Source organism: Stylophora pistillata, chromosome 6, assembly GCF_964205215.1.
Source record: "Stylophora pistillata chromosome 6, jaStyPist1.2, whole genome shotgun sequence".
Lineage (NCBI taxonomy): Eukaryota > Metazoa > Cnidaria > Anthozoa > Scleractinia > Pocilloporidae > Stylophora > Stylophora pistillata.
Window position 1 is genome coordinate 22,053,303 of NC_142524.1, and position 141,125 is coordinate 22,194,427.

Sequence of the window (141,125 nt, forward strand, 5' to 3'; positions counted from 1 at the left end):
TTGCAACACTACTGACGCTTGAACAGGCAAAGCGTGGTACTACGAATACATCAGAGAGTACTCCTTGGTAAAATAAGCTCAATTTCCGTGTCACATCCAATAATCTTCAACTGTTTTTTTAATGGCATGTAATATTCCTGTTTCAAGATACGAGGGGAAGTCCCTGACAAGATTGATTTTCCCATCTTGGATCAGGTCCACATTCTCCCGACCATCAATGAAAACGTACAAGCCATGCTTGAGAAAGTTTTATTGTTTTAATGACGCAATGTCTGTGAAACAATTTTCTGAAAAGTTCTCAGAGAAAATTGAAATTGACACCTACAGAATTTACACTTCACAGTGTCACGCAAGCAGACGAAAAGAACTGTTACTGGAGTAGGATACGCACGATTACTAGTACGTTCAGATAAACCTTGCAGACATAACTAATTGAATAAAACTTGGACATATCCTGCTTTTTTGAATATCAATAATCAGCGAACTTCCTCATGCAAGTGATACTGGTCTTTGGACAAGCGTAAGTAAGTAAGTAAGTTTATTTATTCACGTTGAACACATAAGAGCTTACGACAAAGCTCGTAAGAACGCGCGTGTGCTTAATACTAAAAAATATGTTATAGCATGTAATAAAAAGAATGGAAATCGTAATCTTTACAATTTATGATTTATGATCCATCTCTTCCAACCCGAAAATGAGCAGTAAGAAATCTGCAACTACTATAACTACTATGATGCACAATTCATCATTAATTAACCGTCCCCTCTAACCCCATTTCATCAAACATGCGTGCCGACAGTCTGCCGACGGATACGTTATGGACACAGGTTGTTTAACACGCTACACAGTTTAAATTATTTATTATTTGATCAGTGTTTGTCGTGGAAAAGCAGGAGTTTTCGTAGATTATACATTCTGAAAAGTAAAACTAATAACTGAAATTCCCAGAAAGTAGATTTGCAACCGAAACCGAAGGTATCAACAAAACGCAACTTTTTGGTACAGTAGTCACCAAATATCTTGTGCAAACAAACTGACAACAAGCAAAAATCTGCCAGAGTCTACCACTAATTTAATTAATTTTAGATAAGAAACAGAAACCAAGTCTTATCTTAAGTTAACTTACTATGTTTTAATTCAAATGTACTTTTCGACATGCGATCAATTGTTTCTTGATGGTCAAGTTAGTTGAAATTTTAATATGGCGGCTGCAGCAAATCTCGAAAATAAGCAAACTTCAAACAAGGGTTACTGCAACACCAAAAGTTATCCCAAAAAATTGAAAGTATATCTGAGAACGTCTATCCTTAAACTGTATCTTTAATAAGTTGTTAGGTTCTTCTTCGCGTACCAACAAGCGTTTTTGGCAGTTGTTTTAGGGTACCATAGAGTTATTGAAAAACAGCCGTAGGGTGTTATCGAGAAGAAAATTCATAAAATATTTATAACGAGAACATATCTGCTTTTCATGTCGTCAGTGAATTGTTCAAGGCCCTAACTATAATGTTAGTGCAAAGGAAAATTCACAGATAATTTTCCACTTACGCTGCCAAGCCATGAATACGACAGAATTTCGCCATTTCGAACATCGAAATTTGGCTCGATCCGCACTCGACCGTTTTTATTTAATTACTCTCAAAAAAAAAAAAAAGATTACAAAAAACTAACCCTGTTTTGGTTACTTTGGTGCAAGGGTCTATCAATATAGAAAGTATGAGTGAAATCGATTTTTGTCTGTGTCCCCGATTTTGATGATCATATCTGATTTTTACTGACAGTGCCTCTTAAACGTTTTCTTGTGTAGTGTCCTTAAGTATTTTTATGGGTTGTGCCTATTTTGACGAGCTCGTGGGGCAATTCAAAATACAAACGGGTAAAAATACTCAGCGATAATACACAAAAAAACCATTAATAAGAGATTATTCAACGCGCCAAATTCTTATCTCAGCGCGGGAGAATTTCGCGGATATTTAATTACGATGAGTGCGTGATAGAAGTATACGCAGCGGAACGGAATTGGAATTTGTCGTGTTGCTGTTTCTATTTTCTTAAGTAAATGATAAAATTTCATTGTCGTGCAACTGCTTTTCTTTGTTCGATTTATCTAATAAACTTGGATCATTTTTCGCCAGCCATTCCGACTCTTCGTCGTCAAAAAAATTATTTAAATTGTCAGCCATTTTTTTCGTGACTTTAATCCAATTCCTCACTTGCGCCATACGAGAAAACCCGTCTAACCGGTTCCCCAGAATACAAATACCATAAGATATTTGTGCTCGTCTTGGGCGTTATTTATACTCTACGAAGCACAGTTGGATACAAATGCCCTTCTTTTGCGCAGAGAACAGGGAAAATAATGTTTCGTTCAATAGTTGGGAAGCCACATTCACGTATGTTAATTAAAAACAATACGTCAATTTACGTCATGTAGCCTAAAACGTACAGTTATCTGACTTTCCGCATAGGACTGACAAAGTAGAGGTTCGCTCTCTAGAGGCAATCATTTCCCTGTTTCCAATATCCACCTGTCTTAGTTGCCTCACATTTTCTGCTTTATTTAGCCAAGCAGTGCGCTATGATCTGCCATTTGTTGATGGGATTTAACTTTTTCGGCAGAATTTTTGCAGAAAAAAATCTTCAACCTCGTTTGCAAAGAAGGGTTTCATGAAACAATGCCATTTGAAAGAAAATTGCTTGAATTTACCTTGTGGTGTCGCAATCACGATTACTACGGAGCATGATAGAAATACGCAGATACGAAGAGAACGCATGGCACAAACGTTTTTCATGACTCGTTTAAATTATGTTCAACTTTACAAGTAATTGAAGTCTAGTAGTGTCTTGTTTGTCATCGATACCCAATTTCTTATCAGCCAATAAAATCTATTAAACCTGATTGTCAACAACTTTCATTGTTTTTTATTTCTCTTCTTATTTCTTTATTATTTATCTGTTTTCCGTTTTCTTTAACTTTTATCTCTCTCTCTCTCTTTTCTCCATCCATATTTTGGATAAAACATTTCGATTATTAAACTATTTATAGGATGTATTCATAGATATATTATATTTCTTCAGTTTTCCCTTACGTCGTGTTCGTGCTTAATTAAGTGCAATCATCAGATGCCGTATCAAGTAAGCAAATATGATGGTTTCATTCTCCCTGCTAATTCTACCGATGGATTATTTCTTTTTGGCAGTTTTCCTCAAGATTTTTCTACGATTCTCCGACTTCTTCGTTAGCTGTATTTGCGGAATGAATTTTATAAACGTTTTCAAATAAGTTTCTTGCTTTAATAAAAATGATAATTTTATCCACGCGAAGTGCTCGTAAATTGTCTGCTACAAAGGAAATTCTAACTAGAACATCACCTATAAAGCAATTTTGAATAAACCTTTTTTCGAATAAGATGCAGCTGCAATGAAATAACTAACTAACACCAGGTTTTGTATAATGATGGCAGTAGCTTCTCTTGCCCTCATAACCCTCAATTTCTTCTTAAAGAGCGTAGGGCCCAAGATACATAGTATTGCAAAATGATTTTCAGGTACTACCCCCACTAACTCAGCATCTTATTTCATTGAAAGCATCAATATACATTATTGCTTAATTATTACCCTAGAGAGCAAGTATCTTTGTCTTCGTTGTGGATGTTTTTTCATATTGTTGTTACATTTTTTCAAGATGCGGCAAAGAATTAATTAGTTTTTATCCTTTCCATAATATCAACTAATTGCAGTTGTCTCATAAGATGTCGATGACAGTGTCATAGTTGTCAGGCGCCTTCAGAACTAGTTGACTAAGGGTATTACATTATACCTACGAGGTACCTGTAAGAAATTTGCAAAAAGTAATAACAGCGATGATTCAACAATTTTTTGCCAGCTGTCTCAAAGACTCTTTGAGAGGCAAATTAATTCAGGTTTTCATCCTCCATTGATAAACGTTCGGCAGATAACTTCTTGGCCTCTGAGTTAACAAGTTAGCATGTCTCTCGGAAATTGTTATGAAACCTCAGAAATTGATGGGTTGTCAATAATTAATCTCAAGCATCGTTATTTGCCAGCCGGGGTGGGGGCAGGGGCAAGGAAGTTCCTGGGGTAGAAATGACTTTGGGACCCACAAATCCTGACATGGCGAAAACCAAAATCTCTTCATTGAGCAAACATGCTTACGCAAACAAATGATATGAATTAAAGAAAAACTTCGTAATGAATACATGTATTTCAAGATAATTACGAGGCAAAAATCTTTGAAAACAGTTGTCTGACCTTAACATAAAACCGCGCGCTTCTAAGTTCGCTTCCTACCAGTCGTGTAAGACATCCTGCTCAAAATACCGAGACCACAAGACCCATTTCCCGTTTAGCAATTCTTATTTGTTAATGAATAAAATTGTTATAAAGCGTCCTCCCTCCTTCTGAAAATCAAATTTCTATTTAACTTAGCTCAATTGCTTCTGGGTTCAATGGTTATCAAGGTTGAGGTCAATGTCCAAAGAAGCACTCATTAAACGGATATGAATGCACACATTTCAAAGCCAGGAGTCGAATAGTTGAAATACAATCCTTTGCATGACTTTGGGGCTGAGGGTGGTAGCTTGCTCAGAAGGCCTCCACTTTTAATGATAAAAACTACAATTTCCTTGATTGAGATTGATTAAAAACACTCCTATTTTTCACTAACTCACCTTCCAATTTGTTATCGTACAGTTTGTTATCGGACATTTCAATAAGCCGAACAAATTCAAAGCTGCATTTTAAGACAATCAATCACAGCCTAATTTTTTAAATATCAGTTGTCTCTTTCTTTCAAAACTTTTTCTCGCAAATTGTAATTTTTATGATTAACTGGTAATAAGATTTCGGAATTGGACTTCACTCAGTCCTATTATTATTGAAAAACAAAATAAGTTGTTTTTGTAGTTGTTGTTGTCGAAAGTGACCGACTGTTTATCAGAGAGAGAGCTGCCGTGGAAGATTGTTCATTTCAAGGAACTCTTTGAAGAAAACTGTGAGATTGTATCCGATTCCTACCATTTTTATGTTTATTCGCATATTTATACGTAACTAGCATTGCTTTGTGTATGTATGTGTGTGCGCTTTTTCGCATTAATATTCTAAGTGTTATTTTGTAGGCTGTTTCCGATTCCAAGCTAACTTACTTGTCATATAAACCAAAAGCTGTTTGGAAAATTTCTAAGTATTCTTTACATTTTAGAGACCTAACGTAAATTTAAATTATCACGGAGTAAGCTTAGCTTAGCACTTATCATACAGTAGGAAATATTAGCTGTACTCGTTTAATGTCTAATTCTAGCATACAACGGTAAGCCTCGCCAATCTAAAAAAGATCATTTAATTACCTCATGCCCTATATTTTGGCAACTAGGACTCGAAATAAAGTAAACTGTACCCTTAGACATATTAAGCTTAAAGTTTAATATTAAACTTTATCAAATACCTTTCATTAAAAGAGCTACCTTTAATTGCTGATTATAGGGAAAAGGACCAAATTTCAAATCATCTGATAACTTAATTCTCTATTCTATGACACTTAAGGTGTTTGTTTAATGACTGATTCATTTGTTCGTCGTCTTTGATTTACTCACTCATCTAGTCACCCATTAATTCATCCGTGTTCTTATTGCTATGATAATGAATAACGGGAGATTAAGGTTCCAGCAACGCCATTTTATCGTTTCGTGGTATCTTTCCCAGGTGGTGCCTTTCTATTGCACCAAGATGTACCCCATTGCTCTGATATTACTTCTTCCATTATCCGATCCATGCCACCTTGAGGCTGTATTTCCACACGTGATCGATTTATAAGGCTTCCCCGAAGTACCAAACCCAATTCTGGAATCACATTCTTTGCAATCATTTTCATTGTTACCAAGTATTCCGATTCTTGCTCTAGAGTGAGATCCTTTGTCAGACACAGCATTAAAGCCTTCCCTGTTACAGTGGGGTTGTAGGGAGCCCTTCGAACCAATAAGTGTCTTCCATGTGTCTCGACCCAGTGACGTGTTGCGATATTTTCCATCAGCGATCAGTGAGTGCAGAGAGTCGGCCTGCTTGTTGATGACAATGAACTTCGTGCGTTTGGCAGTTTTCATACCAAGGCATATCTTAGAGAAAGGCGTGTTCCAGTAAGTCGGTAGCTTGGTTTCTCGCTTGTCAAACGCAGTCTGTCCACCAGGACAGTTATATTCCTTCTTATCAGTCCAAAGATGTGAGTCATAATGAAAGGTTTTCTAAAAAGGAATAATTGGGCAAATAAATAGATAAATATATCTTAGAGAAAGGCGTGTTCCAGTAAGTCGGTAGCTTGGTTTCTCGCTTGTCAAACGCAGTCAGTCCACCAGGACAGTTATATTCCTTCTTATCAGTCCAACGATGTGAGTCATAATGAAAGGTTTTCTAAAAAGGAATAATTGGGCAAATAAATAGATAAATGAATGTTCAAATCAAACAAAACAGACATACTTGATCCATAGTTGTATGCTGTTTACTTCTCACTTTGGATGGTACCGGGTATTAATTTAAATTATAAAAAGGTTGATGTCCACAATTACAAAGAAGACGTTACGTAAGACAGCAGGCATTAAAAAACGAAAACAAATGATAGCTGAAAAAATTAAAAAATTAAAAAATTAAACCTTGTAGCCATTGATTTTCATAACCGGCGTCCATCCCCCATCACCGCATCCATCGATTTCTTTGTGACAACGAACGGTGACTGGTTTTGAATCAATTTTTAATGTCACCGGGTCATCCACGATCGACCTGCAAAGAGTGATTGATTGCCCTGAAAATACTCGCCGCTCATTACCGTTCAAAAGTAACAGATTAAAACAATAACCTAAACCCTAGAAAGGCTGTTTCTCGAAAACCCGTTTAGTAATTACGGGGATTTATGAGGAAAAAATAGTTTTATTTGATTAACATACCCTTGGCAAAATTGACGGAAAAGGATAAGAAAAAAAAAAACAGTTATTCAAAATTAGAAATTGGTATTAAAAGTAACAAGTTGTTTCCATCTGTAAGCTAATTATCTGACTTCAAATTGAAATGTAAACTGCATTAAATATCAACTTACGTTTGCCCGCCATAAAATTCCTTGCAGGTAGAAACTAATTTCCCAAACATGTTTCAAGACAAAAGTAAAAGAAATAAAATTAAAGTGTGAAAAATCTCTTACAAACAAAAAATGTGACAAATACTAAGTACTGCTTTTTAACAGTTGTCTGATAGCTCAATGGTTTTACCAACTACTGGTACTTTGTTATAAATGGCATCAGAAAACATGCTTCTGTACCATCTATCTAAATTTTTCGCACCTATATCACTCATTCACTTTGCTCGCCTAGGTCTGTGAATTTTCTAAGAGTTATGAGAATGTCCGTCTTTGGAAACTATATGTTAACTACACTGAATGATTTCTGGCACTTAGAAACATTACAAATGACTAAACGTTGGGCTAAAGTACATCTTACATAGCGGTTCACCCTTTCTAATGCACGTCTTTCCATCTCCCCAATAATCAGTCATGCATGTGCAATTGTACGATCCTTTGGTGTTGTTGCATACGGCATTGGTACCACAGTCGTGATTCCCAACGGCACATTCATCAACATCTGAAGAGATAACACACAAGTTAGTCACAGCAAATAGAGACCGTTGAATCGAGGAATGAAACTGCTTTAATTTACCCTTCTTTCTAATTTAAAAGTAAGAAACACTTCCAAATATATGGAATGCACCTTTGCAAGTGCGTCCATCACCAGAATATCCAGGTTTGCATGTACAGTTGTACGATCCCTTGGTATTCATGCACACAGCACTGGCACTGCAGTCGTGCTTAGAACTTGCGCATTCATCAATATCTCAACAACAAAGTAAAAAATGCAATAATGGAGAAGGGGCATCGATAACATTTTCGACTGTACTCGTACACATAGAGCTATTAACTACCAGTTAGGATAGATGGAAAGAACATTTACCTTCATCACATGTCTGACCCTTAAATCCAGCAGTACACAAACAGCGATATCCTTCGTCAGTAAAACCACTTTGACAAGTGGCGTTGTTCTTGCAAGAGTTTTTGACACAAGCGCTCTGACCAAAGGGTAAAGAGGTAAACCTATTAGTAATACAATCATTACTATTGAGGTGGCGGCGTACCACTGAGTAACTTGTAATGATAGCCATTAGGGATAGAAAATTTCCAAATAAACTTTACGAAGCTTAGATATGGAGGATCACGATTCATGTAGGCCTGCTCTTTCTATCCGTCAACCACGCTGTTGATCAGAGGTTACATGGATAATTTACTTACCTCAGCTGCATGGTAAGAAAAATGTCCATCTTCTATCAGTTCGTCTTTGTGTCCTTCGTGAGTAACATTATTCAGTTCACATTTGTACTTTCCACTTCCATCCGCTCGTTTGTCAATATTAATGCTGACACAGTTGGGTTCCATATAACACATGGTTTCACAAAACTCCATGACCATGACTTCAATGATGCGAATCACGTGGTTAATGAAGCGTTTGCCGTCAAATGCTTTTTCAGACGGGAATTTCAACTGACGGCATTGGTCTGCTTCAGAGAAGTCTTCAACTTTGAGAATACGTAAAGTGAATTAAAAACATACTGATAATAGTACTCTTATCGTAAAGCTGGCAGCGTCAATGAGGAATAATATATAGATTTAGCCAAGCCTAAAAGCGGAGCTCCCAAGTTCGTAATATTAATGATAACATAAAAGATGTGCATTTGCCAAGACTCGCCTAAGTCAACCCTCCCTTCGTCTTGATAGTCTCCCCTACCCTACCCGTGCAATCTGAGGGCACGTACGTACGCTCGGTCAGTCACGTGACATCCAAACAAAAAGAGGTTGACCATATTTCATGGGTATGGGGCTCTGCTCCACGCGTGCCTCGCGCGCGTGGGAGCCCCGCTAGGAAGTGAATATCCTGCGTTCTAATAGGCTACCTAAGCTAAAACGATGGCCCCAGTATCATTTCTCAGTAAGTACTGCTTTGGCTTTTGTGAACATTTTTTTACAAACATAAACAATACCTATCAAATCACCAAATTTTACAATTTGTTAAATAAACATTTCGAGAAAGCGCCATCACTGTTGGCTTTCTTTCCCAGCGTTCGAAAATAAACAAATTATTCTTGATTATTATTAAAGCGAAATATTTTTCTTCTATATTTAATCCTCTAATACCAAATTTGTTCAGTCAAAATGGCGGGATATTAGCCTTAACTTGTTAAAATTTGCGCTTTCATGGACATTGACTTCTTCTCACCCAATATCCAGCTATCTTGACCTCACGTTTGGTCGATAACGCATTTCTATTGTGCTGAAAGGATTACTTATAACATTCTGGAACTTTAAAAGTAAAGTAGAGGCGTTCTAAGCTTTCTTGATTGACACAATTCAAAGAAACTTTATAGGATGCTAAGGAAAGAAGCTAAGCCAAACATCGTTGTCATTTCTGAGAATAAGACACACTTACATCAATTATAGCCGAATTAGTTATCCCTATCATTTTGAAGTGAGAGGAAAAATACATATGTCAACTTCGTGTTGGATAGTTTGAAGGGAAGCAATATATAGACCATCTTTTCTTAATTATTTTTTTTATTCAAGCGTCTAGTGTCAAAGGTCTCCTTCTAAATCTCGGGGTATAAACGAGTCTGTTTTCGCCAATAACATTTTATACAAGGATGTTTAGAATAAGCTGGCAATTAAAACTGAGCGGACTGAATAGTATGTAAAAAAGACTGTCTAACTCCCAGAAAGGAACCGATGAATCATATTTACGTAAGTGAAAAGAAGATTGCTTGAATTTACCTTGTGATGTCGCACTCACGATTATCATGGAGTATGACAGAAACACACAGATACAAACGGAACGCATGGCACAAAAGTTTTTCATGACTCATTTAAACTATGCTCATCTTTACAAGTAATTGAATTCTAGTGATGTTTTGTTTGTCATCAATAGTCAATTTCTTATCAGGCAATAAAAGACATTACACCTGTCAAAAACTTTCATTATTGTCTTATAATATATTTATATATATTTCTCTCTTTTTTTATTCGCCTTGCTCGTTTCTCGTTTTTTATTCCTTTTTTCCTCACTTTTCTCTACTTGTCTCTTCTCAGACCATATTCTGGATATAACATTTCGATTCTTAGACAATTCCAGGGATACTTGCGAAACCAATAGAACCGTCCTTTTGTCTTGTTAATTGCTTCCCATTATTTTAACTATAATTTCTATTTATAAACTGACTTTGTAGCACGGTATGTTTTCCATCGATAATAAACCGTCTGACGATCGCAGCGCAAGCTGCGTGAAACTTAGAGTAATGGTGAAACAATCTTCGTGTCATTAATTTAAAACCGCTATTGAAACGCTCTATAACCCGCATCGAGCCCTTCTTCACAGCCACGACTTCCCCTAGTCTGTTTAGATATATATATATATATATAGCTCTTTAGATATAGCTCTTTGGCATACAAAGCTTTGCTTTCATGTCCAAATTGAGCACTCTAACTAGGATGAGTCATTGCTCTGCAATTGCGCATGCTCGCTAGTGTACTCTAGTTTGAGCACTCTGGCATGGCTTAGACGATACCACAAAGGTTGGATCGTTTGGGGTGACCATATTGGTTCTCCTCCATCCTAGCATTAGCACTGCACTGATGAGGCCCAGAAGGCCGAAACAGTACTGTCTGCAGTTAGTTATATATATATATATATATATATATATATATATATATATATATATATATCTTCAACAAATGATGTTGTGTACGTGCTTTATAAGTCCAACCATAACACGCCGTTTCAAGTTAGCATATATAATATTTGAGTCTTCGTGCTAATTCTACCAATAACTGTTTACTTTTTTTTTTTCGTTTTTTACGAGTGCTTTCTACGATTCTCCGTCTTCAGTCCTTAGCTGTACTTGCGGAATGATGCAATAGATAATAATAAACTTTTTCAAATAAAGTTCTCGCTATAATCAAAGCGATTGTGTTATCCACGCGAAATGCTCGTTAGCTGTCTGTAACAACATTCGCAGAAAATCATTGAAATTTTTGCTGATGGGAATTTATGATAAAACATCACTCATAAAAACATTTAGAATAGATTCGAATAAGGTACAGCTGCAATGAAATAACAAGCAAACAGCAGGATTTGCATAATGAGATAATACAAAGTGAGAATTCAAAGTGATTAGTTTTCTTCCTTTGCATAATATCAACTAAATGCAGTTCTCCGGCAGAAGATATTGATGTCAGTGTCATCGTTATCGGGTACCTTGAGAGCTCTTTTAGGTTGTCATATGATACCTACCAGGTACCTGTAAGAAATTTGCACAAAGCATTAACAGCAAGTATAAAAAATTTATTTGTGAGGTGTCATAAAGACTCATTGAGAATCAATATCAATTCAGGTTACCCATCTTCTTTTACAAAAGTTTAGAAGATATCTTCTTGGCTTCTGAGCCAACAAGTCAGTTTGTCTCTTACTTGGAAAACGCCATAAAGCCTCAAAAATTTGTACTCCAACGCTATTCGGCTGCTTTTCGTACAAACTATGACGTCACTAACTTCAACACCTGGAAGTCGATCTGCTGCAAATGCAGTAGGTCACGTGATCTTCTATTAGTTGGTAACTGTTGCTATTAGGACTTTCCACCGACCGCATGAGGGATTTATTCCTATCGTTTTCGTTTTTTCTTTTATTATTTTATGTACTTTTTATATACTGTTTACACCATCTATTGTTTACATAGTTAGTATTTTTGTATTTCTCGTAAGGGCACACTTAATTTGGAGCCTCGCTTTGTTGTGTGTCCCGCACTCTTGTCCTCCGTTCTCTTCCGTGTCTTGTTCATATGTATATTTTAGTCCTTTTAGTATTGTAAGTATGGTGAAAGCGATTAAATAAGTTCATTAAACATTTATCTCAAGCACCATTATTTGCCAGCTGGGGTGGGGGGCAGGGATGGGAAAAATTGGACGGAAACAATAAAGGAAGTGCCTGTGGGAGACATGCCTTTGGGGTCCACAAGTCCTCGCATTCTATTTGAAAAACAGAACTTGTTCATTGAAAAGACATACTGGAGCATGCAGAGATATGATATGAAGTAAAGCATAACGTCCTAGTGTACTTCATGTATTTTGAGATAGTTATGGGAAAAAATATTTGAAAACAGTTGTCTGAACTTAACATGAAATCTCGCACTGCCAAGTTCACTCATGATGATGGCGGCTTACAACGTAACGCCTGCCTGTGTACGCCTGTAAGAAAAAAGGGAAGCCTACTAGTGGGTATATAAAAGGAACTGCTGTTGCAACGATTACATCACCCCTGATGAAGGCACTAGACAGGAGTGTCGAAACGTTGGGTCTATGAATTGTCACTTCTTGGTTACATTCGTATAACCAGAGTAGCATCAAACTATGTCTGATTGTTCAACTGGTTGCTTTGTAAATTTCAATATATCTTTTTTACATTTCTTGACAGATGTTGCGCCCGAATTTTTGAAGTTAGTAAATTACTCATAAATTGGTTTAACAAAGAATGTAGGTATGTATGTATACTCATTTAACTACCAAAGGGGTTTACAAACCCAGTTCGAACAAATTGGAGACAAACATTATAAATAAACAAATTATTCTAAAAATCCGAACTGGCAAGAGGCAGGCCATTTGGCTAGATACTACTGAAGTGCGGCCATGAAGTTGAACTTGGCGCAGCCGAGAACAAATCCAGTGAGTAGCATGGTGAAGAGCTTGAACCTGGGACCAAGAGTTTACAAGCACAGCGCCCAAACCACTCAGCCTCCTTGTAATAGGTACCAAGAGCACCTCACTACCAACGTCCTTGCAGAATCCTTAATTAATACGTTGGTGGATAAACTGCCTTATTTTTCATGAATGATTATAAAAAGTTGTAAACGGATGGAAACTTCCTCTTGGACAGTTATACATCATCAACCAATCACAATGAGTATACTCAAATAATTCTCTTCGTCACAAAATGCATTACTATAATGGCTACCAATGGCTATGCAATGGCTACCATTCCGAGCGGGGGATTTTCAAAGTTATAAAGGTAGTTCTTTCCAGGGAATTTTCAGAGTGTATTTGGCAAAGGTTGAAATGGTTAAGTGTTTCTAGATCACAATTATGAGCGTTTCATTCAATGCATACATTTTGTTTTTTTCTGAAATTGCAATGGTTATAATAAATTTGTAACAGGATTTTGTCTCATCCAGTGTAGTCAGTAAATATGCTTTTCATTAACATACGGACTTCCACTTCTCTGTCGTTCGATTCGGTAAATCGATCGTGTGATAACAGACCGATTTGGACATCACATAGTACTATAAGCATTTAGTAATCATGAAGCGAGAGGCACTATTTTACAGTCAGTAAATATTATTGATACTCCTTTCAAACCTAAGCTTAAACATGTTTTAAAGCTGTTTTGTCAAACACCGTTTTAAATTTTTATTTTCAAAGAAGCCACTTAAGCCAATGCCTGTTGACTTCAAATTTAGAACACTGAAAATACAAAGCTAGTGACTTCTTAATTCCACAAAAAATTCATTTTTCACGATTTTTTTGTTTTCACGATTTGTTGTTTTCACGATTTGTTTGTTTTCACGATGTTGTTTTGCTGGTGTGAATGGGGTTCCAGTGAAAGAAGATTTAAGACGTCCTTTAAAACCACAACATCGTTGTAAGGTAAATCTGATAACTCATGCAAACTCCATTCACTGAACCAATACATAACCCATGGCTTTGATGTATTTGTCTCCATTACCAGGCTCGTATGTAGCGGCGTTTCCACAGGTGTTGTTTGTATCAACAGCTCCTTCTGTACCAAACCCGAGCCTGGAATCACACGAAATGCAGTCATCTTCGTTATTGGTCACAATTCCAATCCTTGCGGATGCGATGTTACCACCACATCCTGAGTTAAACCCTTCCTTGTCACATTTGAGCTGTAAAGAAGCATTATTACCAAGTAACTTCTTCCACGTGTCACGACCCAGTGATGTGTTGCGATATCTCCCATCAGCGATCAGTGAGTACAGAGAGTCAGCCTGCTTGATGATGACAATGAACTTGAGCTGTTGATCGATCTTCATACCGAGACAGATCTTGGAGAAGGGTGTGTTCCAGTAAGTGGACAGCTTTGTTTCCCGTTGGTCAAACCCAGTTTCCCCTGCAGAAGGATTGTGTTCGTTTTTATCAGTCCAGTATGATTTGCGAAAGTGAAAGGTGTCCTGTCAAAAATAATAGGAATTCGTTTGTTCGTGTTTTCCACACTGATCTGTGACAGAGTTGTAGAGATGGGTCTCATTCCCGATGCACTGATTGGTTTTATGCCAAGAGATACAATCTGACATTTTGGCAGCCGCGAGATTCCGCTCAAGCTGTCGAAATGCTGGTCACTGTCACTGTCAATGATCGCTCATACACGTACAAAAGCATGTACACGTAAAAAGCATATACATGTTTCGACAAAAGGCAGCTTGATTGGAAGACATTCATGAGAAAGCAAGGTTACTAGTCTCAATACGAAAGGTTTTGTTAAACTATTAGCATTACTTTACTTTCTGTTCAACTCATTCAGTGCAGGTATCTCATTATTAATGTTCTGATGGATGTACTCCGACATACTGGAAATATTGATCTGGCAATTACATTAGAAGGAAAAAAAAACTCAAACCTTGCTGCCGTCAATCTTCATCACAGGCGTCCATCCTCCATCTCCACATCCAAAATCTCCCATGTGACAAAGAATGGAGACTGGTTTCTCGCTGATGATCAGAGGGACCAACTTACTCACGTTAAGCCTGTAACGGACAGGGTTTTAAATTTAATAATAATTGTAATGCTATTACAAATATTAATATCAAAAATTGACGATGAAAGTTATAGTAATCAGGATGAAAATTATAATAATAATGACGATAACGGGTATACTAATAGCAATAATGATGATAATGATGATGACACCAATAATTGTAAAGATGATTATTAAAGGAACAATAGTGATTCGGGCGTTGTTTTATATTCTCACTCTTTTTCGGTTCTGTAATGACCACAAAAACTCACGCGACTTACTTGTGAACATCATAAATATCTTTACATGCCTTCAAAGCTGTCAGGAAAAAAAATGTATGAGTTAGCAGATTAATACTGGCTAAAAAAAGAACAGATCATCACCATCACATTTAGACGAAGATAAATTTCTCATTTGCTCATGTGGCAAGTGCTTTTTTGCTTAAAGTGTTAGAGTGAGTTAGTTCGCTGTTATCATCACCCATTTCTTACTACTTTGCTTAACAGTGTTACCTTTTTCGCAATACTCTCCAGTGAAACCGCTCTCGCAGATGCATTCAAATGTATTGTCTCTGTGGTTTGCCTCACACGCGCCTCCATTGTGGCAAGGATATGATGAACAAGGTGACTGAAACGATATAAAGATGAAATTATTAATATACAAAGTAGCGACTGAGGCAAGATTTCTAGAGCTTTAAGAAAAGATGAATTAGTGAAGCTGTGCCGGTGTTGGGTAGTAGAATTCTTCTTTGACGAAAATTCTTCCATCACCGAACTCATTCTACTAAATCAAATTAATAATATCTATGATGATAAAAATGAGAGAAATATGCAAGTAGAAAAAGTATGTCCACGAAGTAATATGTATAATATCATAGGTGACAAATTACTCCTGAATTTTGGCGCGAAATTTCAGCGTTAATTTTAATTTCACATGTAAAATTACAAAATTGCTATGGTAACATCTCCTGTATCTCGATCAGAGCCAAGATGGCGTCGAGATTAAGACGGTGACCCTTGAAGAAGTTTCGAAATTAAAAGAAGCGGCCGAAAATTATTAACAGGCACGAAGAATTCGAAAGGTATTTTTTGTGAAGAAACTCAGAAAATTACAAACTTTAACAATAATCTATGCTTTAAACGAAAACTATATTCTTCTTCATGTTCCCGGTTTTCGATAAAATAAATCAATAATTAAAACAATTGCGGTTGTGAATGATATTAAAAGATAATCAAATGGTTTTCTCGTGAAATTAGGAAATAATTTCACTTGCGTTTTGTCAAAATTCTGATAATTTCGCTTCTCTAAAGGCTCGGGAAATTATCAGAATTTTGAAAAAACGCAAGTGAAATTATTTCCTAATTTCACTCGTCGCCATTTGATTACACATACTAATCATACTCACGTCTAGATTAAAGTGGTGCGAACTCTGGTTCCTCCTGTATCCCTTTGGATTTCTGTATCCATCGGAAGACAAGAACTCACACCAAAATGTACCGTCTGCTCTTTCGGAGGTGGCCAGATTCACAGAAGAACAGAGAGAGGATTGTGGAGGCATCCAAAAGTGCAGTCGAACACATCGTGTACTGCGAGTGTTCCAATAGAAGGCGCATGTAGATAATGGAACTTTTCTATGTGGAACGCTTTCTGTAGAACCACTGGAGGAAGAGTTCGGAAGGTTTGTCCTTCAGGTAGTTTACATAATCCTGTAGTCAGGTAATGATTGAAAAGAAAAGAAAGCTCTGTTAACATCACTGGTTACAGTGTAAGGCCACAGGCTTATAATCATTTTCTTTCAAAGATTAAACTTGTCAATCATGATAATTTTGTTTTTCTTCTACTTAACCAAAAATATCTGTTTTCTTGTGTATTTTCCTAGTACAAAACAAATTTTAATATTATGAATTCTCTTTGTTTGTATCTTCTTCCTTTCTTATTTCCTTTTGATAAAGTTTACAATGTGGTTAATTTGTAGAAATTGACGATATGGCACTTTATCCGTAACGTTTAGTAATGTAGTCCTGGGGTCTTGCAATATGTTTTCTTTTTAAAACAATAAAATAGTTAATCATTAATTCATCAATTTCTACTTTCTTTTTTAATTTTTTTTTTGCTTTGTTTTGTATTGTTTCTTACTTTTGATTTATTACTTTTCATTTTCATTTCATTATTTATTTATTCATTCTTTTAATGTATGTAGTGTCTATCGAAGCACTTTCGAGGTAAGTTACTTTTGTGTCGTGGTATCAATCAAATCAAGAAAGATAAAAAAGGGGAAATAACAGAGAGTGAGAAACAACACATTTATGACTGACATTCCTCTTTTCTATGCAATTTACGCCAGGACCCTTTCTTCTCTGGGTTTCTGAGAATTTAACTTTAACTAGTAATGTAATTGTTTGATGCTTTTGTGTTTTCCCAAACATTCTTAACAGCTGTTTGCATTCCTCAAGTTTTTATAAATAATAAAAAATTGCCAACTGAGACACTGAATTAACCATACGCTCTGAAACTGACAGTGTAAATAGCCATAGTGAAAAATACATAGAGGAAGAAGTTTTATTCGACTTTTAAGCCCCCTCAAAAACTCTCTTTATCAAGAAATAATTTAATTTTTTCTCTCGTAATTCTTTGGCAAAACAAAAAATTTTTATTTAATTGGCAAGCTAAGGATTTAACGCTTTAGTTCTTCCGCTGTAATATATACATTTACTTAACGCGTTATGCATTCTTCAATTGTTATGATTGGTTTTACTGAAGTCAGTTGTAACGAAAAGGAAATTTCATTTCCTAAAAATTGAGGTGAATTTTCTAAATTTAGTAATTGCCAAAGCTTTGCTCGACAAATTTCTTTTTGGTTTGTCGAAAAACATAGTCGAGCAAAGTTAAGTCGAGATATTTAATAGTTACAATGCTTAATGTTTTGACAAGCAGCCGCAGTAAAGCGAAGCAAGCATCTCTTCTGTGGCATCCATATTCTGTTTTACTGCTGAGGCAAAGATAACACTTTTGTCGATACGAAATGATTTCAAATACGTGTCCTGATTTCTTTTTTCTGCTTTTATACACTTCGGAAAGAGTCTCGCTAGTTCTGCATTCGAGGGTGGAGATGAAATATAGAAACTAAAACAACTCAAGTTATAGCTCACCTTTCGCACAAATTATCAAAGGCAACCATAGATAGAGCAAAAGTGTTGAAATCCAACCCTGAGTAATATAGACCATGGCAGAAAGAAGACGTCTCAAGGAACAGCTTTTCAGAAGGTCCAGAAGGTACGTTAGGTTTAGAAAAGTGATATCTCCTGCGTATCGACGCTTTGCTCACCTGTCCAGCAAATGTTCGCGTTTATAAGAGGCTGGACGCATGCGTATACAAGCATACTGACAAACCAATCAAACCTAACTGATCAACGTTCTGAGACGCGAAAATCAACATTCATTAGTTCAACAGGATATTTCAGTTACCGCCACAAAAAGGTGGATGGAAAGTTATTGTGGTGGCACGAAGAGGTATTTGAAGTAGATATTTCCGGTAATTAACGGTGAGAAATACTGAGCTTACTGAAGTTTTCCTTTTGCAGCTTCTATTTTTCCAAGTTTTATGATGAGTTTCAAAAGTTAACTAAAAAAGAAATGGCCAAACATATCGTCACCTATAAAAAACAAAAACAAAGGAAGGAAAAAAACACCTTTAAGAGAAATGGAGTCATTGAGGTTCAGACCAAATACATGTGGACGACAGAAAGCGCGGAATTACCAGTGGAACAACCTACGTCATGTATTGATAAATGAGCGAAGGGTGCAGAGTTTCATAAAAACCTGTTGCGCTACGTCGGCGGAGTAGCATCACGAGATAATTAGCATTATCAACGGAGTTGATAATGTAGAGTGGCCACCGCAAAGAATTTCTTAAGCTGACATTTCGTCAGAGCGAACGGAGGAGTTGTGGGTCGCGTTTGTTTATGACAAAAAATGGAACTACGCTATTGGTGGGAACATGATAAATAGGGAAACAATAATGAATTAGTTGAATGACAAGCGTTTACTGTTATCGTGGGGATTAAGTGTGCCGATTTGAAAGATATATATTTTTTCTAGAGTTTTGCGGCTTTCCGAACTGCCTGGTTCTAGAAAATTGGCCACCCACTGTGTCGATCAGGTTGAGCATGAGATTTGAAATTTCAAAGATTCCCACAGCGAGACTTTGAAAAACTAAAGAAGTATAGAAATTGTTTCATTCGATAAACATTCAAGAACGTTCTTAAAAAAGACGCGATATAGCCATGGTCACATAGACAAGGATATGTTTCAGAAATTTGACATATTTTATTAGAAGGAAACTAACCTCATCTGCTATAGTCATTTGACTAAGAGAGAGGCAGGGAAAGTTACGACACGATAACAAATTAGTCGGTGCTCGGAAAGGAGGCGGACTGGAGTCAAACTAAGTCAAAGTCAAATCAAGAGGCTTAAGTGGAAAACGGGAGTCAAAGTAAGGCCTCTTGAAAAGACACTGACACCCCGGAACTTGTTTCAGGTCTCTCCCACACCCCTAAACCAACACCCTCAGTACCGTTTCTATGTCACAAAAAGTTGTCGAGAAGAATTTCTCTCTCTCATTGTCACAATCAAAGTGAACACGACATTCTTTTCTTTTGAAATTCTCGTCAATTAAATTTTAAAAACGAAGGATTCCCCGTACAACAAGAAAAGACACTATTGCTTCTGAACAATTCCAAATGCAGTAGACTAAAACAAGTCTTCCACTTTCTTAGGTCGATGGAGTCCTCTGTAAGGATCGAAGACCTCATTGAAGTTATACTCGGCTTTTTCTGATTTCTTTTTGAGAACCTTGTTTCTGGCTTCGTCACTTGGTGAGGCCACAATCATGGGTCTATTTCCACACTCAGGTCTGAACTCCACCACATTAAGGCCCGTGCGGTCTGCAAGTTGCTGATGCGTTTCCTGCAATGATACCGTAAAGATTCCGTCTTGTCTTTAGTATGTTCACGTAAAGATTAGAGATGACGTCAAAATAAAGTTATAAGAAAAAAACAACAACAATGATAATAATAATAAAAAATAATCTTTAATGAAAGTTAAACGAACCGCAGGCAAGCGCCTTGTCGATGTTTTGGTTGATTTATAGATGTGCTTTATTTCAATAGTTATTTTTCTTGTTGCCCGACCCTCGACGTTTCTTTCGCACTCTCTCAGAACCTAGCACAGGCTATAGATCTTTACCAACAGCCAATCGCATCCTGTGTTGTATTTAAAGAGGGTAAGTTTCTAAAGAAACTACGGTGCTGCGTCGGTGGGGGAGTGTAAGGGGATAATTCGGTTTTATCAACTGAGTTAATAATGTAAATTGGCCAACGTAATGAGTTCCAAAGATGACGTTTCGCGCGTTAGCCCTTCGTCAGTGTTGTGTTTAGTCAATGAGATGACTAATTTACGATCATCTTGTTTTTGCGTTCAACATGAGGTTCCAACACCACGATTGTACAAGGGAAATTGCAACTGAGTAAGCGATTGCTATCCAAAAGCTGAAATTTCCGACTAGATGGTGCATCTAAGTTACTTTTCATTCTTGACGGCTTTCACGCCGAAAAACGTTTACCTGACTAAGCAGTCCCTGGAACACCGCGCGAACGAGGCTGAGAGCGTTCGTAGTACCGTACACTTTACAGCGCATGTCTTCAATTCCAACGAGCATTGCGATCTCTTTTATGGCTCGATGGCAGCGAAGTCCGAAGCCTGGGGAAGACAGACATGTTGAACATAAAAGTAAGAGGAAGCAAAATTATCTAACATTCACGGGTGAATGAAAAGTTTAACGTCCACATGTTTTCTTCAATACAATATGTAACTAAATACTTCCATTCCTTACGTGCGAATGCTTATCGACGACAGAAATGAGCCACAGTTGTCATTAGTAATAGATGTATATTTCATTAATTTCATAAACAAAATAAATAAACGAACAAATAAAAAAAAATTGGACTTATTAATAATGAGGCGGTATATAACCATTTGGCGCACTTTGGAAGACTTTCCAGGCAGTAGTGTTTTATCCCTTTGAATTAGTTAACCCCCCCCCCCTTCCCCATCACTCATATAACGCCATCTTCGCCCCTTCAAATCCTTATTCCTTGGTCTCTTTCATATCACTACGTACGTCAAAACAGAAATTCAACTAAAAAGAGAATCAACAAGGCATACATATACAGTGTATTTCTCACAGTTCTATGTTCTTCTAGCTCATATCTTTCAAAACTACACAGCAGAGGGATGGATAGATGGATGGATGGATGGACGGACGGACGGACGGACGGACGGACGGACGGACGGATGAATGGATGGATGGATGGGTTAGATGACCACTCCCCTTGGGGCTTCTCAAGGCCATTCTTACAACACTGTGCGGGGGACATTGCCAGACTGCATGTTGCATTTTACAACGAATCAAAGGAAGTTGAAGATGCCCTCTACCCCCAATTCCCAGTAAACAGGCCAGACCACATCACAGTAATCTCGTGAGTGGGTTCTTTAGCGTCCCCTGCCTAACCTAATTAACTAACCAATAGGTGCTGGAGACGGGACCTACGGTTTATTCGTCCTTATCCGAGAAGACTAGAATGTCTATCCATTTCATGATAGTATAGAAAGGTAGCACATTCTCCTCAGTTATTTAAGACCTTGAGTATTGGTCCGGCTGGGGCTCGACAACCCACACAACAGTCCGGCGCTCTAACCAATCGAGCTAACCGGGAGGCGGTTAGGGAGAGAAAAGAGCAGCAAGATCTTTACGAGAAAAAAGATTCAGGTGTTCAAGTTATAGTAAATTACCTCGCGGCTTCCTGAAAAAATTGATCTTCGTGCAGTGATACTTCGTTTCCATGTCATGGAAAACTATAAAGAAGAAAGAGACCAGAAAACGTTTAATTACATTTAACTACAATCAATATGTATTATTATTTATCGATTTTTTGTTTCTGTTATAGTTGTTGCTGTTTTTTTTTTATGTGCCTGGGAGTATAACATGGTATCCGCTTTAGCCAGCAAGCAGGCCCTCCTTATAAGCGCTTCGGCACGAGCGCCAATTTGCACACTGAGGGCCCCATTTGCAAAATTTTGACTGCAACGTAATTAGTATCTTTTATTTCTTGAAGTTCCTACAGCCCTCAATTTGCTGTGCAAAATCTGTTCAAAAAGCTGGCCAATTAAAGATACATGTACGTCAGAACTGTCTGGGAGTTCCTTGGAGGTGAAAACTTACTTGTGTGGTTGTCGCAGCGTTCAATATAGTATAGATAGTTTACGGCTCTGTTTCTTGCCTGATAAAACAACACGCAAGGTACAAGTCAATACCATGTCGGTCTCTGCAGAACTCAACAATGAATCTAAGATTGGCACCGCAGATTAAATCTCTCTTTAAATCAGTTCCCGTTCCTTGCTGTTGTTGTTATTTTTAACATCCGTCGTAAATCAGGATAAAAGGTGCTCGGTCACTCAGCTCCATGAAAAACTGGTCAATCCTTTTTTTTAATTTTACTTAATTTTTTTTTTCTATTAACTCGATTACGAAGTTAAAAGTGTAAAAAAAAAAAAAAAAAAAACAGAAAACAGGCCAAAGGTGGCGAGATTACAGACGGGGGGGGAGAAAGGGATGCTTATTGAAGTGAGAGAGAGGGGGAGGTGCGAAGGGCACTTTACTCGGAACTCATTGGAAGATAGTGGTTCGATAAATCATTTCTTCTCTGAACCGTAACCTTTCCAAGCCCTAACCCGTGCGCATTGCATAACCCCTTGGTTGTAAAAATCTACACTGTTTGAAACGGGAACTAAATCAGGCTTTCAACTACCGGCATATTTTGTAGTGAAAGGTTTTCTAGCCACAACAAAAAAATTATTGATATGCCTACACCTGTACTGTATAACACTCAAAATATCATATCAAAACATTTATTACTCAGCGCTGTGCTTTTACCTCATAATAATTGGAATTTTTGAATTGGAGAAAGGTGCGGAGGGGGGGGGGGAGGAGGAGGGGAGTACAACAAAATTTTTCTTGAGAGGGTGGGTTTACCAGTGAGCATTTAAAGTATGGCACCGGTAGTAATAGTAGTAGTGAACTTTATTTATGTGTCGCGAGAAAATCTAGCGCATAGCACTAATTGGGAACACACAGGGTAATAATGCGTAACAAAAGTAAGAAATCTAAAACCTATCTACAAATAGAATTATTTACCTAACCTATTTATAAATTAAAATTATTTATCACTATCATAGTCTCAAAATGAACTGTTGCAAAGTCTACATTTTTTGCAGCCATCATCAGTTATGACAGTCAGGTCCGTTCTCCTGCTTTTAGTCTTAAATCCATGCAGACTATCTTCACTGCGTAACTCTTTCGTAAGTTTCGACCGGAGGAGAGGGCCATAGTATCTAACAGAGTGCTTTCCATATTTAATGGTATTAAATCGAGGTAATTTGAAATCTGAATGAAGTGCAGATAATCAAACGAAAAAATACTTTCCTTACATACCTCAAATATTGCACTCAGGGCAGTTTGCCCTCTCCCAACGCCAAAACCTACAAATAAAATAACACATATTTCACACTTTACTTATACATAGAAATGACTGTGAATCTATGAAAATCATATATGTAAACTGTTGATTAAGAAATGTATATCAAGGCAATCTTTGCAGTAATGTACACCACTTGAGCTGTAGTGAAAATAAAGCCTGAAAAAGATTCAGGCCTGTAAGGAACTTAAACCCATGATCTCTTCGATACAGGTACAGTGCTCTACAAACTATGATAACGAGCCAACTGGGAGCTGGTCACCATGATGGCTCATAATAAACCTGTGAAGTGATAAATAAATAACAGTGAATATATGAAAATCAGGATTTTTCTTCAGGCCTTATTTTCACTTCTGTTCAAGTAGTGTTCATTACTGTGAAGATCACTTTGATATTCATTTTTTATTCCACAATATACATAAAATACATGATGTACCTACTAGCCCATTTCGATTCCCAGCTACCACCAAGGCACGCAGTGTTTTCCTTCTTCCACCAGCCTTTGTGTTAGACACTCGTCGCAACTAAAAATCAATTTAAAGTACGTTTCTGATAAGTATTTCTTTTCTGTCTTTTCAATTCTTTGTAACATTTGACCTTGCCAGCACAGTTTGTACCTCCATCACTTTGTATATCACTACTTTTTTTGTGTGATACAAATTACAACTGAAGAAAAAAAAAAAAAAATTCCTCGGAACAAGGGAAATTTATGTTCACATTAACATTTAGTTGGTATACTGGTGAGAAGACATTTCCAGCATTGCCAGCCCTGCCTCAATTATTGAAGCATGGAAACAAATCAGTTTAAAGTCATCCTGTGATTTTTCCAGACCAGCTAAAGCAACAACCTCTCCAGTCCAACACACTTCAGTTTTTGCCATGATTTTCTATAAGATTGCGAGCATGGGGGCAGGATTTATTTTATTTGTAATTGCCCCTAGGTCCATTTCTTTTCAAGATCCACAACATAAAATTAAGCTTGATAATGATTTCTTTTCCCTTATTTGCATGCTCTTATTCTTGAAATAATTCCAGGAAATGAACTCAAAGTTTTTTTTTTTTTTCTACAGAGGTTTATTATCATAATGGTGATATATCATTTGCTGTTTACAAGTCATGTATCTGAAAACAAACATACAGCACCTCAATGCACACAGAAAAGAAATCTTTCAATTCCCCTGAAAACAAATTGAAAATGAAGAAAGCAGTGATTCATTTCTGGCTTCTCTGTTAAACTACAGAAAAAAAAATAGTAAGCTGTTGTTGCAAAGTGCCATGAAAATTATAGCTCCAAAACCACAAGGAATGATAACACGATGGGAATGCACAGGGTGGGTACACCGAGCCTTGTTGTAAATACTGCTGGGCAGTGTCTATCAAAAAGTTCAGTGTCTGCTGTTTTATTTTCCTCAGATGTCCTCTGTACATTTATTTTCACATTTGAATGGCTTTCTCCAAATCTTTGGGAGACATGGATGATTCTGGCTTGCAGATGTTTGCTAACTAGTGGATATTTTTCTGACAAGTTTGCACATCATCAAATCACTCGCATTTTGCGAGTTTGCAAGCATTAACTTTGAGCCCTGACATTGTAAGGAGAAATTGCAGCTGTAGATTGCTACTCATCCTTAGGAATCAAAGGGCTCATGCTAAAAGCTCTAAAACTGTGGCCAGCAATATTTGAAATACTTTTATTTCAAGGAATCTTATTCACAAACTCACTTCCATCAGCAGTAAAAGGGCATCCACAACTTCTCCCTGGCCAGCTCTTTCCAGCCCAACCTCTTGCAAATGTTTTCTTTGTTTGTACAGCCTCTGCTGTACTTTTATCATCTCTGTCTATTTCTGCCCCCTCATTCATAGGAACATTGTATCCTTTCCACTTGAGGCCAGCCTTGTCTAACAATTGAACATTCAATATGTTTAATACACTACACATTGTACATTCCTGTGATACTTTTTTAGGAGATGAAAAGTACTGACCAGTGTAACAGGTTTTGTACACTTTTGACCTGTTAAAATTCCATGACTTTCCATGACTTTTTCCATAACCTTTTGAAAGATTCCATGACCTGTTTACAAACGTTCTCACAATGCATGCTTCTGTTTATTTGTAATGAAATGAAATCTGATTTTTGGACTCGTCAGTTCACTTCTCAAACTTTGGGTCTTATTGCCTTTCACTCATAGAGAGCATATTGATTTTTCATGACTTTCCATAACCCACACCTAAATTTCATGACTTTCCAGGCCTGGAAAATGAAAATTTTGAAATTCCATGACTTTCCAGGTTTTCCATGACCTGTGCAAACCCTGTGTAAATGTCATAGAGATCTGCATGTAGTGATTATAACTTTGCTCTGGTATAAGACAGTCCAAACATAAGCTTTCCAAAATCCATTTACTTCAGTTCATCAACTTTGAAAGATGTCTTCTCGTACCCCCAACATATGCACAAAAGAAGGATTCTAACTGGTTAATTGATCCTCTAACATTAGAGGAAATTTAAGGAAAAAATTCTGCTATGTAGGGGAGGTACACATGGGGGAAAAAGGTTTCTTACACAAGACAGTAGTGTGTGAGGAAACCTATGTGAGATTAAAGAACTTTGCCTGGTATAAACATTGAAAACTGACAGATCTTAACCTTTTGATCTGAAATATACCTATATATATATTTTTCAGCAATTTTTAAAACTAAAGAACTTGAATTTGATTTTAATATAATCTACTCCGTATGATGCACAATCCTCGCAGTAGAGAGCGCTATTTATGAAATAGTGAAAATCAGACCTGATAATGTTTTCCAGCAAACTTTTAAGGAGGTGTAATTGGCATTGTCACGAAGAAATTAGGCTGCTAGCTGCAATTTCAAGTCAGGCACTTCAAATATAGGGCTTCTATGAGGGTACTTTACATGCATCAACTGAAGAGACCTGGCCTGACTAATGAGTTTCCTTTTTACTAAATGACGGATGCAAGAAGGAGAAGGAAGTCACAAGAAACAAGAATTTAAAACAACATTTTATTTCTACATATCATTTCAGCACCCAGCCTGGAGCAGAAGCAAAACTCCACTCCCTCCCCTTCCCTATGCATGCTTCAACATTGTCCCTGTCTAAATCAAGGTACAATTACCATCAGAAGAGGTATCTTAGACATATTTGGGCTTACCATATTTAAGTAGTTTTGGATCAATTCCTTTGACGACAGTTTTCTTATTCCCTCTCCCTGTTCCTCTGCCACCAGTTACAGCATTCCACAATATGTCATACTCTGAAATTATTTTGACATGGATATCAGTGTTAGATTACTAATGTGCATGTATAGTGCATTCAGTATATTATCATTAATCAGTTGACTCAAGACCTCATAGAAGTACATGACATGAAACACTAAAAGGAGATGTTGTTTTAAATTACATCATTTTCAAACCATTATCAAGGGTACAAATGAAAATAAAATTAACAAATGCGAGTTCAAGAGTTACAACTAATTTGCATAGGGGAGGTAGCTACACAAATACTTTAGCATGGATAGAATCCGTTTGCATGTTCAAATTCGGTGTTAATTCAGTACATGGTTTGAACCCGGGGGTAACATGTGAAGGTGTAGTCTGATCGTCCGGGTGAGTGTAGTCCTGAGAAGGACTGTTGTCGGTGGTAGTGACTACCACCGACAACAGTCCTTCTCAGGACTACACTCACCCGGACGATCAGACTACACCTTCACATCGGTGTTAATTGTTTGATGTAAAGCATCTCCTTGACAAGACAATCGAATTTGTTCATGAACTTCTTGAGAACTTTGAAACAGCTAAGAAGGTCCTCAGGGACAGCACCTGCGTGGTCGTTGTCATAGTGCTTGTGTACTGAAGATGACGTGCTCTTATGGCTATCCCACGCAGGCATATAAATGCCCACGTGTGTAACCAACATAGGTCCCTGTATCGCACAGGTTACATTTAAATTGGTACACTATGCACTGTTGATTAACCAGCTGTGGTTTGGTTTCACATTCTTTAAGGTCTTGGCCAATTTTCCGACTGACAAATACGGGCTGGATTGTGGTTTGGAGCTTAATGCTAAGGTCTTTCAACTGTGTCTTAACAATGTTAGCGGAGTCTTGGTCCTTGAAGGGTATGACTACTCGGGTTACATCATTTTTCGCCAATCTTCCCAATGCCTGCAATGGCTGCTGGTCAGCAATTCTCGAGTTAATAAAGGTGTTAATGGCGGAGTTGATAAGGTGGCGAGGGTAGTCCAAACGTGAGAATAAATTCTCCAACCGCTCATACTCCTCAGAAAAATAAGGCCATTAAGAGGACAAACGGTATGTGTGATTGAGCATAGTTGTTAATAAGTTCCGTTTGTACCTGTTGTCAACGTAACTGTGGTAGTGGACAAGTAAACAAGTATTAGTAGGCTTGACATAAACTTTCGTCTCAATTTGGGGTGCACGGTTTAGGAGCTGGGTGCCAAGAAAGGGGAGCATGCCATCTTTTTTTATTTCCATTGTAAAGCTGACAGAGGGATGGGCATGGTTCAGGGTGTGTAGGAAATCCGTAGCTGTAGTAATGTTGGGCATTATAGTGAGAGTGTCATCAACATATCTGCGATAATAATCAGGCAGTTTACCTTTGAGCACTAGCCTTTCTTCCAATGATGACATAAACACGTTAGCTAGTAAAGACCCAAGTGGGGACTCCATGGCCACTCTGTCGGTTTGTTCGTAAAATGGATTCTATCCGTGCTAAAGTATTTGTGTAGCCACCTCCCCTATGCAAATTAGTTGTAACTCTTGAACTCGCATTTGTTAATTTTATTTTCATTTGTACCCTTGATAATGGCGTCACGAAGTCGCCGAAACGTCGGGATTTTATATCGTTCATTTTTACCTGTCTATGCATTACTAAATCTTTGTTAATACATTTTCAAACCAAAGAAATAATCCTGTGATCTAAAATATTCCCTAGCAAGTGGATATGGAATTTTTTTGTAATTGTCCGTGCATGCAGCAACACATGTAGACAAGACTTCTTTAGCCTGAGAAGGGAAGTTAGTTGGAGACTTCATCAAAACCTACACATTTTCAGATTTCTGGAGATAGGGATCCCTGGTTAGATCAGACGTACCTTCTTTGAAATAAGAACATCGTACCTCTATTTTTGCTTGAATAAGGACGCTTTTGGTCTTGTATCGTCAGAGCTGAAATGAATCCCCTCATCAGCAGTGACTCTGTAAAAATGCAACAATTTTGGTATCTCCATTCGAAAGTGTACTTTTTTTTCTAAGGGGTAATTTTCCACTCAGTTACTGAGATGAGCAATCTTTCAGGTTCAATTGAGATCTTGAATCATTACCAATGTGGATGCTAAGATTAGAATCATTACAACCAAAACCTCCCTACAATGTACAAGGGAATCTTCGATGATAATATATTGAAGGATAATAAGCACAGGTTTACATTTACATTTACAGGTTATTAGGTCGGTAAAATCATCAAGATATCACACCAACTGTAAAAATAAAGCAAATAAATAAATAAAGTAAATAAGTAAATGAATAAAATACAACTATGTTGATGTTGAAAATAAAAGTTAAATTACGAAAACTATATAAGCTACATGTATGTACAACTATCATTTAAGAAGGCTGATAATCTATGTTTAAAAATTTCTAAGGAAGTTGACGAAACAATGGTCTCAGGGGGGCAGTTCCCGTCTGTTATAATAGTTCTTGGAAAGAAGGAAAATTTAAAAACGTCTTTACTTGCATATGGCACGCGAAATTTAAATTGATGGCTTCCCTCGTGCGACTCTCGGAGTGCGGTACTAAATATTCTCGATTATCTATATCAATAAGACCGCGAGTTAGCTTATAAGTATTAACCGAGACTGCCTTCTTCTTGTTTCGAACGTGGTCCATCCTAAATCTTCGATCATGTCAGTCATCATCATCATCATCATCATCATCATAACTCTATTTGGTAACGCAGGTTAATATTTGCGCAAGTAACACAGTCTAGCATATCTATGATAATTCTGCGGTTGTGTGATGAGAAGTCTTTTCGATACACGGATCTTGAGATAAGTCCTTCATTTGCTCTGAAAAATTCATAGTAAAATGCATACATAGAGCTGAACAAATTCACAAGTGTCAATAACGTCTTGAAAAGTGACGGAGATTCGAAGAAGTTGTGAGAACTTTGGAAATGTGTACGATCGTTTGGTTCCTGTTGACAAAAGTTAATGTTCATGACGTTGAGAACTTAACTATTTTACCTTTGTTTAAACTTGAAAAACTCGTTAAATAGCCACTCTTCCTTAAAAGTAAGGGTTGAGCAAAGTTTAGGCAGAACACACATCTCCTGAGAACAGCCGCCATCTTGATTTCAAGAGCGGCTACTAAGCCTGGGAGCATTCACCAATGCCTGGCTACTTAGCCGCTCAATATGGCGGCCCAGTTTATTAAATTTGGTGTCCCTATGATCGTAAGTGGATCACGTTCTGTCTATGAGTATTGCCTTCATAAAAATAGGTCATCGACAAATTTAGCTCTTTTAAAATTAATATTACAATTTTCATTTTTCATCGAGTTATTTATTTTACTTTAACTTTTGGGTTATTAAGAGAAAACCATATGTAGGACATCGCTACGTACGTTACAGCTTTTTTCTTGTATGATTTTCTTTAAGGGTCTGATCGTTGGTGGATCATTTGCATTGAAGGAATTCACTGAGATAAAAATTAAGCGCCGGGATGAAAAGATATACAGGGTAAGCTGATAAATTTTCATGACTTATGTCCTCCTCGAACTTTAAATCAAATATCTGCAAACCTGCGCGCGCGCCGGTAATTATATCGAGTCCATTCTCTTTCCTCACTCTTATCTCACTGGAGATAATGCTTTTGCTCAACATTACTTTCCCGTCGATGATTGGAAAAGATATTTATAATCATACCTTTCTTCCAATTTACAGTCAGGGAACCATTTATGGCTAAAGATTACTAAAATCCCTCGATCAACGTTTTGATATTGTCATGATGTATCATGCATGCAATGCCAAAGTAAAAAAAAAAAAAAAAAAAAAAAAAAAAAAAAATAATAATAATAATAATAATAATAATAATAATAATACTAATACGATGACATTAACAAAAATGAGCGAAGTGAAACCTACTCGAATGTTAGTATTATTACATTTATTCTTTATTCTTTCATTCTTTATTATTATTGTTTGTGTCATACAAGTGAATTCCTAAGATTGGCCAAAACCAGAGGCTTAAATGGCTTATGGTCAGAACAAAGACTAAATTCTCAAAGAACAATAGAGCAATCTAAGGTATTCTAATCTAATTTACTGTAATCTAATCAAATCTAGGTAATAAACAATAATCAGGGTATATTAGAAGTTCAGTATAATGTTCACAAATTTACAAAGAGCAGTAGATTAATCTAAGTAGTAAACAATAGTCCGGGTTTATCAGAGTTTCAGTATAATATTCAATTTTGGTAGCTAAAAATTTAATTCAGGTTCAAGAAATACAATTTAAGCTTCTTTTTGAAGATACTAATGGTAAGGCTGTTATGGAAAGTCAGAGGGATATTATTCCAAATAGTCGGGGCTTGGGAACAAATAGCAAACTGATGCCTACGCGAGAATTTGTGTAAGTTAAAACAAGAGTGAGTTTAATAATCATGAAACTCACGATCAAAATGTAAAAGCGAAGAAAGAGTGGCAGGCACAAGGCCATTGAAATATGAGAAAACAAAACAGGATACATGGAATTTGTAGAGTAAGTGGAGCAAAAGAATATTGAGCTTAGAAAAAAGAGGTTTAGTATGTGTTAGTGGAGGAGAGAATGCAATAAAACGAATGGCTTTTTTTTGTAGTATATAAAGAGGTTCGAGGTAGGAGGCAAATGTAGACCCCTAAATCAAATTACAATAATTAATGTATGGTAGGAAAAGAGAATTATATAAAGTTTTTAGGGTATGCGAGGGTAGATATCATCTCATTACATTACATTTACATTTATATAGCTCAGACTTCTATGTGGATATATTCAGTCACGCTTAACAGTATCGTAAGGTTAAGATCGGACGTCAGCATTTTTATCAGGCGCCTCTGGCAGCTGCTTCAGTCCATGTAGCGATTTCATCATCCCACCCATTCCACCCCGGGGAGGACATCCACTACACAGTAATCTTGTGCATGGGAAATTTATGTCTCCTACCCCAAACCCTGCAGGAGACGGGACCTACGGCTTTACGTCTTATCCGAGAAGACGAAGCAATGTGAGTAAAGCGTCTTGCTTATTATACCAAGGAAAGTAAAGGAAAAGGCCGCAATCAAGCCATGGCTTTAAGCTATGGACAACCAGAGGCACTGTATCATATGTATAATTTCATGAACGTGAATGAAATTTTTTTTTCGCAGTTGAACAGGGAAGAAGCCCTAAAAGCGTTACCCAACAAGGGAAGAGAAGTGTTAATAGAGGAGGCATATAAGGTAGATCAGTACTATTACCTTGCTGTTAACGTTCATAGAATTTGCACTTGTCATCGAGATTGAATAAAAGCCAGGGCTCTTTTGCTAGCTTCGTAGCTAAGCTTTGGAACTCCATTTGCGATGGCTAACCTCACGATTCTCCCTTTTCAGGATGTATTTTTTATATTTGCATTGTAGCTTCCTGAATAAACGTTATTTATTTTATAATTTGAAATGGTAAATTGGTCACTGTTTCGGTTATAAAAGCTGACGTTTCGAGCGTTAGCCCTTCGTTGGAGCGTTAGCCCTTCGTCGGAGCGTTAGCCCTTCGTCATTTGCTCCAACGAAGGGCTAACACTCGAAATGTCAGTTTTAATAACCATATCGGTGGCCAAGTTACCATTTTAACTTTGTTGATATATTCAAATTATTTCGTTACCCCCACCAATGCATCGCCAAACAGTTTCTTTAGAGACTATCAGCCTTTATTTATTTATTTATGTTATGTTATGTTATGTTATGTATGCTCTTTGTCAACTCCCAAAGAGAGCTTTCAAAAAACTTTGTAAGGACATGTTATTTTCGTTCTTAGAGGCTGAGGATTACTATGTTGAATCGCCCCTTCTACTTCAAAAAATAACGAATTATAAACCGGTTTTATGATTTATATTCTACATTCTATAGTGTTTCTATTTTCTTTTGTTTAGTGATGTAGTTGTATATATGAGTTTTAAGTGGCTGTCTTTTTCTGAAATTGTTATTGTGTTTAAGCTTTATTTGTAATATATCACTACTGCTGTACCTCTAATTCCTGACCACCTCGACTAGCTCCTGCTATTTGCGGGCGTGAATGCTCTTCATGAACATGAAAGTTTGCTTCACAACCAACTAATGATGATATCTTGTAAAACGTGTAGATCAGATTAATAATAATTATATTAATAATTATAATAATTAAGTAGATGTCAGTGCAACTTTTGAAGTTTAAAGGTCTAATAACTAAATAAAAATGTATAAATAAAGATGATATTAATCTGAGAAATGGTAGTGGACCGAAACTGTGTTGGCTTGATGTCACTGACTTACAGTTTGTTAGTCAACATTGGAAGTTTGTTGGGATTGCTATTGTGCCAAGAAGACATCAGTGACTAGTATTAATTAATTACTTTTTTTCTGTGATTTATTTATTTAGTATGTATTCTCTTCACTACAGGATATTGCCAAAAATTTAGATATTGACCACTGGGAAAACAAACGAGGACCACGTCCATGGGAAGAATAGCCAATATCATGAAAGTCAAAACAAAGAAATCTTCAGCTTGCAGAAAAGTCACCTAGCCTTTTTGGTCAACATCCAACCTGCACTGATCTCAGCAGAGAGATTTGACCAAATATTACTTACTACCAAGTCCTGTCTTTCCTCTGGACAGGGACTTAGACAATAACCCTTTGACTCCTGTTAGTGATCAGTAGGTAACTTCTCCTTGCAGTACCAATATACTGTCAAGCAAAGGGGTGAGGAGAAGAAGGGAATGTATAAACTAGGGGATATTGTTAGATTGTACACTAAATTTACAGAGCAAAAAAGAAAAAGAATTAATCAGCAGACAATGAGGAGAAGGAAAATTAAGTCATTTGAGTGGAAAAGGGTGAAGTACTTATAATAATGAAATTTCTAGGATGACCACTTATCTTAATTGTAAAGAGCTGAGCATATTACAAAATAAACTGTGTGAAAAGCCAGGCTTAGGCAGGCTGGTGGCAAAAGGAGATACAGTACAAACATTTCACTAATTGAGATGGTACAGATGCTGGAAAGAGGCATGTTTCCACCCTGTTCTCCCATGCATTTTACCCTCATGTTTTTCTTCACGTGTTTGGTCGGGATAACAGTTACTATTCTTTCTGCCTCAGTTGCATGAATACTACAAGAGAGTGTAAACAGTGAATTACATGTATTTTTGAAGACCAATTTCTTCAAGGTGCTTTGTGTTTTGTGCACTGACATTGCAACTGGTTTTCAAATAAGACAGTTTTTGAGGTTCTACATTCATCAAATATCTTGTATGCATTAAAATTCCAAGGGAACAAGCCACAGCAGAAACAATGCAGGGTGTAATTACACCAAACAAGTTTCCACAATTCTTTGCAGCGCTAATGTACTGATCAATCCAGTTTACCAATACTTGTCATACTAAATGGCACTTTGCAAAATTTAACAGATCTCTTTGACAGTCCTCTTCTAGTATCCTTTTAGACAGCTATTTTTATTTTAATTTCTGTTTAATACTAATTTTTAAATCACACAACATTAAAATAGGGGCTAAGAAAGTTCACCCCTAGGTCTTAAAAGAATGATTTCGTTGTGCAGCATTTTGTCTCTTGAACAAAGAAGGAATCAGTAAATGTATCAGGGTCAAATATTTGCTAGTTTTTGGATGGAAACTGACATTTTCTGACAGAGCTAAAAGTTACCTCTGCAGTAAGTCCTATGTATTTATTTCTTTGTGACGTTTTGGTGAATAACCCTACCTCATCAGTAGAAAATGGCACAGACCTGACATTTATACTGTTATACAAGCTTTTTTATTGGACATGTTCTGGAGTGTGAATTAGAATAACCAGCATCTAATCTCGGGCAGTAGCCATTAATGCTACTCGCCAAGGTAAATAATTTCTCCAATTTTCCCATCATTCCCTTCACACTGAGTGTTTCAAAATGGCCGCTGAGTGATCAGTTGCCGCGTTTCTCTATTCACTGTAAGTTTGTCAAATCATTTCAGTATGACAAAGCCTCATCATTACCAGAATATCCCAAAGACTCTGGAAAACGCTGGAGAGTTTCGGATGTTTATCTATGAGCTGACAGAATCTAAAATATTCAGTGTTGTCATCCTTTTTGTAATTCTTCTCAACACAGTCATCCTGGTAATTCAAACTGACGAAGCATTTTCTGTGAAAGCAGGTAAAAATTTTTCCAAAATTCCAGTGGCATTGCTTTGGATGTTGGTTATTCTTTATTGCCATACTTGTCTGGGAAAATGGTTTTGATATTTTTCCTGTAAATATTAGAATGAGAGAAAACCCTTTTTTTTTTGTTTAATTTGCTATATAGCTCCTCGGACGATTGAAGATCCATTAAGATTGCCATCACACACCACAGAATGTGACTTTGAAAGCTTTTCTAAACTCACAGCGGTATTTATCCGACCAAGTCCTCGTTGTATGCTGAACCTACTTCATAGATGTCATTTTTTGTATCACCGCTGTGACCAAATCGCTATTTATCTCCGTTCGAGCACAGTGACAGCCAAATTTAATAATCACACCGACTGAATTGTCCCCTTAATATAATCAGCCTTTTTATCTCTAAATATGGTTTACACGTCCTAAACGATCTTAAAGAACACCGAGTTTTTAAAGTATTTCAGCGACTGAGCGCTTATGAAGTCGCCCACAAGCAATTTCCATTCACGATCTGTTTCAATGACAGCTTGTATACCTCGTAGGTTGGTATCTATCGGCTCTTGACAACGTCTTCCTTGCTATCTATTTCATGGAGACAGTTGTGAAGCTGTATGCACTTCGTTCGTTTTTCTTCACGACAGGATGGAACATCATGGGTAAGTAAATGTGGCACTGCTTACAGGAGCCAATTCAAGTTTATTTTATACAATCAAGCAAAAATTACCCAACCCTTGAAACTCTGCGTGACCAGCAGCTAATTTCTCCTAACGTTAATCCTGCTGAATCATTCATTAGGATCATGAGAATAAAGGAAGTGATCGCCAACCGAGCTAAGAAGCTTTGATTGGTAAACAATTTCTCCTTACTAGTACCAAAGGAAATGTATGAAGAAGAGTATGAAGAATATGAATATTCCTTTTAGGATGTAGAGAGTTAATTGATCAGTTGATAAGGAAGACAACCATACAGCATAGCACTACAACCCAGTAAACAGCCGAGCAAGACTAATGTCGTGTCATGAAACATTTCCTAAACGGACACTGCGAGTGAAGCAAACATGAGCCAAAGATCCCTGGTTGCATTCTTGGGTGCGAAATATTACAAAAGTAGCAATCCATGGACGGGTACTTTGCCTCATTAAAACTAACGTGAATTTCCATGGCTACAATTAATTTGATGATGAAGCAGTAGATAAATCTTTGAACTTCGTAACCTTCAGACCCCCCGCAAACCTCGGCCCGAGTCCACTCAAGTCTTCCCACGGGCGAAGAAACTTTAGTCCTGCAGGGGTAATGATGAGAGCCTGGTATCAGAATAGTATTTAAACTTTTCAAGAAAATAAAACTTCCGAAACAATGGCCTTGATTAATAATAGCCATGATTTTATACTGAACTTTTAATCGTCTTTAGGTTAAAAGTTTTGTTTTCTTCCCTAGACTTTCTCATCGTCCTTTTTACCATGGTGGACTTTCTACTGCCGTTAATCGTGCAGAATGTCGGCTCCTTTGATGTAGCAGCCATCTTTAGGCTGCTGCGGATGTTTAGAGCTATCAGGGCGCTGAGAGCATTGCGGGTGTTACGGACCATCAGGTAAAGGTGGGCGGGGTTTACCTTTGTGTGTTGCTTCCCCTTGGTGTTTATACGAATGTCATTATATGATACCATCTTTAAGCAGAAGCAGCTACTCCATAAATCTACTTCACGCCCATCGTTAGGGCTCGTCCTGCAATACAGGAGGGGGGGCAAGTATGTTTGGTGAAAAGCCCAGGTTATGACTATGACGGAGACTTCTTAAGCCGCTCTTGGCGAAGATGCTCGGCCTTGATCATAGAGAAAGCGGTTTGAGTATGGCCTAAAACGGAGACACATTAAAAAGCTCTGCTTAACTAATTCCTACGGTAACTTTGGCAAGACCACCGCTAGAATGTCTTGAATACACTGGTTTAATGTAAATTAATGCAAACTCTATGTAAGAGGAGGGCGAAACGAGGATATTAAACAAAACAATCAAATAAAAAAAACCAACAAAACATCAGTTTATAGAATTGTCGCTTCTAAGTTTAAATCTGAACAATTTCCTCTAACACTTGAGAAAACAGGTTTACAATATAACTGATTTAAAGATAATCATGTCATACTGAGTAGCAATGATCTGTCAGGAAATCTATTTGATTTAGAAACCAAGGTGATCTCTTTCCAGATTTTTGAAGAATCTACAAGTTATCATGACGACAATCCTGAAATCGTTCAGAGCGCTGAGTACAATCGTTATGTTACAGGGGCTCTTCCTTTGTATCCTTTGATTCTTGTTATGATTATTTTTACAAAAATATTTTCTCGAGGCTTTACTTGCCTCATCGATTATTTCCACTCTGTTGGTCTGTTCCACTCTAGAGGATGCACGATCCTCTACTGCGAGAATCGTGCATCATACGTATTTCCACTCTCTTGTCCGATTATTACTTCGTAGCCTACTAGCGGTAATTAAGTCAAGCTCGGCTTCGCTGTTTTAGCGCCCTTGCCTCTTTTATTTTTCTATTTGTTTCCTCTTTAGTAACCGCCCGCCACAAAGGCCATTTTCTTTTAACACTGAGCCGTTCTTCACAACTGTATACAGAATTCACAGTTCTTCTTCGTTTAAGTTCTTGTTCTTCTCCACACATAACTCACGAAGAGACTTAGAACTCACAGTAAACTCTAGTAAAGTTGCAATTTTTGTCGCCTCCGATTATCTGATTTTTGCTCGCACGGGTTCATAACCTTATTTGCTAGTACTCGCAAGTGTCACAAACCGGTAAGAGTGGTGGAGGTTGGTCAAAACTCTTGTCCAACACGGCATGGTTTCAAGCAGAGTAATTTTCTTCAGTATGACATAACACCACTTTATTTCAGCCGTAGAGTAGGCACAGACTATTTTCTTGGCTACACCAGCTTAATCTCATTTGCAGAGTGTATTACTCCAGTAGATTTCCTGACGAAACGTTTTATAGATATGTTTGCGGTGATAGGTCGCGGGTTATTTTATGAAGTAGCTCCCAGCAGGTTTGGTACACTGGGGAAGGCGTTCTTCACTCTGTTTCAGCTCATTACTTTGGACGATTGGTTTTTTATGTACAGTGATGTGGTGGAGAAAAATCCAGGTGGACTAAATTTTTTTTTTCTCAGCTTTTTTACTGCGTTCTGAAAAAGAAAAAATTACGTGCGGTTACCAAAACCCCGCTTCTCCTGCAAAAATTTGATTCTTTTCACGATCATCGTTTTCTCTTCTTTTATTATTCTCTTTTATTCATTTATTCATTGACTCGTTTGTTCGTTTGTGTGTCCACCGTTCCGTCCTTACGCTTGTATTTACCTGCCGTCTACTCGTTCATTCGTTCGTTCAGTCAGTTATGTTTTTATCATATCTACTTCTTCCATACAAGGTTCCTTGCACATCATCCTTAAATCAAAGTTTTACTGTCAGTCCCCTAGTAAACACTTCTGATCAATAATAAGGCATGCGTTTGTTGTGAAGTTACTTGTCCAGGAGGTAGATCTAGCACACGTTACGTGTCCTGAGTAGTGTGTTATGCTCAGCTTTCTATAGCTAGTAGGCACCTGCTTGTAGAAAAAGATACTGAAACCTCTGAACAACTTTCTTTTCAGCTGAAAGGTGGCTCGTACCGGTTTTCATCTTTTTGATGGTTTGTAACTTTGAAAGAATACAATAGAAAGACTGACCAAGGCCAGTTGAACACTTTTACGGGGTTGAATTACATAATCATTGGTTATCCAAAAATAAGTGTCATTTCGTCACTAGCAGTTTCCATGGCAACGCTTTCATAGGCTTATTCAGACGCATTTTTTAGCTTGTGGCTTAAATAATTCGAAAACTAACCCGGTGACCCCCTGATTTTTTTCAGTGATTGCTTTTTGCACTTGAAAAGGAAAATGCACAAAGATTTTTAAAAAATTCTACGGAGCGGAGTTTCAGAAAATCTACAAAAAGGACAATTTTCACACATCACAAATTTCCTTCCGTAGAATTTTCTAGTTTTTTTTTCTGATGATTCCTTTCGACGCTATTATCATATTGGAACAATAAAAAGAAGGGGTCACCGGACTTGTTTTCATGCAATAGCTTTCGTGAGTTTAGCAATTTCCTCGCGCGTTTTAAAAATCTGGATTCTATAAGATCGACATTTGTTTATTATCTGTTTTAGCTACCGCTGACAATTGCGTGTGCTCGCGCGAGCACCTACGATCTGATGTTTACAGACGTTTACTGCCAAGAAAATCATTAAACAGCCGTCAAAGACAGCCTCCCGAGCTCATCTTAAAAATCCTACACACGACTTCTGGCTATATCATATTATTTTCCTTGAAGTTTCAAAGTCTTCTTCCACTTCAGGTAGATTATCCTTCACTTGAGTTCTTCTTTTTTCGCCGTCGCAAGATTTCATATCGGTTGAATATTTCTTTTAAATGTGAAGTGAAGCAACCTTTACTTCTCCGAAAATCGTCTTCGTTATCTTAGTTTCTATCTCCTGCATTCTATCTCCTGCATTCTATCTTCTATCTCCTGCATTCCTGCTCAACACATCAAATACAAGCTCTTAGGTAAACTTCTCACAAAAGTAGAAAAAATTCCACGCGCCGCCATCTTTGTTTTGGATTTTCATCTTTTGATCTCGCGCTTCTTTCGCACGTTTCTCTCGCGCGCGTCACGCAAGAGTGACCTGTTCCCCGCGCGAGGAAACTGGTACGAGCCACCTTAAGCAAAACGTGACTAAAATTGTTTTTTATTTTATCCTGATCCTTTTTTTTTTTTTTTTTTTGCAGGTTATGGTTATATCATCTTTTATCTCATCGTCTACATCGTCCTGGAAAACTTCATCTTCATGAAGTAAGGAATGGTTCTTGTTGATATTGTTTTTATTGCTGCTGTCGGCGTCGGTATACTGTATCATTTTATTATTGTATTAAACAGAGACTCTGTCACACACGTGCAAATCTCTCTGAAGAGCACTACGTTAAGTGAAAATGTTTAAAACTAGTGGCTGACACAAGTAAAATAATGATCTTCCCTGCTGATTCCCTGTTTCTCCTAGTCTGTTCGTGGCAGTTCTGGTGGATAACTTCCAGCGAACCATCACCGCAGTGGAAAAGCCTCACAAGAAACACAGCGGGATTCAGTACAAGAGTGTCTTTGAAGACGTGAGATTCAAGAATACTGCAATATACTTAGACCCGATGAAATTGAATGTGAAAAACAATTTTTAACCAATTATTATTGTCGAAGGCAATCCTTTTTGCTTCACTCCGGTTTGTGATTGGTCTAAAGAATTTACGCTATTCTTTCGACCAATCAAACGCAAAACGGAAATCAGTCTTTTTTTTTTTGTTTTTGTTTTTTTTTTTTATCCCAGTATGAGTTTATATTTTCCTGGTGATATTGCCTTTTATTCTAATTGGCTGTTTAACAAATCGAGTGTGGTTTAGCGTGGTCTGCTCTCCTATCGACAACGACATGCGCAAGTCATTACAGCGGTCAAAATGTTGTGGACTCACGAGGCGCAGCTAAGTGATTCCGCGACCAATTTTGGCCATTGTAATGACGAATATCGTTGTCAATGAGAGTACAGACCACGCTAAACAACTCTCGATTTGTTTATCACAATATCAACGTCAAGATTTCCGAGTAATCTATGTTTGAGAGCTGATAAAGGCATTGCGTGACACGTTGACGGGAGCAGCGTTGTCTGTGCGCTGATCAATAAAGGCTAATTGGTTAATCAGATTGCTACAATTATTGACAATTGTGATAAAAAGTGATCTTAATTTATAACAAACTCAGTCGAAATGCGATCTGCGAACTGGTAGCGTACTGCCCAGCAGATGTTGTGGAACCAATCCCTAATACTTTTTAAGGAGTTTCTACACGCAAACATTGTTCTCGCTTGGGTTTTTTCCAAAACCTTTCATTTATATTTTTAAGAAAAGTCTTGTCTTTGCTGTTTTGTTTTTATCAGCAGGACGTTTCCTTTTTATCATTAACATAATGGCGTTATCAAAAGTCACCCAGATAAACTAATCCGGAAAGTGAGTTAGTGAAAGTTCGACGTCCAATGGACAGTTCACGGTCCGCATTGCAGAAGATCATTCGTTCTTTCTTTTTTTTAATGCGTTTATTAGGCAAAGCTAGACGATCGTGGAAGGGCGTACTCTTTCTCAGACAATTCTTACTCCGAACTTGAAGGTAAAGATAACAGGAGAAACTTAGCAGGGGTTGTGAGAGTCCGTGCGAGTGGCCTTATGGTTAGTGCACTTGAGCTCAGGTCGAGAGATTTGGGTTCGAGCTCTGGTCGGAAATTGTGTTGTGTTCTTAAGCCCGACACTTTATCTTAAAGGGAGCATATCCATTAAGTTTGCGTCAAGTGGACACCCTCATGTCAAACATTCTCATAGGCCGAAGTGGAAGTATTACACAGAAATCATTGTGATTTTTTAGAGATTTGTTTTCCTGTTTTTACTTACAGTGAATATGGGGTTAAAGGGAAACGCGAATGTAAATCCTTTATACTAGATAATACAATCTATATTCCTTTGCTTTATATCATAGTTTCAGTAGACGAGGAGGAGGAGGAAGAAGACTCCGACATCGAGATTGCGAAAAAAGTCGAGGACTACTATCCTGAAAATAAATTCTCTGCCAGGTAGAAATAGATCGCAAGTTCCTACTTTTGGTTGCTTTAACCTTTTTACTCCTCAAGATGCCTAACAAGTGATTTCTCGTCATAATATCAACACCATTTCCAGTAAAAAGATGATGACAACAATGAAAAGCGTCAACTCGACGATATCACGGTGTGATCGAACTTAAACCCAATTCTCACGGATAAAATTATAAGAAATGTTTGAAAGACAATGTGGCTAATTGATTTTTGGATCTTGAGATTGCACGGGCTCAACTGTTTTTTTTTTAAGTAACTCCTTTGCAAATTCTTGTAAACCTTATAGCCCATTACCTCTACTGGAAGGCACTGGTTGCTTATGCATCCAAAGCACCCCCCCCCCCCCTCCCGATCCCCACCTGCCAAACTAGCTAATGATCAACTTTCCCTTATTCTTTCCTGGCACTCATTCTTACTCGTGGACAGAGTTTATTGGTGCACTGTGCTAATAATAAAGTGTTAGTCACAGGACAACACAATGATCCTTCGAGGATTCAAACCGCTAGAACTACCGGCATCCCCTGCTTTACTGTCATCCCAAATTAGAGAACAACTGTTAAAATTGTATTCTAGGGAACGAACTTACATCACCGAATATTTCACGCTGCTCGCCTCTTTGGAGTACAACGTACAGGAGGTACATAAAGTACAACAGCTGGCAAATGATCTCGTGGACATTGCAGTCACGGTAACACGAATGCTCTTTTTTATGTGCAATTAAGGACCCGTCGTTATTCCTGAAGCTTCGAATTTATCGGTGCATTAGGTTTTTACAAATGGGAAACATTGGTATCCAGCAGTATTATCATTAGGTCGTAGTAGTAGCAAGTATGATAAATATTGTAAGAAATAGACAACTTTTTTTAGAAAAGGCTGATAGGTTCTAAAGAAACAGTTTGGGGCTGCGACGGTGGGGGGTAACGAAATAATTTGAATATATCAACAAAGTTGAAATGGTAAATTGGCCACCGTTACGATTATAAAAGCTGACGTTTTGAGCGTTAGCCCTTCGTCGGAGCGAATAGGGGAATTGTGGGCTGTGTGTGCTTTTAAAGGCTTTTTTTGAGAGACATGTTTCGGCATGCTTGTGCCATCTTCAATCAATGAGCAACAGAACGTGAGTAATTATATAACTGACAAGTAGATGAATAAAATATTTAGAGTATGATGTAATACAAAAGCGGGTACTAGTTACAACGTGACACCAAACATCAAAGGTGTGAACTAAAACGCTAGACAAGTGTTATAATGCTGTAATTGTTTGTTAAGTTCAGGTTTGATCTTATTTATATAAAAAGCTTCTTTGAGTTTTAAATCAATAGAGTTGTTAGCAGAATCCAGAATACTAAAGCAAGAAAGGGAGTATTTGTTCTTACAAGGAGTTGTATTGAAATGCTTAAAAATATGCGAGTTTTTATCGCTTTCCGTGTGCTCCTTTATCCTAGTAGAGAAGTGGCGACTAGTTTCGCCAATATAACGGGAATTACATCTCGCACAAGAAAATTGATAAACTACCATGGATTTTAGAGCATCAGGAGTACGATCTTTGACACTGATCGCGTTTTTAGTTTTAAATGAAGTGAAAACTAGTTTGATATTTAGTTTTTGTATTACATCATACTCTAAATATTTTATTCATCGACTTGTCTGTTATATAATTAATCACGTTCTGTAACTCATTGATTGAAGAAGGCATAAGCATGTCAAAACATGTCTCTCAAAAAAGTTGCCTATTTCTTACAAGTTTTATCATTATAGTTAAGCTGACTAAGTGATCGATTTTTCTAGGTACCTGATGTACCAGAGGAGATAATCTGAAGAAGATCGGTAAACAGAGGCGGTTACAGATTTCCTGTCGCTTAATACGTTACTTTTGGGACCAGAAAATTGTTAGATTCTGCAACTTGAAATGTATTTTCTGTATTTATCAAGAAAGCCCATTACTGGAAAAATGAGATTTCACATTTCTTAATTCAAAGGGCGTTCACAGAGGCGTGTGCAATTATAAATAACTGTTGTGGAAATCAGTTAAGAATCGCAGGTCAAATCTTCACACAGAACCTCGTCATTTACACTCATTTACAGTAGTATCCACTTTTTGGTTAATGGGTAGTTTTGAGAGGCTCTACCTTTTGAAATCCACGTGCCTGATCGATAACAATACTAAACTCTTCTTTGTGGCACTTACATATCATGCCTTGATATCGGATGCATTTCTACCCTAACAAATCAAGGAATCATTGGGCAGATTGTACTATCTTGACCTTTTCGCACCTCTTCCTTTGGATCTAAACTTTGTCCTAGGATTAAAATTGGATTTTCTTCTCGGACCTTTTCTTCCGCCTTCCCCACGACCCCGATTTCCTGTGGTTTTAATGCAGTTATTTGCCGTCTTATTCTCTTCCCATTTCAGTTGCTTGTCGCTGGCTCCTCCTCGTTTGACATCATAGCTACCGCCTCTTGACGCTTTGGAATTTTCAAGCAGATGAGCGAACTGGGAAAAAAAAATATGAAAAAAGAGTTACGATTAAAAAACAGAGGATGCCAAAATGGATGGGTTTTATTTTACTTCGCTCTGTGATTGGTCCAGAAAACTCGCGCCACTCTCTTAACCAATCAGATGCAAATTTAAACCAATCATGACTTGGCCTCTGACACTTTCCCGCGCTTTTCCTCTGAGTTCTCATTGGCTATTAAAGGAATTTTCCTTTCTTCTGATTGGCCGTTGGGATTACTTTGGTTTTGGATTTACGACACTCAATTGGAAAGCGCTCTAAAAGGCCAACGCCCATTTTCCTCCGATGCCTTTTAAGTAATGTTTCTGCTGTCAACTCTCTTTTTTCTATTTCTTCCTCTTTTGAGCAAATATGGTATCTTTTCGCACTTTCTGGTTAAAATTGCCTCTAAGTTGTTTAATTTCGCCCCGGTTTAAGAGTAGGCGGGAAATATAAACTTAACTGTAAATGAAATAAAAGTGCGTGCCTACCTCTTCAGCAGACGCAAACATTGAAGAAACATCTCCCCTAACGCAATAAAAGAAAAACAAGCGTTAAACTCAACTCTAATGAAGAGAAGATTTCACTCAAAACAGGGGATCTTTTCTCACCCTGTTGTGTTCCCTTTTTTGGACTTCTTTTTCGTGATCTGGCTTCCCTCGTCTTCGGAAAATTCATCTGAGCTTAAGTTTTCGAGCAAAGCCTACAAGACGAAGAAATTATAACAAATTGACGCACAGTTGACAGTCTAAAGAACTCCGACCTCGCACCCTTGTTTTCTGACTGACACCTCACGCCAGTCTTCTCCAACGTTGTGTGACAACGTACAGGGATCACGACGTGAACAAATACATAGCGTTTTATACCTTTTCGTAATCCTTTTCCGTAAATTTTCTTTTCTTGCCTTGTGAAGTAGCTGGTTCCTCTGAAGTAGAAGAAAACAAATGGAAATAAAAACCACGTTAGCTCACAATTTTTTACTTCACTAGGTAAATTTTTCGTATGAGATGATCATGTTACTTTGTCGATGTGTTATGGAGCAGATGAGTTATGAGAATTGAAAAACTAAGAAGCAATAGGATTTTCTACTGTTACAACATTAAATTCACATCACTGACTTGTGAGAAAACATTGGGCACTTGAGTGTGAGACTTACATACCTGAAATATCGGGTTACTATGCCAAGCCTTTTTTTAAACAGAGAAATCTCAGCCAATAAATTGTTCGGAAGAACTTGCACATACCTGCTTGCTCATCTTCAGAAGATGAAAAATCCATACCGTCATAATCAAATTCTGAGAGGAAAAGATTCAAACAACGTCAAACGATAAGAAGAGAGAACGAAGTTAATCGACCATTATTATTCCACTACTATGCCATTTTACCAAATAAGATCAAGAGAACGCACAAGTATACCAAGGTATTACACAGTAAAACAGGGCAAAAATATGGAGCAACAAAATGGCCACACTGAGCGATCCAAATTTTGATTTTTCTTAAAATTGCTCTGACCGCTAATCATGAGATGAAATTATTTAAGTATTGTCTTCCGGTAGACTTTTACCTTTTTCCTCTAGTTCTTCGTCTTCACTTTCACCTTCCTCGCTTTTTTCGTCATCTCCTTCGTCCTCTTCGTCACTAGCGATTTGTTTGTTTCTACTTGCCGTAGATGTTTTAGAACTCTTCAAATCACTTATAAAATAAAAAAAAAAGGGTTCTCTCAAAAAATCCTACAGAAGCGTCTCCATAAATCAAAAACAGTATCCGTTAGATGTTAGGGTATCTAGTGATTTCGCCCCATTGCTAGTTCACCCCCTACCAGTTCGCCTTGACATCTTTTAACTGTTTCCTTGCAAAATAACGTGTTTCTTTTCCGACGAAATAATAATTTATTTCGATTAATTAGCAAATTAATTGCGAAACCATCACAAGGTTCGCTCCACAGGCAAATTTGACGGGCAGGCTCATCGTAAGGGGGAGGCGAACGTGCTGCCCCTCCGTGTGTTAGCTGTAAAACTCGCATCGTGAGTTAAATCCATCTATCTTGTCCCTTTACTTTTTTCAAGCTGTAATGTATGAAACGAGACAAACTAACTTTACCTCGCGAAGTCATACTCGAAACTAGACCGCTCTTCTGGAACATTGTCTGTAGAAAGAGCAGATAAATTGAACGTAAATCGGGAGAGAACAGAACATAAATCGGACACAAAAATTTCGACCATAAACAAACAAAAAAAAAACATTACCGAAATTTGTTTCCTTTTCAGATATTTCATCATCAGATTCACCGGCTTTCTTCTTTCGTTGACTTTCTTTTTCTGCCTTCCGCTTGAAATACCTGAGATACAAGAGGAAAATCATTCGCCTTTACTCAGTGGACAATCATTAAAAGAGATTGAATAGACATTTTACTGATTCCGCGTGTTTGTTAGAGATCTACTAAAACTCATACGGGGGGTAAGTTTGTAAAGAAATTGTTATGCTGCGTCGGTAGGGATGATATAAGATCATCTGGTTTTATCGACTACGTTAATAACGTAAATTGGCCATCATAGAGAGTCTCTAAAGTTGTTTCAAACTGGATTTTTGTCTATCAAATATAGTTATTTTAACAAAAACAGAAAAGCAAACAAAACATAACAACAAAAAAAGACAACAACAACAAAAATGACAAAACAAACTATCACAGCGATTTGTAGAGGGAATCTATGAAACTAGTTACCGATTGATAATTGATAGATTATACAATACCTATGAAAGAACAGTTCATCTTCTCGAATATCCTCTTCTTTTTTAGCAAGAAACGCTTTCGTATTCACTGCAAGTTAACAGACGGTTTAGTGCAAAATCATTAAACAATACGTTAATCAAGTCATTATGATTCACACTGGGGCAGTCGCATTTGGTACTGTTGGAGCACAAGTGCGAAGTACTTTAGTGAAAATCAGGGTCGCTCAGATCTGCACTTTCTGTGGAAGGGAGCTGAAAAAATTGGTTCAAGAACAACAAAAAGTTCCTTCCTGGCGTACTTTGGGATTCTTCCGTTAAAGAAGTTCCAATCAGAATTTCCAAACAGTAACTCAAACTTTCGAAAATTGGCTTATAATCACCAAAAATACAATTAAAGACGCCCCAGTTTTGAGTATTGCCAAGCAACCTAGCCAATTACCTAGGACGTGGTAAGTTATCTATCCCCTCTTGTAGCTATCTGTTTAAACAATTGGAAGAGCACGAGTTCATGCACTCTACTCAAACAACGATTATTCTTCGATGTCTAGACCGTGCAGCTGTGTGAGGACCGCATTTTGTGGCTGGGTCATGAGTCTCGATCAAAATAGCGGCGTTCCTGGTCGGGATTTTGCACATCTGAACGGTTACGTTACTCTTCTTTATCTCACAATGCAGTAAAATGTTACTCTTTATGTATGCTTCTCAATAGTAAATTTAAAAGTATATGTTTTCAGAGCATACTTTTCCTCTTATCGATAATCACTTGATTATGTTCTCGTTCACTCTTACCAGGCTCCTCGGCCAGCCGGCTTGATGACGTTTTCGGCTGCATCAGTGAACCACCGTGATCTGAACAGAGAGGGGAGAAATACAAGTAAAGCCAATCAAGACAAACAGGTTTCAAATTCTTAAGGAGGGCAAATGTCTTCAAATCACACTGGAAAAGAAATACCTCTTTCTTTCTGCTTTGGGTTTTTGTAAACAAATCTGTCAAGAAACCTAAAACATGACAAGAAAATTGGAATGTTTAATCATGATAGTTAAACTATACACAAGTAGGAAAAATTAATGATTACTTGGGTTTTTCTTTTTGTTTGTTTGTTTTCGATTTGTTTTTATCGCTCTTCTTGTTGTCGTTGGTGATATTTATTTGTTCGTTCGCTACGACAAAGATCTGACGCTTGGTGACGTAGAAAGGAAAGACAAAGACGCATCCAAACCAGTGGCTAGACACTTTAATCCCCCTTGAAGTTCTAAGCAGTATTTGGCAGTCTGCGGCCTTTCCTTACATCTTGGCAGTTCGGAAAGCCGCAGAACTCTACGACAAAAGTTTATCTTTGAGATTGGCACTCTTAATCCCTAAATATCATCTTTCAACCGCGTTACTTTACCTCATCAGTGTAAAATCTTGCAAAGGATCTCCTTTGTACTCGATATTGTCTCCCTTAAAAAGAGAAAGGGAATCACGTAAAAACATTTGGAAGAAATGTTATTAAGATGCTTCTACATGAACGGATGCTCAGTTCAATGAAGCCTAAAAAGACCCAGACATAGTCAGAGCTTTCAGCGCTTTTCGATTGTATCATAAAACCAAAATCAAAGTAATCACCGGCCAATAAGAATAAAGCGAAAATACCTATATAAGGCTCAAAGTAAAGGAAAAGTGCAGGAAAACACGATTATAGAGTAAAAAACAAAGCAATTCCAGATTACTTTCGACACTAAGTCGAAAATTATGAAACAGGCAAAGTCAAAATTACTGTGATAGGCTGTCAGTAGTCTACTCTAGGGACAGCCCCAAGTCTATGAAAAACGGGAACTATGTATTATTGCAATTTATGCATTGGCGACAGAGAGCCAGACAATATGGACTATTTAGAAAGACTAACACTAATATTGATTCAACCCATGAAAACAAAACACAGACACGCCTCAACTTACCTTCATAAGTGTATGAGCAAAATGAGAAACTGAAGGATGATAATGTCTGGAAAGCCTATTAAGTTCCCACAGACACGAGTTTTCGGCCCCGCTGTACAGCGGATTTCTCTGGGAGGGCTTATAGGTCTGACTTTTCTGAGGCCCGCTCACATGGGTTTCAATCCTCGAGGCCTTTGCTGCGTCAACATGGCTTATTTGTGGCTCTTCTCCAGCTGATGAAGGCTCCTCGGTTGAAATTTGGTCCTCATCATCTTCCGACGGAACGTCCACAAAATGTTCTTCATCGTCTTCCTCCTGCGGTTAACGAGAATTATGAAATTAATTTTCAAGGCCAAAATCGAAGATTGATTTATTTGCTACTTGTTTGTAGGGAAAAAGAATGGTCAGTTAATCCTTGTAATTCTTCTCCATGATAACGCACTTTTCTTTGAAATACATATATATGAACTGCGGTTATGAAACGTATATGTGCACGATCCTTCGCAGTAAAGCACTATTTAAGCAATAGTGAAAATCAGACCTGAAAAAAATTCAGGCCTGTACGGGATTCGAACCACTGACCTCTGCGATACTAGTGCAGCGCTCTACCAATTGAGCTAACAAGCCAACAGGGAGCAGGCCATCAAATAAATTTGATTTATCATCTACGGGTTTATGTCGAATTAATTTGATGGCCTGCTCCCAGTTGGCTTGTTAGCTCAATTGGTAGAGCGCTGCACTAGTATCGCAGAGGTCAGTTGTTCGAATCCCGTACAGGCCTGAATTTTTTTCAGGTCTGATTTTCACTATTGCTTAAATAGTGCTTTACTGCGAAGGATCGTGCACATATACGCACTTTTCTTTGTTCACGTACTAATCTTTTACACGGTCTGCATTAACTTAGGGGTAATGGCAAGATTTCTTTCTTGCATTTCGTCCTCTTTTTCTTGAGGATTAAATTAATGAGATATGTCCAGAGATGCAGGCAGCAACGAAAATAGCAGATTTAACGAAATTTCGTCGAAATGGTTAAATCCGCCATGCTGATTTCGTTTTGACGAATTTGACTAAAATTCGTCAAATCCATGAACAATCAGTCGATTTGACGAAATTTCGTCAAATCTGCCATTTTCGTTACTGCGTGAATTTCCGGACATAAGCGTTTTGAGAAAATGTTAATCTAACTTTGCAACTTTGTTCAATATTATCCAGTCCTGTTTTAATGTTCGTCAATGGCCCAAGATATATATTTACCCTGACGACATCTAACTAGAAAGCTCTGAAGCGTGGAAAACTTGGCTTTACAAGCGCCCTGCAGTGATGTTAAGAAGAACTAAACTGGCAAAAATATGCTCCATCTCTGTCTGATCAGTGTTCAGAAGAATAAAAAAAAAAGTGAAAAAAAAAAATGGATCTTGAGTTTATGTGACTCAACGTGAGTTACGTGATAAGAATTTCCCGCCCTTTCAAATATGAAACATACATAAAAACTAAAACGAAACAACAACAACAACAAAAAAAAAAACCATAACGAACAAAGTATGAGTTTTTCACTTTATTGTTGATAGCTATAATAAAATGCCTCTATTTCCAATGATGTTAAACGGCACAAAAAAAAAAAAAAAAGAAAAAAACCGCAAAAAAAAATTGAGATTTACGTTGCTAGACTGGCGCTTCTAAAAGAAGTCACTGTTACAATACACAATCAAAAAGCCGACTGCGTTACAGTGTCAGCTTGGATAAAAGCCATCACCGCTCTGGCAAAAAGGATATTGAAAGCATTGCGAATAAGCATGCATTAAAGCAGCCTTGTGAAACAATAATTATGCAATATCGTCGAACACCTTACACTCCAAATTTATATTCAGTAACTATCTGCAACATAATTTCTTACAAAAAAGGGTTGAGAAATTTGGTGTTTCATCAAAATAACACTAATTAGATGATAAAATTAGCTATTCTCGTCATTATCTCCCGTATACTGTTTTCGAAATGTAAAGAGGAGTTACACATAAATCAGTTCCGAGAATTCATAGTAGAGTTTCCTTAATAAAGCCATGAATCGTTTTACGTTTCCCCTGTGTTTTTAGTTCTTTGGCTCAACAACAGTACTCTCGCTGCTTTGGCTGATCTCTGGTCTGTTATCACGCGTACTCGCGCTTGCTAACTGCGAATTCTGCCAAACGTAGGCGGTGACCTGTGCCCCTATCAGCTCTTTCTTATTTCTTTCAGGATGGAACAGGATATTGAAAGCTTTTGGAATAAACATGCAGCCAAGCAGCCCAAACGAATCAACTAGTGTCGTGGAGCAGGCTATAACTGAAACATACCAACCGTCCTGCACTGAGAATTCCACCGAGTAATAACATAGTGCAGACAACAAAATGATGTAAAGCGAAAATCCTATGAAGCGCGCCTCGTTAAAATTATCTGGCACTTTACGAACTCTGAATGCGTAAAAAGACGAGAGTAATGAAAGAAGTAACACATACGAACAGACCATGAAATAAAATGCTTTTCCGACAGACGACCCGTACAGTTTACAAGTGTAGAATATGAACTGTGTCGGTAAAATCTTCTCGTTTCTGTATGGCGGATCTGATGCGAACCATGCGATTAACAGCAAGAAGTCGACAACGTTCACAAGAGCAACCAAACCGATTTGGTATTTGACTTTTGCAATGTAACTTTGAAAGGGCATTTCTGAACTGTTGAGTTGGAACAGAACGAAAATACGAACTGACTTTAGCCACAATATGGATACAAAAGTAGTGTAGATTGCGTACCGAGAAAACTGAATCAAGCGACATATAGAATCAGTTGGCTCTGCAATGCTTAACAGTGCCAGAGTAAAACTGGAGAAGATCGTAGCAAGAAGGAGAAAACTTAGCTGTCTATTCGAGGCTTTTACAATTGGTGTCTCGCGATATTTCACAAACACAAGTGACATGGCCATGGTCACGCAAAATCCTAAAGCTGCCACGAAAGAAAGGAATACGCCACCTGCATCTCTGAAGTGAAGGTTTTTCACTGGCAGGTCCACGCATTTCGTTTTATCATCGTTCGGCTTTTGTTGATACGGGCACTGCGTGCAGTTGGTAGATCCAGGCAACTTACTGACTGTACCCCCCGGACATGTAACGCACTTCCAACAACATGGAGTGGTTACTTCTTGCCTAGTTCCGGGGGGACACACCTCATGGCAGAATGAAGACGGTACTGTTGTAGGAAAACTAGCGTTTGTCCATTTGATCGCAGAGTCGTTCAGTGCCAACCTTGGCTTGTTTTTACTATTCCAGGATCCTACCAAGACCTTCTTTGAAATTCGCTCCCCATTAATTTGGATGTTCACAATTTCAAAGAATGAGTTCTTGGGATCACCGTCGCGGTCAAATTCTACGACGCCAGTGAGTCCTGAAAAATTGACATTTTTCAAGTGAAACAACAGATCCTCTCCGTAAGTTGCCGATGACTTTACATCAGGACATGTTTCCCCCGGAAGCTCTCGGTCTGAAGCACGACACCTGAAATGCTTGTCTAATGCGTATGCCACGGCAAAGATACCGTCTATAAGATAGCCAAGATAAGGATCGAACAGTTTTGAAACTTCATTGTAGGACAGTGGCACATTGAAACATCGCGGGTCTGTTGCACTGTCTGCGTCAAAGGTGCAACTCCGAAATTTTGTCCAGTATTCTTCCCACCACGGATTCCTTCCCAAACGAGTTTTATGCGGCGTTAAAGAATACAAGTGATTCAGCAAAGTGTCATCTTTGCGATCGCGCGGCTGAACGCCCAAGGCGCCGTCCAGTAGACGAAAATACGGTCCGAGCAGCCCGCTGTCTTCTGTACTCGTTCCATCGCCGAGAATCCAGGTCCGTCGCCCAAGCTTCAGTCTATGCACTTCCTCGAAGAACAGCTTCGCATATCCACCGAAGACCCACACCACAATGACTTTGACACTGCTCTGCTGTTTAATGCGTGACACAATCTGCTTCATATCAGTGGCAGCACGAAGACGCGGAATGAACTCTGAAAAGGCCAAGCAAAACGTCCCTCGATTGTACGCCTCTTTCTGTAACGCAGAGACACCAAACCGGCCGTAAGAATCATCCAGAGCTACCGTACCAACATAAGTCCACTTGAAATATTCAAACAGGTCTGCTTGCACCTTCGCTTGCTGCTTGTCAGGCGGAACTGTTCTGAAGAAGTATGGAAACTGATCGGAGCTAAGCTCGTCGCTCGTCGCAGCAAAGCTTATTATGGGGATTTTGGCCATGCTGAGAAGACTAGCAATCTGAATAGCGCTGGCTGAGTCGTACGGTCCTAGAATCGTAGAAACAGGAGCAACGGGATCTCCGCTATAGCACGAAGCTGTTTCGTTATTGATGGTTGAATTTGTGTTCGCATACATATGATGCAGTTCTGCATCTCGCACAAAATCGTATGTTTCTTTTACGGCAACAGAGACAGTTTCGCAGTAGTCACGGATGTCGAAGCCAAGAGTAACATTCGGAAGCAATGAAGGGTCCTTATTGATTTGGTCGATCGTGAGGATCATAGCCTCGGCGTGACCGAGACCAACGGGAAAAAAGCCTAAACTGCATTTGTCGTTCGCGTCCTTGTAATGTAATACTGTGAGTCCGCCAAGCATAACATCACCAGTCTGAAAAGCTCTCTTAACTTCCCTTAAGGAGACGAGTTGGTTAAGACAAAACAGCCAAACTACTATCCGAGCAAACATCGCGAAGAAACTGAAGTGAACATAGGCCGGTTTCGAAACAGCATCGGTTATAAAGTAACTATTGTAACGGTCTGAAGTAATCTTGTGAAGAGAGTAAGACTTCAGGTAAAGAAAACAGGCGGGCGTGGCCACAATATTTGTTGAGCTCTTCTGACAGTTTTCAAGGGTTATTGGTTAACTTAACGCCGCTTTGTCTGGAGAGTCACGTTCAGAAACACAAAAGCGTTACGCTTTGACAAAAACAAAGACTTCTCGTTCTTTCGCTCTCTTTAAGTGGGAAAAAAAAATCTTTTTCTTTGCTTTAACACCTTCATTTGTTTCAGCTATTTACGAACGAAAGGAGACACTCGATGAATAAACCCGTCACGCTTTGATGAGGAAAGACTTCTCGCTCTTTCGCTCTCTTTAAGTGGGAAAATATATTTTCATAGCTATTTAGGAACAAAAGGAGAAGGGGTTAGATTTAGACACTCGACGAATAATGAGCTCGGGAGGCATCTTAGTTTCTACGATAAATAATATCATATTAAAGCACAACGAGGGAAAACTCTTAACCTTACAAGTGACCCTGGGAACAGCCGGAAAAAAAAAGTTTAATAAAGGAGGGCCAACATTCTAAAAACAGCTTCCTTTTCTGTTTTCAAAATAAATACTGTAATATCAAGTATTCATTCGTCGAGTGACATGAAAAAACAACTACAACTGACAGGTAATAACATCATCACTAGACTGTCAAAACTGCAGTAGAATCAAAATAGCATTTCGAAATAATTTTATTGAGACACTTCCAGCCTCAACATGTTTTTCTCTCATTTATGAGAACGGGAGACAATTTATGCGTGGGGAACAAACCTACGTGGTGCTGTTTGGCCACCCTGGGGAAAATATTTGGAAGACCTATAAAGATCTTCATGAGCACCATCGAGGATCCTACTGAGGATCTCCATTAAGATCTTTCATTTTCTTGTCAAGATCTTTAAAAATCTGTTATTTTCTTGCCAAGATCTTTTAAGGATATTTGAAATTTTTGACATGATCTTTGAAGATCCAGACAAGATCCTCAAAGATATCCATAGGAAAATGAGAGATCCTTGAAGATTTTAGCTAGAAAATGGAGGATCCTTAAAGATCTTGGCAAGAAAAAGCAGGAACAAATGCAGATTGACAAGACGCGACCAAAACCGAGACAATGTCACACATCTGTAGAATGTTTCATTTGAAATCCAGTAGGAGTTTGTTCTTCACACGAACAGTTTTCAAAATGATCTTGCAAACTTTGATGATTGTAATAACAAAGTTATGTAACTCTGGCTAAGCTGACTATACTGTGCATATAGTCCAGAGCCACCTTGTTAGAGAATCTCTTCATAAAGAACAATAGCAAAATAGAATAAGAAAGATGGTAAGTTTTGAGCACGGTAAAGAAATATAGAAAGATGTTTTTCGTCTTGTCACGAGCGTGGGACAAAGAAACAATTCTGAGTCCCTGTGAGGAATCGAGCCTCAGACCTTCGGATTCCGCGCTCCGATGCTCTACCACTGAACCGCAGAGACTCTCTGGTGAGGAAGGCCCGTTACGAAGTTAACATATGACACGCATCCTGTATGCTGCTAGGATCGGCCATGCCGATAGCGTCATGTTTTGTAAATAGAATGCAAAATTTTAAGTTTTAAGCTCGGAAAAGAAATAGAGAAAGACACACTGTAAACGATTAATTGTACAAGACTAGCATAAAGCATTGAGACAAGGAAACCACCCACCTCTGGTTGCTGTGTCAGGCTCTTGATTCCTGGTTTGAGTTTTGTTAGCTAAAATGAAACAAGCACCTTAAATAATTTATCATACTACTAAAGGCGACCATTTGGGCAAGAAAACTAAGGGAACTTGAACAGACTTTATAGTTATCATTTTTGTATGCGTAAAACTGATAACTCACCTCAGAAATCATGAAAAGCGCTCCACACACGAATGATGGCTGTTGGAAACTACAAACTTGTATGATACGTTTTACAAACGCCTGGAAAACAGAGACGAATTCAGTGACACGCTGGCTGGCAAAATTTTGAAAATGACAGACATAATCTTAACACCTAAAAATAAATAAATAAATAAGGCTCCATTTGGCGCGAAAATGTGCATGGAAATTTGTCCGCGGACATTTTCTGTTCTGTTTCGCGAAAAGTTTTCCAAGAGCGAGGCTCGAGGAAAACTGCGAGCTACGCGAAACAGATAAATATTCGTGCATATCTTCGTGCCAAATGGAGATTTTGTCTTTATTATCCTTCGAGTATTTTGCAATTTGTGGGGAAAATGTTTACGAACAGCTTGACGTTTGTTGCTTGATATGTTCACTTGTACGACTTTATGAGCAAACAGACATGTCTCTTCTTCTCTGACAACTACATAACGCTCTCTCATCTTGGATTAATTTTAAATGAAGACTAACCCTAGCGAAAATAACGTTAACAAAGTGGGAAAAATCAATCGAGGTATAACCTCAGATAGTCCCCAGTTTTAGTCAGTCCTGTGATGCGTTTAGACCAGTCTATTTGATCGATTATGACTAAAATTAACAACAGCAACAAGAGCAACGACACCACCCGAGTAAGGCTTGAAATTTAACTTGGTCGTACGAGAAAAGTTACCGGAATTCATTTGATTCTTGTATTTGTTTCATCATATCCTTCAGTTAGCGCATGCGCTATGACTGGTCAATATAGCGGGCTGTATTTCACTGTACATCCCGCTATATTCGGTAAAGAGATATAGAACGATGAGTTTCGTCTAGTCACGAGCGTGGGACGAAGAAAACATTCTGAGCATCGGAGCGCGGAATCCGAAGGTCTGAGGTTTGATTCCTCATGGGAACTCATAATTTTTTCTTTGTCGCACGCTTGTGACTAGACGAAAAATGTCTTTCTATGTTTATTTTTCCTTTTTGCAAACAGTAAAAAAAAAAAAAAATATATATATATATATATATATATCGGTAAGTGAGTTGACACACCCTTACCTTAACACGATGCAATGATGGGTCACTTTTAACAGACTTGTATAAAATGTTCAGGAACACAGCCTATAAACACATGATAAGAAACAATGAGTTTTATTTATCATGAAATAACATCGAACAGTTTTCAAAACCAAGCGTCATTGTAGAGGAAAGAGGATAGTACTAGGCAACATGCTCACCTGTTTAGAAGATGTTTTTAGATTTGGATCGAGGAGTTTAGCATAAAGAGCCGAATAAAATCGATCTGACACGGACTGTCTACAAAAAGAAAAACGACACATTTAAGCTAACAATAATGAAAATTCCGCTCCGACGAAGGGCTAACGCTCGAAACGTCAGCTTTTGTAATCGTTACGTTGGCCAATTTACCATTTCAACTTTGTTGATATATCCAAATAATGAAAACTCACTCACTCATCCTTTAACTCGCTTGAGTGATCAAGACAATATTTCTCCTTACAATATCAATACAATATCAAGCAGACAAGTGATGAAAATAAAGAAAAATATCAATTAGGGGATTATTAGTTGATTCACGACCAAATTCTCCGAAATAACATCACAAGAATTGTATGGCAGACGAATCTTGGAAGTGGAATGGTCATGTAAGTTGTCCAGGCAGTAAGTGGGGTGAACTGCAATTGGATTCATCAAATTTCAAAAATGTAGCTGTTTTGTAAATTCACCTCACGGATCTAATCTCTGGTCAAAAGCAATTACTGATTGCTCTCATGCATTTTACGTGGAAAGGACTTTCAAGTTGCAACGCATACTAGGTAAACGATACCATAATTAACTAGTAAACAGGTAAATAATGTAAGTACTATACATGTTAGTACCTTGATTCCATAACTTGGTAGAGTAACATCAGGGCCTGTCAAGTGAAATACATGCTGAGGAAAACTCGTTGTACACGGGGGCACCTTCGATAAATAGCAATAAAAAGCTGCTTTTCTGCCATTCATAGAGAAGGAAGAAACAAAACTAACGCAATTCTCAATGAACTTTGGCAATAGAATGAAAATTGCCCGAGGAAGGAATATTTTAAATGAGTTCGGTCTGTGCTTTATCGATCATAGCGCATTTATTGACAAATGTTGCTTACTACAGTGTACATGTTTGCAGTAAGATTGTGAAGATATCAAAATAAAAAAATCGAAGGGTTCCATGCACTCTCACCTGTACACTCGTGTTAAATGTTCCAATATGCACTGTACGGAAAAGAGTGTTGATCTGTTCATTGTACTGATCGTCCTCCTCTGCGAAGGAGAGGAAATCGGTACCTTAAAAACAGCTTTACCGACTGTATATGTGTGACCCTAACTTATAGCATGAGTTGACACTTTACACCCTAACATCAGAATGCATAATCTCATAATGTTCTCCATAGATTTCCCATGGTGCTGATGGGGAGGATTTATTTAACAGTTATGAGCTTCTTTAGTTGGTGATCAATTCCTTAATTATAATAACCTTCGCGTGTGATTCAGGGGGGTACTATGAGTAAAGATAGGATGCTAGTCACTCATAAGGGTCAAAGGGTTAATTACCGTGTGATTCAGGGGGGGTACTGTGAGTAAAGATAGGATGCTAGTCACTCATATGGGTCAAAGGGTTAATTACCGTGTGATTCAGGGGGGGGTACTGTGAGTAAAGATAGGATGCTAGTCACTCATAAGGTCAAAGGGTTAATTACCGAATTACCGTGCTCCAAGGCCTTCTACCACGTTGTTTCCCTGTTGACCACGAAAATATCTCTACATACACTTTCCTATTTACCTGTCTGTTTCCAGGAGAAGTAGTGAGTCTTATCGCAGACATTCAAGACGTATGACACTTTCATCGCATAATCAAAACATATTTACACTTTTAGTACTGCGCCGTAACGCTAATTCTCCGATGTTTTATACCTTTTGCATAAGGGAACGCTCTGTTGACCCCAGTAAGAAGAGCACTCAGCATTTTTGCTTCCAATTCTCCCTTTGTTAGAAATGCCTGTTGACGAAGATAGACAACAACTTAAAAAATTTTAAATCGTAACAGCCAGGCTACCGAGATTTGGAAACTGTTAAACATGAATGTACTTGTAAATTCTCAATGGGCAGTTCACAGCTCAAAGGCATAGCCAAGGGGGAACTCAAAGGGAAGAGGAGCCAGAAGTGAGTGGCCTTTACTTCCGCTATCAAAGCTGCATTTGAACGATTTTAGGTTCAAATTGAATAACTCAAAAAAGATTGAAGGATGTTATTCATTTTGTCACGAACGAAGAGAAAATTGTTAGTACGGTGTACCTCGCAAGCAACGGTAACCCAGACCTTTGGATAACACGCTTCTAAAAATCTGAACAATTCGTAAGTGGCTTCCATTACAGAATAGCTTATCTAATTTATTCCACAGAGATGCTTTTAAAGGGTCAGTCTGATGAAAAATGCTGCCTCAAACATTTAAAATAACTAGACTAAACTAGACACTGTCACACAGTCTGGATGTTTCCCTGTTAAGTATAGATGCAGTGCAATAACTTACCCGAAAGAATGAAAAATATATGGAAATAAGTCTGGTAGCAAGTTCGCTATCTTGTTTGGTAAGAATTAACTGATTGAGAAAACACACAGCAAAATATCTGCAAAAATTAAAGTAAACTAAGGCTAGTAACAGAAATATACAAGTCAAGATGTGCAATTGGTCAAGCGTGTGTTTTTATGCCGATACTATACTATATTAGTATAATTTCAGAGCTGAGCAAAGAGTTTCCAGCAATCTGATTGGTCGAGCGGTTCCTTATATGACGCTACATAAACCGCTTCACGCGGTTTATATAAAAATATCAACGTTAAAATAAAATGTTAATAAATGTTACTAAAATGTTGCTCCATGTTATGATTTTAGAAATTTTTCTGTTGTTCAGCTCTGAAATTATACTAATACAATTATTCGCCTCAGGTTCGGTGAATATTGTCGAATAATCCCCTTGACTTCGTCTCGGGGATTATTCGACAATATTCACCGAACCTGAGGCGAATAATTGTATTAGTATAATTTCAGAGCTGAACAACAGAAAAATTTCTAAAATCATAACAATAACAATAACAATAATCCCCTTGACTTCGTCTCGGGGATTATTCGACGATATTCACCTCACCTTCGGCGAATAATTGTTAAATAACACTAAACCGGCATTTTGTACATTGCAAGTAATATTTGGGTCATGAGAGTGCATGATGATTACATACAATTACATCTATGCAAGGAAACAAAAATGAAGAAGAGAATTGATTAAGAGACGAACGGACGGAAGGACGGATCAGCGAACACAGTGGCCTTATGGTTAATGACGTGGTCTCCAAAAAGACCATGTTTCCGTCCTAGCCGGGGTTACTTGTGTTTTGATCTTGAGAAAGGCAATTTTCTCTCGGACACTCCCTTAACGCCCAGGGGTCCAGTAGTTCGAAGGCCTATTAGCACTAACCCAGGTTTAAATTTTAATCTACTTTTCCTTATTTCTCTATTCAAGAATCTTTTTGGGAAAATTTTCCTTATTCTTTTCAGAGCATCCAATCACAAGATTGTGGACAAAAATAATTATACTGAATTTTCTTTTGAAGCTTTCAGATCTGAAATCAAATTTCACCCTGGGTTATCTTAACCCACCTTTGAACCACCCGACCCTGGAGTATATTTTTAAATGCGCCTAACTCATGGAGTTCCTGCGGTGCATTGGCGTTACTCCAAGAGCTTCCCGCGGCGCGCTGACATCAACTTCTTTTTCACTGATATTTTTTTGACTCGAGCGACGAACTTAGCAGAAAAGGAGGGGCTGCATGTAGTCTAACAGTTTGCTTGTTTTTCCATTCTAATCTCATTTAGCTCTTGGTGATATTGTCCCTTATTACGAAAGGTTGTCGTGATTACTTTAGTCTTAGTTTTACCACTGACAGTCGATTAAAAGGCGCTCTAAAAGCAAGTGACGTGCATTAGAATTCTACAACGACGTGTCAAGTACTTACTGAGCTTTGATGGCAATGTTGGGTCGGTAGAGAAGTTTTTCAATCTCCTTGGTGACCACTAATTTCATATTTGGATGTTTAGTTACTGGAGGAAAAGAAGCAAAACATTAAGACAAATTAAAAGAATAAAATATTAGTTCATGCAAAGCATGATTCAAAACTGGTAATGAGAATACTCAAACTTATCAGTTATAGGTTGTCATCTTGATCTAACACCAAATTCTCGTAACCAACTTACAAGGAAATATGTAGCAACTAGAGGAGAGAATTAACAATCAGATCTTGGGAGGTAAAGAGTTAAAGAAAGCATGATGGCAATAGGTGCTATGGAAGCAGAAGATTAGGGAGGTGTACACGAACCTCACCCAATTCTCCCTCACCAGTCTGCTTTCTGTGTTTTTTCCATTTCAATAACTCAATGCCTGGGATAGGCTAAAACTTGCTTAACTGTGAAACTTTTAAAACTGACGCTCACCTAATGTTCTTGAAAGATAAACTGCTTTTGATGCTATTTTCCTGTCAGGATCTCCTATCTTGTTTATCAGTAGACTTAACAAAACCTGTAACAACAACAAAAACAAACAAACAAACAAACCAAACAAAAATATACAAATAAAGTTAATTAATATCATATCAAATTACTAGAAAAATAGCCTTTGGTGAACAAATAACCTGCTATTGATTATATAATATATTTATTCAAACTCTTTTTTAGCAAACAATGATAATAATAATAATAATAATAATAATAATAACGAATTTTTATACAGGATTGAAAACCCATCAGTGTGTAACACTGTTGTCCTTGGGGTCCTGTCAAAATAATAAATAAATAAATAAAATAAAACTTAACAAGATATAATCATTGATCTTAAGGTCTAGAAAAGCATACAATAAAATAAAATGCTCTGAAAAAGGATACCTATAACCACGTTTAGATCGAATTTAACTAAAATAATCTCGCAATTTGTTCTTAAATTTCAGTCTCGAATCTAACGACCTTAGTTCAGCAGGCAGGTTGTTGAAAGTCTTTGCTCCTTGGTAATAAAAATGATGATGATAATACTAAGAATGATCATATCCTAATTAAAAATTATTATAGTAATATGTGGCTGATTTGCAAACATCTACTCATATGTAGAGGAGATCATTATCATAATGGTAAATTTATTTAGCTATTTATTTATTCATTCATTTATCTACGGATTTGTACAAGCAGTACCTGAGCAAAAGCAGTAGGACATAATTCCCCTACCAGGTTTATGCTCCAACCCAACCCTCTCCTAAAATATTAACTAATAGACTAAATATTTAGTAATAGGCTGCTAAACAAGTGCATGTAACAAGGGTATTTACCCAGCAACATTTACGACAAATTTTAACTCACTTGTTCCTGTTCTGGTTTCTCTGATAACAAGTCAAACACAGCTCCTGTACATCGATTTTAATTAATCAATTAATCAATTATGACCACGTAGATACAGTTCAAACAGCAACTAAGGCACATCTCTATTATTTAAGAGAGGCACCAGGTAACCATTTCACCCTGAGAGTGACCAGTTTCTAATTTCTCCTTACATTAAATACTTCTGAATCATTAATTGAGATCATGAGAGTAAAAAAAACAAGATGGCCGACCTAAAACTACGGTCGCACCTCGATTATCTGGTTTTCTTGATCATTAGTCATGATCAAGATTCGTAGCCATATTCTTTTTAAAACTACAGCACTGAAAAGTGAAGTGAAGGCAATGTTCGTCTTTAGGACAAACTGACTTACTCCAACATTTTAGGCCAATGTAAAAACATTAATTTTTTCACTAGTTTTAATTGTTAATACACATGTGTAGAGATATTCACATAGGACAATGAAAATGTAGACCAGATCTTTTTCAAAACGATTTGTAAATGTTTTGTTTCAGGATTAAAAGTCACTTTCCTAATTTAATCAGTTTTTGTTCCTCATTAATATTCATAAACATTCTCAATTATCCAGAGTATTTTGTCTGGTCCCAACAGGTCTGAATAATTGAGATTCGATTGTAGCTCGTATTGATTACTGACTTCACCTCGTCAGTACGGAAACAATTATATTTAACAATTACTCACCAAAGACGAGGTGAATATCGTCGAATAATCTGAGACAAAGTCAAGGGGATTATTCGACAATATTCACTGAACCTGAGGCGAATAATTGTTTTTAGTATAATTTCAGAGCTGAGCAACAGAGAAATTTCTAAAATCATAGCATTTACTAACAATTTATTTCAACATTTTATATAAACCACGTGGAGTGGTTTATATAGCGTCATAATTTATAAGGAACCGCTCAACCAATCAGATTGCTGGAAACTCTTTGCTCAGCTCTGAAATTATACTAAAGAAGAGTATAAACTGCAGATGCTGATGTTAGAGTGTTAACCCTTTAACTGCTAAGAGTGACTAGCTTCTAATTTCTCCTTACAATATCACTCCCTGAATCAAACATTAAGGGTAGGAGAATGAAGGAAATGATCACCAACTACGGACTGAAGCTCATGATTATCAAGCAAATTCTCCTTGTAAGCACCTTAGGACATGTATTAGTCTAAGAGTATGGTATGGAGAATATGCATTCTGATATTAGGGTGTAAAGTGTTTAGAATTACTGCATACTTCCAGTCTGACTTACCTAGCATCTTGCTTCTGATGTTTACCAAAGTGTCCTGAAGAAGTTTCTGAGAAACAATCCAAGATATGGGTATCACTTAGCAAAAAGTCCATGGACTCAAGATTTTTGTGTAAATTTTCTTTCTTTCTTTCTTTTAATGTTGCTTAAAAAAATAAGTTTTTACATTAATTTTATAACTTTAAAACATGGCTACAAAATATTGATAATTTTGAAAGTGTTTTACTCTTAAAATATTCCAAGAAACAAGGAAATAATTTGTTTTAAGCATATTTTTAAACAAAAATTGTTTATGAAAAAAATGTCAGATAACCAGTAAATAAGCCTAATTATCTAAACATTGATTTTCAAAGTCTTGGATAGCTCATCTGTAAACAAACGTGAGTAAAGTTATTTATCATTTAAGGACATTACATGATTTTCAGAGGAAATTATTCAGTTACCTGCACAACTTCAACAAACTCTTGATATCTCTGTTTCAGCTGCTCTTCAAAGTACCACAGAATGAGACGTTTATCCCGTTCATCCCAGCCGCCACCCTTGTGGACAATCTCAACTAATGACAACAGTGGATGCTGCACAGTAGAAATATATAATCATCATGCGTGACCTCTCATGCGAAAACACACATTCTGCATTGTACATTTACCCAGTGAAACAGGCCAAAAATGCAGCCATTAAAAGGTTGCAAGACAGGTTCCTAAGCCATTTACATGTCTGTGGCTATTATAATAAAACAATATTTTTTTGTGTTCATGGGCATATGCATGCTTTGGGCCTGACTCAGAGTCCTGTTAGTCCAAGCTGTAAAGCTAACTTAAAGATAACTGATAAGGAACCTAACAAGTGAACAATTTTCACTTGAGATTAAAAGTAAACTGTAAAATGATATTTATGCTTAACATAATATTTGTAGTTGTGAACTGGTTCATGTGGTAACTGCAATCATTTAGCCTTAATCTTTGTCAAACTGTTAACAAACCTGAGAAAATTTCCTAAGCTTGCGATTATTTGGCAACAAAAGGGTCATCCAAAGTTCTTTCAACATGTCTGTGATTAAAAAAAAAACATACAAAAAAAATCATCATAATGCTTAGAATTAGTGTCAGTAGTAATTTTAAAATCAATCAATGTCACATACACTTATTTAGGGGTATGAATGAAAGCCAGAACTTCTTGATGGCAAATTGTATAATAGGCACAACAACATACAAGTCATGTAATTAGAAATATTCAGAGAAAAAAAGTTTCCAGGTTCTACATATTCTACAAAATGCATGACTGCGCAACTCACCTACAGCTATAATACTCTCTCTTCTGCCCTTCTTTTTAGCCATGCCAATTAATATATCTAGAGTTTTTAGGCAATGTACAGCAGATTCCTGTGAAATAAGTCAGTGGCCATAAGAATTAAATGAAAGGAAAAACAAACCAACAAATTTACATCTTTCTTACTCACAAGACATTAACAGGAGCGGCATACAAGGTGGGATGAAAAAGTTTCAAAGCATAAAGCTAGTTACAGGAACAACGCCACTGCCTTTCTGCAGATTAATTAGCTAGACTAAAAGTTCATTTTTTTTCTTAATTCTAAATTTTTCAAACAGACTAATAGCATGGGCATTTAAAATTGAATTTAAAGAAAAACTTTGAAGTGACATAACGAACAAGTTTGGACATTTTTTTTTTTTACTAACCTGGACTTGAACAGTAAGTGCAGCAACTTTGTCATTCAATGTTCCAGAGCTTACTACAGATTTTAACCATTGGGAATCTGATGACTTCTCTTTTGCTTTCACTGCAAAGCATATTAAGAAGTAAATACAGGAATACCTAGACAGGCCAAAAAGTTTGACGAGCAAAGCTACCCCCTTAGGTTTGGTCCTAAATGCCTGAAGTGCTCTACAGTTACAGAATTTTTAGGAAAACTGATTGAAGTATCTATCATTATTAAAAGCTGGATCATTGGATAATGCAATTCAAGACTTTTTATTGGCTTAGCCATTATGGTATATGAGCCAATATACCATAATCTACAAATATGGTAAGCGTACGCGTCAGCTTAAAATCAAAAGGGAGCTAAAAAATCCAGTTTCTACTTACAAAATAATAATTTCTTGGGGGTGTTTTTAATAAAACAATTATTCCACTCGCGCTTGTTGGATATGAGATGATTATAGCCAACTCGGCGCTACACACCTCGTTGGCTATCTATCATCTCATATCTAACGTGTGCTCATGGTATAATTGTTAATTGTTTAACAGTTTATGATAAGCTGAAATATAGCAGTTTGATTGGTTCTTATTTATTATCTATTGGAGAACAGATGCATACTTTAGATGATGTTGCCATTAACAACATTTTGCCTCTTTATCATATAAAACAAATAGCATCTATGTTGCCATGGGTCTCAGGGCTTGACACTAATGGTAGCCCACTAGTCGCAGACTGGTAGAAATTCAGTTTTGGTTATTGGTTTTCAAGTTCCACTGAGATTGTCATAATATCTAAGAAGTCACTATCCACTTGGCTAGTAAGTTGAAAAGTTAGTCTTGAGACCTGGGTCCGCACAGTCATTGGTCACAGAAGAAATCATTTCCTAATAGGAACATCAGTGACTTTTACAGCTATCCTGTGGTGATCTTGCCCCATTCTGACATTATCAATGATCTTCTGTATTGCTGAACAAGTTTTTGGTAACATGTAAATGTACTGGATCATAACATTTGGAGTGTGGTTTGCTATTTTAATGATGCCTCCCTCAGGCAAGGAGTCATCTCCTGATTACACAACTTGACTCAATGGAATACCTACTGTACAGCTGACTGACTCACTTTTATCATAGATGCCAACCTCCTGTTCAAAAAGGTCAGCTGCTTCCTTAGAAAGGCGCATAACATCGTCTGCACTACCAGAGGGGGAAGAGGTATTATCTTCAACAACCTACAGAGTAGAACACGAAAGAAGGAATTACAACTAATAATACATTTATTTATTAACTTAGTTAATTCTTTGATTCTAAAAAGTGATTGACATGTAACTTCTCTCAATGATGCTCATACCTTACCTGGCAAATAGGTAAAAAGAATACCCAAACTCATCAGGAAAAAGTTATAATCTCAACCTAACACCAAATTCTCCTATTAACTAGATCACAAAGAAATGTGTAGCAGTTAGAGTGGAGAATTGACAATCAAATCTTGGGAGTTCTGGGTTAGTAATTATTATTGATTTTAAGGCAAATATTGATCAAAACAGCATCAATTTAGGTTAATTAATTCATATTATTATCATTTTCTAGATAAATAACCATAGCTGTTGTAAAAATAAAAAAACACAGGAAAGTACACATCCCCCCAGTTTGAAGTGATCTTAATAAAAAGAACTTCTATAGGAAAATTCATAACTTGACAAGGGAATTCTGCATTAAATTACACACAAAAATTGATATTGCACGAATCACAAAGTGATGAAAGTGAGATCAGCTTTAAAGTGCAACTTTGATGCGGAATTTACAAGTCAAGTAGTGGATTTTCCTTGAATCGCATAACTGAAGAAAAAATAATAAGAAAGAAAAAAGAAAACAGCATTACTTATGGTTATCAAGTATACATAGATGCAAAATAATATCGATTAGCCTCATCTTCAACTCGCAGTTCCACGCTAATACCTCACTTTGTTAACTGATCAGAATTCGAGATTTTATTCAATGATGCAATTCTATACCGTATCTTAACCTAAGACTTAAAGAAGCATTTATGAACTATTTATCAAATATAGATGTAGAGTCTATGCCGCAGTGTTTCTTTTCAGTTATAGATCATAGATAATGTCAAATGTGGTAGGAACAAAAAAGTGGCACACAAGCCACACAAATCTTGAGAGTAGAACTACATGTACACAATGATGAAGTCACTGTTAGAAATGATATTTAATCATCCTGATGATTATACCCAAAAATCAGAAAAAGTGTTGTTTCTATTTCCTTATTAACTTATAATAAACACCCACCTGTTCTCTTGATTGGTTAATACAGTGACAAACTCTTAAAAGTTGATTCAATCCTTATAAATTACTTACGAAATCATACCACAGGCCACCAGATTGAATGAGAAGTTTCTGCCTTGGACCTCCCTTCCTTTCGGGCAAAACTTGGGGGACCTGTGCTGTCACAGTTGATCCTGTAGATTTGGATAAATTTGTGACTTCTGATTCCTTCCTTTTATTTTTCTTCTCTTTCTTTGCATCTTTTCCTTCTACATCCTTCTGGAGACTTTCTCCAGATTTTAAGCCAGTATCTGCAGTTTCGTCTTGAAGAATATCAAGTTCACTACTGGATAACAACCAATGAAAGCAATTTAAATCAAACTCCGTAATAATAATTATAGGACTTAATTGACATCTTATTTACTTGCCAACCTTAGTTGGCATCTAAATTTCTTATCTACAAAATCACTTCACTTCATTGTTACAATGGTTAACTAGTATGCTAAGAAAAATGAGGGCTCGACACTAACTTTTCAACTTACTGCCCAAGTGGCTGGTGACATCTTAGACGTTACAACAATTTCAGTTTGTTTACAAGCCAAACTGGCAAGCAGAAATCGAAAACCACTAGCCAAAACTGAATTTCTACGAGTCTGTGGCGAGTTGGTTACCACCAGTGTCGAGCCCTGAAAATATTCCAGTAATTGATTGTTCTACCTCAACATCGACCACTCAAGGCTGCTATTACTTTACGTGTGAGAGTATACTGAGTTTGGTCTTCACTGCATGTTAATGAACACTCACTCAAGTTTTTCGCCTTTGAAGGTGACTTTGTCCAAGCCCAGCTCCCTGATGAGTGACATTATCTTAAGAAATGAAAAAATAAAGGCTTTGTGTGAAAAAATAATAAAAAAATTAGCGTATTAAAAGCTTACCCTCTGAGCGCAGAAGTTTTATTCATTTAATCAACGCTAACGTCGTCGTTTTCATTCACCGGGCATGAAAATTGCAATACCTCTTTTTCTTCCACAATCCCTGACGTCTCCTCGTCAGCATAAAAGTCATCTGATATATCAACATCTTTCAACATCTCAAAGTCGTCCTGCCACGAAATTGATTTTAAGTTCATTCATCTTTTGAAGCATGCCAAAGTAATTCCTATCTACAAATCGGGAGACGAAACTGATCCATGTAATTACCACCCAATTTCCCTCCTTTCTGTCTTCAATCGATTATTTGAGAAATTGATGGCTAAACATCTTAAATCACATTGCGAAAAAAATGGTATCTTTTTTACTTCTCGATATGGATTTAGAGACAAGTGTTCAACCCAACATGCAATTTTAGATATCTTAAGCAAAATTCAAACTAATATTGATGCAAAGTTATTCTCTTGTGGTATTTTTATTTACCTAAAAAAGGCATTTGATACGGTGGATCACTCAATCTTACTGCACAAATTATATCATTATGGAGTCAGAGGAATAATTAATAACTGGTTCTCTTCGTACTTGTTGAACAGGAACCAGTCGACTCAAATTGGTTCAACCGTATCGAATATAGAAGAGATAGTTTGTGGTGTCCCTCAAGGGTCTGTACTTGGCCCCCTTCTCTTTTTGATTTATGTTAATGACATTTACCGTTGCTCCCAGATTTTTTAGTTTTACCTATTTGCTGACGATACTAACTTGCTTTATTCAAACAAAGATCTTAAGGATCTTGAAAAAGTTGTTAATGATGAACTCGCAAAAGTGGGTGACTGGTTGGACGCAAACAAACTTTCTCTTAACACTAGTAAATCTAACTTTGTTATTTTCCATCCTTACCAACGCAAATTGGACTACATAGTTCACTTGAAAATTTATAATAATGATCTTAAAAAAAGTGTATCTCTAGAACAAAAAACTTTTGTGAAATATCTAGGAATTCTGATAGATAATAACCTCTCTTGGAAGTATCATATTGATTATATCTCATCTAAAGTTAGTAAAGGAATTGGTATAATTGCCAGGTTAAGACATCTTGTCCCATTTGCCACACTTCTTAACATCTACCGCTCCTTAATTGAACCCTATATCTCTTATGGTCTTATTGCCTGGGGACAAGCTGCTAACACTCATTTAAATAAGGTTCTCATTTTACAAAAACGTGCTCTACGACTAATGTATTTTTCGGATAGCAAAACTCATAGTGCCCCACTATTTGTTAACTCCAGAATCTTACCAATAACTATGCTCTATTCTCATTTGGTTTCCTCTTTGATGCATGACATTGATAATCACCGTGCCCCGTCTAATATTTCTATGCTCTTTCTCCACTCCGAGCAGGTTCATCACCATTTCACAAGATTCTCAGCAATGGCTAATCTATACGTTAAAGCGTCTAGAACTAACCAACTTTTATTTTCTTTTGCTAGAATAGGTGTAAGATTGTGGAATAGCATCCCAAAAGAACTTCGTATTAAAAACAGAACCCCGTTTAAGCATGAACTTAAAAATCGCCTGTTAAAACTTTTGGAAAATGAGGAGATGAATGTTGATATACGCTGCTCAGAAATTTGTAAATATCTCTTGATAAAGTAACTCTTCGTTTAAGTCTTGTTTCAATTGTATTATATATCTTGATAACTTTGCAATTGATTATTTAATTATTCAACGGACTTAATTTTATTTTATTTTATTTAACAATTGTATTTTTATTTAATGATTATCTTTGTTTAATTGTATCGGTATGTGATCATTAGCAGAGACAGCACTTGTTTTAGAAGGGTGGCCCGCCTAGAATAGCTTGCTAATTGCGGGTCACCTAGGACTGTGATAATATTGTATTGCTAACAAATAAATAAATTGAATTGAATTGAATTGAATTCATTCATCAAAAAAAAAACGCACCATGAAATCTTTGCAAAATTGGGTACAAATAAACGCAAAAGATTTGATTCAAGTAAGAAAAAAGATATAAAAAAATGCAACCAACCTTGTCTCCACCGACGGCAAGAACATCTTCTAGTGAAAAACCATGAGAATCTTTCGGCTTTCTTTTCTTTTTTCTCTTCGCATTTTTAGCCACTTTGTCCGCCATCTTGGAAAGTTGCACGTGTGTTGATCTAATTGTTATGTACGCTGTCACAAAGCGTAACTCAACACTATGTCATATAAATAGAATTGAAAAGTACCTTGAGGGATTTCATGTCAACATGGCGGACCTTTCGGACAGCGAGGTAATAAGTGTCTCTGCGTATTTCAAAGACCTGCATGAGTGGAGTTATCGATGTGAAGGAGCCTGGACTTTGGTTGTGTCACTTCGAAAGTTGAAAGCTGTCTTGCGTTTGCGAAAGCGCTTTCGGCGCTATGGTAATAAATCAGTTCCCAAATCAGATCAAGATGGTAAATGCGTGCGAGAGACCTTACAAAACCTTGAATTCGCCAAGCGCGTTATGCTGCCGCTGATGGGAAAGGAATATGTGCGCGTGGGAAAAGTGATTTCTGTTCCCGAAGTTTTTATAGCATCGATGAACGAAATATGCTGGGGCTTGCGTCCCGATCACAGACTCCAAAAAGAGATTGATGAAAGTTGTTTATGGGGTGTAGTCATGCCAGATTTCTGCTTTCTTCCCGCTGGTGGAATACCCTCTTTAGAGAGAGGGAAAGAAACGAACCATTCAACCTTCTCAGTGGAATTAAAGCCAAAGTGTGGTTTCCTTCCCTCGTCAAAGTACATTGATCCCAGTAGAGTAACAAAGTTTACTACCTGCCAGTATTGTATGCTTCAGAAATCGAAAGTCAAAGAAGGAAAATACAAAAGAGAAAGTAATTATTGTCCTTTGGATTTATTCTCGAGGGATAGGGGGAGAGTTATGTACGCCTTTGAGTGTCTGGTGTCTAATCCACAAAATAACCTTCGTGTCTTTTGTGACGGCGTTACGATATTCACAGATGAAATAGTCCAGGGATGTATTCAAGAAGAAAGTGTGTGTTGTGCTGAGTGGTGTCTCGAGACGGCGCTACAAAAGGCAAATTTTTTAATGGACCTAACAACGGCAGATACATTGGGTGTAAACTCTACAAAAGAGTGCCATGATCTGACCAATTGTGTGACAACCGAGATAAAAGATTGCGTGACAACCAGGATAAAAGATTTTGTGACAACAAAGGGTAGCAAAATGGAAGATAGTGAGACAAAAGAGAAGGGTCAGCATACCTTGACAGCAGATGAAAAAGAGGGAGAAAACATTACTACACATGTACATGAATGCGGCAATGTTGGTCCCTCTTCAAGAAAATTTCTGGAAATTTTGTTGAAAATTTTCATACATGACTCAAGCAGAAGCCAGCCCAAGCCAAGCAATATGATTAACTCCCCAAACACTTCCATGTGTAGAAGGAGTAAGTTTTCTGAGTCAGAGTTCAATATTCAAAGTAGTCCTGACCATCGGTTGTTCGGGAATGGAGGAGTCCTACAAAACCTTTTGTCAGTGCAGAAATTAGATGACTTAGATGTGGAGGGAATTTACCCCCTGTACAAGAGAGTGCTAAATTACCTTCAATCCAACCCAGGACTTAGAGAAAGTCTTGGTGTGGATGGTCCTTTCACTGTGCCTTTATGGCAAAGGGTTGCCTCTTCTCTTCATAGTAACATCTTGGATACTATTTCATCAGAACCTTCATCTACAGATCTAAACTCGAATCTCAATGACAGACAGAACCTAAATGATGCACTACTGAAGATCTGTCAGTTTGCTGTTGCCTCCACTGCAAAGGATTGCTCTGTGATGGTATCTTTTCAGAGGGCATCAAAGAAAGAAGCTTCTCTACCAGCCATTGAAATTACTTGTGGTGATTTTTATCATTACAACATTGATCTAGTTGATTTGGATCCCAAGGAATTTGATCGAGTCTTGAAATACTACAACGACAGCAGAAAAACTGTGGAGGTTTTCCTCAATCATTAATTGAAAATATCTTCTTCACCATCGTAATCAGTATCGTTATCATGATCTTGAGTATCATTTCCATTACTGTTACTACCAGCTGTTTGGGTTGAGTGACACCTGCACTGTGTTCCACTACAGGTAAGGTAGTGGTCAAAATCCCCTTTAACCCCTTCCAAGCATTCAATTGTCAAAATGGAGCAGAATAGTAAACCCTGCAATACATTGGAGTAACAGCAGAGTGAAAAAGTGCAGGAGGTTCGAGTGGACCCAACCCTAAACCTCCCTTGCCATTTACCATTGCTGTTTATTTTACCTAGTGAATGTCTGGAATTTCTTTTTCTGTATTCCATATCATGCACATTAAAAGAAATAATCACATTGATAAAATAATATATAAATAAACCAGGCCATCAAAAAATGTTTCAATTATCTATATTTATTATACTTTTCCAAAAAAATCATACATCCATGGAAAATAAATTAATGCAGCACATGCATTTCAAATTATTTCTTGTGGTACATGGTGATAATTACACATCCTTTTGCCAAGCAATGCAAAACTACAACTAACAAGAACGCAACTGCAACAGCCAATTAGAGACAACTACTGACATGTTCAGTAAACCAATCAGAATTTGAAGAAAAAGGCTCCTGACATGAGAAAGTGCTCGACAACACTTTCCTCAAAAAGAAAAAAAAAGATGAAAAAGAATTTCCTTAACATATTGTTGATCAGTATTCCAGCAAATCAATAGAAATAAATGTTACCACAAAATGTGTTTGACAATTTATGCAAAATAAAAGTTTAAATACTTCTACGTGAATTATGCTGTCTTGACATGCTTACCATTCTGGGAAATCTTAGTAATAATTATTATGAATTCTATTGTTGTTGATGTTGATTTTTGTTTTTTTGTTTGTGACAATGATAATGACACTGACAATTATACAAGCTAATTAATGGTGACCTCTCACGCGAAAACGTACACTAACGGCTATCCGTTCGAACGGCAAAACGCACGGCTAGTGAACGGATGACAAACGGATGGCCAAGGCGATTGAAACGGCTAACATGAACGGCTGAACGGCCGAAGAAAAATTTTGAACGGCTCAAAGTGAACGGCTGAACGGCTGAAAAAAATTTTTGAACGGTCCAAAGTGAACGGCTGAACGGCTGTGGAAAATTTTTGAACGGTTCAAAGTGAACGGCTGAACGGCTGTGGAAAATTTTTGAACGGCTCACGGCTCACGGTAAACGGCTGAGGAAAAGTTTTGAACGGCTGACAGTGAAAGACTGAACGGTTGTAGAAAAATTTTGAACGGCTGACGGTGAACGGCCGAACGGCTGTAGCAAATTTTTGAACGGTTGAACGATTAAAGATGATAACCATTTTAAATCAACGACCAGATTACTTTGACACAGAGCAAAGAAAACAAACATCATTCAATTTTCAGCTGAATATCGACTTTGTGGTTGCGTTTCCGACATTAACTCAGAACCTGTTTTTTAAAGTTCAAAATCAAACATTCCTGTGCAGATTTCTCGTTAAATATGTACGAGTAACAAAGATACAGAGAAGTAAGGTTATTTTAGGTGGACGAAACCATCTCTTTGCGTAAGAACGAGCGGTGTCCACACTTGTCAAAGCATAACATTCGCCACAAGCGAAATTTGCATAACGCACTGTGGTGTTTTATATTTTGCAAAAGGTAACGCAACGTTCAGTTCAGCCAATCAATGCGAATATGCGCTTCCATTAACGTGAAATCGGTCGTTTTAAGACTGAAATAAAGAGAAGAAAGCGACCCGCAACAGTTACAACACTGAACCTGAAGAACTGATGTACGATCGAATCAACGCGCGCGGCACAAGCTAAAACACTCAAGATGATGTAACGATCGATACAGTTAAAAAAAAATTGCTATAAACTTCCAGGAACAGATTGCTCATTTCAGTTGACGGCTGAAATTTCCGATAAGGAAACAACATTCCAGGACACCCACATCTACAAAGTCGAATGATTCGAAAAAGACACAGTCCTTGATGTGTGTACTCATTTTAAACAGCATTTCGGAATACGCACGTTAGTTCCTGTCACCCGCAAGGTGTTAAAAAAAATCTTATTTAAAGGGAGGCCCTCAGACCTCTCAGAACAAACTCTTCTCAAAAAATATTACAAGAGAAAATTGCAAACTTCAAAGCACGTCTGCTATAGAACTTGTTTATGCGGCTAAGCATTTTTCTGAACTGATGAACAACAGTTGAGGATTTTTCTCAACGGACGACCGAAACCCCAGCCGTGCGAACTGCTGAATTTTAATTACTTTTCCCAAGGGGTAACCGGCTGAACCAATAATTATTAGTTTTTTGGAACGGATAACACCAGCAGTACGAACGGATGCAAATTTTTTTGAACGGAGAACACAAGCCGTGCGAACGGATGCAAGTTTTTTTTGAACGGATAACCCAAGCCGTGCGAACGGATACTATATTTTTTTGAACGGATGACCCAAGCCGTGCGAACGGATGCTAATTTTTTTGAACGGATAACACAAGCCGTGCGAACGGATGCAAGTTTTTTTTGAACGGATAACCCAAGCCGCGGGAACGGATGCAAATTTTTTTGAACGGATAACACAAGCCGTGCGAACGGATGCAAGTTTTTTTTGAACGGATAACCCTGGCCGTGCGAACGGATGCAAATTTTTTTGAACGGCTGGTGAACGGCAAGTGAACGGCAAAACGCCTTCGAACGGATAGCCGTTAGTGTACGTTTTCGCGTGAGAGGTCAATTATGGTATTCAAGGGGTGTGATTTTCTTTATTTGCTCACTACACAAAGAAAAAACTAACAAACCTCACTGTTGGTTAGGGAACATTCCCTCTTGTGCTGAGATTTTTCGTTTGATGAAATCAATATGAAAATTAATTTGGTTAGTAAGCTACATTTTTGTATCACTCACCAAAAATATTTTTTCTTTAAAGGAGATTTTAATCATTTTAAATTACTATTAAGAATGAGTAGAATTATTTTTTAATGCAAGGTAGTAACATTATAGTCACATTTAATACTTCTTACAACAGCTTTTGATTCAAACTCAAAATTCGATTGCTTGCAAATTAACCTCATCAGCCAACCAGTACAAAGAAAAAAATAAAGCAAATGGCAAAAAAGAAGTAAACGAAAACCCAATTGATGGGCCTTGAGCACTGGAACTGGCAAATGACCTCTCAAACAAGTGAAAACATAGAATAATGTAGACATACAAATCATGCTATACAACTCAATAAGATTGATTGGAAGGTAACCAATAATGTTGGATAACTGCTACTTAAGAAAAAAAAATTGAAATTAAAGCAATTTTAACCGTCCTAAGGGTAGTCTTCCCTGAACAGTATAAAGATGGCACCTGAGCAAGAAAAGCTTAACAAAACCCAATTATTCCACTATGAGATAATTCCAATTACTTCAGTTAAATCTTTTCATGATTTCAATTTGCCTAAGTTTTTATTTGTCCTAAGTATTTTCTACAAATACACTTGAACATTTTGAAAAGAGGCTAAGTCAAACAGTTTTGTTCATCACTAGCTTTAGTGTCCCAATAACAGTCTAATTAGCAAAATCACTGGCAATACCATCGACACTTTAACACAAAAGCAGATAAAATTGAAAAAACCGGGTTGATTTTTTCCAAACTAGCCCACAGACAATTCAAGTAACCTTTTCAGATGTAACCCACCCAATGCTTATTTGTGGCTCTCTTGAATCTCAGTTGGGCTCTTCATACTTTTAGACCACTATTGTCACATTTAACCTAGTTCTTTTAAGTGTCAGTTGTCTAATGCAGTAAACTAAATCTTAAGAATGCCTGGCCTACTAAAAAGACCTATTACTCCCCTAGTAGTTACTAATCATTATGTGTTTTTTGAGTTACATCTAACTTAAACTGCAGCAAATAGCTTGACAATTTTACCCCGGCTTAAACCTATAAATGTTTGAAATTTGTAGACTTAAGGGAAGAAACACCTATATATACATGAGAATCACTAAATTTACAACATGTAGCACTAAACATAAACCATTTTAAGAGTCAGGCTCAGGAATACTTTGCAAAATCCTTGCTGAAGAGCCGCTTCCTTTCTATTGGCCAAATGGTAGCTTATTTTCCCCTGACAGTCTTGACTTCGCTTGTACTTAGAGGTTTCACACCCCAAATTTCATCGGCGTACTGCTTGATGGTCCTGTCACTTGAAAACTTGCCAGAAGACGCAACATTCATGATTGCCATGCTGTGCCAGTGGTCAGAATCCTGTGAAGGCAAGTACAACAAATCATGCTCTTTTACTGGTCTACATCCGGTGCTGAATTCACGTCATAGCCACAATAATCGTAGAGGAAAGGGTATCCAGTCTTTTCATATCGTACTCAGCCGAATTGTAACCAAATTCAGACGATTTTTACCCAGTTTATGTCAGTTCGTTCCCTACTTGCTGGTCGAATCGTATCCATTTTCAGACGATCAAAACACAAGATATCCCTAAATACTTCCCGCATGAGTCTATGAGCAGATGTCATTGTTGCGCAATAGTCCATTTTCTTAACAAACAACTGCCTCTTCCTTGATTGTTTGAGTTTTAAGCCTCAATTGAGATGTCATGGACGTAAGTAAAATGTGGGCATTAAGTAAAGCATGTTCCTAAATAAAAACACTCACAGATCTGAATCTTACCTGGAATACTTCGCTGACCCGTTCTTGACATTTCACGTATGCATCAAAATCTCCCATCAGAAGGAATCTGCCACACAGACAGAGGGAGAAAAATCAATAAAGAAGTAATGTGTACTTTTTCACTGAGGGAGTAGCAGCCTCCTTATTCATGAAGTAAAAGCAGAGAAGTTAGGTTTCAAGCGATACATATGATGTATGTGCCAGGGAAGTGGACTAAGAGTGGTCCCTGCTTTTCAGCGAAGTCCGTCGCGAAGTTAGCGCGCCGCATACAACTCTGGGATTATAGAGCGCTCTCGTCAATAATTAGCTCTTATTAACCAAGCGGGAGGTCTATATGGAAGAATCTTGACTGAGGTCGCCAGTACTGACCGAATGTAGTCTGTACCAGCGACCGAGGTCAAGATTCTCCAATACAGACCGACCTAGCTCAGTTAATAACATGTTTATTATATGGCTGTCTTATATGCCAATTTTTTATATTCTTTGCACTTTTTTTTCTAGACCGGTCTAGATGCTGGTCTACATGGGAAAATCTAGACCACTTTCAATATTGATTTTAACCAATCAAATTCGTGACTTCGGTAGCTCCCAGTCCTTGTGAGACACAGCCATATAGTAAATAATAATAATAATAATAATAATTTAATATTTATATTGCGCAAATTAACATGTGGATATGATCAAATGCGCATCACAACACTTTTCGGGGGATTTTGGCTGGACTGCATCAGCAGTGTACAAACAATCAAAGGAAACTTAATTGAAGATGCCTCCTCCCTCCAATTCTCAGTAAACAGGCCAGACCACATCACAGTAATCTCGTGAGTGGGTTCTTTAATGTCCCCTGCCTAACCAAATTAACTAATTAATAGATGCAGAAGACGGGACCTAAGGTTTATTCATCCTTATCCGAGAAGACTGGAATGTCTATCCATTTCTTATTACAGAAAGGTAGCGAATTCTCCTCAGTTATTTAAGACCCTGAGTGTTGATCCGGCTGGGGCTCCAACCATCGACCTCGACCTCCTGCACAACAGTCCAGCCCTCTAACCAACTGAGCTAACCCGGAGGTTATACATATACATATATATATATATATATATATTTTTTTTTTTTTTTAACCTAATTATTTTCTTACTCACACTTCGTCGAAAAGCAGGAAAATGTGTTATCAGGGAAACGATAACCAACCGTTACAAACGTGTTTACCTATCATGATGCAGGAGAGAATTGACAATATCCTGGAATGCACCAGGTTCCGTTGGTGAAAAGTGGTTATCTCTGATCTGATTGATGGCTTTCCTGAGTTCAGTGTTGTTGTCGTAGTAATCCATCGGCTTGTAGCTACGAAAGAATTAATATGATATCAATTAAAAGCACTGCTTAGTGATCTCCTCATAGTTATATTGTGATTGAATATTTCTGAAGTAATAAATAGCGCACTGAAGTCAATCCTGAAGGTCCTCTTGTCCGAAACAAAAAAGAACAGCCGGTTTTTGAATAGGGATAAAAGTCGAGAAGCAATTGTTCAAAACAAAACTTGCTATTGTAGTGACATGCTGAAGAACTGCAAAGAGTTAAGGGAAATTTAAATCCCGGAAAATTTTCCTTGACGAGTGCACTAGCACAGAAAACTTTCCAGTTTAACACTAGCATAACAGAGAACCAAAAAAAAGAAACGAAAATGAAACGCAGTGAGAGCTCTGTGACGATCCATCAACGATGTTAGGACTTATCCTAATTGCTAGAGCGGAATTTGGTCCTACTTTACACAGTTTCCTAATTAATACTGCTTTAGACCTAAATTGACGCTTAGCGTGCGTATATCAAGTTATGGATACACGCGGAAAGTTTTGAGAACACGAGAGAAGCGTGAGGGTTGTTCGAAGCACAACCGACCCGAGGCACAACCGGGAACCATTGTATCTTCTTGTTAATTCTAACGCTCACCCTTTTGCTCTCAAGGAATTGACTTCATCAACAGTCATTCCAAAAATGAAGATGTTTTCATTGCCCATCTCCTCCCTCATCTCCACATTGGCCCCATCAAGTGTACCAATGGTCAGCGCACCATTCATCTTCAACATGATAAACAGGAACACTTGAATCACTAATTCACAATCATTTTGAACTTAAAATTTTCATGAACAGGAAGGTGACAACGTTTAAAGAATCATTTAAAATCAAGTAATCAAATTAACAGCACAGAAAACAAAGGAAGCCTGTCCAGTAAAGTAAACAGAGACCAACACTTGAAAGACTCGAATTAGTGTGCGAATAGATTCTCATCAATAGCAAGTTGACCAAGGCGCTTTTTGATCACAGGAATATTTGAGGCCTTGAAGAACACAAGTCGGGGAGAGGTCTAGTGTCAGATCCCTGGCAAGCTTCTCCCCGGCTTGTCTTATAGCCAGATTCGAAAAGGCACTGCTTGTCAACATTTCAGCGCAAGTGAAATCCGTGTTTAAGATGGGAAGGTTGGGCATGGTATTACCGAGTATATATGACAGCTTTACTTTATTCTTATTGGCTCTATTTTCTATGGCACGATAGAAAAAGAAGTATTACACACCATGAATTTCATGTTTCCTGTTCCAGATGCTTCAGTCCCCGCCAAGGATATCTACAGCAAAATGTAAATACAATACGATTCTTAACATCCACAAATCCATCCTGGCGCACCAGGATAGAAGGTCCAAAGTACAAAGCCAAACTTAGCACTTTCTATCATGGTGTCGTCAGTCGTTATCATATCAGACACGCAGAGGTAGAAAAACAACATAGATCAAGACGTACGCCAATAACAACTGACACGTGACAATTCGAACTCCTTGAGAAATCGCACTGTTTCTTGAGAGATCTGTGATACAATTTACATAATAATGCCAGGGCGCAACAGTTCGTATTGCGCTGAAACGTTCAATCACACTTTGCAACGCACGCAAGTTGCGACCAATTTAAAGCTCATTACAGTACGTATTCTGCTTGGAAACTCTTGGTGCTATTGCTCACTCTCCTACTTGAATGCGCAATCAACTGATTAAATGAAACGACCTAAGAATGAACTAAAAGCATCAATAAAAGTTATGTGAATCTACCTGTTCAGAAAGGTCGGCTGCTGGGATAACTGAGCAACGATGTCAAGGAATTAAGCTACAAAGACCACAATATTTTTAACATGCACTGAACACGTGCTTGTTCAACTTGATAAAAGAATCTATTTTCTACGCTGAAGTCGGATGTGCAAAAACATACTCAATGGAAAGGTTCTTGTGGTCTCCAAGCCCTTTATCTTGTGGTAATACAAGGCCTCATCTTCAATACGCCAGAAAATCATAAAACGCAAACTTATTGTATAGTATGGCCTCCCATCCAGAAATGTAAAGATGTTCACTAAAAACAGGCCAGTTTTCTAAAACGCTGACCCATCTACCCTAAGCGTTTTGTTTTAATTTATATGTGTACATATTTTTTTTTTTTTAATTTTTAAGCGTGATAATTAGGCAGATAGGTAACTTATAATCTACTTGCTAGAAAGCCCAAATGAAAAGGATACCCTTCTCAGCGAGTGAGACTCGGTAATTTTCAAGAAACACAAGCTTGAGTTTGTCCCCAATGATTGGGTCATTGTTCACCACTACAAAAGTAAGATCACATAAAAGAATTAATTATTGCGTGTCAAGTAACACTCAAGAAAATATGGAGGTTGTCCTTCTTCCCAGCTATATCACAACAGTCAGAAAACTGTTACTGTTATTTAATTGTTTTTCAAGTTAGGTCATCAAGTTAAATGTACTACCTTAACGAGTGTCCTTTTTCTTATGTTAAACATCCATAGGCAGTTTTACACCCGTTAAAAAACAGTAAACAGACGCAAACTAATTGAGGATTAAGTGTGTCGGTTGACAGATATGACTTACTGGCATTGTTACTTTGGTACCTAAAACTTAAAGGAATACATAATGCAATTTACATGAAATGTGCCCACCTTTGGCAATGCTGTTGAACAGTTTTATGATCAGCTTGGCCATGTAGTAACCTGGAGCTGCCTGCCAAAACAAAAAGACAAATTTTTATCAACACAATTACAAAACTTGCATTCCCATTAAACATAATGCACATACTTACCTTTCCTCCAATCATGACAGTGCGTGGAACAAACTCCATGTCTGGATTTGCCTTGAGTCCTGTGAATTACACAATAAACAAAATGACATGCAAACTCCATGTCTGGATTTGCCTTGAGTCCTGTGAATTATACAATAAACAAAATGACATGCAAACTCCATGTCTGGATTTGCCTTGAGTCCTGTGAATTACACAATAAACAAAATGACATGCAAACTCCATGTCTGGATTTGCCTTGAGTCCTGGGAATTACACAATAACCAAAATGACATACAAACTGGTCATACCAAGACCACATTCCCTGGCTGAAAACTTTCTTCATACTATTCAACAACTCTGCAACTTTCCACTGAATAATATTGACGAAGACTCATTTCTACATGTACAGGGATTCAATTTGTGTAGTAAATTAAATTAAAATGCACAGTGATGCCTATGTTAGCCTTTTCCAGTAAAACGGAGCAAAATAGTAAACGGGTCAAAAAAGAAGAGGGGTGAAAAATCCAAGGAGGTTTGGGTGCTGTTGCGCATAGAACATGACGCGATCCTACTCACACCTCCCATGGTTTTTATTCACTCTCCCGCCGTTATCTATCGCACTTTGTTTAACTAACTGAAAGCCTACAATGATAGGCTTTGCTCATCTATCAGTTCCTATCATAAGCTAAAAACAATAATTATCCCAAAAGCCTTTTTTTGAGTAGTTGTAACATGATTCATCACTTACGGTTGTAGAGAATTATAACATGAAGACAGTTCATAAGCTGCCTCTTGTACTCGTGAATCCGTTTCACTTGCACATCAAAAATGGAGCTCACATTCACGTCAATGCCATACTCTTTCTTGATAAAATCTGCAAGCCTGATCTTGTTCTCCTGTAAGTGTACATGGTAACACTAGTATCGTCCTTTAATTCATGAGTTAAAGAACAACTTTTGAATGAAAGAATACATGAATGATTAACAAACGAACGAGCAAACAAGTCACTCCGATGAGGGGCCATCGCACGAAACGTCAGCTTTAAAAACTCTTTCCAATGGCCGATTCACAGTATCTACTCCGTTGATAAAACTAAATTATCTTGCTATAAACCCCACTAACGCAGCACCAAAGCTTGTTTTAAAAACTTACCCCCTTTATTCGAACCAAAGGATGGACGGACGAACAGTTAATCAAACAAAGTAATGAATGAGCAAACGAAAGCACGACAGGACGGATGCATGGACAGGCGGAAAGGTGGACAAACAGAGGAACGAACGCGTGAACACACACACGCACTAATGCACGCACGCACTAATGCATGCACGCACTAATGCACGCACGCACGAACACACGCACGCACACATATAATCCTGGTCCCCATACGGCCAACCTGAGCCCGCCGATAAACCAGAGTAAATGTCTGAAAGACTTTGCTTTGACAAAGTAAAAACAATCGACAATGTTACAAAAAAAAGGAATATGAACCTGTTTGCTCCTCATGACGGCATGTTTGAAGTTTTTGTCATTGACATACTTCTCTAACTTTCTCAGCTGAGATAAATCAGTTATCCATCCTTCACCAATTTTCTACAACAGAATTGAATTACATATAAAATAAGTAACCCATCTAAAAGAAGTGAAAACTACCAGTTTCACCTAGTTTGAAACTTTCCAACTGAATCAATAAAAGTGTAAAAATGCATGTCCACAGAAGTTTAAATTCAAATTGATATAGTTTACCACAACGCCGTCATCCATTTCAAAAGTTATGAAGATGACGGGAAAAGTCCTTTGTCGAAGAAAGGATCAACTAAATAAAAATCGTGGTTAACATTCTATCTGTATTACCTCACAAATTAGGTCTGACAGCCCAGGATTACATAGAACAAGCCAGCGTCTTGGTGTCACTCCATTAGTCTTGTTTTGAAACTTCTCGGGAAACATTTCATAGAAGTCCTTAAACCTACAGCAAATCATTGAAAATAGGATGATCCCTTTAGTTATCAAGTCCAACTGTTAGCAATTTAGTTACTATAAAAAGTAATCTACTTCTTCCTATGATGGAGCGATTTTTTAATTGCGAGTGACTCAAGAAATCCAGGATTGCATTAATTTTACCATACTTCGCTCTGTGATTGGTCCAGAAATCTCGCACCACTCTCTAAACCAAAAGGATGCAAAACATTTGAGTCATGTGATTGTTATTAACTTTGAGTTCTGATTGGCTCTTTAGGATCTTTCCTGCCTTCTGATTGGCTGTTGTGACTTCTTAGGTTTGGTGATACAAACCCTGATTGAATAGCGCCCTAAACAGTTCACAATTACATTATGTGTCAGTGACACTTACACAGAGATTTTAAGAAGTTCAGAATGAAGAGCAGCCACTCCATTGATGGCGTGTGAACCCACAATGCACAGGTGCGACATGTTAATGCGTTTTTCAGGTCCTTCTTCTACTAGGGACATTCGTCGCATTCTTTCCATGTCTCCAGGCCACTTCTCTGATACTTCCTGTGAAAAGATAGCGAAATTACTTGTGCATATTCCAGGCAAATTCATTACCTCACGAGGGAATTCCGTGTTAAATTGCACGTGAAAACCGCTATCGCACGCATACATTTTCAAGTGCAAATTAACACGGAATTCACGATTTGGTTAATGGATTTTCCTTGAATCGCATCATTGAATAAATAGAGGAAAAAAAGAAAACATCTTTGTTATGTACATGTAGATGTGAAACAATATCACTCAGTCTTGTTTTCAACTCACTATTCCACGCTATATACCTCGCTTCGTTAACCAATCAGAATGCGAGACTTTAATCAATTATGCGATTCTAGGTGGTACATATATAAGCCCCACCATGTTGAAGTGGTGGGCAAAAAAGTTTTCCCTCACGAAATCTCTCCGTCCTGCCTAAGAAATAATTAGATACTGGTAATTGTCAAGGGAAGTCTAAGAGGTTATAGGGAAGGTTAACCTTCAATCAACTCCCTCTACAGGATGTACCGGTAACGTTAGCTACTCAGGCTAAAGAATCTAAAATAAAAATCGACGGCAATAAGAATTGACGGAGTGGGCCACTGTGGTCCATAAACAGATCTACCCTATACTTTACCTTACCTTAAGGAACAAAGCATTTATTTCATAAATGATCTGCAGATGGCGGGGCAGAATGTATTCCAACATGTGTACTGGCCATCTCTCTAATGCTTCAGGAAGAACTGTGTGATTGGTATAGCTGAATGTCTTCACACAAATATCCCATGCCTAAAAAAAAAAAAAAAAAACATTAAATGAAACAATATGTGTTGTGGTGTTCCATTTTACCTCACATTAGCCCACAAGCAGGCTCTCATTATGACTGCTTTGACAAGAGTGTTTCTAATTTGTCTGTGGAAAAAGTATTCATGCGGCCTTGAGCAATACAAACCATTTGCAAGCTAATATCAAAAAACTGCCACAGGAGGAAAACTGTACCTCCGACAGCAGGAAGTACAAGGGCCTGCTAAACTGCAGGCTAACCTCGCACCCACCAAATGAATTAATTTCAGTCAAAACAAAACCCATTCCTTTAAGTCAATGTATTAAAGATATAAATTTGCAGCTCTGTTCCTTTCAATGAATCATATTTCTTGATCACAGCAGGTGAACTGATTAAAATGTGCTAATCTTTGGGATAAAAAGGCTTTTCACGTACTTCAGTCAGCAATACTCTGCATTTCACAACTTCTCATACATCCTTAGAAAACTCTTTTACATAAAGGACATATCTGCATGAAGTGACTCATATCAATGCTATCAAGTTTTTCTGAATCATCAAGACATAAAAAAAAGCTGCAATATCTTTGAGTTGAATTTGTTCATAATATTGTTTGTCTGTTTTTTCTTTTTCTTTTTTTTTCTGTACATTTGATTTTCCTGTTGCTGCATTTTACATGTATTGTCTTACTTTGTCCCAGCTAAGTTTCTCAACATCCAGGAAGACCCTCATCAGCTCTGGAATGGCCAGGGAAGGATGAGTGTCATTCAGCTGAATGGCAACCTGACAAACAAAAGAGCAGCTCTGTCAATGATAAGCACCTAATTTCTCCCTACATTAGCATCTCTGAATCAAACATGAAGGTCACAAGAATAAAGAAAATGATCACTGGCTAAAGAAGCTCTTGATTGTAAAACAAATTCTCCTTGTTGGCACCTTAGAAAATGTATGGAGAACAATATGGAGAATATAAATACTGATGTTAGGGTGTAAAGGGCTTATCATCCACTACTTCTTCATACTTCTTTATCATTCCTATGTTAATTACTAATAAAAATTCCAGTACATACATTTTAATTCTCCCCTCAACATTGATCAACACAAATTTAATGATGAAATGTGTAAATTAATGTATCTGATGAAGACTGAAGTCCTCACAACAAAGTAACTAAAACTTTATTCTCAATGTTTCAATCATTCAAACTTGTACAGTTCATTACACCTGGCCACACCTGGCTACAATGTTACCCTTCAACTCCCATGCGTAACCAAGACAGATTAATTCCTTACAAAATCAATACTTAGTTCTTATTAACCAAACGGTAGGTCTATATGGGAGAATCTTGACCGACGTCGCCAGTGCAGACCGAATGCAGTGAGGTCTGTACCAGCGACTGAGGTCAAGATTCTCCCATACAGACCGACCTAGCTCAGTTAATAAGATGTTTATTATATGGCTGTGTCTTATATGCCAAATTTTTATATTCTTTGTACCTTTTCTTTCTGGACCGGTCTAGATGCCGGTCTAGATGGGAAAATCTAGACCGCTTTCAATATTGATTTCAGCCAATCAAATTCATGAATTCGGTAGTTCCCAGTCCTTGTGAGACACAGCCATATAATAAATACCAAGAGATGAGAATAAAGAAAAATATCAATTCAGAGATTACTAGTTGATTACTAGGAGATTACTAATGAGATCTTGGAGTAAAAGAGTTAACACTAAATATATGAGGATTCTTCCACTGGATCAATTCTAAAACTTACTTTATCAGGGAAATCCTCAAACGTTGTTCTGACAGCTTGTCTGGAACCAAATTTTGGGGCTTTGTATCTTCTAACAATGTCAGTGAGTGTAGCAGAAACCATGAAGTACTGTTGCTTCAGGCGCAATTCCTTCCCTTCGAAAAACTGAAAGAAAAGAGAAGACAAATGGATATTGATGTCTAATTTGAACCCTTTAACTGCTAGGAGTGACTGGCTTCTAATTTCTCCCTAAGGTATCACCACTGAATTAAACAAAGAGGACATGAGAATACAGGAATTGATCATGATCACCATAAGGGAGCTCCTGATTGTCGAACAAAATCTCCTTGCCAGTACCACAAGAAATGTAAAGTTGACAGTGTGGAGAAAATGAATACTAATGCTGTGCTCAGAACATCTTACGTTATCATTTGGGTAAAGAACTCTTGAAATGTTCTCTGCAACATTTCGGTCCAGCACTGCCTTAATGTAATCCCCACCATTAACTGCAAAAAAGTTAAATAAATGAATTAATTAAAAAAATAGACATCTTTAAACACAATGCCAACACATTCTATAAATTTGTTTTTAAAAAAAAGTTATTAATCAAAATTGATACATTGCATCTAACATTTTGTTCAAGATGCTAAAAGAATTAATCAGCAGATCAAACACATGTTCAATGGAACCACAAAGATCAAAAGAAGTCACATGCATAATTCTTTCTCTATTAAACACATAAATTCATGTCTGCTGATGGCTACAAAATTAGAGAACTATGCAATTGAGTTTAGGGGTTCTTTATCAAGTTAATTGCAAACATGTATGTTGGCACTGAAAGAGAAAAACAAAGGGAACTTTTTTTTTTCCTGAGACAGTACATATATCATCTTGGCATTGCATAAAGCAAAATTTAATCTCATTATAACATACATATGGCCCAGACACTCCGAGGAAACAAGTCCTGGTAGCACAATGCAAGAACAGGTTCCTGCCATGATTTTATTTATTATTTTTTTTTTTAATTCCCAGGATAATGGAGTCACAAATTCAAACTGGTATGAATCCATGCATATCATCACAGATCCTTGCAGGGCTGTAGCTAATAAATTATGCAGCTGTCTGAAAATTCAAGTGAGGCAGCTCAAAGGTGGTAAAGGATTGTAGGTGTGTAAACTCAGAAGTGCCTGTTGTGCTTTACCATTCTCCAGTCAAAAATCCAGCCAGAAATCACTACTTTTACATCCACTGAATTTCAATGGCAGCCGGCACTTAGCAACATTACCCCATCCTTGTCAATGCAGCAAGACTTGTCACTTACAGTGCCCTGACTTTATTACTTACAGTATGAGAGATCAAAACTCTTTGGAGATTTAGCTGCCCACAGTCTCATGGTGTTACAAGTGTTGTTTCCATAGCCAGGGATGGGTTGATCATAAGGCATGGCATAGACTGTTGTCGTATCAACCCAACGCTGTGTTTTTCCAGTTACATCTGACTCAACTTTTCCATAAAACTGAACAGGAATCATGTACTCTGGTCTGGCCTTTTCCCAAGGACATCCAAATTTCAGCCAGTCATCTGGTAGCTCAATCTATGAAATTATGAGTGATATGACTCATTCAGTAATACTGACAGAGTGAAAATTACATGTAACTTCCTATTGTATATAAATAAAGAAGACAGACATATACTATTGAAAACAAGCCATGAGCAAAACCAATTCCTAACTTTTGACCTCATTTAATTTTCAATTAGTAATTCCCACCAACGTCTGCCATACGATTCTTATTCAAGTAAACAAAGCAATTCAGTTTTATTGCAATGTTTCCTGTACATATTGAGCCAATCTTTTGGATCTTTGGGTTGCTTAGATAAATATAACATTCCTCTCTAATTTGCTGGAAATAAGAAAGCTATAAAAAATTCGTAACCTTAGAAAATAACATTAAATAAATTGAAGGAATTGCTCTTTTTTCAGCTAAAGAAGTACATCATTGAACAAAATGCTTGTTTTAATACCCTTTCACTCTGAGAAGTGATTCACATCTCAACCTCTACCTATGACGCCCATACATTATCCAGCAAAAAGGCTACATGAGAATGTTCAAACTTATCAGGTAGAAGTTGTTTTCTTGATCTACCGGTAACACCGAACTCTCATGACAAATTTACAAGGAAATATGTGGCAGCTAGAGGGGGGAATTCACAGTCAGAACTTAGGAGTTTACCCCTTAATTCCAAGAAGTGATTCACATGTAACTTCTCCTTGCAACATCCATACACTATCCAGCAAACAGTTAATGAGAACAACTACATGTATCAGATACAAGTTGTTATCCTGATCTAACACCAAATTCTCATAACTAATTTACAAGAAAATGTGTAGCAGCTAGAGGAGAGAATTAACAATCAGATCTTAGGAGTTTAAGGGACGTTACATACTAGTAATGAATGTAACCAAAATACAAAGAAGCTATCATCCAGGCAAATGTCCCCAGGATGAATTTGCAATGTTACCACAATTAAAGCTGTATTTGTCTGACTTGCGATGGTAAAACGCGACACCAGCCAAAAGACAAACAACCAAGGAAAAAATACGGAAAACTACAGTGTGCAGCTGTTATATATAAGTCTGGTAAACCCAGATAAAAGAGATATGACTGGAGGAAAAAAATATATGTTTAAGACCTGATTTCCTTGATCGTCAATAGCTTGTTTGAATATTCCGTATTCATATCTGATTCCATAGCCATATGCAGCATAACCTAATGTAGCCAGCGAATCCAAGAAGCATGCTGCCAGTCTTCCAAGACCTCCATTTCCAAGACCAGCATCTTCTTCAACTTCCTCTAGCTCTTCCATCTCAAGGCCAAGCTATATCAAGGAAAAATGAGTCCCTCAAAATTACAAAAATTATACTCTTAACAGCTAATAATTTCACATCAAGGAACATGGTTTGGGTGAGGAAAACTAGATATTTCAAACAGAGTGACAAAAATGACAAATTAACTCTTTAACACCAAAGAGTGACTGAACGTTAATTTCTCCATACAGTATCACCCCTTACTCAAATGTAAAGGCCACAAGAATAAAGGAAATGATCAACAATTTACAAAGTTCCTGATGGTCCAAACAATTCTCCTTGTAAGTAACACAGGAAATGTAGAAAGAACAGAGAGGAGAAAACTCCCCAAAAGTACAGTCCTTACCTGATACATAGCTTCGTCACATTCCCCCTGAATTCCTAGATTGATCATAGTGTTGGTGAGTGCACGGCCCATGTAATACTCCAGTGAAAGATAATATACACGCTGTTAATATAAAAAGAGGGAAAAAAAAACTGAGCTTGGCAGAGCCTGATCAAGAGTAAAAAAGTCAATAGTAATTATAAGAGCCAGTTGGTGCACAACAAGGTTTAGTAATGTTACATCAACCTATAAACTTGTAACTGACCAGGACAGAGTTTCAACACATAATATCAAGCAGGCAAGTGATGAGAATAACAAAAAATATCAAGAAGGTAACAGTGGTTGATCCAATACCAAATTCTCTGAAGTAAAATCAATTATAGGCATTGTATAGCAGACAGTAAGACGAATTACTATTGAGATCTTGGAGAGAGTGAGAGGATCTAACAATTTATAATTACATCCCTGTTGTAGGTCAATTTGTTCTTTAGGTAAATTTTTTTCAAACTAGGTTAATTTGATCTCAACCTAGGTCAGTTGCTGATGTCTGTCTGTCTGTTTTTTTTGGCTGTGTTGAGATGTCTGGAACCTGAAATTATACTAAAACAATTATTCACCTCAAGTTCCAGACATCCCAAGCAAAGAGCATTTTAATTTTAAAATATTTACATTTACATTTATATAGCGCAGACTGCTATGTAGAAATATTCAGTAGTGCTGAACAGTATCGTAAGGTTGATATTTCACTTGCTGCAACTCACAGCACAAACACCCACAATATAAATATTTAAAAAAGAGCTATCTACATGATTGGCCACTGAAAACTAGAAAATAGCTCTCTGTTTTTGTGTTCTTTTCCACTTAGATCATCAAAACAATCTGCTGCCTTTTAAATATGGCTCATGAGAGTTTTCTGAGTATAAAATAAGGAAAATCAAACAAGTCCAACAGCTGATTTACATTTTTTCCTTATTTGAAGCTATTTAAAATTATCATAAAATAAAACTCACTCAGCCATTAACAAAAAAACTCATATCAAAAAGGGGTGGGAAGTACAGGACTCCTTATCAATTAATCTTCAGTAAATGACCAGATATTAAAACGTGTAACAGATGTCTTGGAATGTCAGAAAGTACAAACACTATTTATGCTGTCTTGATCCTAAGCAAACAGAATTTATATTATTTTGGAAACCTATAATGGATGACTTGAGGTTTCCTCCACAATATTGACAGCCTAATCATTGAGGGAAACTATTCAAACTGATCAGTACAAAACAAAGTAATGTGTAAAAATATCTTATATTACCACAAAGAAACACACAAAACAGAGTAAAGTGCCTAAAAAGGAATGTTTAATCGAGCTTAATCGGGTCAACTGTACTTGACCAGTGGATATCAATTTTATGACTTCTAATATTTTATGCAAAATAAAATCATGCTTTCTGTCACGGTTGTGCTCTTGTAACCGCAAATGAATGCACAATTATTTTTGATGATTTATATATTCTTTAAAAAACCCTTCATGCACAAAATAAATTAATATAGGGCAAAATGTTGTTTGGACGAAAGCCTAGAAATCGTAGCCTTGGCCTCAATTCAATAACACATGGGTGGAAAAACAATCCCAGAATTAGTACTTCCCGATTTACATTGTAAAAGGAAATAATTATTGTTTAAAAGCCGGTCGGTTGAACCTTTACTGAGCAAAAGCAGAAAACAATCACGTTTAAACGAAAAAAAATTCCTTTACTGAGAAAACCTCTATCCACACTTCGAAATGGCTTGAATTGCGTTTTTTAAACACATATGTTTGTAAATTTAGTACCGGTCAAAATTAAATGGCCACTACAAAATACTACAGTACCTTGGGATCTTTCTCGTAATAAGCTTGCTGTGTTCGAATCCACTTTCCAACCAATTTATCCTTCACTGTGTGCGCCAAAGAAGCGAAGTAGTCTCGTTTGGTTGCTACATTTCTGTCCTTGACGAGCGAGTAGTGCAAATGGCGATTGAAGGCTTCTTTTAGACTGTTCACACCTTCCACGATCGGGAGTCGTCGAAGAGAGATTTGCCTCTTCCTTTCAGCATCCGTTAACGGTTTCTCCCCCATAGTAAAAGAAACACTGAGTTCTCACCAATAAACAAACAGATCCAACAATCTCCTTTCGATCTACTGAGGCAGCCCTCAAGCTCTTCTTTCTGCTCTGCAAACAGTGAAAACCACTTCGGTTCCAGTCCTTTATGAGTCACTGCACTTCACACTCCACGGAGAAACCCACGCAATCGCACGGAGTAACCCACACAATCACAACCTGTCCTCTACGCAGCGCCTGCGTGAATATATAGATTCACGCATTCGCCACGCAGAGGACAGCTGTCACGCGTGAAGGGGCAAATTACATAAACTTGAGAAAAGAGATTGCTTAAACGGACTCATCGAAATATGTCGTTGGGAAGACTTCATTAATCTACTTCGAACGGTAAATACCTTTTCTTCATGTGGATATTTACTTTTATTCATAAAATGATTACACTTTGAACCTGTAACATTTTCATTTCTGCACTGTTTGAACTCGTCACACCATAATACGTCACAACTTCCTTCCCAGGGTCTCTCCTCTTTGCCCCATAGAGGGACCCTAATGGAATCGGCGCCGACCTCGTCATTAAGGATCTGTCAATATTTATCGCCGGGGGATTGGGAAAGGTATATGGTTCACATGGGGTAACGGGGTGATGGATCAGTCGTTTCCAACGCATCTATAAAGGAGGGACTTGAGACAATCGACTTCCAATTAACTGCTTATGAGGGGATCATATTTTTATTTGTGTACTTATTATATTTATTTATTTCCTACATTTCAACAAATGAGAGTCTAATGAATAATTACAAGAAATAAAAGAAAATGGAGAAAGCCATAATATAGCACGCTAACTAGAAGTTTCAATGTAAAAGTGGGTGCTGGCGTCAGAGCTCGAAGGAAATACTGATAATACGATTTAAAATAAACGGTATAATAGGGGATGGTGTGGCTTTTTAAAAGAGAATTACGATTTTTCCAACTAGTTCACATTTGAAGCGCTTTTGTGAAACAGAACCCCCAAATTTTTTGTCTTGAGTTAAGAAAATAACGTAACAAATGCCAGGACTCTGTTTAATTAAGAGACCCAGGAAACCTTTAGTAGACGTATTTCCAGTGTGTCGTTTATCGTGTCCTTGATTTCTAGCAGAGCGGGACGGCTGTATACAGCTATTGCTCGAAATCGATCGATATTTTTACGTGCATTTTACGTGATGTGATCACAACCACCCCGGATATAAAAAACCGCAATCGACTGCGCATGTCTCCCATCTTACATCCGACAAGTTTTGGCTTTTTCTCGCTATTGTAAAGAGTAGGCTACTGTCTCGCTAGGGCTGCCACCAGTTAGATGCCCTTTACGTTCAATTACATTTTTTCATGTAGTAAAAAGAAGCGATAGTAAGATAGGATGCAAATATAAGAATATTGGAGAGCTTTAAGGAAGGAATCGACACAACCAGAATCCGCCGAATCTTCCCTCTTAATGCCCCTCTGACACAACCAAAGTCGAACGAATCTTTCCCCCTCTCCAGGCCTCCCCCGTCATCTATAGATCGGATAATGCTCACCTGCGTATCAGGTGGTCAGAAAACAATGCCGCACTAACTAAAAAAGGATTCTGACAAGATTCCGGATCGATTGTAACAGACTAAGCCAAGGGTGTTGAATACTATTTCCTTTTTTTTTTTTACTTACTCTTTCTTTCTTTAGGTTACCTCCAAATACGATTCCAAATTTTGGAGTGATAGGTTGGCTTCTAACCATCCCGGATGGGAGACTGGGTTTGACTGCTGAGAGACTAGCTCATTGGAACACAAACTTCCGTATTATCTGTTTCAGAAAGAGGATCGGTGAACGGTATAAACGATTTCCTTATTCTACTCCTTTTTTCATTTCCGAAGTCAGTTTTATATTAAAAGAATAAATCTCATCGCTTTTCCCCAATGCATCAAATTCCGATTCCAGGCTGCCAAGGCTCACAAAACGAGTACAGACAGAGGGACTTGTTTAATCTATTTTAGTCATTTTACGTGAGTCATTTTTCGGTTACGCAATGAAGTAGATAATGGCTAGAGTTTTAATAAAGCCATGGGATAGATCTAAGTGCAGTAGGCATGAAAATGAAATAGGTACTCATCTTGGTTAGAAGTTGTCTAAAAGAGCTCTATGAGTGGACCTGAATTCGGCTTTTCTGTGGCTGAAATAAAAGACTAAAAACTTCATATCTCAACTACCCCAGCAACAAGGCAAAGGCAAGCAGCCAAACCAGCGAGCCATTACACGAAATAAAAACAAGTAAATAAGAAAACAGAGTCACTTTTCTTGCTTGTATATTATTAACAAAGAGTCGCATGGTTTTTCTCGCATTGAAGTTTGGGATAAACCAGTACTCGTAAATTTTTCAAATGCTACAAATTGCACCCACCCTACTACGATACAATTTGGTTAGCCTTTGAAAAATTAATTACGTCGTACTGCATTATCCCAAATTGGCTAGAAATCATTTGATTACCTGAGCAAATCGCACTTTACTCAGTTTGATTACCATTATATAGAATTAGTATAAGTAATTGAGTCAGTCGCCATAACTGGTGGTTTGCAATGCTGTTAGAGTTGACACTCATATTAAGTTTCTCGTTATTAACCTTATGATCAAGTACCTTATGTGGAGCAGTCTCCAAATCTGCAAAGCCTGATGACGCTGGCAAATTGAAAATGGCTTCGCGACACCGGTACCATTACATGGTTAAAGACGTATTTTTGTTACCTTGATGGGCATTGTGACTCATGTTGTGGGCTAAAATAGAGATTTTGGTGCATGGGCTAAAAATGTATGTCACCCCATTGGAAAGTTCTCAATGATTGCTTATATTGCTGTCTTTTCTTTTAAGCTTGTACCGTACCATCTTATTGCCCTCCAGAGAGATAATGAATAGTTGATATGCCCTTATAAATCTAAATTAGATGTATTTTTACCCCTTTTAAGAATTCATTTATTTCATTTTTTTATTTATTTATTTGCCACTTACGCCAAATAAAAAAATAACGTTGTTTACTACAATCTAAACTATACTAATATCATTTCACAACAATCCATACTTAAAATAGACAAAATTAAAATTTAGGGACACCTATAAATACTGTGGTGTGGAAGCCTAGTAGAACGAAGCTAGAAGCTTACCAAAACTGGGTTCCACGCACGATGTAGACGATAGATTTTCCAACTACTACGGACGGACGAGTTTAAGAATCACTTTAACCCCCGCCTAGCAGCTCGGACTAAAATAGCTCTAAGACGGGGCCCAAACATATATTTTATTAATCATAAACTCTGATGTTTAACATTTGAAAGATGTTCGTCATACAACAACTCCCTTCTTCTACTGTTGTGCTTGCATTTTGACTCAGAGCAGGCGTAATTAGTATTTTACTGACCATTTTTATTTTTAAAGCATTAACGTTATGTTAAGAAGAAAGATAAACTTGTACCAAATGGGTGAGCGACGATCAAAAGGAAGAGGGAGGGGCTGGGGTGATACAAATCACATACTTCCCGGCGCTATCAACTAGAAGAGGATTACCCTCGCTAACGGCTTTGAAAAAATATTAGTAGTTTTATGCTCAAAACTAAGCTAGGCGTTTTTGTATCCCCGGTGGATCATTTTGACATAGAAAAAAAGAAAGTCTAAAAGGAAATCCAAAAGGCTGTGAGCCACTGAACTCGGTTGATGATTAATGAAAGGCTGGGAATGGACCTTTTCTATTAATTCATAGCTCAGGGGATTCGCTTCCAGGAAAATGAGGTAATTTCATCGATTGCAATTTTTGCTGACCTTACCAATCTACTAAACGTTGTTGGTCCTATCGACGGTTCACACTTCATGATAAATGCACCTAACGACAATGCACCGAATTATTTCAGGCGGTATAATCAATTAAAAAGACTTCGTAATCCAAGCTAAGTTTGATGGCAATAAGATTTTTATAGACTTTGCATGTGGACTTGCAGTATCATCCTTCAAAGAGCTGGAGAGGGGGACATCCTATAAGGCAGCCGTCTGTGAATGTGAAATAGGTCCCTTCATTTTAGCTGATAATGCCTATCCCGTTCTATCCCCATAAATTTGTTAATGAAACCATATCCAAAAGGTTCATAGGACCCAAGGGAAATAGGTTAAATGTGCTTTTGGTGTTCATTATTATATTATCATCATTACATTTTTCAAATTATTTTTCATATTATTATTTATTTTCTATCACTACATGAGAACTGTGCCGCGCTGTGCAAATCTGGTAAAACAATCGATCAGTGGTGTTTATAAAATTAACCCAGATGGTACCGGATCTGACTTTAAAGTGTTTTGTGACCAAAAAACTGCCGGTGGGGGATGGACAGTGCTCCAAAAGAGGCTAGATGGCACCGTTGATTTCCACCGCAACTGGTCTGACTACAAGAAGGGCTTCGGTAACCTTGAAGACGAATTTTGGCTCGGACTGGACTAAATATTCTGCCTGACAAAGTCCCCGAGCAAGCTTCGGGTCGATCTAGAAGATTTTGACAGCAACACTGCTTAGCCTGAGTACGGCATGTTTGCAGTGGCGAACGCAAGAAAGAAGTACCAGTTGAGAGTTGAGACATATTCAGGTAAATTTTTTGAGGAAAATAAAATGAATTCTTAGAAAGACTCAGAAGTGGAAATTGGTGCAAATTCAAATGCTGCGAATGCATTGTGGCGAACTTCATCGACATTGACTGTGATGATTCGGATTTATTATTTACTTTCCACAACTGTAACGAAGTACTCTCAACTGATGGTAACGGGAATTTGTGTCTTTTCCTCTTGACGGTATGGTCGAATTAGAGTCTCTCTGAATATTTCTCAACAACTAATTTCAAATTTTTACTTTATTACAGGAACTGCTGGCGACTCTCTTACTCATCATCGTGGCTATCCCTTTACGACTAAGGATCAGGTCAATGACGGCTATGACGGTAACTGTGCTAAGGAATTTAAAGGAGCCTGGTGGTACATAGCCTGTGATAGCTCAAACCTCAACGGTTTCTATCATCATGGGCGGCACGCATTGTATGCTGATGGAGTCAACTGGTTTCGATGGAAAGGTTACCACTACTCTGCGAAGAGGGCTGAGATGAAAATCAGACCAGTGGAGTTCTAGAGTCAGGGTTAGATACATTATGCCGGCATAGTTTTGGGCATAATGCAATTGTCGGAGCGCAATGCCGGCATAATGTGCATTTTTTTAGCATAAAGAGAATAATGTTTCCTTAACCGTAAAGAGAAATTTTCACGTGTGGGTGCTCTCAGTAAAGATGTGATATATTCAAAGGCTTGGCTGCTATTTTCAAGGCCTGGTTACACCGTTGTATTTTGACGCTGATAGTTGTTACGGCTGCCCATCGTTATGGTTACCCAACGATGGGGAGGTCCATTGCGATAAGACATTTTGAGTGCTTTTAGGTCTATTTATTGTATGCAATAAAATATTGTGTTTCCTAATCAAGAAGGTTTTTTGGGGGTCTGTAGGGATGGAAAAGAACATCAAATATAACCAAGATCAGTTGAGCGTAATGCTAATTCTCGAGCATAATTTTAAGCATAATGCTGTTGTTTTGAGGGGGACACTCATATGCATAATGCTCAAATTTTCGGGCTTAATGTATCTACCCTAGTGCTCTGTTTCCAGAAGAATTTGCAGTTAAGTCTCGAAAGTCCTCCGGAGTTGCAATGGATTTGCCCTCATGCGCTCTTAAAACACATTCGTTCTCATTTCAACCAATCACAATGCAAATTTGAAACCAAGAGTTCCTATTGGTCACTTGCATTTCTGCGTTTATGCTTACTTTTCGTCCTCACTGCCCCCTCGTGATAACAACAGCATTCAATTGAAAGAAAAACGAACAAATGACATCGCTGTATGCAACCGCCTATGATCCTGAATAACACTTCCATAGAGCTATAATACAGGCTCTGAAAAAACCTAGTTCTTTCCTGAAATAAACTGCAGTTGAAAGTTGCGTATCAGTAGCTGATTCTGGGGGGTTTCAATGAGATTATAGCTTTAATTTTACGCCTAACGGTTAAAATTTTGGTTGTTTTACGGCTAATGACTAGTTTCTTTCCGGCCGATATAATTAAAATAAAAACTCTTACAGTTAACCATATTTTTACGACTCACGGCTAAAAATTGTCAGTTTGTACGCCTTAAGACTAATTTAAAATACTTTACGTCTTGTCTGACACCAAGAGTTCTGCAACGAAATGATCGCCGTACTTCATAATGAAAAGTCTGATACATTTTCCTTGAATTCCGAATCTAAATTAGGAATCCCTTCCCCCATCAAAACTTCCTAGATTCGCACCCTATGAAGGCACTATGGTAATAGCTACTACTATTGTCGATTAAATGCAGTTTCGAAACAATGTGATCAAAACTGTGAAGAAAATTTTAATCACTTTTAATCTCATATCGCCAAAATCGGAAATTCAATGATGATTGATTATCATGTGGACTAAGCAACGCTAAAACAAATTCATTCCCTGACTTACTGCACAGACACATAGCTTTGGATTCATTGGTGTTTAATGCACTGGCACTTTCATGACTGCCCGAACGATCCACAGTGTAACTGTGCCCGCGTAAATCGACTCACGCTTTGGATCAACTCCTGTAAGCAAATATTGTTTGTTTTTCATCTCCTAGACTCAGGTTAGTTCCCTTGTCACTGCACTAGAATGTATCCGAAAGCCTTCATACTTTTTCTATCTACTCCTTCACCTCCTCCTGTTTCGATTCCACACGTGCTAAGGTCTTTACTTGGAGATGGAAGTCCAGTCCCAAAGCCAATTTTTAAGAAATACTGGTGAAAAGTGCCGATGAAGCCAATTCTTGCACGATAAGTAAGCTCTTCAGTGGGAACCGTAATTTTGCCAAAGGTTACAAAGGAACTTTTACTCCTTCGCAAATTAAACCCCTCCTGGACGTTACTGACAGGTAACGAGTAAGAACCCGCCAGGTTTTTCCATTTTTCTGCTCCAAGAGATGTGTCGGTACCTCCATTAGCGGCGATCAGTGAGTGCAGTGAACTGGAGTATGTTTGAAATTCGACGAGAGTGAAATTCAACTGCTTGTCGATCTTCATGCCGAGACAGATCTTGGAGAAGGGTGTGCTTCAGTAAGTTGGTAACTTGGTCTCGGCATGATCAAATCCAGTCTTTCCCCCGAGAAGGTTGAAGCCAGCAGTGTTTCTCCAGAATGCCGAGTCATAGTGGAAGGTTGACTGATTCGAAAAAATAAAAGTCGTAAAATAAAATCTACTCCTTAAAGGAAGAAAAAGAAAACTCAGACAACAGAAACTGAACAAGGTAAACATTCCTTTATGCGTCTTGACGATCGATTCAAGTCGCGACGCCAACGAGCTAGCGCCATCTCGCAAACGAAAGTAGTCCTTTAACACTAATATTAGCGATAATGATTATACTAACATCAATTGGCCACTCCCTCAATTGGGCTTTTCAGAGCCATTACAAACAAACCAAAAACGAATGCTGTAAACAAATATTGTAATAGTGTTTAAAAGAATTCTAACTGGCAGGAGGACGACCAGTTGGCTATATATATCTTTGCCACAATTGGCATTAATGTCACAATCTGATTGGCCAATTTGCTGTTGTCGATAAGAGTAGAGACAACACTGCTCGCGTAAACGTGTCACGTAACATGTCACGCACTGAAAGAATCGTTTTATTTCACTTCGACATTGTGTAGCGTGGTCTGTACTTTTACTCGGTTTGTTAAATAGAGGGCGAGGCCAAGGAGTTGAAGTCAGGCAGCCAAGAATAAATTCAATGTATATGAGAACGATCCTTCGCAGTAAAGCACTATTTGAGCAATAGTGAAAATCAGACCTGAAAAAAATTTCAGGCCTGTACGGGATTCGAACCACTGACCTCTGCGATACTAGTGCAGCGCTCTACCAATTGAGCTAACAAGCCAACTGGGAGCAGGCCATCAAATTAATTCGATATAAACCCGTAGATGATAAATCAAACAACAACAAACATATGAAACATATGTGTGAACTGCGGTTATGAGACGTATATGAGAACGATCCTTCGCAGTAAAGCACTATTTGAGCAATAGTGAAAATCAGACCTGAAAAAAATTTCAGGCCTGTACGGGATTCGAACCACTGACCTCTGCGATACTAGTGCAGCGCTCTACCAATTGAGCTAACAAGCCAACTGGGAGCAGGCCATCAAATTAATTCGATATAAACCCGTAGATTGTTGTTTGATTTATCATCTACGGGTTTATATCGAATTAATTTGATGGCCTGCTCCCAGTTGGCTTGTTAGCTCAATTGGTAGAGCGCTGCACTAGTATCGCAGAGGTCAGTGGTTCGAATCCCGTACAGGCCTGAAATTTTTTTCAGGTCTGATTTTCACTATTGCTCAAATAGTGCTTTACTGCGAAGGATCGTTCTCATATACGTCTCATAACCGCAGTTCACACATATGTTTCATATGTTTGTTGTTGTTTAATCAATTCAATGTGTATTAGAGTGGCGGACTTGAACCCAAGACCAAAAAGTTACAAGCTCGGCGTCCTAGCATCCTAAAAGGAGTTTCTCATCAATGTCAGGTGACTCTGATGTGGGCCACCTATCGGGTAGTTGAAATGGCAGCTTCTGTCACCAACGCATTCCCTTTTCAGGACTACTTTCGTATAACGATACACTACGCATACAATAAACTGTTTCTAAAAGTTCAAACCATGGAGTGTATTGATCAATTAAAAGCAGCACTAGCAAAAAATATATATATTCCCTGAAAAGCATTTTTTTAAATAAATTGTGATAATTATTATGTGGCAACGATTAGTTCAGGGACATGTCGACAAACGTGTCACAAATATTGTGTCACGTACTCGGTATACCTTGTTACCATCAATTTTCATGACTAGCGTCCATCCACCACCCCCGCATGCTTCGAGGTCATCCGTCATATGACAATAAACTGGGATATTCCGTAAGGTTGATAGGAGAACGTAAGCTTTGTTCTCTTTTGACCTGATAAAAAATAGGGGAAAAGCGATGTATTTTATCTAAATATATTCATGTTACTGGTAGACTTATTAGTAGCATAAAAAATACGGTTGACCAGAAATAATGGGTTTATGTTCACGCCGCGATATCTGCGGCAAACGACAAAAATTCGATAAGTGTCGGTGGAGTGACGTTGAAATGCCGATGGTCTGTATCGTTATAGACTGATCTCGGTCAACAGTTGATCGACATGTCGGTCGCCCGTCGGCCGAATGTCGATCGAGATACCCTAATAAGAGATGAGTGATCCCCTTACTCCAGTGATATCATTAATTGAAATTACCTAGTAACTAAGGCTATTGTAAAATTTTCCGTTAAAGCAAACATACTTGACGTGAACACTATGATCTTGCAATTGTTTGCCATCGATCTAGCGTGACTTGATGATAATAGGTGAGCACGTAACATATAACACACTACAGAAATGCAAATAGTTGGTTATCATATCGACCGATAATTTCTTAGTGTGATTGGGTGAAACTAGTAGTTAGAATTAAGTGCATGGCTGTGGGAGCAATACGCCTTACAGACAAAACAGTGTAAATGATACCTCTACTCGCCTGAGTGAGTATTGTAGTCAAAGGGTCGAATATAACAGATTTGTTCGGCGCGCGATACCTTCCGTGAAAGAAAGGCGAAAGCATTGGACTTTTGCCTGACAAATTTCGCCTAAGTCTTGCTTAAACTTGACCTTAATTGGGATCAGTTAACAAGCCCAATCAAAGCGATGACTTACTTTTCATTCTCAAAAATCTCTTTGCACTGTTAGAATAAGCTGTCTGCCAAAAATGAACTGCAATCAGATCAGAATTAAGCCAACCAGAACAACAGAGACAAACTTTCAAAATTTGTATCAGAGCTGAAACATATTTCCTCGCCACGTGTAACGTTGACTAAAGCACTGACAAGTCTCTCCCCAGTTGCTTCGATGGATTTGATTGCCTCGTGTTTCACGGAAATGGTAATCAGTACACCAACTACAGCAGCCAAAATCGCTACCACACAAGGTAGTAAAACGAACCAGACGTTCATAGAGGGTTTTTCCTCTTGCCACAGCTTAAATTTCTGATCGGGCTGTTTTTTTTGTCTTTAACTGGGCTCTGTGAGTGCGTCATAATCTATCAGGAAATCAATCGGCAAATGAACTTTTAAGCCCCTGATTATAACAAGACACAATTACGGCGTTACTACATACAGAAAAAAAAAATCTTGCGTTACCTTATATTCGCCTTTATCACGCCACCGCCATCTTGAAAATGACGTAATGTGTTTTTACATGAGAACGAGGCGCCGCGTGGTTCCAGATCGCCTCAAGTAATCGAATCATGCCGAACAAAGGCTCGTTCCCATGGTTCTCGGAATATGTGACATTTGTGTTGGACGTAGCAAAACGCCTATTAGTCTACGATTAGAAAATTGAACGAGACTTACCTCAGTGGAAGTTGAAGTTTCATTGAAAATCTATTATGTGGATAACAGAGTGTGGAGATCACATGCCGTCCCCTTCGAAAAACCGGGGCCTGTTGTTTATGGTACAATAACCCTTACTATGAATACGAGTTACAAAAACTATCCCTCCAAGTTAAATGAATGTCTGCCTTTGTTAACATAAACAATCTTCTTAATTATTATGAACTATTTATTTTGTCGACCTGTTTGTTTGCTTTGCGTTTTTTGACAAGTCAGTACAGCAGATGCCATTATATTATGGGTTGATAAAAGAGGTTTGTCCTAAAACTTTTGAAATGTAATGACAGAAGTCCAGCCAACTTGAGCCAAGATAACATCTACATCCTTTAGCTTGGCTTTGGAAGCACTAGCTGCTCATGTGCTATTTTGCTGGTGAAGAGATTAGTGTCGACCATGTATTCTTTGAATTAGCGCAGTTTAAGTCCATCCGGAGATGGTGTTTCTGGAGATCTGCTTTGTGTGACTTTGCAAAATCTTATAAATCACTGGTGTTCAGATTCCTTAAGGGGTTTTGTATGTTGAAGATAGATTCTAAGAGTACGTAGAGGACATAGCTGAGGGTTAAGCTTGAACTCTTGGATTACAAGAGGTGTGGCTGGTCGCTTAGGCTTATTTGTATTAGCATGACTAGTACGCTGATAAGTGCAATTTTTTTGAATGTGTGAGATTCATAGCTTTAATATTCAACAGGTGGATTGATTGCCCTCTTTGACTCGAAACCAGTAACAACAACATTAACAGCCGTTAATGTCAGTTGTTTGAATGATAACTTTTCTGGGGGAGAAAGGTTTGCCAGATCATGAATAAGAACTGTTGAGGCATTCCATTTCTAGCTGTACTTTATTTTTCAGTTTCGCATTTGTTTTGAAGAGTTCTCTTAAAGTGACTGATGGACGGTTTAATATCTTTATGCCTACAACTCCATAAATAGCTTTTGCATAGAATTAGTACATAATTGACTTCATCCATCCCCTCCTTCAAGATTCCTGACTACGTCACTTACATCTGCAACTACTAATATTATTCAAACTGTTGTAATAACATCGATCCAAAAAGAGTGCGAAAAGGGGCAAGTAAAGTAAGTAGCAAGGAATTTAAAATGTTCGTTTTTGCGGAGGAAGGAAAACCGGAGGACCAGGAGAAAAACCATGGAAGCAAGGACGAGAACCGACAAACAACAAACTCAATCGACATTTGACGTCAGCAAGGGCCCGTTACTCTAAAGTCCCAGTAACTAAACGGGTTCTAGCACCCAAACCAGGCCTTTTTGTTTCTTTAGCTGACGTTTCCATTGTATCATTTTCAAAACTTTTGAATACCCATCTTGAGTTAGAACAGAACAACTTTACGAGGCCCGTTAAGTTACCAGAACTTTCGAGAAATGGATCCCAAGTCCGGGAATCGAACCCGGGCCACAGCGGTAGGAGGCGAGCGCCATCCCTGTTCCCCTCAGCTGGAGGTTTTCCAGATTGGGTGTGAAGACTCAGATGTTGAAGAAGTTTCTTGTATGGATACGATATCCATGGTTGGTTGTAAGGCTGCTGTAGAAGTAACGGAAACCAGGGCTGAGTTGGCCATACCCGGAAAGTTATCTTTTGAAGGCATCGTGGGTCAGGCTACAGAGTGAAAAAGGATAAAAAATGTAAGAATTCCAATCAATGAGAAAGTATCCACAAAGGAGCTTCCTGGGTCTGGTTTCAAAGAACAATGGTCAATAGTGTTACTGACCTAGGCTGGACTTCCAGGTACTACAGCTATTTTGAGAGTGGCTTACAACTAATGACTGAAATCTCTTTTCCCTTGGAATCGGTCATTGTTGGTCATCAGGGGAAGAGAGGGTGGTCTTGGGATTTCGGTCGTGTCATAAAGTTTACCTGATTTCCCCACCCCCGCCCCCCAGAATGTTCTTTGCAGTTTATTTTTCCTTTTACCATAAGTAAATGTTACTTAACTTATGATAAACTTGTAGAAGTATTTTTTGTATGTATCAGTTGGTTTCAAGGATAAACGTAATCACTGTTGTTCAGTATGTAATTCGAGGATGTCAAATTTTAATATACCTCTTAGTTTGAAGCCTTGTACAGATTTGGATGGTCGCTCCCATCCTTCTTCAACGTCCCTCACCCAACGTTCTCCAAAGGTCATGAGTCGTGTTTTATGCATTTATTAGCGATAGTGTTTGAGATCAGTTGTGGCCGCTAAATGACCCACAAGGCCTATTGTTGTGCAAGGCAAATTTTTCTCTCAGTCTCTCCGAGTCTCTCCGATGGCAGAGAAAAGTGAAGAACACCAGCTGCATCTCAGTGACAACTTGGCTTAAGTCATTTAGGGACTGGCTGTTATTCAGCGCCTAGAGGCTTGAAAGGGGGGGGGGGGGGGGGGAAGCAAAGGATTTTGTTTACGTCACTGTTTGCTTCACTACAAAATGTACCCGATCCCTCTTTTGTAATATCCTTATGTTCCTCATCATTGGCAATGAAAGGGTAACTGGCGGCTAAAATGTCACTTTTTGGAATACCGTATAAATACCTCAGGTAACATTGAAACAGACAGAGGGTACTTCGGATGCTTCTTTGTACCTTTTTTCGCTCGAAACACTGTCCTAAATGCCGTTTCGTAGGTCATCCGATGTAAACGCTTCGAATTTGATCAGGTGACCTGATACGTCACACGTGTGTACACTCAGCAAAGTAAACATGGCGGAGAGTAGTTTTAGACTAGCGACTAAATACAGGAATGGCTCCGACCTGTAATTGGATGATAAAAATAGTAAAAGTTATTAAGTTATATCTTAACTCCTTGCACGTGAGTATTTCCTTTTTTCAGGTATAGTAGAGTTGTTAAAAATTGCCAAGCGAAATTAAAGTAATCAACGACTTTCTTTCTTTCGGTGTTGTGCAAAAATAGACGAGGAGCCCGATGTGAACAATTTTCCCAGAAAGTCAATGTGGAAAGAATACCATAAAACCCCATACATTAATTATGTATTCCACTTCTTTGTCTTTCACGACAAAACTTTAAAAACAAAGTCTACTAGTCTGAATGCATAATTAATATATGGGGTGATATGGTACTCTTGCCAGTCAATGTTCCACGAAGAAAACTCCCTCGATTGCGGCCAAGCCACATTTCTCCAGCAGAGCATACTGTAAATTAAAAATATCGGTCGGAGCGTCACGTAACATTGCGTGATTTTCGTAACGTGACATGCAGTTGCTGCGTTAAAACTTTAGACATCACATGGCCCTGTATTAATTTATGAGGGCTCCATTCACAAGCATTGTAATGTTCAACTTAAGAAGAACTTAATAAAAAGCTCTTTCGATTTTATTTCAGTTTAAAATTTATTTCGCCAAAAAGACAAAAAAAATAAAATTAATAAACGCATGAGTCGGAGCCATTCCTGCCAGCGGTGAAATACAGGAATGGCTCCAGTCTCTAGTCGTCCACCTGAACTGAGTCTGCACTGAGTAAATGAGTCTAGTCAGCGGAACGAGTCAGCAGACGACTTAGTCCTCTCCGGAATATCGCTGAACTAGAAAGGTCTCCCCTTCGTTATGTAACTAACCATCTCTTGTTTGACACATCGGAGTTTTCAGTCGCATTGATATTTCCCTGTTACGCATGGAGACACACGGTTAAACAATACTCACGTGCAAGGAGTTAAGATGTAACTTATTAACTTTTGCAAACTTTTACCATTTTTATCATCCAATTACAGGTCGGAGCCATTCCTGTATTTAGTCGCTAGTAGTTCTAGTAAAAGCAGTTCGAACTCGGGGTCCGAGTATTCGGATTTTGAGCCTTCGATGGAAGGCGAAAATAATGAAATGGTTTTTGAGCCTGTTGGCGAAATCAGGCCCTGGCGATTTGAATCCCCCCGGTAGAAATGAAAGTAGAGCGCGAGAGTCCGTAGAGGATCAAGAGCCCGTACGCCGCGGCCGCCTCAATCAAGAAAGCGACGAATGGTGAGTGCATTACACTTGTAAATGTTGTATCTGAAAATCAGACACGTATTGAATATAGGAGCGATCAAGTAAAACAAATTAAATGTGCAGACTCTTGATTTCCATGGGAGCGATGTGTTTATATGCTACACGCGTTCACCTTCCAAAACTTAGGTTTTCACAGACCGAAAATATATACATACAAGCTTGTGGAGGTGTTATGGAAGGATTCATTTTTGGGAGTACTTTTCCACGTTTGAATATCTAGGTCTACATTAGTAAAATCCAATTTGGGCCTTCTAATTGTTCTGGATCCTCTTAGAATAATTCTAATTGTTCTGGATCCTCTTAGAATAATAATAATAATAATAATAATAATAATAATAATGATAATGATAATGATCATGATAGTGATAATGATAATGATAATGATAATGATAATGATAATAATGATAATGATAATGACACAGTAGTAACCAGATGACGACCAGGAGAGTATACTACGTCTATTTTTTAGAATGCCAAAAGCAAATTCGACCTTACTCTTTCAGCTGCTTCCCTTGGGTCTTACTTGCCTTCTGGATTTGGTTTCAGGAATAGGCATTATCACCTTAAATATAGGGACCTATTTCACACCACAGGTCGGCTGGTTTAGGTTGTCCCCCTCTCCAACTCTTTGAGGGATGATACTGCACCCCAAGACGCAAGCGTCGTGCATACTTCCAGCAAGTCCACGTGCAAAGTCTACAACCATCTTACTGCCATCAACCTTATAATTAGCTTGGATTATAAAGTCTTTTGTTGAGACCGACTGAAATAATCCAGTGCACTGTCCTTAGGTCCTTTTATTATGAGTTGTGAGCCGTCGATAGGACCAACATGTTGAGGTAGATTAGTAAGGTTCGCAAACATTTTAATCCATGAAAATTTATTTTCTTGTAAGTGACACCCCTGTGCTATGAATAGGTACAAAAAGTCCATTCCCAGACTTTCATTAATCATTACCCGAGTGCAGCGGCTCACACAAACTTTGATTTTCTTTTAGGTTTCTTTTATTAATTAGTTCTGCGTCAAAATTATGTACCAGGGATACAAGAACACTTAGTTTTAAGCATAAAACTATTCAATTTTTTTACAGCCGTTTGCAAAGGGTAATCCCCACTAGTTGATAGCTGCGATCAAAAGAAGCAAATATTCCTAAGAAAAAGGGAGTAGTGCGTGACTGTAAGTCATTCAAACATCATTGAAAGTTACATTTTCCAGTTGCCATTAATTGATATTAAGATTTCCCAACATATAACTGCAAAAAATGCTTTCACAACAAGAATCCTCAACTATTACCTATAACTATGCTTGCTAGGTCAGCCGGGGCTGTGGAACTGGCTGCTTTCTAAAAGGATAAGCTTTTATCGAGCGGTAAAAAATCATTGACCATAAGTAATTTGGTTTCTCACCACTCTTTCTATTAATAATAATTATATGGCTTTGGCTCGTGGCCGATATAACGCGCGCTCTGACTGGTTAAGAGTGGCCTCAGAGCAGGCCATTTTGCGGCGGTAATGCCCACGGGCCGATTATGGATTATGCAAATTAGAAAAAGCACTAAATATAAATGTCAGAATAGGACCGCGGCGGCTCTTTACGCTTTTTGGAAATTCGAGCGAAATTCTAAGAACTTAATCTGTTAGCCAAGGATTTATGTTCAAAGAATGGGGAATGCTGAAAATGATGCATGAGCCTACACTGATCAATAGTGTTTAATAGCGGAGCGTAGCCCATGATTATACAAAATAGTAGTAGTAACCCATCAAGCCGAAAAAATTTGGACTTACGACCGTGCGGGCGTCCGTTGGGTGCTACTTTTAGCATGCGCGGTCAACTGCACCGCGGGCACGCCAACGCCACGGTAGTCCAGTGGTCAGTGCACTGGGCTCCGAGTCGGACGACCCTGGTTTTAGTCCTGCCCGGGGCAAGGCGTTGTGCCTTTGAGACGTGCGAGAAAAAAAATGCAAGCTCGCTTTTAGGCTTAGCTAAATCTGTATATGACTGATACGGATCGGACTCCAAGTAATACCACTGTTTTGAATGGTTTATAAAACCCCGCAGGCGGATTCTGATTCAATAAAAATTTCAAACTAATCTGATGTACTTACTGAAAGTTGCAGAGGCTTTTGATCGTTCATTGGTCATTGAAAATTATGTCAGTTGCATTACATGGGTAAGGGGGTAGGGGATGGGGGATGGGAGAGGAGAAACATCAGATAACTAATGAGAATTCCTATTTGTCTTAGTAAGGTAGCCTACAAGCTCTACTGAAACTCCGCTGGTCTGATTTTCATCTCAGCCCTCTTCACAGAGTAGTAGTATCCTTTCCAGTGATACCAGTTGACTCCATCAGCAAACGATGTGTGCTTCCCATGATGATAGAAGCCGTTGAGGTTTGAGCTATGACAGGCTGAGTACCACCAGGCTCCTTTACGTGTCACAGCACAGTTATTGTCGGAGCTGTCCTTGGTTGAAAAGGGATAGCCATGATGTATTGAAAGGGAGTCGCCAGCTGTTCCTAAAGTAAAGTTAAATTTGAAATTAGCTCTTGCGAGTCATGCAGTCATGCAATCTAACCTTACCTCAGAAGTAAAGACACAAATACCCGATATCCACTGTCGAGAAAACTGAGTTACAGTTTTGGAATCTAAATGCTTATTCCAAGCTGTCATAGACAATTTCCATGTAGAGCGCCATACTGCGTGTAATTTGGCACTACAGATATAAACATGAGTATGCCAAGCAAGCATGACAAGTTAACACTTTTTGGCGGGTGGGTCGAGGTAGCTGATGAATTCAGGTTTATGAAGAAAAAGTGCATTAACCTTCAAAAGAACGAAAATATCGTATTACTTTACCAGGTATATGTACAGAAGGCAATATAAAGGATTTGAGGACAAAACCTAATCTAGTAGGGGAGGTAGGGGATAACGGTTTACCAGAGTATGTCTTTATTCTCAACTTGTATTTTTTGCTTTCGTCCTCCACTGCAAACACGTCATACTCAGCGTAAGCAGTATTGCCTTTAAAATCTTCTAGGTCGACTCGAAGCTTGCTCGGAGATTTTGTCAGTCGGTGTATTTTGTCCAATCCGAGCCAAAACTCGCCATTAAGGTTACCAAAGCCTTTCTTGTAGAGAGACCAGCCGCGGTAAAAATCAACAGAGCCATTAAGTCTCTTTTGGACCACCGTCCATCCCCCTCCGGCAGTTTTTTGGTCACAAAACACTCTTAAGTCAGGTCCAGCATCATCCGGGTTGATTACATGAACACCGCTAGTTATTTTACCAGATTTGTACACCTCGGCACAGTTCTTATGCACTGACAAAAAATAATATAAAAATAATAATAAAAATAATAATAATGGCAATAACAATAATAATAATAAAACTGATAATAATAATAATCATGTAAAGATGAAACAATTTTTAATAGAAAAAAATCCGAGCCCCAGATGGGACTTGAACCCACGACCCTTGGTTCCAGTCGAGGCCCACAAATTGACCCTTGCTCACCATAGTCTCCAGTAGCTCAGTGGTTAGAGCATCCGACTAGATCACGGAGGGTCGTGGGTTCAAGTCCCATCTGGGGCTCGGATTTTTTTCTATTAATAATAATAATAAAACTGATAATAATAATAATCCCATCTGGAAACTCGATTTTTCTCTTATATTAAAAGTTGTTTATTTCATCTTTACATGCTCACTTTGGGGGCTGGTTGGCTGCATGTGATGCTTTAATGCATGTGATGCTTTGATGTGACAGCGTGATGCTGTTAGTGAGCTTCTATGCGCTAGCTGTTGTTTGGCTGTGTAGCCGCGTGATGCGGTTCCAGTCAATACCCACTAATTGACCCTTGCTCACCAAAGAGTCTCCTGTAGCTCAGTGGTTAGAGCATCCGACTAGATCACGGAGGGTCGTGGGTTCAAATCCCATCTGGAAACTCGATTTTTCTCTTATATTAAAAGTTGTTTATTTCATCTAATAATAATAATAATAATAATAATAATAATAAAACAGTGGTAGCGAGATGTCAAAAAAGTACAATGTCAAAAGCACATTCAACCTTAATTCTTCCAGAGAAAAGTTTCTCATTGCAACATTTCCTTTGGATTTTGTGTGCCCTCTGGATATGGTTTCATTAGCCAAGGGGAAAATAAGTATAATGAGTCGCGGATATATCACGTTTGAATGGGTTTTCAAGATAATTAAATTCCTTTTTGCGAAAACAGACACTTTTACATGAAAACATAGGCAGCCAATGGGTAACTCTCGGATAGAGCCGGAATCACTTGAACTGCTAGGGTGATATTGGTCGAATTGGCAGACGTTACATTTTTGCTATCGCTCAGTACAAAACTGCAGACTGCAAACCGCACACCGCCGGGTACAAAATGAAGACTAGGTACAAAATGAAGACTAGGTACAAAATGAAGACTAGGTACAAAATGAAGACTAGGTACAAAATGAAGACTAGTTACAAAATGAAGACTAGGTACAAAATGAAGACTAGGTACAAAATGAAGACTAGGTACAAAATGAAGACTAGGTACAAAATGAAGACTAGGTACAAAATGAAGACTAGTTACAAAATGAAGACTAGGTACAAAATGAAGACTAGGTACAAAATGAAGACTAGGTACAAAATGAAGACTAGGTGCAAAATGCAGACTGCAGACTGGATACAAATGCAGACGGAGAGTTGTTTTTTCGTCCGAGTGTAACTCAATGATCGCTTCTACGCGATCATCTTTCGTTATCGTTTGCACTATTTAAACAATAGAGTGTTTCTGCCCCGGCCGGACCAACACTTAAGGTTTTAAATTGAGAAGAATATGCTGCCTTTCTATAACATCAAGAAATGGTTAGATGTTCTAGTCTTCTCGGATAGGGACGAATAAATGGAGGTCCCGTCTCCTGCAGGGTTAGGGGTAGGAGATGTTAATTTCCCACGCACAAGATTACTGTGCGATGGATGTCCTCCCCTGGGGTGGGGTGAGTGGGTTGCTGTCTTGCGTTTCATACATGAACCTCTGGCTCGGGCAATCTGGGTAACCATACCCCACGTAAAGACAATAAGCTTAATTGATTGACTGATTGATTGAACTATCAGCTGATAGTTGCCCTGCGGAAATTTGATGTTCTTAAAACAAATATTTTCTCGAGAAGCGAAGCTTCGAGGGCAAATATGCTAGTTTTAAATATAGAGGCAAGACTGATACAACGTAGATAAGTAAATTTTAAGACGGAGCACTATATTTCGGCTGGCCAAACCAGCCTTCTTCAGGTGCAGTGGGAATTCCCACTGCACCATAGTCTTGCCTCTATATCTATATTTCATATTCGTTATTTTGGGCCGATCAGATCATCGCTGATCCAACGTACAAGAGTAGGAGTATCGTCCTCGGTTGCCTGCTGAACATTTCACAGCTAGTTTTAAGAACATGAAACTTCCAAGGGGCAACTATCAGACCGATAATTACGAGACATAAACACTCTTTTGTCTTTATTGTTTACCACTAAATTTTCTTCCGCGCGCCAGTTGAAAGACAGTCAAAACCCATTAATCGTAGATCAATCAAATATTTATTCATGGGTACAGCCTTACACAAATGTCAATAATTCGCAACCGTACATTGGCTAAATAACACGTCATACTTGTCTGAATTGAAAAGTCACTATTTTTCCGATCTGCCTAACTTCGCGGCCGTCAGACCATTCAAAATTTTTCCCGAATGAGTACTATCCATCCGTGTATTTTCCGCGAACGGGCACTGTGGGCTGATAGCGTCTCTCCGCTCTCCATTATCGCGTCACGTGATCAATTTAAACCAATACGAATCGGAGAACATTTAGTGGTGAACTATAAGGGCTGATAGTTTCTCTCCACGGATAAACACTATCGCGTCACGTGATCAATTTAAACCAATACGAATCGGAGAAAATTTAGTAATGAACAATAATGTGGAATATTCCTGACCCGTTTCCCCGTTAAGTTTGTTTAAGCTTACGTTTGATTTATAGTTTTGCTGATATGAGTGCTAATAGGTTCTCTCACTAAGTTTGATCAAAGTTTCGCTCAAAGTTCCTCTCGTAGGATTGACTCGTAAAAGGCTCACCATCTATGAACCCTTTGTGAGCTTGGAGGATCGACAAGAAAACCTCTCGAGGAGTCAAATCCCTTCACATTTAGCGTCTACACCCATAGTCACACCTTTTTTCTTTCAAAGAGCTTTTGTCAGTTACACATGTGCTGACCGCGACGAGTTTTAATCGGAACTCCCTCGAAGAAAAGACAAATATTTCAACGTCGTGGCATTACTTTGGAAAGGCAATAGAGGTCCAAGAGGCGTGCCGGTATTATTTCTGAAAGTCAATATCAATTGGTCTGCGGTTGACAAATCGACTTGTTCGTATCTAAGTGAAAAACAAATTTGCAGATTTTGACCCCTTAGAATGGTCGTTCCACGCTCCGCGTATCGACGACTAAAAATAGAAGTAACGAGATGAAGACCTGGGTTCAGTTGTTCGATGGCCGCTTAGCGCTAACCCAGGATTAAATTGAAATCCAGGTTTCTTTATTTCTCTACTCAACAGCCTTTCTAGGATTATTTTCCCTTTTCTTTTAGAGCATTCAGTCATCATACTTAAGACCAAAAGAATTATACTGTTTTAATTTCAAGCTTTCAGATCCGAAATCAAATTTCACATCCACCCTGGGTTGTCTCAACCCAGATTTGAACAACCCGACCCTGGAGCTTCGAGGAACATAAGCATAGTGAGTACCGTGGTGCGTAAGTAGCGTCACGCAAAGCACATCAAAGTTTTCCTCGAGCATCATTCTCGGAAAATTGTTCGCTAAAACTGTAAAAAAAAAAAACCTACTGAAAAGATTACTTCTGGAATCGGGGCTATGAAACGTGTTAGGCGCCTGGTTTCTCAAACGACCCTACATCTTTTAAAAATACTTGACTTAAAAGTACTAAGCTTGAATACAACCTCACTTTGATTACAAGACAAGCTGCAAAAATTGCAGAAAAGAGCAGCACGTACTCTGACATTCTCAAATTATGTCACTGACGCTGCCTGATTGTTAGAATTTTTTTTACCGTCAGATTGTTAGAATTTTTTTACCGTCAGCGGAACATATAAAAGACCACCACGGTTTTCAAATGCCATCATGGAAAGTCGTTGCGTGACGAACATCTCTCATATAACACGGGTTGAAACATGTCACGGTGTGCTGCTTCATTTTGCCTGCCAAGTACCCCTTCCTGTTCTTCCTTTCAACAATTCATTTCTGCATTTTTGGTGGGGTATAGTTATCTGGCAAGTTAAGGCGATGTAGTTTCACCAAAATTTGGAGTCATATGCAGTTGAAGGTGAACTAAAGAAGGAAAGCAGGTGCTTGCAATGTGTTATTTATTTTCAATATGGCGGTGAAAGCGGCAGAAATCGGCAAACAGTGACTTATGAGTTAAACCGTTCCTTTTTCATTTCACCATAGGTAAATGCAATTTGACTATAATGAGCGTGCAGGTGTGCCTTGCTTTCAAGGTTCTTTCTTTGTTTTTTTCGCATTTTCTTTAATCGGCCCATCGATGTTTTGGTTTGACAATGGAAGCCACTGGTCGGCACGGGCATTTTTGTGTACCTTCTGTGCCTTCAAATTAAATTAGTTCACTGTGATGTGAACTGTGATGCTTAGTGTAGTAACACCTTACGCTTGAATTTGAAGCCTCACAGAAAGATATCCCACCCATGGAAACCGTTACCCCATGAAAATCTCAGACATGCGCAGATAACATTACTTTGTAACACTGCGTGAGAAAAGGAACGCGGGTTCATCCCGCGAGTTGTTTACATTGATGTTGATGGCACGCAAAAGATCTTACGGCAGCCAGTTTTCTGGTAAAAATCAGCCATGAGCCAAAAAGAAGCAGAGAAAACATGTGGACTATTCTGAAAAAATAGAAAAATGCAGCGTTGCAGTTCAAGTGCGCGACTTTTTAAGGGAAGAAACTCGAGAGTGTAAGAGTTTCAGGTCCAAAAATCTGTTAAGAACTGTCAAAACTCTACGACGCAGTCTAGTTAAGTGTTACTTCAGGAAGGAATGGAAATGCAAATACTTGCAAATGTTTAAGAATACTACAACTGATTACCTGAGCTACCAATTACGGAGAATGATTTTCATTCCCATTCTGAATTTTCCGCGATTGTAACTTGCGCGATCGTTGTTCGCATCACTTTAAAATGGTTTTAATCATAACCCAACAATACTCCCACCGAACAGAAGCCAAAAAATAACCTTGAATTTCAAGACAGAGTAGTCGATATGGCCACATAGCCAGGTTTTGCAGGCTTTTCTTTATTCAGCTCTTTGTGGCGGCAATAAACGCAAGGGAGGCAGTACGCGCACTCAAAAATGAAAAAACTAAACAGCGGCCCAAATCCTCACAAGTTTCGTGCCCAAGCAAATAAATGTAAAGGCAAGTTAATTTTTTCCGGTCAGCAGATCATAAGAACGCATATCTTTACGTATTATACAGTATCGAGAGTTTAACAAGTGAAGTTTTAAGGCTTGTGTTAGGGGAGGTTTTAGTAAACATGAACAAATTTATCTGCGCACGGACCGCTGTGGAAACGCAATAGTTTCAGTTATTCAACCTTACAAATCCCTTGCAATTGTGATAACATTTTTTTGCCAAATTGAAATTCCACATTCTAAATATAACTCATTGATAAGATTTCTAGTAGGAAAATTTTACTTTGTTTTCTTTGTTTCCAAACTCTATCACGTGAAATCAGTTACATTTAACAAACTTCAATTGTGTCACCTTTTCATAATTTCAATATTTGTAAAAAGGACGGTACATCCAATTGAGAAAGGACGAGTTCAGGCTTCAAACTCAACTTAAAAGGTGTAAAAAAAATCTGATGTCTACTGAAAAAGAGGAAAAACAAGTCAAAAACAAGTAAAGGGGGACAAGATCTGCTTCCTCAAAACTGAAACAGAAATTGCAGGGGAACAATTAAATCACCAAAAAGTGGTATTCCGTTGTGGAGACATTTTCTCATTTTCTCAAGTCCTATGAATTAAGTTGAAATCAAGTTTTTGTTTGAATTCCTTGATAAGTTTATCATCCCATCTCTGAATACATCCCAAGCTACTGATGCAGAACTTGGATTCTCGAGTGGTTACCTAGCACGGTTATGGCCAGCAACTATTCTGAAGCACCATGAAACTCTAATTGAAATATTGATTTCTCCATCACGTGCAAAGCTCATAAAAAGCTTTTTGCTAGCTACCAAAAAGCTTTTTATGAGCTTTTTGGTAGCAAGAAGCTTTTTATGGTATTGACTGATATTACCCGGTGCACTGTCGTTAGGTGTTTTTATTCCGACGTATGAGCCGTCGATAGGTTGAGCAACGTTCAGCAGATTGCTAAGGTCAGCAAACATTACAACTGATGAATGTATCTCTTCAAGGGTCTCTGGAAATTTTACTTGTTCATCGTGAACTTAATAGAGGTCGTTAAGCGCGTGTCCGCGAGAAAACCGTACAGAACCAGGCGATAATGCACAAATCACCGATTTAGCTCACACTTGGTACAAATGCTACGTATCATGAGTTAACGAATGTGTGAAAATAATAGTTTAAAACATTTAATTCCCTGGGAAAACCCCTATTACATGCTTTGCATAATTAATAAGCTAACTTTTAATTGCTGCTGTGACAAATCGAAAAGCCGTCTGCAAATTCAATCAACTGAGTTGTGTTTTATATCTATCAATCTTCAGGAACAAAGAACTTTTTCAACTTTTCCATCGTTTTTTTTCCCTTACCTCTCCCTTAAGTAGACGTTTCCTGGGTTTGGCAAAGTCCAATCCCTGATGACCAACCACTTCTGATCAAAATCCTACATGAGCAGTGAAAAGCATTATTTGCCTTCTAAAATCGACAAATATAATTTTTGGGAAACGGATTTCATTACACGTGCTGACTAACCGCTTTTGGTCTGTTTCACCAAAATACCGTAAACCCCATCTTTGTTCTAATAACTTAAAATAACTTGAATTTACAAGAAATTTCCGAGAGAGTATCACTTACACCTGAACGAGGAGGGAATATCTTTGAATAGCGCAAGTTGAGCCCTTATTGAGAAATGTTTTGCAGCCATATCTGGGTTAAAATTTTAGCAAACGCAACAATCGATGATGAACTTTTTGACGAAAGAAAGCAAGGAAGAAACTTGATAATACATTCATGTCTCTGTGATACCTCAGTTGCAACTATTGGCCTGACATCATTTGTCAGGGAAGTAGCCATTATGTCCAAAAATATACTAGATTCGATTTGTTTCGTTGCCTTGTTGAAATATTAAACGCAGTGAGAGCCTTGGAAAGATCGATCAAAATTATTGATCTTGTACTGCGTAATACTTATGGACTTACATGTGTTGTTGGCAAAAAGATTATTTGAAGCCCTGAAAACTGATGCAAGTCAAAAGGATAATCAGCCATCTTTGATCACATCAAGCCTGTGATTTTGTTCTGTGGTTAACTTTGACATTCATTGGGTATGTCAAAACTTGCTTTGTGTTTCTAGCTAGAGCTAGTCTACAAAGTTTAGAATGTAACATAGATTAATTATTGGTTTTCGAATGATGGAACCAGTTCGAAGACCTTCCGCGTACTATTTCAATTTGAGATGAAAGTACTCAAAAAAATAGCCGTCTGAGAATAACCTATGTTGTTTTAAAGGACTACAGGATTCTAGTAACCATGCACTTGATTATTATGGTCTACAGGAAAACCACTTAGCATTTCGCTTGAAAAGAGACGAAAAAACAGTCTTGGATGTGATATGTATTTGAGCACGGAAAGTCGGCGGTAACGAGACTAGCATAGTAGCATTCAAATCTGATACTTGTCTTCGTTCAAACTGATCTCATAACCCTTCGTTAAATTGGATAACTTTGACATTGATGCATCCTTGTGCCTCAGATTGCACAATATATTATGGCAGCCTCTTTGCCTTAGCCACATTGTAACCTGTTATATAACAAACACGCTCGACCGCTGAATAATATCGTTGGCTTGATAAAATATGGCGAAGGGTTGATGATGGTACCCCATGATCCTTTAAAGCAACCTTCCAACATTGTATGTGTTTGGAAATCAGCAATATTTATTTTTTCAGTAAAGGAAAAGGAAAATAGGTCTTTTTAAGTCCTGTCCCTGAGTAATTCAACGATCGAACGTAACAGATCTCAGACCAGATTAAGGACTGAATTGAATGCAACCAGGCCCGAGGTATCAATCAACAAGCCACCCTAGTGACGTGTAGTTAGCTTGCATTTACGTCTTAGATCCTTCTTCGTCGAAGCTTTGGACTATTTGTACGTGAACATTGGAAGTTCTCCTTCCACTTCGCTTACTTAAGATGAGAACAAATATAGCCATGGAGAAAGTCCCTGGAAATGGAGAGATTTCCACTTTTCAAATATTCTTTCCCATTTTAGTCTTTCATGATGTTCTCTCTGAAATTTGCTGTAGATTTCAAGTAATTTTAGGGCAAATAAACAAAAATTTGGCTCACGACATTTTGATGGTACAAACCAAAAAGCGGTTAATGTTATTTTATGTGAACAAGGGTAATGAAATCCGTCGCCCAAAAATTCCATTACCGATTTTGAAAGTCAAATGATGGCTTTCACTTCTCATGTAGGAATTATCACGGACCAGAAGTGGTTGGTCTTCCAAGATTGGGCCTTACATTACACATATTTTTTTGGACTTTGTCAAAACCAGAAAAAGATTTCTTCCCACCACGTCAACACTAATTTTCGTCACCACGGTCAACACTAATTTTCTCATACTTTTATTAATTAATGCGGGAAATATAACGCGAGAAAAAAAAAGAAGTGAAGCAAAACAACATGTACAAGGCCTTCATTAACCATCGTTAGGTACCTTCTCGAGTTATCTTATTGTTTATACACTACATAACGTCACAGAGTCAATACGAAATCGTGAGAAATATTGAGATGTTGCCTGCCCTGGCGAGAAGAAGATCTCCCTCCGTTTTCAAAAATGAATCAAAGCAGTCATGAAACTTCAGGTGACTCTTAATGCTTCTTCTGCATGTTTCTATCGCCTCACATAAAACATTTGTCAGGTTAGAACCACGCATCCACAAGGCCCTCCAACAAGTTCAGAGTAGCCACAGATTGTCATTACATATACACAACTTTGCAAAAGCGCACCGTGGTACAGATTATCGACGCAGAAGTACTCTGACTGTGTGTCACGTGAAAACGTTCATCTTATTTATGTATATCGAAAGTGATCGTATCAGTTATTGCGTGCTAAGCGCTTGATGTTTGGTCACGATTCAGACACTTGTACACAGGACAATACCTATCTGCGAAAATCTTCTCCCATCTAATAATGTGGGAGGCTTGCAGCCTTAAAAGTAGAACAACGTTACAAGTAAAAACACAATGACACGACAAGTATATAATGTGTTCCTACACCAATCAAGATGTAAAAAGTTCCCACTGATTAGATAAGCTTTGAAAGCTTATATGATGAAGCTTGAAAAACAATGTCATCAGATTGGTGAATGAAAAAGAGGAGAGGGTAAATTCAGCGAAATAAAATACCCCACAAGCACTCAAGTATAATTTAAGTTGTCTATGGTAAAGATGCGTGCCCTTGCCGCCTGTCACGCAATCCTTACAGAACATTTAGATCAGCGGAGGGCATTAACGGCTGCGGCTTTTGAAGCGAATATGTTACACACTCAAATCAACCAGATAATGAAACACAAGGTTATATTTATTCCCAAAACTTCGAGCACATGCGTTTTCTCTCTTTTACCCGACACCCTTTTGGGTTCATGAACTCGACAAAACATGTCACGCACTCTACACACTCCCCCGCCGAAAATGAAAGTGTTCTTCTAAATATTACAAAACTATTTATCAGGGTTCTCTGCAGCTACTGTAGCTATTGTTTGACATTGTCTCCTTCAGCACCTTGCGTGCTTTTGATTTTCTTTTTTTTTTTTTTTTTTTTTTTTTTTTTTTAATGTTTGAGTCTTATAAGAGGCTCCTCTCAAGCCCTCGAGTAGTAGACAGGTTGGAAACAGCATGGCCACACCCAGAAATACAGGGGTGTTCCCGGATGAATAGCTGTGATAGCTGGAGCTTGAATGGCGTTAACGCGTGAACTGCTGAATCCTGGCTCAGCCGACTGGTACTGTGGATTTCCCAGGGAGTTGTAAGTTAAGATCTGCGGCGGTCTCCTTTGGCGCTGCGGCCGAGTCCACATGTCCTGCTCAGCAATATCCTCTCCCTCTGATCCGTCATTGTCAGCACTTCCTTCATTTGCAAGTTGTATTTCGCTGGATGGCCCATTGGTGCCCTCAGTAGTCGCAGAATCCTCAATTGACTCTGAAGGCAAATCGCGTCCTGGAGACACTGAGTTTGAAGTTCTTACTTCAGTAGGTATTTCCTCTACAAGGTCCACACTACCGAAATCATCATCATCTTTCCCCGAATTCTGTAGGTCATTTCCCGAAACAGACAAAAGTCGTTTCTCTACTGCTGATTTTGGGGGTCGTGTACCAAATCCCAGATTTGGGGCATCTGCTTCCAAAGCGTCACAAGGCAGTAGTAAATTCCGGTGAAGTACTCTTGCGCGGCCACCTCCACTCTCGGGCTTCACTTTGTAGACTGGGCTTTGAGCCCCCATTCGTTTAACCACAACGTGGATAGCGCACTCCCAATGGGATCGTAATTTTCCGGGGCCACCGCGCTCTGTTAAATTTTTAACTAGCACCCGATCGCCTGGCTGAAGAACGCCACCTGAGACTCTCTTGTTGTAATATTGCTTGCCGCGCTCGGCAGTCTTCTTTGCATTCTGTTGAGCTATCCGGTATGCCTCCTTCATATCATGCTGCCAGTTTTGGACGTAAGTGTTATAATCTCCCTCTGCACTCTCTTGATTCAAATTGAAAATCAGGTCGATGGGCAGGCGGGGTGTTCTTCCAAACAACAAGTAATACGGAGCGTATCCTGTCGCCTCATGCTTCGTGCAATTGTACGCGTGGATCATCTTGTTGAGTGATTCATCCCACTTTCGTTTCTTCAAATCTGGGAGTGTTCGCAGCATAGACAATAGCGTGCGGTTCATCCTCTCCACTTGCCCATTCCCTTGAGGGTGGTAGGGGCTGGGGCCCAATTCTGTTCTGCGCTTTAACAAGATGTTTCTGTCTGTATTGTTTTGGACCACGACGGCCACGTGACTAGAGGTTCCCGGGGTTATTTTAGTAAGTTCCTCGCCCAATTCCAGTCCGTCTGGGAGCTCGCTGTCTTCCTTGGGCTCAAATATTACTGGCATCCCCTCTGGAACTGGTCCGAGGTGAGTTTGACACTTAACTGTCGTTGCCTCTCCTTTTGGCAGCATAACATCTCTCTTTCCGACTTTAACAGCTGCAGTACCGGTATCCTGTGTTCTTGACTGGATCAAATTGATCAGGGTACCTATGCGAGTATGATGAATTGAAGGGAATGACTGCTGAATGATGTTACTTGCCGCTTGGTGGTTTCCACCATATTGAGCGAGGATTTCTTCTATAACATTGAAGCCAATGATTGGGTACTCTTGTTCCTTTTGTCCCACCAGTACTGGAACTGTCAGCTCATGAGCAGTTGTATCGTCCCCAGCCAACTTAAACCCGATCTCAATCCAACCGTCAAATGGAATGTTTGTCCCATTCATCGCTTCCAAATTCAGCTCTTCTCCTGCTCCCAACAACTCTTCAACATTTCTTAACACCTCCAGCGGTAAGTGAGTTTGTTGCCACTTCCTTGACACAACACAAACCTGGGAACCTGTATCCCATAATGCCTCCACTTCCTTTCCTTGCATTAGGCATTTTACCACGCACCTCCGTCCCACGATTTTTGTCAGTCCGAGCTGCTGCCTTGGCGTCAGGTGGCAGGGAAACGTCGTGTTCAAATCATGGCCATCATCTCCGGCTGCTTTCTGTTTCTCAAGTTCTTGTATAGCCATGCAAACTGGTTTATGCACAGCTCTGTATTTTACTTGACATTCTTTTGAATAATATCTATTGGTCTTACAGGCTCCGCCGCGGTTAAGTGGTACATGGTCTGTGCTTTGTTTTGCACACTGCACGTAACGGGACTGGTTTTCTTGCCTGGTCACACCCTGTCCCATGGACGTGACCTCTGGCCGTTTCCCTGGAATTCTGCTGGAGAGCGTCGGCTGAATTGGGCATTACACTCGCGTACATAATGGCCACTCGCCCCACACCTGAAGCAGTGGTTGCACGGCCATCCATTCCCACTTTGTTGGCAGGTCCTACACAGTGGGGGTTGTCTCATAGGCTGTTGTGTGAGGGGGGTTTGAACCCGGAGTGGGGCCCGAACTCTCTCTTTGACTGCGGCCACCTCTGCCTTGAGCTCCCTTAGTTCTTTCATGAGACCTTCCTCCACCCCATTATTCTTTGTCTCCTGCTTGTCCCCTCCCTTTTGAACAGTATTTACCTTGGGGGTTAGCTGTGAACCGAATTTCTGTGATCGCTCCAGTTCGTCACGGAAACACACATTTAATTTCTCGAATAGTTCTTCATCGCTTATAAATTTCTTTTCCAAGTAGGGCTTCATTTCGATCTTGATATTCTCATTTTGCAGGCCAAGGGAAAAACTATGGACAAACATGCCATGTACTAAGGTAGGATCATATTTCAGGTCCGAGTCAGTTTCTTGAGATGCAAACAAGATCTTCTGTTTCAAATCGAGAAGGCGGATCAAGAATTCTTGAGGTTTTTCCTTTGGCTGTTGGACAGTTGAGCTCAACTGATGATATAGTTCGGTTGCTGTTCTCTCCTGATAATGAGAACGCATAATTCTCCTCAATTTGGCCAGTGTTAAATCTACCTTACCCTCCAAATAACTTCTTAGGCTTAACGCCGGATTTATCGCTTTTATCACAGCCTCTTTGATTTCATCCTCTGTATAGTCGTTCTTTAACCCATTCTCAATTTGATGTACTAGCGAGGAAAAACTCAAACGATCCTTCTGCGACGCGTCGCCAATCTGGCCCGAAATCTTGAAGTCGCGTTTGAATTTTGAAATTGACACCGCGGGATTTTGCTCTATTTTGACGGTCGCCTTACTATTTTCAGAAGCTTTCGGCGGTTCCGTTTTCTGTTCCGGTACAAATTTTCCCTGCATACTTAGAGATGACGACAACACTTTGAGCTTCTCATTATCTAATTCTTCCGTTTCGAGGTATTTATTTAGAGCTCGGATAAAAACCAACCTTCCCTTGCTCTCAGGCGGTACAGTAATGTTCAGCCCACTACAAACTTCTTTAAGCCTTTCCTCGCTCAAGGAACACAACGCGGCCTGAATTTCGATCTGCAGACTCTCGGTGTCCATCATACTTCCAAGAAATAATCTTTCGTACTCACCAATAGTGCAATCAGCCGTTCACAAAAGAAATGCGACACTTTACGTCAAGATCAGTCCGCCGTCGACAGCAATCGACCACAACCAACTCGCGCTCGACGAATCAATCAAGCGTGCCAATTACTTTGTCCTTCACAACCCAAGGCAGTTCTTCGTCGATGATAAGCCTCTTCGGTCCAGTCCTGGCAGGGTCGCCAATGTTACACACTCAAATCAACCAGATAATGAAACACAAGGTTATATTTATTCCCAAAACTTCGAGCACATGCGTTTTCTCTCTTTTACCCGACACCCTTTTGGGTTCATGAACTCGACAAAACATGTCACGCACTCTACAAATACACAATCCGTGTTTCTGCCCTAATCAAGATGTTAAAAAACTATAGACCACTGATAGATAAGCTTTGAAAGCTTATTTGATGAAGCCCGTAAAATATCAACAGATCAGTGAATGAAAAAGACGAGGGGGGTGAATAAAGGGAAGAATACTCCCAAAAAGTATTTAAGCATAAGCGCGGCCGTGCGACGAAATAACTTCACGGAATTGGCAAAGTTTCAGTCACAGCAAATTATACATAAAATCTAGAAAGATTTAAATTTACATCTCGTCGAACGTTTAAAGCGACATATTAACGCCTGCAACCATTATATTTTATACGAACCTCGCAAACTTTTAAACACGTTTTCTTGCGATACCTGCGAAAGTATTCAGTATAATTTCCGGTAAGAATTTTGCGGACAATCTGATCGATTTCTCTTGCATTTTTTGCTGAGACTGAAACTTTTCACCTCAAGCAAAGCTCCGTCGCACGTCCCAAACAAACATGGCGAGCACCTGAGCTTCATGTATAAGGCCACGTTAAAACACACGAAAGGACTCTAAAGCACACTTCACTCTGATTGGGCAGAAAAGCACAAAGATTTTCTGGCACCAATCAGATGCCAGAGCGACAGCAGCTGTTTAAGACAATGTCCCCAGGGGCTCTTCCGCCCTAACTTGAAATCGACTTACGGCCACTGGGTCTCCAAGGATGAGTTATCTCAGATCAAGGAAAATAAACTTTAGATCCCGAACATGTGGTTAGTCTCGTCAATGCGTATGCGCCCGACCATTGCGTAAGCTTAGCGAATGTAACAGGAATGGGTAAGTTTCATTAATCTAACGTGTAAAATGTTCATATTTCGGAATATTTAGTGTATTAAATGGACCATATTTTGTTCCCCATACTATTCCGTATAACGCATTCAAATTATCAACGGTTACCGCATAGCTTAGCACCGCGTCACACAACGCGTGACGCTTTCACGAAATAATCCTTCGCATTTCCTCGAGACGTTAGCTTAGGGCGGCTGTGCAGTCTTTACCCATCTCTGATACAAGAGAGTTGAAATGGTAAATTGGCCACCGTAATGATTACAAATCCTACTCGCTCCGACGAAGGGCTAACGCTCGAAACGTCAGCTTTTGTAATCATTACGGTGGCCAATTTACCATTTCAACTTTGTTGATATATCCAAATTATTTCGTTACTCCCACCGACGCAGCCCCAAACAGTTTCTTTCGAAACTATCAGCCTTTATTCATCTGATACAAGAGGCGAACATAAACTGCTATTGAAAGTTGGTAATTTCGGAAGAAAAAAGGCAAAGGCAAAGCGAAAGGCTCGATTCGGGTACCCGTTCACTAAACATCTGCTGCACAATACGGCAATTCAAATCTAATCAATGATTTGCATAATGGTGTTTTATTGTATTTGTGACGGTGAGATTTAAAAAAGGTTCGCAGATTTTTGGCTCTTCCGTTTGTGGTTTAAAATTCTTGGAGATTTTTGCATGGGCTAGCATAGGCCATTTGTTTTTTTAATGTAGTGAGATCTTCTTTATTTTTTGCTGGGGTCACGCAAAGCAAATCACACTTTTCCTCCAACTTCATTCTCGGAGAACTGTTCGCTTTTCTGAATAAGGAGTCCCCCAAAAGAATACCCGAACATGTTTTCGCTTCAAATCGAATGGAATTATATTTTATAAAATGAAATTGCATTTATCTGTTAAAATGTAGAGCCACCTATAACTACGTCCACCACAAATTTGACGTCTTCTTTCAAACTAAACTCCATTTTGATACTTCTTGCAATCTACTTGGTTGATGGAACGCGCGACACACAAACTTTTAACTTCATATTACCTACCTGGCGTCCTATGAGGCATACCGAATTTAGCTTCGAGGTTTTCAAAGCGGGCTTCTAGGGACTTGATGGTATGATGATCATCGAGGTTTTTAAAGCGGGCCTCTAGGGACTTGATTGTATGATGATCATCGAGGTTTTCAAAGCGGGCTTCTAGGGACTTGATGGTATGATGATCATCGAGGTTTTCAAAGCGGGCTTCTAGGGACTTGATGGTATGATGATCATCGAGGTTTTTAAAGCGGGCCTCTAGGGACTTGATTGTATGATGATCATCGAGGTTTTCAAAGCGGGCCTCTAGGGACTTGATTGTAAGATGATCATCGAGGTTTTCAAAGCGGGCTTCCAGGGACTTGATGGTATGATGATGATAAAACAATACAGCGACCACAACAACCCAAGGCGCGTAAATAAACCATTCACTCGCAATAAAGTTGTTCAGTTTTCTCCCTAAGAAGCCAAATATCTGACCAGGTGCAATTTCGTCTCTCACGACTCTTTCTTGAGTATCGGTCATTGTACAAAGCAAAGCGCAAAGAGGACTACAGCAATAGAGTAGCAAAGCCATGACGTCACGTTTCCATGACAGCATTTTTCTCAGTTCTAAACAAACCCTGAGGTCTCGTGTATGGCGCCATATTAATCATGGCCTTATTTTCAATCTCTTCTTTGCTATCTTACTTCGAAGATGAAAAGAAATCTATCGCAAAAGGGGAGAACCACGTCAAATCTGATCATATAGAATGTTTTATGTATAATCAAGGCATTCTTAGAGGCAAAGTTCACGCTAGTATGAGATCAAAAGTCTACGAGGTTACGGTACGTAAGCTCTCTTGTATGTTTATGTTTATATTTTGTGAATCGGTTGGGAATCATTAGATCAATTATAAAAGCTACTCAATAGCTTTAATATCTAAATTATAGGCTCCGATGTATATAATAGTGACTTCATAAAGTATAGCTCTTAGCGCCTCTAAAATAGGATCCGTTCGATGGCTGTTCGATTGGAGCGCTGAGAACGCCTGAGAGCTATTTACAACCAATAAAATCACTAAAAGAATAAAAATTTTTCTTCTTCTACTTTAGATATACGTAGATAGTAACTTGAATATCAAGTCGACAGAGTGTGAATGTCCTAGGGGCGCTTTCAAGTGCAGTCATGCCGCAGCTGTGTTCATTTACGCCATACATCATGTTAGTCGTACGGACATCGAATGTCGATGGAACAAGCCAAAAAAGCCAACTTGCCCTGCAGTTCGGGACGTCACTGAGATGTTTCCTCCTCCGAAACAGTACTGTGCTCTATCGAGAGAACCTACGCAAGCAGATCGTTCATCAATTTACCGATCGTTATGTGAATATGGAAAGTTCACAGGACTATGGTGGATTCTGAGCCCTGAACCTGAACCGGTGACGTTACCAATGCTTACAATCGAAGAAATAATTTATTCTGATGGCTTCCTTCAAGCCCATGGAAAGGAAGATCAGCTCTCTTTTTTTAAGGAAAAATGCAAAATCCAAAGTAGTACTATACAAGAAATAGCAAAACTCACAGTGGGTCAAAGAGAGAATCCAGCATGGTCAATGCTTAGAAAGGGAAGACTCACAGCTAGTAATTTTGGTCCTGTCTTAGCAGCCAAGAGAGTTTCACAATCACTCTTGAAAAGACTCATGGGCGAGTATGATTTATCTGGAGTCAAAGCCATCACATGGGGAGTCAACAATGAAAAGGAAGCTGTGAATGCATTTGAGATGTCACATTGTTTAAAAGTTGAACCAACAGGAATTTGGTTTGAAGAGTCAGGTATTCTTGGTGCCACACCTGATGGTCTAGTTGATCAAAAAGGTATTTTGGAAGTAAAATGCCCATATACGTTTAGGAATTCAACCATAGAGGAAGTTATAGAATCAGAATCATTCTATTTGGAGAAGCGAAAGGACAAAATTGAGCTTAAGAGGGATCACAAGTCTGGGTATTGGCATCAAATTCAAGGACAGCTCCATCTCACAAACAGAATGTATTGTTATTTTGTTGTGTGGACTGTCAAGGGCCACGTAACTTTGGTCATTCATAGAGATGAGGAATGGAAACCTAATCTTGATATTCTAAGAAACTTTTATTTCCATCATTACTACCCTAAAATGATTGAGGGGGAATTATTATAAGTGTGAATACATAAGAGGAGACATATACACTTGTAATCTTTATATTTATTCTACCTTATGTGGAAATGAGAAATTAAAAAATAATGTTACTGTTCAACTCTGTAGAACAATTGAAAAGATTGAAAATTACTAACTGTTAATGATTCTCTTCTTCCCTTGTACAGTTAGGATTATATGAACTAGGAAAATAATCATAGAATATCATAGTTGTTAAAGTTATGAGGAATAACCTATATCTATCCATCTATCTCAATTGTTGGTAGACTACTTTTCCAAAATAGAGACAGAAACTAGAGTGATGCTTTCATGCCTATTTAAGTAAGAATCACACCCTAAGTAAAGAGCAAAAAGTAGAAAAAAAAAGAATTGAAGAAATTGCCATAACTTATTGACTTTTTATTACTGTAACTATTGAATCTTTGTAGTCATCGAAAACATGACTTGAGCCTCTCTTGAGAATTTTCTACTCAAAAAATACATTTGTACAACCTTCCTTGATTAACGGAAACTGCAAATTAACAAGAGCAGCACAAAGCTGAAAAATTTTTTCAGAATAGCATCTTAGGTAAGAGGGAATAAAACTTAAAATCTTAAAATCCTTTAACCTGGCGTTAGCCCTCTCTACATGGATTCTGCATTTGGCAATCGACTTAGTTACTTTTATTTCATTTTCAGTAAATTTACCATTGTTTAAGAATGGGGGAATATTTACAGACACACCCCTCGGAACTATATCTTGGATTAGAAAGCCCTTGTCAGCAAGAACAAGATCTCCTGGATAAAGGTGTTTCAAAAAACCAGACATTTCCACTATAGCCTTATCTGAAGTTGATCCAGGGTAAAGGTTAGAAACATATGTTATGACCCCATTAGGTGCCACACCAACGAGTACTTTAAATGAATTCATACCTCTGTATGAAGAATAAGTTGCACTTTGATGACTCATTAGGCCAGGGGTTGCAACTTCAATGTCTGTGCAATCTATTATGATCTTACAAGAACTGAACTGTGTAAATGATGACGGCAAACAAGTCTTATTTTTCTCCCTAGAAGGTACTGTTGACATCAAAAAAGTGAACAAAATCTCATGCAAGAGATGAATAAATGTAATGACAATATTAGATATAGTAGTTTCACTGCATGAAAATAACTGAGCTATATGAAGGTTCGTGTAATTCTGTCTAATCTTCATTAAAGTTATGAATATCTGGTCTTCAAAACTTATTGATTCCACCTTCCAGCCATGAAAATATATTATTGAGTCTTTGAATCTTAAAGTATAAAGTACAACTACATCAAATACTTGCTTAGTTGGAAGACCGGTTTCCATGCGTATTACATCGTCACTTAACGTAGACACTGAGTATTTTTCTCTAAAATATTATGACTTCTCTTCATGTTGTTGAAGGTCATTTCTCAGCTGCTTTACTTCTGCTTCAAGGATTATCTCCGAAGCAGTTAAATCGTTGAGTACGTCCCGTTCTTGATCTTCACTTTCGTTGCTCTGCAAGGCTTCTCTCATTTTTTCGATGTCGACTAATTCCTTGCCATCTGTACTTTTTTCCAATTTCTTCTTCTTCTTTGGTGGCGGTTTACTGCTAGAAGGGAAAAGTTTTCCTTCGTTGTGCTTAAAAATCTCTGGCCCAAATACCTTCTCGCCATTTCTGAAATGGCAGCTGCAAACACGGCTGTGTTTGCTTGGTTCTCGATCTTCTCTCCTGTTGAAACATATAGAGATGTGGAATGTATTTAGATCAGAGTTGGATTTTGTTAGAAGTAAATCGAAACAAGCGTCAATCCAACAAGTACCATGTTTATTAGTCCGAAAGCCACAATACTTTAGTTTAGCTGCGATATTCTGGTTTTACAGTATATATGTAAGTTAAAATACAAACCTTAATAATCTTCTCCACCGATCATACTCAGATTTTTTCTTTTCTTTGCTCGGGAATGCAAAGAAGCGACAGCAATGACTCTCAGACTGGTGATTACATTCGGGTGCGAAACACTGAACCATTTCGCCTAATTCTCCAATATTTTAGATTCTGCAAGATATTATGGCCTTATCCTTCTACTTCCAGCATAACTTGAATGTACCACGAGCGTCAAACAAGGAGTTCAAAGTCTGTAAAACGGAGCTTCACATGACGCTTGCGTCCGCCATATTGGATAGAACAGTTTGTTTAGAACTGAAAAAAATGCGGTCATGACAACGTGACGTCATACTTTGCCACTCTATTGTTGAAGAAGGAAATCGTACTAGACTTATAAATAATCGCGAGCTCGATTGTCCAAAGTCGCTTGTTTAGGCAAGACTGCAGTTTCGATTCTTTCTGAATCACGTCGGTTGCCTTCTAAGAACAATGGAAGTCGTGCCGGTCTGTCAACACTCTTGAACTTTCGAAGAAACGGCGTTAGACAGTGAACCCTTCACTTTCCATGTATATTCACGCTATCTCGCTGTCACTAAAGTGTTCACTCGACCGCGACAGAATGCAAATGACTCACTTTTAGTTTTACAACCATGATGCAACGCAGTCAGAGTGCGCACACCACCTGGTTGTGTGGCTTTCACAATGCGTGTAGCCACATTATGGCAAAATCTGATTTATTTATTTATTTGTCCACGAGAGTCAAGTGCCTGCCACGTGGTATAGTGTCGTACGGCGCACTAGTCTGAGTCAACCATTTTGGTTATGAGCGTGGTCTCGAGTAATTTTTTTTCTCAGTGATGACCGTACCGTATCACGAGTTAGTGCTCCTCACACAAATCAACACACCCAGACCCGGCCTGTGTTAACCCTTTCTTTTTTTCAACTGGTGGATGAAAACAGCTTTATTAGCGGCAACCATGGTTTATCACGGCAGACATGATACATTCGTCGAGAAAACAGAAAAGAAGAAAAGTAAGGATTAAGGAGGCTGGATATAGTTTTTCACTTTCCTGATGCAAGATATTTAAATTAAAATTAACGAAGCTTAGCTTTGACAAATCGCGATCACATTTTCCCCTGAAATAAAGATATTATCGTAATGACTTTATTAATCTATTGACAGGAATACTATATAATTAAAACGCTAAACTACTAAAAACTAATATTACTAATATTAAATTAACAATAAAACTAATCAGGCTATTTAAAATTCAGGAAAAAAGGTCACTACGTAATTTAAACTAAAAATAAAACTAGAAGTAATCTTGCGCTTGTATAAATGTAAAATTTACAATAAGGCTAGTAAACTATTTACTAAAACAATAAGGCTAAAGGGCTAATTACGAAATTCGATACAGAAAGGGGTTTACAAATATGAGATTATTTCATAAAAATAGGTCAGCAGCTGTACAATTTACTTTAAAATCATCTACAGATTCACTTCTAAAAAGGGCTGGTGCGATACTCTGATGCTATTATTGACAGACTTTAATATTTCGAAAGAAATCCTGGTCCTGAGCCAGCTAATAACAAATGGGTAACCTTCAACGTCCGTCTCAGTCTGCCAATTTCTCCGCTAAGTGTTTCATAAACATTTTGTATTCTTCGCCCCTCCCGCCGTTGGTTCCAAAAATAAGTGGGGTAAAGGAGACCATCTCGACTTCTAGTACCCTTTCTTGGTACTTTCTCTTCTTCTCACTCTCCTGTTCCTTGAAAATTGCTGCAGCTGATTTCCCCTGGTTAGTCTTGGAGTTGACATGCGTCACTCTAACATCGAAAAATGCTGTCACTCCGCGCGACCAGAAGCCATCAGCCTTCACATCCAATCTCGCGTCGGAACTTGTCGTGGCTGATCTTAAATCCATCGCTTCATTGTCCAATGGCTGGAAGTGAGGCTCCATATGGACATTCTTGCACACTTTGCTGCGGGAGGTTAATAGATTTCTCACTCCATCATGGCGTTGAGCCACAAATGCCCCCTTTTTACATGACAAGGTATGGCTTACGTTAAATGGCTCACCACAAGCACAAGTAGACGGTATGTCCTGCAGTGGTAAATTGTACCGCAATCGCAAGGAATCCCTAAATTCTTGCTTATTCAAAGTCAAACCCTGATATTTGAGGGGTATGGCATCGAGCCAGGAACTTGCACCTTTGTCTCTGGCTTGCTGTGAGACGCAACAGCTCAGGGTCGAGGGATGCATCGATACTCTCGATTTTAAACCTTGTGTTCTCTGCCTTTAGTGACCGCAGGTCTCTCTTTAGTTTCTCTACCAATTGCTCATTTGTATTCATGATTTTACTTTGAGATTTGATAGACTCAGCATGTTTTCTGGTGAAACGTTTTGACGCTGAGTACTGTTGTGGGGCTTCTGTTGTCAAATCAGGTATTCCCAGGCCGCCTTGCGCTGGTGTTAGTGTCACGAGTTCGCTCAATTCATCTGGGAGTGGTTCTGCTTGACCGAATAGGATGGGGAGATACATCTCATCAATGACCTGCTGTACAGGGTCTACGTATTCTTCGAAAGACTCAATAGTTCGCATACAGTAAGTGAATTTAGATTTGTATCCCTGGATGAATACAATATAGGCTGCATTTCTGTTAAATAAAATCTCTAGGTCAATTGTAAATCTTAGTGGGTAAAAAATTATTAGCAATGTTAAAGTAATGTTACCACAGTGTATTACTCATTAGAAGTAAACGTCGAGTTTACCAAGCTTTGTGAATGGCTGGCAGCAAACAAATTAACTCTAAATGCTAAGAAATCTAATTATGTTATATTATGCGATCTTATTATGTGATATTTCGATATAATCTTAGAAAGAAGCTATCTTTCCAACTGACGATAAATATATTTGACATCGATAAAATGTCATATTCACCATTAGAATGCAAGGATTATGTAAAATATATTGGCATACTCATTGACAAGAATCTTAACTGGAAAACCCATATTGATCTCATTGTTCTAAAAATGAGAAAAACCATTGGTATGATAGCTAAACTGAGACAATTTGTACCCCTTTCTATCATTGTAAAGTTATATCAGTCTCTTTTTCTCCACTACCTTACTTCTGGAATCAGCTCGTGGCGTCAAGCGTCACAGTCAACTTTGGATAAGCTTCTTCTCCTTCAGAAGTGGGTTATTCGTTTATAAACTTTTCTCCAAAGTGTGAACATGCTATTCCTTTTTTTATTAATCTTAAAATCCTGCCTGTTCATTTTGTTTATATCGAATCTGTTTCTTGTTTAATGTATGATATTCAACATAAACTAGCTCCTCCCTGTATTCAAAATCTATTTGCCTATATCTCATATATACATTCCTATAACGCCAGATCAGCAACTACCAACAAATTTTATGTATGTCCTCTCGTCTTGAGCAACTTAAGAATTCTTTTTCCCACTTTGGCGTGCAGCTATTGAATGCTTTACCTGACAGTATTAAAAAATCTGTCCATAGAAATTTATTTAAAAAACAAATACATGAAATACTTATTAATATCTTCAAACAACAGAACTTGTATCTTACACCATCTTTAATTCTTGAAATAGTTAAAAAATTTGTAAACCTCATCAATCTTCTGGCTACGACCAGTATAGCGAGGTCTCTTTCTATTTCCTGTTATTATTATCATTAAATTAATTAATTTACTATTTCAATTTTAATTTACTACTTATTGTAATTTAAACTACTGTTTTCTTAGTGTAATCTGAACTGCTGCGCATTCGAAAACTTTTTACATCACGAGCCACAGGTAAACGGAAGTTCAAATATTCGAAAAGGCTGGTTGCTATGGAGTGACGTCATAAACCGGATAAGTTTCCATCATCGCCTTGACAGCCTTTTTCGATAATTGCTCGCAGTAATCTGAGTAGTTGCTTGAATTTGTACAATCTCTGTTCCTGCTGGGTACAATGAAGCCTTTTTTTTATTAGGGGCTGGATCGGCCTATTGACATTTGGAGATTGGATTTCATATTAATATGCGTAAGCAAAAGCGGGAATATTTAGTTTCCCGCGGTCGAGTGCAGTTATGGATCCCTTGAAACTTCGAAGGGTTGAATTGCTTCATTCTCCACCAGATGAGTCAAGGGAATGGTTTATCTTAAATTTCAAGAAATGTGGCATAAGAGTCAGCAAGTTTTTTGAAGTAGCCTGTTGGTGGCACATTTTCCAAGCGTTTTGTACGGTCCAGCTTTAAAAAATGGCGGAAGCTTGGATGACCGATATGTTCAGAACAACAAAGTGGCCATCGCCTCTCTATTTGGAGTTGTTTCTACCATCTTCCGGCAGAAATTCGAAGAAGGAGAAGTGGTGAGATATCTTTGGTTGATCGATAAAATAAATTCTTGATCCTGGATCAAGAAAAGCTTGGCAAACGTTACTTAGCATTTTCAAGCTAAGACGAACCGGGGTAAGTCATAACGTTTATATTTTTATTAAGATTGGAAAAAGTGAGTTTGCTGTCTTATGTTTTGTTGTGAATGCTGGTTTCACGGTGTATGAGAACTCATCTCTGCTTGGCAGGAAAATCACATAATTGGCTGAGTTTGATTTTACGCTGAGCCTCTAAGTCTTCTAGCTATGATCACTTTTTATGGCTACTTTAGGAGAAATTTCGGGTTTGTTTCCTTGATAGGGTCTTGACAGTATTATAATTTATTTCATTTCTATTTTTCTACGACAAAAGATTTAAATCGCCAGAGGGATGCCATTGAGAAAACTGGAATAGTAGTTAATGGAAGATGCTTTAAAGTTAAATTTCCAGGTTATTTGTGTGTGCCAATCTTGACTCTTTATATTTTTTTTATCTTATTATTTTTTATTTTTGCAATGTTTTTATGTTATATGTCTAGCTACGTGATAGTAATTATTGAATCCATTTTATGCTTGGCAGTGTTAGAAAATATCTGGGAAAGTATAACATTTGAGATCTTTGGTGTAGCTATTTTAACTTCAACTTCTTGTTATCTTCTTGTCTTTTTTCATGACAGTTACTCTTGATTACAAAACACTGATAATGCTGCTCAAACAAAGAGCTGGTGATGCCAAAAAATATATCAATGAACTTTGCAAGCAAGGATTGGACACAGAATGCTGTGTATTCTGAAAAGTTATTAAGGTAGGTTATACCTGCAATGCTAAATGACATGCATCATAGTGGAATTATACAATAACACAAAACATATTCAGCCTACTGGTATTTGTTATGCAATTTATTTATAATCAATTAGTGAGAGCTTTCTTGGCTTTCTTGACTTTACAGAAAGGCAGACGAAAGGTGTCCATAAAAGTGAACATATTTTATCTGTGGTGAACAGTGATTATATATCTACCATTAGTAGTGAACATTATATGACTTTAGCTCAGTTAATTCATTATTGAGTGATACATGCAATTTATTTGTAGGAATGTGCCTCTCCTGATGTTCCTTTTGGGGAAGCCTTTGCTGAGTGTTTCCTAAAGAGCAAAGCAAATATTGGGGGGTAGGTACAACTCTGCATTTCTGCATTGACATGCATAAAAAGTTCCAGCTTGCAGTATGGTATTTCACTTTCTATTGGAATACATGTCTTTAAATCTCACTTGGGATATTAAGTTTGATGGACAGTTGGCATACTGCCGGCCGACAGTTGGCCGACAGTTGGCCGACAGACTTTTAGGGGAGCTGGTCTTCACTTTTACCCAGTTACCAGCAAAAATATGGTAAGCTTGGATTATAAAGGTGGAAACTTTATTCACTGTTTTTTTTTCTGTCTGTTTCAGGTGGAAGGGGTTAAGAGATGACTTGCTCTTTCTCCTTGAAGAGGAGCCATGTGATGTTAATTTATGTGCTCTGCCTGCAGTGTATGACATTTTAATTTTTAAATTCTGTGCACCCATTGAAGTAAGGCATAGTCAACATTGTATCATTTAAAAAAATCTATTTTCTTGAAGTCTTATCCTGTAACAATATTATTTTGTTTAGTGTTGCCTGGTCACTTCTGAGATATATATTTATTTGTCATATTTCTAAGATTTATATGGCATTCGGCATAATGCCTGAGAGCTTCTGGGATATAACAAACTTAGTTTTTCATTCACTGTTAATAGAGGGAAATTATGTCTTTCCTTTCTGGTTCACCCAGGCTGAAGTCCTTCATTCAGAGTAATGCCTGAGCAATTCTGGGATATATAACATACCTAGCTTTTCATTCATGGTCAATATAGGGAAGTGTTGTCTATCCTTTCTGGTTCACACAGGCTGAAGTCCAGGCATTCAGAGTAATACCAGAGCACTTCTGGGATTTATAACATACTTAGCTTTTCATTCACGGTCAATATTGGGAAGTGTTGTCTATCCTTTCTGGTTCACCCAGGCTGAAGTCCTTGCATTCAGTGTAATGCCTGAGCGCTTCTGGGATATATAACATACATAGCTTTTCATTCATGGTCAATATAGGGAAGTGTTATGTATCCTTTCTGGTCCACCCAGGCTGAAGTCCTGGCATTCAGTGTAATGCCTGAGCGCTTCTGGGATATATAACTTACATAGCTTTTCATTCATGGTCAATATAGGGAAGTGTTGTGTATCCTTTCTGGTCCACCCAGGCTGAAGTCCTGGCATTCAGTGTAATGCCTGAGTGCTTCTGGGATATACAACATACATAGCTTTTCATTCATGGTCAATATAGGGAAGTGTTGTGTATCCTTTCTGGTCCACCCAGGCTGAAGTCCTGGCATTCAGTGTAATGCCTGAGCGCTTCTGGGATATATAACTTACATAGCTTTTCATTCATGGTCAATATAGGGAAGTGTTGTCTATCCTTTCTGGTTCACCCAGGCTGAAGTCCTGGCATTGACTGTAATGCCTGAGCACTTCTGGGATATATAACAAAGTTTCACATAGCTTTTCATTCATGGTCAATATAGGGAAGTGTTGTCTATCCTTTCTGGTTCACCCAGGCTGAAGTCCTGGCATTCAGTGTAATGCCTGAGCACTTCTGGGATATACAACATACTGAGCTTTTTATTCATGGTCAATCTAGGGAAGTGTTGTCTATCCTTTCTGGTTCACCCAGGCTGAAGTCCTGGCATTCAGAGTAATGCCTGAGCGCTTCTGGGATATATAACATACTTAGCTTTTCATTCATTGTCAATATAGGGAAGTGTTGTCTATCCTTTCTGGTCCACCCAGGCTGAAGTCCTGGCATTCAGTGTAATGCCTGAGCGCTTCTGGGATATACAACATACATAGCTTTTCATTCATGGTCAATATAGGGAAGTGTTGTGTGTCCTTTCTGGTCCACCCAGGCTGAAGTCCTGGCATTCAGTGTAATGCCTGAGCACTTCTGGGATATATAACTTACATAGCTTTTCATTCATGGTCAATATAGGGAAGTGTTGTCTATCCTTTCTGGTTCACCCAGGCTGAAGTCCTGGCATTGACTGTAATGCCTGAGCACTTCTGGGATATATAACAAAGTTTCACATAGCTTTTCATTCATGGTCAATATAGGGAAGTGTTGTCTATCCTTTCTTGTTCACCCAGGCTGAAGTCCTGGCATTCAGTGTAATGCCTGAGCACTTCTGGGATATACAACATACTGAGCTTTTTATTCATGGTCAATATAGGGAAGTGTTGTCTATCCTTTCTGGTTCACCCAGGCTGAAGTCCTGGCATTCAGAATAATGCCTGAGCGCCTCTGGGATATATAACATACTTAGCTTTTCATTCATTGTCAATATAGGGAAGTGTTGTCTATCCTTTCTGGTCCACCCATATTGAAGTCCTGGCATTCAGTGTAATGCCTGAGCGCTTCTGGGATATACAACATACTTAGCTTTTCATTCATGGTCAATATAGGGAAGTGTTGTGTATCCTTTCTGGTTCACCCAGGCTGAAGTCCTGGCATTTAGCGTAATGTCTGAGCGCTTCTGGGATATACAACATACTTTAAGTTTTTTCATTCATGGTCAATACGGGGAAGTGTTGTTTATCTTTTCTGGTTCACCCAGGCTGAATGGAAGTTCTGCTATTCACAGTAATCCCTTAGTGCTTGTGGGAGACCTAACATTCTTATTTTCTTTGACATTCACAGGTTAATCAAGGGAAGTGTTGTCTATCGGCCTTACTGGTTCACCCAGGCTGAAGTCCTGGCATTCAGTTTAATGCCTGAGCGCCTCTGAGATATTTGACTTACTTAGCTTTTCATTGATGGTTAATATAGGGAAGTATTGTCTATCCTTTCTGGTTCACCCAGGCTGAAGTCCTGGCATTCAGTGTAATGCCTGAGCGCTTCTGGGATATACAACATACTTTAAGTTTTTCATTCATGGTCAATACGGGGAAGTGTTGTTTATCTTTTCTGGTTCACCCAGGCTGAACGGAAGTTCTGCTAGTCACAGTAATCCCTTAGTGCTTCTGGGATACCTAACATTCTTTTTTTCTTTGACATTCACAGGTTAATCTAGGGAAGTGTTGTCTATCGGCCTTACTGGTTCACCCAGGCTGAAGTCCTGGCATTCAGTTTAATGCCTGAGCGCCTCTGAGATATTTGACTTACTTAGCTTTTCATTGATGGTTAATATAGGGAAGTATTGTCTATCCTTTCTGGTTCACCCAGGCTGAAGTTCTGGCATTCAGAGTAATGCCTGAGGTTTTCTGGCATATATAATGTGAAGAAATTCTTGTGACGCAAACTTTTCTGTTATTTGAGCTCTTCACCTATATCTACAGCAGAGCGACAGGAATAAATAGTCGTTTGAGACAAAAATTTGAAAAACAGCTTCATTTACTGTTAAAAGTCGCCCTGCAAACCGCGACGGGAAGAGAACATCAAAACAAAAAATGCTGCCAAAAAAACTCAATAAATAACACAAGGCAAAACACTGCTGGTACATTTCTTTGCGAAGCTAGATCGTGAACTCTCTGATGCGACGTTTTTGTAGGGCGTAAACACACGACGACGATTGATTTCCTGACAAACTGGGTAATATGAGATAATATAAAGTATGAAACAACACGAAGTAACGCGCACAGCCTCAAGTGATCGATATACCGTATTTCCTTGAATAAGTGCCCACCCCTTGGCCATTCAAACTTGTAACTCTGAATAAGCGCGACACCGGAACCCTTTCTTTTTCAGCTTTCATAACATTTTAAACTTTTACTACCTTAGATGAATATGTTGGGAGAGATTCTTGCTTGAAGAGTTATATTACGCCGATGTATTATCTTTCCTTTTTATATGGCTGGCTTCGTAAGCGGTGCAAGATGCAGCGAATTCTGTGAGCTGATTGGCTATTAACCCTTGCTTATTTTTCGTTTTCTGCGGTGGCCAGCGTTGCAGCCATTTTGTCTTTGTGTAACCTGCAGGCAAGCTCTCGCTTGGCTCTTATCGCTTGGCTCAGGTTTGAGTTTTCCTGCTTGGTCAATAACGCATTACTGGATCTACCGCGCTCTATGTTAATTTCCAAACCACTCTAACGCACAGCGCTTGACTCAGTATTTAAAGTTGGTTTTCGGAAAAAGTCAACGTCCCACCCCTCTCAAGAAGCTTTTAGAATATAAAAATTCAAGGACTTTCTAAGGATTGGTTAAATTCATTGGGGGACTTGCCCTGAAATTAACAGACTTGCAAGACAGTACGAACCCTGTTAAAGTTCAAGGGAGTTTAAACTTGTTCGTAACGTGCCATTAAACGAAAGTTGGTCTTTGTCTGTTTAAAAGCTTTGTCAGCTTGTTTAACATCTATCTTGATTTGAAAACAATTATTATTACCCCCGGTCTCTGTTTATTCACGATTTTAATCATCGTTGCGGAGGAGGTGGCGCAAAGAGATTTTCAACACCAGTGCGTTAATCACATCGTACCTATAATGTCTGTAATCTCTCGCAATTATCGAGAGGATTCCGGCACCAATATAGGTCATATGAAGGCCAGTGACAAAGAATCTTATGTGTACTGCATGAATATCGTTTAAAAAAACTGGAACAGTGTGTAAACTATAAATGCGACATAAAATACCAGTGAGAAAAAGCCGCCATGTATTGTGGACTCTGCGTTAAACAGCAAAAGAAATTATAGGTTGTAATACGCCGAGTTTATTCCCAATAACTGGTAACCGGATGCTCAAAAATTACAGCACCAAGCGTCAGCTGTCAAAGATTCCGAACACAGCGGAAAAAAAGTCGTCGGTTCTGGAATTTACTTTGTTTCCGATCCGAAAACAAAAATCTGGTAAAATTGATTAGAAAACAAAACACTCAGGCCGCCAGTTAAATGTCGTAGTAAATAAGCGTCGCAGCCTATGTCAGTATTAACGAAGTTAACTAAATCCGCAAGCATTGACTAAGAAATGTTTCGTCGACGTGACTGTAACTGCCGCAACACACTCCGGGCGAGCGCTTTGTCTTGTCACTATTTTTAAGCGCCGGCCATGTACACTTTTTTCGGATACGGCTTCTTTAATTACCTTTTCACGCCATAGGATGATGACATGATTGTGTAAAAGTTGACGCCTCTATCAGATTAGGAGCGAAATACGATCAAAAATTTTACCCAAGCAAGCCACTGGTATCCAGCAGAGAATGCGGACTAAAAGTACGGATTCTCTGCTGGATACCTAGACTTTTTTTGGTTGCTAACGGCGTGAGGCTCGTTATGGTACCTAGTGATAAACCTAGCTTAATTATACCTACCCCCCCCCAACTATTCTTCAACTAATTGTGGGTAGGCACTTCTCAAATTGTAACTGTTGTAAATCAATGAATTGTTGTTGTTGTTGTTGTAGTTGTTGTTGTTGTTGTTGTTGTTGTTGTTGTAGTCGTTGTTACTCAATATATCATTCATTAAAATATTGCTTGTGTTCTGATCTTGTTAGGCGCCTATCTTTTTTCCCTAAATTCTTTCATTTACAGGCCCATATCCACCTACCTCGACTTAATTGTTCTGTGCTCTTTATTTAAAATACAGTCCCACAAAACCCAAATACAATAATTATCGTAACTGATTTGCTCTCAACCAACTGAGAATAGAACTTTGTGCCAAAATGGACAATAGAAACCTACGCTCAGCATTATGTTACTTTACATGTATGTTTTGTCCAAAATTAGCCATACATCCAAATTAAGCTCCCAATGGCTTCTAGTGTAGATTACATCATTTCCTGAATGTCCCGGCCCTTCTGGAAAGTTTTGTGCTCGTTCCTTATGTACTGGTACACAAAGTGCTAAAAATATTCATGTGAAATGCTTCTTTAGAGTTAATTTCATATCATTTGCCTTCTTGGAAAGACAACCAACCTACAAACTTCAGAACTCAATTCCACTTCGTTACATAAGCAAATCGTGACTGAATCTATAAGGCCACCATGGGAGATGATGCTGACGTTTCTTTTAATTCCTAAAATCCTCAGGTTACTTGTGCATCCTTGGGTGTTACTTGTCAAAACATGTGAGACCTCAATTACAAAGTTTGGCAATTAACCCCTCATCTTGAAAATGAACATTTCAGGACTATTGTATGCTAGTTATCTTTTTTTATCAATGAACAGGAACAATATTGAAAACGATTTAAGTGTAATCAGATATTAGCTCTTCTAATTGAAACCCAATGAGACACCAGACACTAAAAAGCAGCTCAATTTCGTAAGCCACGCAAGTACGCATTACGGACCTACTTTTTATGCATAGCTTACAATGCGCGCTCCGTTTGGGCAAAAATCTAATGTATATCTGCCTGTTTACCAATAGAGGACTGAAACATCCTCCCGTCGTGGGAATATGGCGCCACCTTGGGAGAATTACCAGATTTTAAATTAATAAAGGTTTTCGGTTGGAGGAAGCGAAGAAGACACTTGAAAAGCCAAAAAAAAACCACAAAGGTGTTATTCATTGTAACATTATCGAATTGCTCATTTGAAATTTCATATAACTAACTGGTTACTCCATTGCTAAGCGTTTGTTTTACGCTGCACGGTTAAAGTGAAAGAAATATTTGAAAAGGACTCCAGAAACTGCTCGCCGAGAAGGAAAGGTTCCCATAGTATTTGCTTCAAGAATATTGTAGTGTCGAACTTACTGAAGTTTTGTTTTATTTTTTTATTTTTACTTGAAATCCTATTTAGTGGTAAGTATTTAGTTTGCAAGTAGTGATTTATGGCAATTCCCAGTTGTTTTCCGCTTCATGTGATAGTTTTTCCAAGTTTAAAATTTTTAGGCTCTGTTTAATTTTTTAACGAGGACTTCATGAAGGGTTTAATTCAAACTGAAGCAATTGTATAAAATTTGGTTGAAAAGTTTGTCCAATCTTCTCTAGTGATCTTAACGTACAACTTTTATTTGCAAATCACGCTCGCCAATGGTACTTGTGTTTTATACATTGTACTTATGCATTGTACTTATGCATCGTACTTATGCATTGTACTTATGCATTGTACTTATGCATTGTACTGGTGTTGGAGACCAGTTAAGGCCGC

The 141,125-nt window shown here is 38.3% G+C and overlaps 13 protein-coding genes, 1 long non-coding RNA gene, 1 other non-coding gene and 2 pseudogenes across 26 annotated transcripts; 6 read left to right on the forward strand and 11 right to left on the reverse strand.

Moving 5' to 3' along the window:
* Positions 1-4,192: 4,192 nt before the first annotated feature.
* LOC111319257 (uncharacterized) lies at positions 4,193-10,493 on the reverse strand. Its single transcript, XM_088763549.1, has 8 exons — positions 9,870-10,493; positions 8,340-8,623; positions 8,005-8,119; positions 7,765-7,887; positions 7,498-7,638; positions 7,101-7,134; positions 6,661-6,787; positions 4,193-6,255 (listed from the first exon to the last, which is right to left on the reverse strand). The coding sequence occupies exons 1-8, from the start codon at positions 9,952-9,954 to the stop codon at positions 5,731-5,733; spliced, it is 1,434 nt and encodes a 477-aa protein (XP_088619675.1). The 5' UTR covers positions 9,955-10,493; the 3' UTR covers positions 4,193-5,730.
* A 3,044-nt stretch (positions 10,494-13,537) lies between these two features.
* On the reverse strand, positions 13,538-18,553 carry LOC111319256 (uncharacterized; annotated as a pseudogene). The gene is made up of 6 exons (XR_016002587.1): positions 18,045-18,553; positions 16,301-16,601; positions 15,408-15,522; positions 15,177-15,213; positions 14,779-14,905; positions 13,538-14,332 (listed from the first exon to the last, which is right to left on the reverse strand). The product of XR_016002587.1 is annotated as an uncharacterized LOC111319256 (transcript).
* A 586-nt stretch (positions 18,554-19,139) lies between these two features.
* Positions 19,140-29,910, reverse strand: LOC148728806 (small ribosomal subunit protein uS5m-like). The gene is made up of 11 exons (XM_088763560.1): positions 29,769-29,910; positions 28,645-28,722; positions 26,660-26,761; positions 25,209-25,385; positions 24,630-24,664; positions 23,923-24,010; positions 23,444-23,490; positions 22,175-22,232; positions 21,745-21,807; positions 20,516-20,652; positions 19,140-19,860 (listed from the first exon to the last, which is right to left on the reverse strand). Exons 1-11 carry the CDS (start codon positions 29,905-29,907, stop codon positions 19,645-19,647), a joined length of 1,140 nt encoding a protein of 379 aa, XP_088619686.1. The 5' UTR covers positions 29,908-29,910; the 3' UTR covers positions 19,140-19,644.
* On the reverse strand, positions 27,302-28,638 carry LOC111346572 (uncharacterized). Its single transcript, XR_016002589.1, has one exon. It is a non-coding gene; the product is annotated as an uncharacterized LOC111346572 (transcript).
* LOC148728807 (cytochrome c oxidase assembly protein COX16 homolog, mitochondrial-like) lies at positions 29,889-33,721 on the forward strand. Its single transcript, XM_088763574.1, has 4 exons — positions 29,889-29,977; positions 30,182-30,262; positions 31,928-31,999; positions 33,192-33,721. The coding sequence occupies exons 1-4, from the start codon at positions 29,939-29,941 to the stop codon at positions 33,258-33,260; spliced, it is 261 nt and encodes an 86-aa protein (XP_088619700.1). The 5' UTR covers positions 29,889-29,938; the 3' UTR covers positions 33,261-33,721.
* A 762-nt stretch (positions 33,722-34,483) lies between these two features.
* LOC111338592 (cation channel sperm-associated protein 1) lies at positions 34,484-43,988 on the forward strand. 3 transcript variants are annotated; one of them, XM_088763558.1, is made up of 11 exons: positions 34,484-34,943; positions 35,488-35,601; positions 36,382-36,535; positions 37,146-37,237; positions 37,936-38,085; positions 39,767-39,830; positions 40,036-40,141; positions 41,120-41,183; positions 41,547-41,640; positions 42,232-42,346; positions 43,447-43,988. In XM_088763558.1, exons 1-11 carry the CDS (start codon positions 34,763-34,765, stop codon positions 43,474-43,476), a joined length of 1,164 nt encoding a protein of 387 aa, XP_088619684.1. In that variant the 5' UTR covers positions 34,484-34,762; the 3' UTR covers positions 43,477-43,988. The 3 variants fall into 3 exon arrangements, with proteins under 3 accessions (XP_088619684.1, XP_088619683.1, XP_088619685.1); XM_088763557.1 differs by lacking the exon at positions 43,447-43,988 and having other exon boundaries at positions 42,232-42,487; XM_088763559.1 differs by lacking the exon at positions 43,447-43,988 and having other exon boundaries at positions 34,800-35,176; positions 42,232-42,487.
* Positions 43,554-70,345, reverse strand: LOC111338589 (CCAAT/enhancer-binding protein zeta). Of its 2 annotated transcripts, none has more exons than XM_022945090.2 (34): positions 70,200-70,345; positions 68,239-68,325; positions 68,028-68,089; positions 67,317-67,566; positions 66,071-66,179; positions 64,933-65,033; positions 64,530-64,617; positions 64,218-64,285; positions 63,679-63,810; positions 63,239-63,284; positions 61,956-61,999; positions 61,044-61,128; positions 60,569-60,653; positions 59,088-59,184; positions 58,472-58,556; positions 57,741-57,820; positions 57,401-57,435; positions 56,741-56,819; positions 56,562-56,624; positions 55,485-55,565; positions 55,309-55,356; positions 48,825-49,118; positions 48,275-48,327; positions 47,836-47,882; positions 47,673-47,732; positions 46,905-46,971; positions 46,400-46,491; positions 46,254-46,299; positions 45,718-45,845; positions 45,398-45,448; positions 45,020-45,078; positions 44,765-44,856; positions 44,645-44,681; positions 43,554-44,152 (listed from the first exon to the last, which is right to left on the reverse strand). In XM_022945090.2, the coding sequence occupies exons 1-34, from the start codon at positions 70,302-70,304 to the stop codon at positions 43,913-43,915; spliced, it is 3,096 nt and encodes a 1,031-aa protein (XP_022800825.2). In that variant the 5' UTR covers positions 70,305-70,345; the 3' UTR covers positions 43,554-43,912. The 2 variants fall into 2 exon arrangements, with proteins under 2 accessions (XP_022800825.2, XP_022800824.2); XM_022945089.2 differs by having other exon boundaries at positions 67,317-67,569.
* Positions 50,332-55,281, reverse strand: LOC111338590 (extracellular calcium-sensing receptor). Its single transcript, XM_022945091.2, has one exon. The coding sequence runs from the start codon at positions 53,545-53,547 to the stop codon at positions 50,890-50,892; it is 2,658 nt and encodes an 885-aa protein (XP_022800826.2). The 5' UTR covers positions 53,548-55,281; the 3' UTR covers positions 50,332-50,889.
* A 39-nt stretch (positions 70,346-70,384) lies between the features above and the next one.
* LOC111338588 (inositol-pentakisphosphate 2-kinase) lies at positions 70,385-72,980 on the forward strand. Its single transcript, XM_022945088.2, has one exon. It carries the CDS (start codon positions 70,420-70,422, stop codon positions 72,172-72,174), a length of 1,755 nt encoding a protein of 584 aa, XP_022800823.2. The 5' UTR covers positions 70,385-70,419; the 3' UTR covers positions 72,175-72,980.
* A 1,971-nt stretch (positions 72,981-74,951) lies between these two features.
* LOC111338582 (glycogen phosphorylase) lies at positions 74,952-91,430 on the reverse strand. The gene is made up of 21 exons (XM_088763547.1): positions 91,062-91,430; positions 89,217-89,318; positions 88,696-88,881; positions 87,349-87,598; positions 86,428-86,510; positions 86,026-86,169; positions 84,949-85,041; positions 84,120-84,266; positions 83,344-83,507; positions 82,845-82,959; positions 82,482-82,583; positions 81,742-81,889; positions 81,015-81,073; positions 80,875-80,935; positions 80,443-80,523; positions 79,985-80,013; positions 79,459-79,509; positions 78,837-78,964; positions 78,096-78,230; positions 76,887-76,953; positions 74,952-76,466 (listed from the first exon to the last, which is right to left on the reverse strand). The coding sequence occupies exons 1-21, from the start codon at positions 91,305-91,307 to the stop codon at positions 76,317-76,319; spliced, it is 2,541 nt and encodes an 846-aa protein (XP_088619673.1). The 5' UTR covers positions 91,308-91,430; the 3' UTR covers positions 74,952-76,316.
* A 3,166-nt stretch (positions 91,431-94,596) lies between these two features.
* Positions 94,597-96,889, forward strand: LOC111338587 (techylectin-5B). Its single transcript, XM_022945086.2, has 2 exons — positions 94,597-95,926; positions 96,197-96,889. The coding sequence occupies exons 1-2, from the start codon at positions 95,869-95,871 to the stop codon at positions 96,457-96,459; spliced, it is 321 nt and encodes a 106-aa protein (XP_022800821.2). The 5' UTR covers positions 94,597-95,868; the 3' UTR covers positions 96,460-96,889.
* An 847-nt stretch (positions 96,890-97,736) lies between these two features.
* On the reverse strand, positions 97,737-101,740 carry LOC111338593 (putative skeletal organic matrix protein 5). 8 transcript variants are annotated; one of them, XR_015988910.1, is made up of 5 exons: positions 101,627-101,740; positions 101,287-101,526; positions 101,145-101,201; positions 100,240-100,372; positions 97,737-98,581 (listed from the first exon to the last, which is right to left on the reverse strand). XR_015988910.1 is itself a non-coding variant. In XM_088725667.1 (4 exons), exons 3-4 carry the CDS (start codon positions 100,306-100,308, stop codon positions 98,474-98,476), a joined length of 177 nt encoding a protein of 58 aa, XP_088581793.1. In that variant the 5' UTR covers positions 100,309-100,372; positions 101,145-101,187; positions 101,287-101,590; the 3' UTR covers positions 97,737-98,473. The 8 variants fall into 8 exon arrangements, 6 of the variants coding, with proteins under 6 accessions (XP_088581793.1, XP_088581794.1, XP_088581792.1 ...); XR_015988909.1 differs by lacking the exon at positions 101,627-101,740 and having other exon boundaries at positions 101,287-101,590; XM_088725667.1 differs by lacking the exon at positions 101,627-101,740 and having other exon boundaries at positions 101,145-101,187; positions 101,287-101,590.
* A 5,114-nt stretch (positions 101,741-106,854) lies between these two features.
* On the reverse strand, positions 106,855-129,236 carry LOC111338566 (microfibril-associated glycoprotein 4). The gene is made up of 4 exons (XM_088762650.1): positions 128,964-129,236; positions 124,564-125,110; positions 108,810-109,190; positions 106,855-108,388 (listed from the first exon to the last, which is right to left on the reverse strand). Exons 2-4 carry the CDS (start codon positions 125,075-125,077, stop codon positions 108,135-108,137), a joined length of 1,149 nt encoding a protein of 382 aa, XP_088618776.1. The 5' UTR covers positions 125,078-125,110; positions 128,964-129,236; the 3' UTR covers positions 106,855-108,134.
* LOC148728808 (uncharacterized) lies at positions 125,188-127,937 on the forward strand. Its single transcript, XM_088762649.1, has 2 exons — positions 125,188-125,379; positions 125,647-127,937. The coding sequence occupies exons 1-2, from the start codon at positions 125,206-125,208 to the stop codon at positions 126,724-126,726; spliced, it is 1,254 nt and encodes a 417-aa protein (XP_088618775.1). The 5' UTR covers positions 125,188-125,205; the 3' UTR covers positions 126,727-127,937.
* Positions 126,659-128,957, reverse strand: LOC148728809 (uncharacterized). The gene is made up of 2 exons (XM_088762651.1): positions 128,622-128,957; positions 126,659-128,444 (listed from the first exon to the last, which is right to left on the reverse strand). Exons 1-2 carry the CDS (start codon positions 128,741-128,743, stop codon positions 128,108-128,110), a joined length of 459 nt encoding a protein of 152 aa, XP_088618777.1. The 5' UTR covers positions 128,744-128,957; the 3' UTR covers positions 126,659-128,107.
* A 494-nt stretch (positions 129,237-129,730) lies between the features above and the next one.
* LOC148728810 (uncharacterized) lies at positions 129,731-131,436 on the reverse strand (annotated as a pseudogene).
* A 975-nt stretch (positions 131,437-132,411) lies between these two features.
* On the forward strand, positions 132,412-137,533 carry LOC148728811 (uncharacterized). Its single transcript, XR_016002289.1, has 4 exons — positions 132,412-133,078; positions 133,659-133,786; positions 134,074-134,150; positions 134,431-137,533. It is a non-coding gene; the product is annotated as an uncharacterized LOC148728811 (long non-coding RNA).
* The last annotated feature ends 3,592 nt before the right edge of the window (positions 137,534-141,125 follow it).

Coding starts and splice junctions, on each gene's coding strand:
- LOC111338587 (XM_022945086.2), top strand. CDS start 95,869: ATGTTTGCAGTGGCGAACGCAAGAAAGAAGTACCAGTTGAGAGTTGAG. Junction 95,927..96,196: donor GAGAGTTGAGACATATTCAG/GTAAATTTTTTG, acceptor ACTTTATTACAG/GAACTGCTGGCGACTCTCTT.
- LOC111338566 (XM_088762650.1), bottom strand. CDS start 125,077: ATGACCGATACTCAAGAAAGAGTCGTGAGAGACGAAATTGCACCTGGT. Junction 109,191..124,563: donor TATGCCTCATAGGACGCCAG/GTAGGTAATATG, acceptor ATTTTTTGTCAG/TGCATAAGAACTGTGCCGAG. Junction 108,389..108,809: donor GAGAATAAAGACATACTCTG/GTAAACCGTTAT, acceptor ACTTTACTTTAG/GAACAGCTGGCGACTCCCTT.
- LOC111338592 (XM_088763557.1), top strand. CDS start 34,763: ATGACAAAGCCTCATCATTACCAGAATATCCCAAAGACTCTGGAAAAC. Junction 34,944..35,487: donor AGCATTTTCTGTGAAAGCAG/GTAAAAATTTTT, acceptor TATACCTCGTAG/GTTGGTATCTATCGGCTCTT. Junction 38,086..39,766: donor TGTGGTGGAGAAAAATCCAG/GTGGACTAAATT, acceptor TTTTTTTTGCAG/GTTATGGTTATATCATCTTT.
- LOC111319257 (XM_088763549.1), bottom strand. CDS start 9,954: ATGAAAAACTTTTGTGCCATGCGTTCCGTTTGTATCTGTGTGTTTCTG. Junction 8,624..9,869: donor CGTGAGTGCGACATCACAAG/GTAAATTCAAGC, acceptor GTATTCTCAAAG/TTGAAGACTTCTCTGAAGCA. Junction 6,788..7,100: donor GAATTTTATGGCGGGCAAAC/GTAAGTTGATAT, acceptor CACTCTTTGCAG/GTCGATCGTGGATGACCCGG.
- LOC148728808 (XM_088762649.1), top strand. CDS start 125,206: ATGGCCTTATTTTCAATCTCTTCTTTGCTATCTTACTTCGAAGATGAA. Junction 125,380..125,646: donor CAAAAGTCTACGAGGTTACG/GTACGTAAGCTC, acceptor CTTCTACTTTAG/ATATACGTAGATAGTAACTT.
- LOC111338588 (XM_022945088.2), top strand. CDS start 70,420: ATGGCGGACCTTTCGGACAGCGAGGTAATAAGTGTCTCTGCGTATTTC.
- LOC111338593 (XM_088725665.1), bottom strand. CDS start 101,440: ATGAACGTCTGGTTCGTTTTACTACCTTGTGTGGTAGCGATTTTGGCT. Junction 101,202..101,286: donor TTTAGTCAACGTTACACGTG/GCGAGGAAATAT, acceptor ATCTGATTGCAG/TTCATTTTTGGCAGACAGCT. Junction 100,373..101,144: donor GAGATTTTTGAGAATGAAAA/GTAAGTCATCGC, acceptor ATTTTTTATCAG/GTCAAAAGAGAACAAAGCTT.
- LOC148728807 (XM_088763574.1), top strand. CDS start 29,939: ATGGCGGCCCAGTTTATTAAATTTGGTGTCCCTATGATC. Junction 29,978..30,181: donor AATTTGGTGTCCCTATGATC/GTAAGTGGATCA, acceptor ATTTTCTTTAAG/GGTCTGATCGTTGGTGGATC. Junction 32,000..33,191: donor TAATAGAGGAGGCATATAAG/GTAGATCAGTAC, acceptor TCTTCACTACAG/GATATTGCCAAAAATTTAGA.
- LOC111338590 (XM_022945091.2), bottom strand. CDS start 53,547: ATGTTTGCTCGGATAGTAGTTTGGCTGTTTTGTCTTAACCAACTCGTC.
- LOC148728809 (XM_088762651.1), bottom strand. CDS start 128,743: ATGGTTCAGTGTTTCGCACCCGAATGTAATCACCAGTCTGAGAGTCAT. Junction 128,445..128,621: donor CGGTGGAGAAGATTATTAAG/GTTTGTATTTTA, acceptor ATGTTTCAACAG/GAGAGAAGATCGAGAACCAA.
- LOC148728806 (XM_088763560.1), bottom strand. CDS start 29,907: ATGCTCCCAGGCTTAGTAGCCGCTCTTGAAATCAAGATGGCGGCTGTT. Junction 25,386..26,659: donor TCCAAAACTACTTAAATATG/GTAAGCCCAAAT, acceptor TTCAATTGTTAG/ACAAGGCTGGCCTCAAGTGG. Junction 23,491..23,922: donor GAATCGAAATGGGCTAGTAG/GTACATCATGTA, acceptor TTTTATTTGTAG/GTTTTGGCGTTGGGAGAGGG.
- LOC111338582 (XM_088763547.1), bottom strand. CDS start 91,307: ATGGGGGAGAAACCGTTAACGGATGCTGAAAGGAAGAGGCAAATCTCT. Junction 85,042..86,025: donor TTGAGGATTTCCCTGATAAA/GTAAGTTTTAGA, acceptor TTTGTTTGTCAG/GTTGCCATTCAGCTGAATGA. Junction 81,074..81,741: donor TGTTATAATTCTCTACAACC/GTAAGTGATGAA, acceptor TGTAATTCACAG/GACTCAAGGCAAATCCAGAC.
- LOC111338589 (XM_022945089.2), bottom strand. CDS start 70,304: ATGGCGGACAAAGTGGCTAAAAATGCGAAGAGAAAAAAGAAAAGAAAG. Junction 57,821..58,471: donor AGCGTTCCCTTATGCAAAAG/GTATAAAACATC, acceptor TCTCCTTCGCAG/AGGAGGACGATCAGTACAAT. Junction 45,079..45,397: donor TTCTGAAGATGAGCAAGCAG/GTATGTGCAAGT, acceptor CTTCTACTTCAG/AGGAACCAGCTACTTCACAA.